The 144,179-nt window shown below is 37.3% G+C and overlaps 6 protein-coding genes and 1 long non-coding RNA gene across 11 annotated transcripts; 2 read left to right on the top strand and 5 right to left on the bottom strand.

Moving 5' to 3' along the window:
* Positions 1-3,043: 3,043 nt before the first annotated feature.
* On the bottom strand, positions 3,044-8,012 carry LOC105436798. Its single transcript, XM_011662766.2, has 2 exons — positions 7,897-8,012; positions 3,044-5,761 (listed from the first exon to the last, which is right to left on the bottom strand). The coding sequence occupies exon 2, from the start codon at positions 5,732-5,734 to the stop codon at positions 5,291-5,293; it is 444 nt and encodes a 147-aa protein (XP_011661068.1). The 5' UTR covers positions 5,735-5,761; positions 7,897-8,012; the 3' UTR covers positions 3,044-5,290.
* Positions 8,013-8,014: 2 nt separating this feature from the next.
* LOC590707 (28S ribosomal protein S25, mitochondrial) lies at positions 8,015-11,330 on the top strand. The gene is made up of 4 exons (XM_790304.5): positions 8,015-8,212; positions 9,045-9,151; positions 9,756-9,843; positions 10,626-11,330. Exons 1-4 carry the CDS (start codon positions 8,079-8,081, stop codon positions 10,858-10,860), a joined length of 564 nt encoding a protein of 187 aa, XP_795397.1. The 5' UTR covers positions 8,015-8,078; the 3' UTR covers positions 10,861-11,330.
* A 2,781-nt stretch (positions 11,331-14,111) lies between these two features.
* LOC753483 (28S ribosomal protein S33, mitochondrial) lies at positions 14,112-19,729 on the bottom strand. Its single transcript, XM_001178630.4, has 3 exons — positions 19,648-19,729; positions 15,498-15,765; positions 14,112-14,553 (listed from the first exon to the last, which is right to left on the bottom strand). The coding sequence occupies exons 2-3, from the start codon at positions 15,704-15,706 to the stop codon at positions 14,448-14,450; spliced, it is 315 nt and encodes a 104-aa protein (XP_001178630.3). The 5' UTR covers positions 15,707-15,765; positions 19,648-19,729; the 3' UTR covers positions 14,112-14,447.
* A 7,469-nt stretch (positions 19,730-27,198) lies between these two features.
* LOC105436795 lies at positions 27,199-36,654 on the top strand. 2 transcript variants are annotated; one of them, XR_004066750.1, is made up of 5 exons: positions 27,199-27,323; positions 29,789-29,904; positions 32,748-32,785; positions 33,299-33,501; positions 34,970-36,654. It is a non-coding gene; the product is annotated as an uncharacterized LOC105436795 (long non-coding RNA). The 2 variants fall into 2 exon arrangements; XR_004066749.1 differs by lacking the exon at positions 34,970-36,654 and having other exon boundaries at positions 33,299-34,192.
* Positions 36,655-54,779: 18,125 nt separating this feature from the next.
* LOC574767 (cytoplasmic FMR1-interacting protein 2) lies at positions 54,780-95,685 on the bottom strand. Of its 4 annotated transcripts, none has more exons than XM_011664685.2 (27): positions 95,410-95,685; positions 93,646-93,944; positions 92,005-92,082; positions 83,116-83,217; positions 78,914-79,095; positions 77,681-77,906; positions 76,287-76,391; positions 75,672-75,905; positions 74,562-74,678; positions 73,660-73,958; positions 72,942-73,092; positions 72,376-72,535; positions 71,542-71,624; positions 70,429-70,502; positions 67,670-67,766; positions 66,932-67,008; positions 66,363-66,471; positions 65,900-66,022; positions 64,503-64,702; positions 64,182-64,269; positions 63,110-63,253; positions 62,356-62,449; positions 61,580-61,783; positions 60,957-61,051; positions 60,056-60,300; positions 59,102-59,249; positions 54,780-58,606 (listed from the first exon to the last, which is right to left on the bottom strand). In XM_011664685.2, the coding sequence occupies exons 2-27, from the start codon at positions 93,901-93,903 to the stop codon at positions 58,436-58,438; spliced, it is 3,864 nt and encodes a 1,287-aa protein (XP_011662987.2). In that variant the 5' UTR covers positions 93,904-93,944; positions 95,410-95,685; the 3' UTR covers positions 54,780-58,435. The 4 variants fall into 4 exon arrangements, with proteins under 4 accessions (XP_011662987.2, XP_030855751.1, XP_030855750.1 ...); XM_030999891.1 differs by having other exon boundaries at positions 93,646-93,939; XM_030999890.1 differs by having other exon boundaries at positions 95,551-95,684.
* A 3,451-nt stretch (positions 95,686-99,136) lies between these two features.
* LOC586179 (calcium-activated chloride channel regulator 1) lies at positions 99,137-120,120 on the bottom strand. The gene is made up of 12 exons (XM_785970.4): positions 119,246-120,120; positions 115,080-115,240; positions 112,330-112,466; positions 109,030-109,355; positions 107,361-107,606; positions 105,953-106,198; positions 104,770-105,084; positions 104,133-104,366; positions 102,884-103,160; positions 102,343-102,501; positions 101,543-101,764; positions 99,137-100,646 (listed from the first exon to the last, which is right to left on the bottom strand). The coding sequence occupies exons 1-12, from the start codon at positions 119,453-119,455 to the stop codon at positions 99,823-99,825; spliced, it is 3,357 nt and encodes a 1,118-aa protein (XP_791063.2). The 5' UTR covers positions 119,456-120,120; the 3' UTR covers positions 99,137-99,822.
* Positions 120,121-132,594: 12,474 nt separating this feature from the next.
* Positions 132,595-139,732, bottom strand: LOC105437739 (adhesion G-protein coupled receptor G2-like). Its single transcript, XM_031000105.1, has 6 exons — positions 139,301-139,732; positions 138,598-138,759; positions 137,534-137,658; positions 134,880-135,148; positions 133,998-134,073; positions 132,595-133,587 (listed from the first exon to the last, which is right to left on the bottom strand). The coding sequence occupies exons 1-6, from the start codon at positions 139,730-139,732 to the stop codon at positions 132,879-132,881; spliced, it is 1,773 nt and encodes a 590-aa protein (XP_030855965.1). The 3' UTR covers positions 132,595-132,878.
* Positions 139,733-144,179: the final 4,447 nt, after the last annotated feature.

The raw sequence follows: 144,179 nt of genomic DNA, 5'->3' as shown, positions 1-144,179 counted from the left end.
TATGAAACTAAACCAGGAAACTCATGAAGACATCTACATTGCTATCTTTGCAAAAATATATGAACAATGCAATCAGGAGTGCTCACTGTTTTGCTAAGGAAGTTTAATCTTCTCATGTTTCATCAGCAAGTGCTTTCCAGAAAATTAAATCATAATACTTGAAAATGCATTTTCAGAGTTACAAGAAAAACAAAAGAAAGTTTATTGTCTTTGAGCATTGATTTGAGGGAAAACAACTGGATGGTGAGCCCTTTTAAAAACAATTTGGCATTATCCTCAGTACTGTTAAATCAGAAATGTTTGCAACCTGAAATTTTCTTGAAAATAAAAAATACTAATTGCAGAAAGTCCTTATCATGTCAGCTGTGATTAAATTATTTTGCAGAAACTGTGCACTCTTCATCAAATCTCTGATCAAAACAGCATCTGAAAAATCAGATAACCTTTTTTTTTTTTGCTTGTCAGAAGTTTCTTGTTGAAATTGTTAAGTTTTTATTGTTGTTTGAATTTTGCAGCTCAACAAAGTTATGTCCAACCTCAGAAGTCACCATTTTTCGATGAAACATTGTCAAGGGAGTTTAGGAATGGATCAAATATAGATTCAAATCCTTTCAGATAAGAGTGACACTATATATTATTAATTCTTGCTTTGTATTTTAAGAATCTATGGATTTATAGAATGAAGAATTTATCTTACCATGATTCTCTACTATGCATGTATATGATTTGTTTAGCAATTTATTATGGTAGGGATTATTTCTTAAACTTTCATGCCACTTTCTATAATAAACTGACTATATGGGCTAATTTAGATTTATATTCAAATATATGATTTTTTTGTTGTACTGAGTAAGGTGGGAAGATTCGCCAGCAATTCGTTGTTGTTGACGAGGCTGTTCATGATGACCATGGCCCCATGGTCTTTTTTGCCCCCCCCCCCCCCCCGCCATTTTTTTACAAAGATCTACATCTGCCCGAAACTTTCACAACCACAGAAGAAAGTTCACCGATCTTTCCAGGATCTCTCAAAATGTTGAACGTTAAGATAATACACAACCAATGGAAGTATGAACAATTCCGGAGTAGACTCTATTACCGATCCAACACCAGGTGAAGTAAGGTTAAACTAACATCTTGGACACTTTGTAGATTCCTGTTCATATTACATCAGTAATAGACACTATGAGGTAATCAAGACCTAGTGGAAACTTCCACTGCGTGTCCGCATGCCAAGGGAGCCATCATACCTTCATTTGAAAACTCTTAATCGCAGATGTCAATTTTTCCAAGCACTGGTTGAAAAATAGTCATTGTTTGTACAATTAGTCAATGTCAACAGAGTCTGCTCTGCATTTTGTTGAAGTAAAGGATAATACAGACTATGTGATCTACACGAAGACAACTTAAATAGCCTACTTTGCTCTGAAAATGGAACCTTTGTAAATTGTATTTTCTCATATGATAACCAAAAAAAAGCAGACCACCCCCCCCCCCCCCCCTCGCCGCCAAAATTTTTTTTTTTTTAAAAATGACACCTTGCTGAGTATAGGATATGATTTGATTTAAAACATGATATATTAAAATTAAGTTAATATTCATTCCAAAACTGAACCATACAGCTCAGCAGAGTTCATGTCATATATGATGTTGGTGTTTAGATAGGCTAACATATTCTATTATATAAAAAGCCACAGAATATCAAATTTGCAGAGAGGGTTTCAATGGTGACAAATAGATCACATGCAGGTTCACATCTTCTTCATGTTACAAATTATATAGTCAGCAATCCTTCCAAAATCTATATAAACATTAAATATATTTTCAGGAAAATCCAATCACTTTAACTGTATAATGCCAAAATGGTGTAAAATAACAAGTCAATTGTACAATTAATATGCACGCTATATACATGTATCTGCAAGCATCGACCTCACGATCCAAATGGAGCTTTGTTTTTCTTCCAAACCAAGGGGAATTAAAACAATAGAGCACAAGTATCATATTGTAGAGCTGGCCTACCCTGGATGACTTGCCTCTATGAATCATCGGGTTTCTGTACGTGATGAAACCGTGGTGTGAAGAAAATGTGTCAGTACACTACTTGTACAGCATTCATACAGGCTGTCATTTGAAGTTTAAAGGGAAATATCAGTGTCAGGAACGACTCTATGAAATTTCAGATAAATCTAATCATGTCGTTTTTCTTAAATAATGTAACTTACAGTGTACCTTGTCAAATATTGTGAGGTTAATATGAAAAATAAGCTAACGAAATAGAGGTATCATTAATTATTGTTGTCAGACTGTTGCTCAGTATTCCCATAACTGCTTGATAATAGTACTCAAAGACTATATCTGGAATAGCCAGGAAAATCAACAATAATTAAATTAGTCTATTCTTTTTATATATTCATCACAAAAAAAAAATGGTAACAACATGAGAGACATGATACAAATCTATTTACAAAGTACAAACCATGGCTGATGATGCACTATAAGTATGAAACTGTTTGGAACTAACATTAAAGTCCATCAAAATCTAGTTGAATAGTTACAATGTAGCTACATGTACTTGCAGTCTTGCACCCTGCAGCCTTTTTATCACGAATGTGGTGAGCTCCATATTAATTTAGATATAGATCTACTAAGAATAGACAAACCACATCACAACAATGGCCCCCTCTAAAACACACACCATACCACAAGCTTTCATGGTTAAATCAATCAATATAAATCTCTTCCAGCTGAAAACTCAAAAATGAAATTATCAAGGAGGGTGCACATTTTATGACAAACTACCATAAATAGTATTCAGGGTTGAAAGTGAGCACTAAAAAAAAAAAGGTTAATTTTTTTCCTCCACTGGCCACCCACCCCTTGGGAGAGAGAAGGAAAAAAGGATTTAGGGGGGGGGTGGCATCTAAGAACATTCCCCCCTTTTGAGTGAAAAATTTGAGAAATATTGGGAAAATTGGGAAAATAAGGGGAAAATCAGGAAAATAGGTTTAAAATCGGGAAGAAAAAAGAAATCAGGGGGGAAAAAATAATTGGGAAACCGATTTAAATTGGGTAATTATCAGGCCTGAGTATTACACATACATGTACAGTCACTTACAGTGCGATTTCAACAGTCATGGAAACAGTTATGAACAGTTTTGTAGGATACTGAATGTCCTTCGTAATCTGTATTCTTGCCCCATCAATGAACATAACTCTATGCCTAACTGGCCCGGTTCCCTATAACATTGAAGGTTCATACAAAGAACTGACAAATCTGCTATATCTGTACTCTTCATACATGAAAACTTAGAGTTTACAGGTATTTTACTATTTTCATATGATTCTGGTGAGGAAATGAAGTCAAATCAGACAAGTCACTGTATACAAAAATTGTATATCAAGCAACCAGTGGTATGTAAACTCCAAGAATTTGTTATCATAAAGTATGTGATTAATGTAGTGAAATACTTGAATTAAAGGCCTTTGAATTTGTATGTGTGTTTTTAAAAAGAAATATAGAACAAATCAAATGAAATTACTTCGACAGAGATGCTATGCAGCTCCATATATGTAGCAAGCAGCTTGGCTCAAAGGTTATTGTAGTTTGGTGATGACGAACTTTCAAAGTTAATGGAGGCCAACTATTGTCCTCCAAACACAAAAGTATCCCTGAATGATCAAACTGTGGGAATACCTGATTTCAATTTATCCACAATCATCCTTCAAATGAGCTTCTAAAAATCTGTAATCTGCAGATTTCATCAATTTATCAATTCTAGAGGGCTATGAGATAGAATGCCATCATGATCAGTATTTTCGGAAACAATGAAAAAAACAAAGCCATTAAGGATGACACTGGGATGTGTATGGAGTGATAAAGAGAAACTTCTGTCCTCTAGCACATCCTGTTTGCACAATTAACGACAAAATACGTCTGCCATGCTGCATTTAGCACATTAATAGTGCTAGAAAAGATAACAAATTGTATCATTTCACCATCTATTACTCAGTGCATACTGCAAAAGGAATCCCCGAATGGAATGTAATTTTTTGCATACAATAGGGTTTACCCCATTCGCTTTATGACTTCTGGGAAAGTGAAAGTGATTTGTAATTTTGAGATGGGTTAGGAGAACTAGTGGATATCCCCTTCAATAATCCTTACTCCATCATTACATGCATGACATAGAGAAATGAAATATTTGGCGTGCTGTTAGTCAATGATTTTTACGCCCATTGGCACGGCAGATTAAATAATCAGATGAAGTGTTTTCTGTGATTATTGGGCAAAATGTGGCTAGTATGTTGGAAAATTTGGTTAAATAAATTGAAATTGAAATACCCCATCCTATCAACCATCAACAATGATGTTCTAGCAATGCCCCTGCATGTACACGCAGCTGAACCTACTCATAATTGAAAGACACAAACATTTTCTACAAAAAATCAATAACAAAAACAACATAAATTAAAGGTCTTTTTCTCTGATAGATATACCGGTACATTATAATTAACAAGCAAGTATTAAATAAAATTGGTGATTGCAAACTTGCAACCATTTGTTTCCTTCTACAAAATGTTCCTTACAAAATGGCCCTGATTTGACTATAGATGGCAGTATTTAACATCCAACTCATTGCCCACTAAGAATCATTCATTTGTTATAGAATGTTCTCGAATATGAGAATGCATTGCGAAAGCCGAGAGACGAGTTAAAAATACATTATGCCGTTGTATAGAAACAATCTCAACAAAAGAGGGGGCTGTTAAAGAATGAAGATATTCCACAGTTGCCTCAGTTGCAGTCATTGTTTATTGGTACATAAAATGAACAATGATCGATCCTGGAACATCATATTCAAAAGCATCTTCTATTCTGTAACATTGCCTTGTTTTATAAGAAAGATATACCTGAGTACATGTACCTTCACTGTAGGTTACCAACTTTCAATGGTAATGAATGTGATCACAAAAAAATGGGAACAAAGCTATCAAGTTAACCACAAAAGCTGATTGATAGAGTTTTGAATCCTGGACCTCTTATCGCACACACCAGTACTAGCTCGATGCTAAAGTCAGACAGAACGGGAAGATGATACATGGCAGAATAAGGTGACGGTCAAACCTGCTTTAGAATCATCTGTGCAGAATGAACAAACTGTCTATTAAAGACATACATGTACATGTATTTATAGAAACCTGTGTCAAAAGAATCTACATATGTAAAAACCACTTGTTTATGGAGCCCTTGGGTGGTCTTTATATACAGGTTACACTCTTCTGGGAAATATTACCTACCTTCCTTTAGTTTCCTTCTCAGCTTGGCATGGACTCCTTTGACAACTGAAGACACTTTCTTCTCACATCCCTTCCCACCATCGCTACCGGAATGACATGGGCTTGACAGCCCGCCATCTTTCTTGGGTCTACAGGCAGCATCTGAGGATTCAGAGCTGGAGTAGTGCCTCGATGCTCCCATAGCCCAGCTGGCTTCTTCAACAGAGTTCTCACTCTTGGACACATCTGGTCTTGATCCTGGACAAGCCAGCGATGACAGGTAACTCAGAGAGGGCGGACTGATGGCACACTCTTCATCATCTCCTGGATAGGTGTGTGACTTTAAGTCCTTTGAGAGACTTGGAGCAGACCTGTCTCTGGAATCAGATAGAAGCTCAGAGGTTGGTATTGCTCCAATTGTCTCTTCTAGACTATTTTGAGGTTGAGAAGCAGCCATGTTGAACTGGAGACTAAATCTCAGTATCTGTATTGAATAATGAAATATGTGAGATAGAATGTATCACAGAGAAACATGTAATAAAATATGAATGAAACTTTGAAGAAAAATATTGTGTACAATACAAGTTAAGCTCATCTTGACTTCTGGTGATGGAATTCATTTAGAGAGAAACTAGCAAAACTGCAAGTGTAATTCTGAAAACATGTACATGTAGCTTATCATATAAAAGATGGGTTGTGTAGCCCCCCCCCCCCCTCCAAATAAACTGATCAGCCTGCCATTTTTTTCAACCACACTCAAATTACTTTAAATGAACAGTACATATTTAATTATATGTTCCCAAAACAATTTGGAATAACTCACTTCGTACAAAATAATACCCCAAAAAGCAAACACGCTAGAGTAACTACGGTATCTAACTTTCTAGGATCAGAAAGAGGAATGGCAGATGTCAAAGTGAATAGTTTAAAACATGTGTTGTAACGTTTGGAATGTTGACGTTTTGTCACTTCAACATTTTGTTGAGGCCTAAAACATTTGACAAATCATTCATAGCATCATATTTTTACTAAGAATAATAATTATACATTGTAAGGTTGTAATTTTTAATACCCTATCAAATGTGAATATCTGGGGGTACTAATATCCCAAAACAAAAAAACGATTCACCAGTCTTGAAACAAAATACTCACAATTGTATTTCATTCTATGAGACAATCTACACAAATGTTAAAGTTAAAGTATTTTTCTTTTCTTATTCCTTGGTACTATTTTCAATCTTTTTATTCCTAATTCACTGAAATAATTACAGTTTTCCTGAATTGCGACTAAGGCTTTGTCTTGGCTCCTCTTCTCGCCAATAATATAGGTTTCACGAGATGTCTAGCTATTAAGCTCTTTGTGAAACGGTTTAGGAAGATCAAAGACATCTTTGTAGTTCGCGGATAAAGTTTTGACTATCTTGTCATTGGTTTCAAGAAACGGCCCCCAGTTTTCCAGGATAGGATTGGATACATTATTATCTTTAATTTAAAAATTAATCCAGTTTGGATGATTTAAGTCTGAGCACCCAATCTAAGTTAAAGGTATTACAAAGTTTTAGGAAATTTTGAAAATGGGTGGATAGTGATTCTTTACAATTTTGATGTATTTGGATACCCATGTGCATGTAATATAAGCAGTAGAAAATTTAGCCCCTAAAACACTTCTGCTTTCGAGAAAAATTGAATATAAAAATTTACCGGTGCTCCCGGTAAATTTTGATATACATTTCAATTAGCGGCCGTACGATGGTAGCTGCGACCATAAAAATCTCAGAATATGTAGTTGTGATATATCATTTCCAAACGGGAATAGCTAATCGACCGATTTTAGTCAAGAAACATTGTTTTATAGCTTAATTAATGTCTTGACCTTGAGAGGGAGCTATACAACATAAAGAGTTTATTATTTACAATTTCATAACTTTAGACTCGATTTCAACCGCGACAATGATCACTGAATATTGTAGGGTCGCATATGCTTCCAATATGTTCATTTGATCCAAATTCATGACCCCATACCAAAAGTTTTCTTACCTTTAACAGTTCTATTCTCAAATAAAAACTAGACTTGACGTTAGTTACTTTTCCAAGTTTTCCCTTTCTGAAGATACCGGTAGTCCGGTACACATTTTTTTATCTCTTCATCACCCGTTATTGGTAATGATTTCATTTGGCACCATACCATTATTTATAGTTGCACTTTGCTTCGAAAAAACACTGTATAAATAAATGTAACTTTTGTAAGAAAGGATAAAATACTTGGCTTGGTTCATAGTCATAGACATAGTGGCAGACTGCTAATAATATGCTGCTTACATGTTTTTCATGTAAATATAGTTTGGCTAGCATCTATGGAAATAATTAATAACGAGATTTTGTATAAACACATATTATTACATGCTACATAAAGTGTACATTAATCGTTATAAATACTAAGCTGTAAGCAACGAAAACGCCTACTGCACGTAGCAGCATGCCGGAGAGTTCCGGGCGACGGGGTCATCATTATCCGCTCATAGACATACGCATTCACTAGTATTAAATGTGAAAATTCTACATCGATGTAAAGGTGACATGCTATAAAACCACATCAAGTACTAGATCTAGTGCTCTTACCCCTGATTTTCAAAGAATTCGAAGGTTGTCAAGTGTCGATCAGAGAAAAGCTCAATTGTAATATTTTTTTTCGTCCGCAGCTCCTGAACTTTTCTGAAGGTAACTACACACGTGAATTCCACAATGACTTCCGGTTAGGATTGCGTAATCAAACGTGGAAGTGGAAGGCAAAGACGTTTATCATGCCCATGAAAGGAAAATTTCCTCTTCGGAGGACAATTCGATATCTTGAGCAGGGTAAAATACATCTTCGAGATTCTGTTAAGATATTATCAATCAACTATAATTCCTTTGGAAAGGAGAGCGATGGAGCAAGGTGAGGCATGCGATTTATTATTTCCAAAGTGAAACTGCACAACATGGAATAACACACATGGGACTGGTTTCATAATTGCCAAGCATTGAACTGTTGATTATGCACATTTCAAGAATCAGCTTTTTCTGGGGCCTGTAACTTAACAATCAAACATACGTTCTTTTGCCATGGCATGGGATTAAACTTTAAAAAACGACTCAGTTAAAGGTTCACGACTGAATGTATGTGTGTGTGTGTGCACGTGTGGGATCTGGGAGGGAATGTCATATTGTGCGCGTGTGTGTGGAAGGGAATTTTTTTTACAAGTCTGAATGTTTGCAAACCCAGTTGAAAATAAGTCATATGAGTTTGAAGTGTAAGAGAAATGCATGAAAATTATTTAAAATCTCTCTTCAACATAGATCTAAATATCATATGGCATTAATAATCGTTTACCAGTATCTGGTGCTGTGGTCTTCCAGTGTTCAGCATCCGCCCGCCCGGGATGAGGCCTAGATGCTCCCATATCTTCTCCTACAGGTAGTGTCTCCTTCCAGGCCAGGTTTTGTGAGGTCTACCACAAGATTTTGAGCCTGCATCCTGGAAATTCATTGCTCTATGTCACTATGATGTACATGTAGCCAATGGATTTTATTTATTTTTCTCCTGACCACATGACCATGCCATCTCAATCTATGCATCTTTATCTCCAGTGTGATATTTGTCAGTTCCAAAACTTTTCAACTGTGTATACTTGCTCACCATTGAAACCTAAAGAGAACATTTGCATTATTTTTTTTTTTACTGTAGTCATGCATTACTCATTTCTGTTTACTTTTGTTTCTTTCCACAGGGACTTTGTATTTTACCACCTACCTCAGCTACAATACAAGAACCCAAATGTACAGATGCAAACCTTCAAGAACATCACACCATCTCCATTTATCAGATGTTTCCTCAGTAAGTACAGTATACTGTGGTAGTGATAGATTAGATGAGCAGGCATTTATTGGTATTGTCAGTCTTAGAAAAAGAAGGGAAACAGAGTAGAATGTAATAGCTCGTAGGCTTTAAAGCATTATTTAATTGTTTGGGGAGGGGTATGCGTAATAATTTTCCATCCAGAAATTTTGGTACCTAAAGATAACCAATAAAACGTACACAAACCTTGGGTGAAATATTACACTGGAATACAAATTGTAGGTTATTTGGTCAAATCCCCCCCCCCCCCCCCAAATGTGTTGACTAAATACACATACATGTACAGAGAGACTTCTTATTTAGAATGACAAAATAATAGTACTTTTGCCTGAAAAGGAATATTGAACCTATCTACCGTACATGTATAAAAGAGTCCACAACTATTTAAGAATGACCACTTTAATTTATTCCTGAAAAAAAAACAGGCATCCTCATAGAAAAGTTTATTTCCATACAATATACTTGGAAAGCATTATAAATCAAAATTTTACTTTGATAATTGTTCAAAAATTGGGCTGCAAAAATGGAAGGCAGATAACAAAACCATCACATTCAACAATGCATGAAACTCTTGAATTTACAGATGAAGGTAAAGAGGTGCTTATTGATGTCGAGGATAAGACCAAAGATGACATTGTAGAACACCTCAACAAAGTCCTAGGAAAATCAGAGTAAGTATTCAGATTTAAAAATATTAACAATGTAGCCACTTCGAAGCACAGTGATAGTTAATTGTTTTATCATTTGTAGTAATCATACTGTGCATGTTTTCTAAGAAAGGGGCAATAAAAGAAAGAAATAGGTAGGTTTTTGTCTGGAATGGCATGAATCAACCCAGTTAAACTGCAAAAACTGACAGAGATCAAAAGCTACACATTAAAAAGATCATTCTCTGAAAAGCCTTTGGAGGATGTTATAAGCAGGACTAATTATCCCCAAAATAGTTTGCTCTCAATCTGTGTGTTGTTATACTTTAGTATTGTCAAACTAAATGCACACTATGAAAGTGACTCACTAGTAGACTAGTCAATCCATGTACAGAATTATTGATTAACTCCTTTGTAACTTTCTTGTGCTTGTGGGCTGTGATATCTAATCATCTTTTCTTTCTTGTTTGCATTTTGATCCTCAAACATTTGAATATATCATACAGTTTTTGTTTTTCTTTATGGAGGTATTTTTGTCTTTAAATGATAAATGAAATAGGATCGATAATACTGTAGTGGGTTCTTGCATAGCACTCGTCTGTCAGACTTGACAATCCCGGCACTAATATATTATTGATTGATCCAAGTTCATGAATGCTTTGAAGATTTCTCCCTTTTTGAGGGGGGGGGGGCAGGGTGTTATTTATTGTTTGTTATTCCCTTTGTGCAAAAACTTGGTGACAAATAAAGGATAATCAATAAATGCTGATCTTAATTCTCACTTTATCTTCTGTGCCTGCTAACAGACGTGTCTTAGCCACCGAGAGGAAAGCCATGGAGCGTTCCTCTAACCCAGCAAACTTTGGTCGTACCTATGCCAGATGGTGCATCTGTGAGGTCCCTGGACAGTTCCCCTGCCCCAAAGTGGTGCCCATGCCCAACGAGATGAAGGGCAAGTACCGTGAACTAAAAGAGGACAGTCTACGCGCCCCTGAGGCACTCGTGCAGAGGGCAGACACGCCCACGGAAACAGCTGTATAACAGCGACTCTAGCTCTTGTGCTCCTAAAGACTTTTAAATTGAAGTGACTGTCTGTGTAATATATCTCAAGAAACGTACTCTGAGGGCTGTTCGTGACCATTGGATCTTGCATGGAGATTAATGCTGTATTATTGCCCGAGTTATATTGACCAAAGTACCCAGTAGATGGAGAACATGTTTTCCTAAAATCAGAGCATATTGCAGAGGTGTACAACTGTTTTCATAGGCTTTACTTTTAAAAGATTAGAAAAGTGTCATATCTAGTGAATTTATACAGTCTTTTATTTTCAGCGGAGATAACCTCTTTGTTAACACAGCTAAAGTGAAAGTACATGTGAAAGTTGGACAAGGTATTCCAATAGTGCTGATTGGAATATGTAAATAAGTGTATATGAATTATGATATTTTGCATCATGTATGTACATGATCCATCAATGACAATAAAATTTGAAAACTTGGTAAGCATTGTTCAAGTTGTTTGGATCGAGTCTTGAATTGATGTTAATTAAAATAAGTCATTGTATTCTTAATTTGTAGTGTTTTTAGGAGAGATTATGGGGACATTCATTTACAGATGAAAAGATTTTCGAGGTCTTGTAGATTTACCCATTAAAAAGACCTTTTAATTACCTCCTTTTGGCAAACTTTTTAAACACTACAGAGCGAAAGAAAAAATAAGAGATAATGAACATACATGTAGGAGAGATAATGAGCATCAAAGACAAGTCATTAGAGAGATGGACGGAGAAGGATAGAGAGATTGGCAGATTAAGAGAGGAGAGAAATAGACTGAGGTTTGTAGAGGAAGGGGAGAGGGGACAGATTGACATGTTAGTGTTGGGGAATAAACAGGAGAGGGAGTGACATTACAAATTAAAGGTAATACAAAGTTTGGACATTTTGAAGATTGGGTGGATAGCGATTCTTCACAATTTTGATATATTTTGATGCCTGTGGATGTATTATACACTAGAAAATTTAGCCCCTAAAACACTTCTGCTTTCGAGAAAAAATTAAATGTAAAAATTTACCAGTGCTCCCGGTAAATTTTGATGAATCTCAAATGGCACCTACGGCCGTACAATCTCAGAATATGTAGTTGTGATATATAATTTCCAAACGGGAATAGCTAATCGGTCGATTTTAGTCAAGAAACACTGTTCTTTAGCTTAATTAATATCTTGACCTTGAGAGGGAGCTATACAACATAAACAGTTTATTATTTACAATTTCATAACTTTAGACTCGATTTCAACCTCGATATCGATCACTGAATATTGTAGGATCGCATATGCTTCCAGTATGTTCATTTAAACCAAATTCATGACCCCATACCAAAACCTGTGTATTACATTTAACAAATGTTAAGTATGTAGGGAAGGAAAGTGATGAAAGAGTAATTAATAAATGATGGGATTGAGATTATAAGAGAAAGAGCACGAGGCAAACATAGACTTATAGATGAGATAGAAAGAAGAGAGGCATCCAGATATTGGCTGGTCAAGCATGGGAGAGGTATACTTAGAGAGAGAGAGAGAGAGAGAACAGAGAAGACTACTGTGAGATGGATGTAGATAGAGATTAGCAGATTTGAGGAACCAAGATTTTCAATATGCACATACTATACAAGAACTTCCTGCTTTTGCCCCCTTTCATTTATACTCCAACACATTTTCTTAGAGCTCTCTCTCTCTCTCCATCTCCCTCTCCCTCCCCCCCCCCCCCTCTCTCTCTCTCTCTCTCTCTCCCTCTCTCTCTCTCTCTCCCTATCTCCCTCTCCCTCTCCCTCTTTCAGTAATGGATCCAGGGTTCAGAGGCTCTGATGACTAATAATCAGCTGGAGATTCTTCTGGAACCCATGGAAAACTAGAGACCACACTCACTCACTCTCAGCCCTCCCTCAGATCACATTCTTCTGGAACCCATGGAAAACTAGAGACCACACTCACTCTCAGCCCTCCCTCGGATCACATTCTTCTGGAACCCATGGAAAACTAGAGACCACACTCACTCTCAGCCCTCCCTCGGATCACATTCTTCTGGAACCCATGGAAAACTAGAGACCACACTCACTCTCAGCCCTCCCTCAGATCACATTCTTCTGGAACCCATGGAAAACTAGAGACCACACTCACTCTCAGCCCTCCCTCAGATCACATTCTTCTGGAACCCATGGAAAACTAGAGACCACACTCACTCTCAGCCCTCCCTCAGATCACATTCTTCTGGAACCCATGGAAAACTAGAGACCACACTCACTCTCAGCCCTCCCTCAGATCACTTTCTTCTTACTAATAACCTTCATCTCTACATGCTAGACTTTAATGTTTTTGTGATTCTCAAAAACGTTCATGTTTCAAACTTTCTCCTTTCTTTTACATTCCAAAGGGTATTACATGTATAGGCAGTTTTTACATTAACTTATCTTGTACATGTAGATAATGATATATCTTCTCACCCAATCACTGTCATTCTTCTCTTTCAAAAAAAAAATTCCTTCATTACCAGATTTCAAGTAGTATTTCAAGATCGCCTTGAAGGATAGATACATATCCATCATAGTGCTCTTTATTACATCTCCACAATTCAGTAAGGATATACCATCAAACCAAGAAATATCCCTAGGTCAAGAAATATAAAACATGTTATCACATTCATTCATACGTTAACTTTGTACATGTATTTTGATATGGATGTCAACAATTTTACATCATTCATCTTCTAGAACTGACATGCTAAGCATCCTAATGCTAATATAAATACATATTTGTCGGATGACTTTTAGTAGGTGGAAAAAGTTTGTTAATACATTTAGAGGGAATATAGATAAAACGATTGGTAAAATACCTCTCAATACTTTACACGTACTTTGCCCAACTGTATCAATCAAGGAAATGCCATATCAAGGAGATCTAGGGTGTCGTTTCAGAAAACCGTCACAAGTACAATTTCACTGACAACCCAACGAACCATGTTAAACTTATTACACGCATTTCTATGAGTTGTTGGCGACCTTGTACTACTGACGGTTTAGCGAAACTCTGCCCAATATTCAATAAACACTTTTATCCTCATGAAGAAGTATTAAATACCTTTTACTTACCGGGTACCCCCCCCCCCCCCCCCCCCCCCTCCCTCTACAAATTTCTACAAAAACACTGTATTAAAAAAAAAATCATAATTTGTATTATTTTTCCTTTCTATTATTTCTGTAGACAAATGAATTTCTGTCTTCATATCCTTTCATTTTCTCCTCTTTTTGTAGATGAAGTCATATTAATCTTAACATCTTTGTCTTCATTGGTTTTGGGTCTTTTCCAGATCAGCCTCCACATTCATCCTGTTCCCATTCTCTGATCTTCTCTAAATCATGCATTGCTTCAATTGAAACCATTCCACACCCAGGTCACAACTCTATGTCTGCTGATCCCTTCAATACAGTACTAGTCTCTCTTCTTACCGGTATTTCCTTTCATCCTCTCTCTCTCTCTCTCTCTCTCTCTTCCTCTCTCTCTTCAGAGGAATCGTCCATGCTAAAGAGCATGCAGTTTATTCATAGTCTTATTATCAATTGAGGATGGCAGTGATCATTTCCTCTTCATGGCTCTCTTTCCTTCTCCCTTCTTCGGAGGAGCTTTTCCTTTCATTTTCTGAACCCTCTTCATCTCGTCTCTGAAGTCTGCATGCTCGTCTCTGTGAAATATAAAGACATTTTAAATAACATACAAACAATAATGAAGTTAGGTTAATGTTCTAAAGTAAATTTACAAACAAGTACAACATAATAATCATGGTAGAAATTCATACAGCACCTTTTTAACCAAAAAAAAGTAATTGTAGGGTCAGCATTGACAAAATATCAAATAGTGTTAGTGACAGTTCAGTGATTGCAGAGTGTAACGATATATGACTTACTTCAGTTGGACATAAAAGGATTTAAAATAAACCAATCTTAAAATTAGATGGAAATATATTAAGAAGAAGGAAACATTTAACAAAAAAGATATCAAAGTCCCCACTTCACATGTGTATTTATTTTTTGGTAAGAGCCCTTTTTCTCACATGACATGAAAAATTCTATCTTTACTTGTTTTGATATAAAAGGTAATACAAAGTTTTTTGATATGGGGTTATGAATTTGGTTCAAATGAACATATTGGAAGCATATGCAAGCCTACAATATTCAGTGATCGTTGTCGCAGTTGAAATCGAGTCTAAAGTTATGTAAATAATAAAATCTTTATGTTGTATACCGGTAGCTTCCTCTTAAGGTAAAGATATTAATTAAGCTATAAAGCAATGTTTTTGACTAAAATCGACCAATTGCCTATTTCCGTTTGAAAATTATATATCAGAACTTCATACTCTGAGATTTTAATGGTCACAGCTACCCTTGCATGGCCGTAGGCGCTATTTGAAATTTATCAAAATTTACAGGAAGCACCGGTAAATTTTTATATTCAATTTTTCTCAAAAGCAGAAGTGTTTTAGGGGCTAAATTTTCTAGTGCTTATAATACATCCACAGGGGCATCCAAATATATCAAAATTGTAAAGAATCACTATCCAGCCAATTTCAAAATTTCCCAAATACCTTTAAAAAAGCTATATTATTTTTTGTTAACCCTGGCATATTACCTGTATAATCCTATATATCTGAGGTAGCCCATCAACTTAAAGGCTTCCATATGGGGTGGGTAGTAATCAACGATATGTTTCCTCATCTCTCTCGGCTCTTCTCTCATCATCTCTACAACCTTCATAGACTTGGACGATGTTGGCTTATAGACGTCTCCAAAGATGCGAGCACCCAGGCGTGCCATACGCCTCGCATAATTTGATGACATCTTTGCCGAATCCAAACAGCAGATTAGCAGGACGTCAGTGTGTGTATTATACCAGTTATCTAGAAGAAAACAAATTGCATTTCGAGATATCTTTGTTTTAGTCAACCAAATGAGCTCCAGGCAACTGTTATGATCAAGGTCCTTGTTTTAATACAAGCAACTTCACATTACTTCAGCAAATCTTATCATGTCAAATATCGTCGTCATCATTTAGAGTCAGTATAGAATTCTATAGATTTCTATAAAGAATTGGGACTGAAAGATGTTTGATACTCTCCGATTCATCTCCAAGGGGGAGGGGGGGGGGGTATTTCGATTTGCACTTTTCAATTTTTATCAGCACTTCTTCACTAAATGCCATTGAAAATCAGTCTGAAATTCTTACGGGTTCGTAATGACATGCACAGTTTTTCCATTATAATCATTTTGCCTACGGTGTAGACTGGAGCTGGAAGGGATGAGATTTAGATGACGTCATGCGCAGCGAGAGTTTAAACTACCGCTGCAAGATTTTTATCATGGATGTCGATTTTGACCCATAATTTCCTAAAAAGGGACCATTAAACGGATTATTTCAGTCAAGTTGGTAAGTGGAACCGAAGCAGTTAAGCCCAGACTCAGTACTTGTAGCTATGGCCTAGGCCTATCCACACATAGGAGCATCACTATCCTGGCTGTGTAGTAAAAGCTGTGCCTTTGATTCTCAACATTTCAAACACCACTGTACAAAACTCAACTGATTTCACTAAAAATCGGTACTTTAGTGACAATTGATGACACCTAAATAGCAGTAAAATACTTTTTTTTTAACTTACTGATGTTAAAAAGAATAATTTAAAAATTCAAATTGCAAGTCTAGTGAGTAGTGTCAAACTTAGACCGAAAACTTCAGTCTCTCTAATCGTCGGTTGTTCCACTGAGACTACGTCTGGCTCCACTAGACCTCCGATTATAGAGACTGAAGTCTGGGGACCTCTTTCTGTGAGGCACTGTATGGAACAAATGGTTCGGTTCGACCGGACCGCGATGAATGAGATATGCAACGAGATTTTCACTCTTTACATCCTCATAACTGCTGCAATTACAACACAAATTAAAAATAACATATATATAGCTTATTTGACTTACGATAGCTTGCTCATTTAGATCCTAAATTAATGATTAATCCGAGAAAGTCTCGTCGTCAACATTATCCGTCTTGGTTTTAGTTGATGAATATTCATTTTTTCTTTTCGAACGTCCAATAGCTACCGTAGCTACGTACGAGTCGGCCCAGCTTGACCAACGAACTCCCACGAAACGAGTGCTCTGATTGGCCATTTGGCTATGTTTTGGTAGGTGGACCCGGAAATATATCGGCCGCCGGGTAATATTTCGAATGCATGAACGTACTGCTTCGCGGATCTGAGATACAAATTGGATAATTCATATAGACCTAAGTAAGTCCGTAAATTATGTATTTAATATTAAGTTATCAAATTTTGATAACTGTAATTAGGACAAATGACATACCGACCTAATTTACATCTGATTTAGAAATCAGAAAATTAGATCTAAATAAAGAAAATCGGGGAGAAAATGTTTTGACAAAAAAAGCTGCCATTGTTGGCTATAGCTACCCCCACGGTACGAGATCTCTGGGTTGCCATCTGTATTGGGGAATGACAACAAATGTCAGTTTTATTAAAGAAATGACCCAAATCAGATGGTTATTGCTGTCTATGTCAAACTTTGCCTTCAGCTGCATCGACATGATTGCACAAAGTCTATGCAAAATTGTGTGGTGTGTGTATTTGTGTATGGGTATAATAATACCTGCCTCACAGCAAGCATGCAGTGCTAGAGGTCAATACGCATTAGCATTGACTCTCTAGGGTCTAGATCTATGCTTTGCTGGAGTGGGCCTGGCCTGCCTAGAGTCTAGCTAGGGAGGCCAATGCCCGGGCGTAAGGCTTCTACGCCTACGATTTGTGCACTCGTCGTCCAAGTCAGAAAATTACCAGAAGAAAAAAAAAGGGGAAAAAAAAGAAAACAAATATCTATGGAATAAAATGTATAACAAATACACAATTACACACTCCACAACATACCTATAATCACGGATCTGTAATGGTCTTTCACCATTTGTTGACGATCTTGCAGATTTTGATGTATTTTGATCCAATAATTGCGCTAGCAGACGAAAATAACGGACGCACAAGAGAAACTAGACGGGTCCTAGAGGGCGATGAGGTTAGCTCACTAAAATCCTTCTCAATGACTGAAGGTAGCGCCTAAAAATATGGAATCAATTTAATATCAAAGAACTTTTGATAGAGATTAACATATCAGTTGTGCACAAATGTCACTTTTAACAACTAGAAAATATAACGAAAAAGGATTATATCTTTTTAATTGCAGATTTTTAAAAACTGCACAATCAAAGGTAGATAGAGTACGATGTTTTTGTCAATCTTGCGTTGGTTTGAGCCCCATAGCTAGAGCCATCTCAAATTGGGGAGCAAAACTGTGAACAAAGACGTCATTGTTCCAGCCCAAAATAGAAGTCTTGCGACATCATAATATGAATATGTATGAGGTCCGGTCTCATCGCGCGCAAAACAAATTTGACGTAGTCTCACACATAGTACCTTTTTCTCAGCACTAGACACCAGTGTCGTGCAGTAATGTATGAGAAGTGTAAAAAAAGACATTTCAGTAAAAAAAAAAAGTCTACGTGAGCAGTCTATACTCCAATTGAGAAGTGTAATGAATGCCATGATTTGAACGTGTGTGTTTTGGTGTATGATATCATCATGGTTAGTGAGAGAGAGAGAGAGAAAGAGGGAGAGAAATATCTCCGTCAGTACACGTCTATCAATGCGTGCAGTCCTATTGACTATAATATGTTTGATTCCGTATTGTGTTCGCTGCAACTGTTGGATTTATCGATCGTATTGTGTTCGCTGCAACTGTTGGATTTTGCAGTGTCAGATTGATCTTTACTCATGAGGAAATAATTGGAATACATATCAAAACTAAGGTAGGCCTATTTATTTATTTCAATCATTTTCTTAATCTACAATGAGTGGTTTTCGAGCTTTCTCTCATTATGGCATGGCTAGCATGGCTCGATTGCGGCTTGCATGCAATTACCGTACCTGGACGGCCTGTAGTACTGTGTCGGTGTGTGCGACTAATTCAAGGCTAGCCGGTGATGATGAATGTACTTTCGCGCGAAGTTTTGAACTTGTTGTCCGGGCAATGACCATGATGACACGCCCATTCCCTCGGGCCTGTCTAATTCTCGACGTAATTTTTGGGACCATGAAATTGATTGTTTCAAGGCTCTTGCGTACGGCCAAGCGTAGAAGGAAGGGAGTGCTTAAAAGCTGGATATCTCCTATTTTATGGAACTTCTGGAGTCGGCAGATGGGTGAGTTTTCTTAGTGAAAGTAAATGCTTTCTTTTAATCTTTGTTTTATTTTAAACAAATTCGTAATTAAAAAGTTAGATTTGGGCATTGGCCTCCCTAGTCTAGCCCTAGCTGGAGTGGATTTATGTGACGTTTGTTGCTTGTCTTAATAAACAACCAAATCAAATTCTTTGTGAATTACCATATGTAAATATGAGTGGACAATTACATCCTCACGGCGGGTTAGCCGGTTAATACAGATCTCACATTTTTCGGAAAAGTAAAACTAAAAGTCTAGATCTAAGTTAGTTCCAGCTAGACACATGTAATTGCACATGCGGGACCGAGCTCGACAGTTCCGATAATGCTAGTCTAGTCATTTCTCTCAGCCGATTTCACATATTTTTCACCTTAAATTGAATGATTTAGCACTAATACAATAAATGCAAAGGCTTAACCTTTCAAGACCTTGTGTCTAATAACCGAGAAGGAAATTACCTACCCTAGAAGTCTATTTCTACAAAAAAAAATCGTGCAATTTGCTTACCTAAAGAAAACGACCAAAGAAAACAAGGCTGAATGATGAACAGTAGTTTTCCGTAGATGGCGCTCGACTTCCAACACAGCGCTAACAGAGGACAAATTTCATAACTTTAGACTCGATTTTAACCGCGAGAACGATCATTGAATATTGTAAAATCGCATGTGATTCCAATATGTTCATTTGAAACGAATTCATGACCCCATACAAACACTTTGTATTACCATTAACATTAGCAGTGTCCTGCAAGGAAACCGGTTTACCTTTCTAGACTTCACTGTCTGACAATATTGAGTGACTGATTGGCACTGATTGGCGTATTATTGTCCACCGGCACTTCCTGGAAATAAACGAGGCCTTCTGATTGGTTAGAAGTTAGAGAAAAGTGATATATAACGTCACGAGACGTTGTATAAATTGTTGCTGCACAGTGCACAAAGACCCTGCCTGGTCTTGCACTTCACCAGTAGTACTTGCAAAAATTATCTCGAGTGTATAAACTGTGTTGTTATCAGGGGTGTCGCTAGACCCTTTTCAGAGTGGGGGGGGGGGGGGGTGTAGAGGCCACCGATTACCGACAAAACTAGCCACCAATTACAGACAAATACTTTAACGCCAATATCCCAATGTCTATAAATTTAACCCTAACCCGGGGCCAGGAAATAAGTTATTTCCAGTTTCCCCCCTCCCGCGGAAGCTTTGACGTTTCATTAAATTATTAGAGAAAGAAGAGGATTCGTTGTACCGACTTTTAATCATTGTCTGAAATTTCAAAGATGTTTCTTTCTCCGATAAAAAGTCACAGTCTGTTCGTACTTCGTAGGGGAACAAAAATTGCCGACCGACCGACATACTACATCTCACCGACTCCAAATTCTGCATTGATATAGTACACGAGGATCTAGCAAGAATACCGACACAGCGGACCCGACACAGCAACATAATTATCTATGCGTATCTTTCTTGCCCCTTCGACATGGTGACTCCACCCAACATCCCCCTCTCTCTTTTACTCCCACCCCTCTCCTCTCAGGCTCTTACCCCCTCTTATTATCTTCTCTTTCATCCCCCGTTTCTTTTGTTTCCTTATATCTTCTTCTTCTTCTTTTCCTTTTCTTTCTTTTCTTTCTTTTCCTTTCTTTCCTCTCCTTTTTTTTCTTCTTTTTTTCTCTTTCTTTCTTCTCTTCTCTCTCCTTTCTTTCCTTTCCTTTACTTTTCTTGTTTCTTTCCCTTTCCCTTTCCCTTTTATTTCTCCCCTCCCCCTTTTCTCGTTTTTCCCGACAGCAGCGCAATTTTACCGACAATATCCCAACAGGTGGGGGTGTCCCTGGTTGTTATCCCATTATTCTGTTAAGAGAAATGCAATTCCTCATGCTCTCGCACCTCTCTTCTATAGTTGTTTAATTCTCTTTCGTTCTTTTCCCTTTCTCCTTTAAAGGTACTATGTCCCATCTGCAGGCCAAATTTTTTTTGTGTGTGGTTCTTCTTGTGCTTTTTTTTTTTTTTTTTTTTTTTTTTGGGGGGGGGCTACACGCTTGGCAAAAGGGACCCCATATTATGCACACTGGAAACTTGTGTGCCCCCCCCCCCGCCCCATTCCCGGTAAAATAACACCTTCTCATAATATCATCCCCCTTTCTTTCTTTTCTCATGTATTCCCCTTTTCCCCCTTTTCTCTCCTCCGTCTTTCCTCCTTTCTTCCTTTTCCGTCTTTTCTCTCTTTACCTTTTTCGAAAGGGTGCGTTGAACGCACCACACCGCACGCCGCCGCACCTCACCGCACTGCATAAGCCACAAGAGTAAAAGAGAGTATAAGAACGAACTATGCCCCTGCATGTAAAAAATATAATCGTGCTCGTATTCATCACAATGTTTTTCCTTGAGATAAATCATTTTGATATAATTATGAAGAGTGCCCTTTTTCACCAAAACATTTGCGCCTTATATGCTTTTTATTGGTTCTCTTTTCCTTTTGAATATTCAGTCTTACTCTTAAATAGGCTATTGGTTTATGATGTATTTCATTTGAATATACTTTGCTTAAAGTGTTCAGAATGATGCTGCATAATTTTTATAGCAGCCTACAATAAAATAAAAAAATGGGGGGGGGGGCAGACCTACATGTACATTGTATTTGATCTGAGTTGGTTGCATTGATTTATTGCTCTGTTAATTTTAGTTGGAGATTTAGGAGAGTGGATTAATTTGAAATTGGTAGTGAATTTTGGATGATTACTGTTTTTAATTTATATTGGTGAGAGGTTAATTTCTATTACTTTACACCCCTTACACTACAATAACATAGGTAGGCTCAGTGGCGCCGGAAGTGGGGGGGGGGGGCAGAGGGCAGGTCGCAGTGGCGGATCCGGGGGGCCGGGGGCCCGCCCCCCCCCCCCCTCCTGGAAAAAAACGTGTAAAAACACGTTAATTTTACCTTTTTTGTTTAGATGCCCCCCCCCCCCCCCACCCCCTGGCTCTCAAGGGGGGGGGGGTGCGATTTTTCAAATTTTCGAGGACCCCAAAAAAAAATTGTGCTCACTACCCCCCAACATTCACATTAAAATATCAAAAGACACAATAACCGTACATGCTATGAAAAGATGCTTTTATCATCCCTCATCATCCCCAAAACAATGGATTCCTCATAGCCTCCCTCAATTTAAAGCGACTGAAAGCAATCCTTTTCTCAAATTTCATCTAAAACTCGCTCTCTACGCTCGCTCGAATTTGAAGTTTATTTTAATAAGGAACGTATTAAAGGGCTTATTCATTCTTTCATTGTGCAATTTTCATATGAACGACATTCACCCGTTTTACTTTGTCAATCTTGCACAATAGCTGGTTGTCTATCAATAGATGCTCTGACTTTGGCTTATTATGAACAGGGAATTCACCCATCTTCACTTCTCGTCATCACGTGGTTAGCGAATTGTATTACCATGGCTACATGCTCCGATGGTTAATAACCATAGAATAGTTCTTCCAAACTATGGACGAGACTGGTGACGATGCACATTATGAGAAGAGTGTCGTTAATTGATATAGACCAAGAATGAATATATACGAGTTCAGTCTCACAGCTTAGAAACGATTAACATGTTTAAACGCCAAGTATGTGAAAGTCTTTGAAATCATGATAATAGATTTAATTGTATGAATAGGGACAATGGAGCGATCAAGATACTGCTTGACCCCCGAATTCGCGCGTTTTCTTCAGTTCCCTTTTCGTTTCGTATTTGGTAAGTACATATATTATTATCTTCTCTACTTTTTCTAGTAGCATAATTATGCACGTGTGTATGCTATCACAGTACTGGTGTTATGTAGGAGAGATATATTATTAATCGAGAACTTATTTAATCATAAAATACTGTCAGGTTGTTGCTAGGTTGCTGGTATATAGACGAACTTTTATTTTAACATTATGCATGTATGTTTGTATTTGATTAAAATATGATCTTGTAATGATGTTCTCTATTGTGATATATTATTGTTAACAAAACTGCTTATCGCCATATTGCCAATATGCTTGTGTATGAACTTTGATTTAGATTATTTCAACCAAGACTCTTAAGAATGTCGTTACGAGATAATGAGACATATCCTCATTCAGTTGTTTTATCGTAATGAATAGAAATAATGATCAAGTTGTTTATCTGTCTCTCAATGAATGATTATGCGTGATTGGAGATGTCGGTGTGCATGCAACGATACGTAATGATTTGTCAAGTAATCTTCGGAAAGTGAATGTGTAACTCCATATTGATTATTTTTAAAGCTCTGATAGAAGCAAGACGACTAAAAGCTTTATCATGCTCTTGTTTCTTTTATTGTGATAATTACGATTGATTCAGAGGACAATGTAAACATTTAATTTTATACGAGGTCCTTTTGTAATTGAATGCATATCTCTTTCATGGAAGTAACTTGGAAACAGAGAACTAGATACATTATTTGGTCGCATTATTTATTCAAACAAATCACCGACATATTATGTTAATTTAATTCGTGTAAATATATGTATATGAATTCAATTATTATTATCCATAAGAAACAAGGATCTCCATGCAAAAAATTGTGAATATATGTAATTACACTGTCGCTCATAAAGGTGGAATATTTTTTTTTTATCCCAATTTATGGAATTATTTTAATCCCAATTTATGGAATTATTTTAAAAATAATTTAAAAATAATAGATCTAGATAATAGTATACATTCTCAAATTTTATTGAATAATAATTTGCCAATGTGTGTTTTGCGTGACTGCTAAAGCATGTGTATGCTACTATGCTTATCAACTAGGGGACCTATGCCCTTAAGTCATAAATGACAGTAATGAGGATTAATGCCCCACAAAGGGGCACTAATATAGCACATCGAGACGGTTTTGATCCTGGGGCCTTACAGTTACGTGGCCATTGCTTTGTCACTGAACCATGACTGTACGCAGCGGGGGCTATAGGGTAGGGTAAGAGGATACTTTTTTTTTTTTGGTCCCAAAAAAATCGGGGTAAGAGGACACTTTTGAACATTTGACATTTTGCTCCATGGGGGGGGGGGGGGAGGTAAACTTTTTTAGGTCAGCAATTGGTTTAATTTTTTTTTTTTAAATGAAATAAAAAACAAAAAATGCAAAGGGTTTTCCTCCAAAATACACACATAAAAAATACCAAAGGGGGTGGGGGGGTTCAACCCCCAACCCCCCCCCCCCCTGCGTACGCGCCTGTTGACCACACCTAGACTATTCTTCTTCACAACTAAAACGTAATAGTAACCTTCAACCGGTCATGTGCAGTTAAAGGTAAAGACCAGTTATGGTCATGCGATTGCATTGTGAAAGAAACGTTGTGGAATCGATCAGAAAAGGTTGATCATCTAGCATCTAGCATCTGCAAGGTTCTGGAATCATCAAAATGATAAGAAATTTGGCCCATTCTTCGTAAAGTTACAAGCACTATACACAGAAATATGTATATGGGACTACCCTATATCTCTCACAGACCATGAGAGAAACAAATTTACCAAATATATGAATTAGTAGGCGGTTTCCCGGCAAATTTTTTATCATCATGTATTAGTCAAAACATATTCTTTCACATGATTGGTAATGAGAGCTTCCATTTCATTTTTTGAAATTGGGGCGTTTCCAATACTGGTCTTTACCTTTAAATCCTCAAATACGTGGATATCGGTCCAAAGTGGAATAGAAGTTGTGAAATAATGCTATGATTGTAATGGTCTATCATATTATACTACAGACTTGCTTTTGTACTTCTAATAATTTCGATGTATAAAAATACTCATAATGGATAACCTGATTTTTAGATAGTGAACTTTTACTTCCCAATTGCTCAATAAACACGACTTGAACCAATTTTCATGGATATTTTAGTTCTATAAAGATGAGGGGCATGATATCAATAATATTGTAAAAAACAATATTGTAACTTTTATTTTTTTAGCCAATCATGGTGTATTTATGGGCAAATCAAGTTTTCATTTTCTTAAGTTGTTTTGGAAGTTATGAAAGAATATAGTTATTTATTTGTATATTCAAATTTGTTTTCCCTTTGAATATAACCACGATAATGTTCCTTTTCTTTTCTTTTTTTATGAAAGTTCTCTTAATTTGTTTCAAGTTTCAAGGTTAATTAAGGAAAAAACAACTTTAATGATTCGTTAAGGATATATATACAATTAAATTCTAAACAACATGTATATATGGTTTCTAAAGCAAACCGTTTAGGAGATACCCTAGTAGGTTAAAATTTAGAAGGAAAGGAATTCTATTTATCGACCCCATCAGCTTTTCCATCATTGTGCTATAATACATTGACTATCCGATACCGAAGTTTTTTTTGAAAACCTGGTTAGTGAACTAACAGGAATATTGTCAAATAAATGGTTCTGCCGTAATACGTAGTAGCATTCTCAAAGAATATTAAAACCTATCTGTTCAATCATGACAACTAGGACTGTTATGCCCTATCCTTAATCATGTTGTACCTTTGAGTTAGCGCGTTTATGTGGTTTCATCATTTGCACTATAGTGCGTCTATTATGTAAGTGATAGGCCTATGAATGAATTTTTTATTTGATCATTTATTACTCTCTCTTTCATTTTTTTTCAGCCATCGCCATATCAGACTTTTTTCGTACACATCACTTCGGTATGTATCTTCAATTTGTATAGTATTTCTTTTTAGACAATGTTTACGTACGATTCAGAATGGGAATACTTTTCAGAACCCTTGAATGTTTTTGATGTAAACATGCTACTTGAGGCCCTCTGACAAGTGGTTTGTTGTATTCCAGTATTCCTTTTAAATTCTGAGTGAGGCTATGAATTTGAAAATCTGTGAAATCAGTTGAAAATAACAAAAAATTATAATTCGTGAGTAACATTGTATTCTCCCACAGTCGAAAGCAAGGAGTAATATCTTTAAAGAATCGGTTAATCATTAATCAGCCCGGCAAAATAGACCACTTTTCAGGTAGTCCATGCACATTATTAAACAAAGAACTAATGAAATATAATTTCTAAAACAAATAGAGAAAAAATGAACATAACGAAAATCAAAAACTATATTCATCAAATTATCGAGAAAACTACGAGACCTACCATTTGAACCCAGCCCCAGCCCCCCCCCCCCCCCCCCCCCCCCCATGAACAAAATATGGATACCGGTAGAGGCTGATTAAGTTAACAAAGACGTGAGTAAGCTTGTCTATTCATCAATTAATATCACAATGTAATGGATTGAAATGTCTAAAACTAGTCTTATACTTAAAAAGGTTGTATTATTTGTATTCAAGATAAATGTTAACAGTCATAATTGCAAAGAAAATATTACTTTTCTTAGCAGAATATTTAGAACAAATTGGTAATGGGAGGCATCCATGCAAAATTTATTTTAAAAAATTCAAACAGTAATATACCTACGTTCAACTCATAAGAAATTGCAAATTGCTCGATTTCGTGGAACACACATCACATGAACTAAAGTTTTTTTTATGCATTAACCACATAACAGAGCTGTAATCAAGATGAGGTTGGAAAAGTGCATGCTTTATATTATAAAGCCTTGCAGCGAAAATTAATTCACATTTCTTAGGATTCGACAATAATTCATTGCGCGTCATCCACTTAGAAATCCGTGTTAAATCTCCATAGAGACGTAAACATACTCAATTGTATTAAAATCAGTATTACAGTGGAATGGTACTAAACTGTACCACATTTGAGATATCATTTATAAAAAATGATAAATAGTAAACAGCAAGGGACCAAGTGCACTTCTCCTGCAAGTGACTGTATTATAATCTAACATACTATATTACCGGTGACTGGAAAAATATGTTTCTTCAGAATTAGATAAACATGAAAAAAGCGTAAACTTGAATCATCAAAACCAACATGAATAAGTTTCTTTAGAATAAAATAATGAGAGACCACATCGAACATAACCATCAACCTTATTTGAGGTCTATACTTTGTTTATGTATTAATGTGTTGTAAATGTTTCTTCATCCTCTTCTCCAGATTAGTATGCCACGTATAGCGAGGGAGAGGGCAGCGCGATGCACTTGCATCACACAGAAAGGCAGAAGATGCAAAAGAAAAACGACCCATGCAACACGCATCTGCCATCAGCACAGGAGAAACCTGCCAGACGATGAGTGAGTTTTTATCTATCTTTTTTTTTTAAAGTACAGTAGTGAAATTTGTAATCAAAGGATTGGAAATGTTTATAACCATTTCAATAGACCAAGAGCATGAGCATCATTAGATTGGGAAAGGTGCACATAATTATACCCCCCCCCCCAATCGTTCTCAAAAGCGTTTTCGAGAGACATCTTCTTATTGTTTGTCCGATCCTTTTGTTTTAATCAGAACACTGATTTTCTTATTGTTTTTACTAATCACGCATAACTATAGATTTTGCAAGCAATGAAATGCCCTTTAAACATAAAAACAATTATCCCGTTCTGTTGAAGGTCCCGCCAAAATTTGAGACTCTGCTGACTTTCTTGTGCAGATCTGATATCAATTATTTTTAAAGAAAGAAAACCGATGATTGGAGAGCAGCTCTCCATTTCTTTTGTAATGGAAATAATAGAAAATACCCCTATTCTTGTTATGGGGATGTGTAACCCCAAAATGTGTCCAATAATATATTTCTGCTAAAATATAATATCTCCGTTGGAGAATGATGAAATAATGAGGAGTTATCAAACTTTCTTTCATCATGACTCGTTTATGTTTTATTTGTCAATGATACTTGATGATTTATATTAAGGAACTAAATAAACTCAAGAAAGTTCAAAAGCGAGCTCCGAGAATCATTTCAAACCAAAGTTACACGAGACTTTATGAATTTATAAGACTATATGAATTATTTTTTTTTATATACTCTGAAATGGATGCCAATAATATTGAGAGGCGTTTTGAATTTCAACGCGCAATTATAATTTGTTAATGATTTACAAAATTACAAGTATACATTTGCACCATCCTATTTACAAGGTTTACTTGACGTATACGAGTATACTAGGTTGGCTGATATAGGTTTACTTTCTGTGCCAAAGTATAGAGCAGAATGTTTCAAACATAGCCCCCTTCGTGTCTTCATTAATATTTTTGTATCAATTTGATAGATCATTGAAAGTGGCAAACTCTGTTAAAATCTTTAAATAATTATGTTCAAAGGATCTTGTAACATCCTCATTATTGAACTCTTACTCTTATTTCTCATTATATTTCAAAGCATTTATCTTGTGTTAATCACACCATTGATTCGTGATGCGTTTACAATCCAACTGTAGGGCTACATGCAGTTTTTATATCCATCGTGATGGAATTTGCTTCATAGTTATCATAATGTAGGATAACATGAAGCTTTTGAAATTAAATCATTGACATTATTCGTTATCAGTTTATATTGATATGTTCATTAGTGTTTAGCTTGTATATTCAAATGCTATTTTAATTCAAATCAACGGAAATTGTATTACTTAACAAGGAATTCAATCTTGGAATATTGTTATCCACTCTTGAGATACCAAAAGTTTTATATATAACAATTTTGGTATCTCAAGTGTGGGTCTATAATACAAGTCTTTGCAAACAAGTTACATAGAAAATTGTTTTCCACTGGCGTTACAGTCATATTCAAGAAAATACATAATTACAAGAAATAAATACATCACCTTTAAAGAATGAAATAGATGAAATAAGGAACCAATACATGCAATAGATAATGAAGCGACAAAAATGGTCATTGGTACTTCAAATCATGAGTTTCAGAATTAAGCCTTGGTCATTGGTATTTCAAATCAAGATCGTCTTTTTACTTTGCTTATGAGCTTCAGAAACAATATGAGGCTATTAAAAAAGATGTATAAAAAGTAAAGATTATATTTTACTTCATTTAAGAACAGATTACCATATATACATGTACGGTATTACAAATATATGCAACACTATTTTTTTTTGTTTAAAAAGTCCGCATTTATTACGAGGATACCAAAGAATTGTATCCATGTATTATGATTTATTCTGTGTTTTGTTATGCTATTATATTCATGATTTTCATTGCATTTTGCTGTTACCAAACAAGGCATCATGGAAGACCACACTACAATATCGTTGTGTCTGAACCATTTCACACAGCATTGTGTGGTTCACTCCTTTAAAATACACAGTAGTTGTGTTAAGTTGTGTACAAAAAAAAAATTACACTACTTTACATAACGAATTTGCAGTGTAAATTTTTTTGTTTTTTTAACACAACCCCTGGGTAAAAAATGAACCACCCAATGTTGTGTAAAGTCGTTACACGACGAATTTGCAGTGCACCAATATGTAAAATTGTGTTACCATGTATAAGTCAAAAATAATTAGAAAGATTATTTATTTTAATCAATTACTAAATTATACGATATTCAGCTCAACCTTTGAAGAAAATAGTTTTGTAGTTCATTTTGATATTTTTACAATATAATTATGTCACTGAGTATATAAAGACCTACATTTTCTCTTGTTATCTATGTTTTCTCTCATGGCGACTTAATTCCAAGTCCGCATTCCCCTTTGATAAATGATGATGACATACGAATTATATGTTTGATTTATTCTCTAACAGAATCCAAGGGTTGATCAGACCTCGGTGCAGGGCTTTAACTGCCAAGGCAAGGCAATGCAAGAGAAATGGAAGACGCTTCAACTTCGTCGCAGTGCATGAGCTCTGCCTACAACATTGTAAGTAGTCATTAATCTAAATGGTGGACAATCATCGATTTAATTACATTTTGTGTTTATGGTGGGATTTTTTTTTTTGGGGGGGGGGGGGGGTGACCGGTGACTGCATGCGCCAAATCAGTTTTCTTCAAATAACCTGGATGGTAACTCGGGGATATTATGACCAATTTTTGTTTCTTCTTCACCGTTTATCTTGATGTCTATCAACAACCTTTTATGTAAATAGATGCGACCAACTGCAAACGAGGGGCCGGGGGGGGGGGGCAAATTTTTTCAATTTATGATAACAAAATTAGGCCTAGATCTATAGCTACTATTCGTGGTTGCTTTGCTCGGAGTGTATAGCAACGGCAATTAATGTTGATTGGAAAATATGTAGTACGATCCCACCCCCGTTGCCGAAAATTCTCCCAACTAGCCGGGAGGCCGTTTACCAAGACACTTTTAAAGGTAATACAAAGTTTTGGTATGGGGTCATGAATTTGGTTCAAATGAACATATTGGAAGCATATACGATCCTACAATATTCAGTGATCGTTGTCGCGGTCGAAATCGACTCTTAAGTTATGAAATTGTAAATAATAAACATTTTATGTTGAATAACTCCCTCTCAAGGTCAAGATATCAATTAAGCTATAAAACAATGTTTATTGACTAGAATAGCCCGATTAGCTATTCTCTTTCGGAAATTATATACCACAACTACATAGATTTTCATGGTCGCAGCTACCATTATACGGCGGCCGTAGGAGCTATTTGAAATTTATCCAAATTTACCGGGAGCACCGGTAAATCTTTAATCCTTTATATTCAATTTTTCTCGAAAGCAGAAGTGTTTTAGGGGCTAAAATTTCCGGTGTTTTAATACATCCACAGGAGCATCCAAATATATCAAATTGTAAAGAAACACTATCCACCCATTTTTCAAAATTTCCAAAACTTTGTAATACCTTTAATAACGGGAATAATGGCACAGAAGACACCAAACTAGAAACTGCACATGCAGTTGACAGGGGGTGTCACAAAGCTAATACAAGCTCTATTTTGTTTTGGGATATGAGCATGCGCATAATTGCAGACCCAGCAACTGTGTCTGCTGTGCTTGCGAATTAATTGCGGTAAGTTACTGAAAATATAGTTCTTGGAAGATGAGATTATGATGTCTATGGTAATTTATTATGAATATTGTTGTAATAGTATGTATTAAAATGATAATATTAACAGTGATTGTCTCGATTGGTCTAAATATCACAGAGCGAATGAAATGATCTTCTCTTTAAGTTAAGTTAAGATAAGCCCCATACGTTCAATTTTTTGTTAGGCCTGTTCCCTAGCTAGTATATTACTTTTTAGCTCATTAAATTGATGATACATTTATGTAGGCCCCCTATAGATCTAGCCTTTTTATAGGTCTAGATCTATTTTGTATGAAACTGGAAAGCAGAGACTATACTTAAATGACTACATCCTCAGCTATTAATGATAATTAAAAAAGGTGTTGACTGTTCATTTTAGGAGCAAGCTGTGACCAAATTAGCTGCCATAGCTGTGTTGATTTTTTTTAAATCTGAAAATTCTGAACTCAATCAATGTAAGTAGTCCCTAGACCGAAAATTAAAGAGAGGAGCCGACCGTACCCAAACAAGAGGCTAACGAACGAGAGAGACTAAAATTTCTAGTCTAAATATAGTAGACAGAAATTATTGTCTGGTGGGGCCTGGGGATCGATCCGGAAGTGTGACTGTTCCCACATCTGTACACAAAGTGTAACCTTGCCACACTTTTTGCCAGAATCTGGTGACAAGTTTGCCTTATGTTTTTCTAGACTTAAATATAGTTTGATTTAGAAAAAAATAATGATTGGAAAGAAAGTAGATCTTATTTTCAAATACTGTTCTATAAAATTACATCCAAAATATTTGTAAAACATCAAAATATAAGGACCTAATTTCAGGTAACCTACAAGTATGTAATGCTCTTGAAGCTACTGCGCACGATGATATCGGCAATCACACAGAAACTGCATTGCGTAACCTCCCCTCACTAACCAGTACAATCAGACCTCAGTCTCTGTGTAGAGGCAGTCAGTGGAGCCTGACATAGTCTTTTTGGAACAATCATCGATATCAGAAACTAATTAAAGCTTACGGAAATACGATGGGAAAATCCATGTATATCCACCCTGATATAGAAATAAAAGGAGAATTGAGAAAGTGACAAGTGAAATTGAAAATTTTGAGGAACAACTGATAAGATATTGATTAAGAAAATTATAAATATTTACATTTACATTTTGCAAAATTTTATGGAAAATTTTGGTTTTATTCAATATCCTTCCTTGCATGTGCATGATTTCTAGCGGTACAATGCTCTTTGACTCTTGTTATAGTATGGAACACAACATCATTGACTCAGAGAACAATGTAATAATAATTACAATAAACACCTTGAAACTTTATTTGTTATCTAATCAAATGCTAGCTACTTTGTATATACTTTGTGTATATGATCAGTCCATTTTATATTTTCCCATTTTCATACTTTCTGTATAATGTCTAAATTAAATGTTTTGTTTTTTTCAATTAAAATTTATTGAATTGAATTGAACTTTTCCTTTGCATTATGATAATTATGTTATATTGCGAATCTTACAGTATATAGTTAAGCGCTTTTTCAAAATTTCAAATGGGGGGGGGGGGGGGCACCTGGGGCAACATACAATTTTGGGGTTAATGCCCAGATGCCTTAGCTATATATGCTACTGATTGCACACTAACTTTTCATAAAATATGTTTGATATAGATTCAAATATGTGTTACTTACAGCTCTTTTTATTTATACAGATCGAATGCAACAGGCTGCCATATGATCCAGTGGTCACGTGAGTAAATCTCTCCATCATGCTTCAGCTAAAACAATCAGCTTCTCATTTTAAGGGATAATAATCTGAAGATGATTGAATTTAATTTATTAATAGCTTCAGGATCATGAGAGAAGACTGATTTGTGGTAGAAGTGAGAAAAAATTATGAGCTCTCTCATTCTTTGAATTCCAATGTGGAACAATTTCTCTTAAAATAGCCCAATATCCTTGATTTTACAAGGCTTTATTAACAACTGTTAACTCGAAATCATTGTAATGCAGCTTTTAGACAGGGTCTGGGATTTGGTTAATGTAGATATTGAGAGAATGTGAGTGTTTTGGGCCAAAGCTTGTAATATAGAAAGGTTGTGATTCATGAAATTTGATCTAATACTTACATAATCTAGCTACTGGTATAACTATACTATGACTTTTTTCTGTTTACATAGTCAACACAAATGTATGTCAAAATTTCACTTGTTTCAAAGTATTGAATTGAAATTTGATTCCAATTATATATTATCTTTCACAGCGTCTGATTCGTGAGCTTGTCTTTCCTCTCGCCATCTCCAGTCTTTTTCTTCGCCACAACACCTTTATCTACAGACATCTTCGCCATCTACACAGACATCTTCGCCATCTACATAGACATCTACATATCCAGTCATCATAGTCGCCATCACCAACATCACCATCAACATAGAACTACTTCATCTCAGCATTCATCATTATTATGTAAGCTTACGTTTCATTCTATTCGATAATGTTGTTTATCCATGGTGTTTCCCACAGATATTTTTTTTGTTCTTTTAGCATGCATTATGACCTCTTGGCCGTAGCCTCCGGACCGTGCTCTAGCCTCCTCATATTCACTGTTATGATTTTTTTTTGTATAACTTGGCATGGGTCAAGTATCTTTTTAGGGGCCAGTATTCCATATACATGCATATATATATGCATCTCTGATATAAACTGCATGATGCATGTTTATGTATCTCTTTTTTTTATTAGAGAGAGAACTTTTTCATACTTAGCAAAGTGTACATTTTGTAAAAAAAAAAAAAGAAGATATTTTCCAATATCCAATAGTTCACTTTTTGCTTGTTATACTTCCTTCAATAATCATAATATACACTAACACAATATTTTTCTCGCAATGTTAACTGTTCCCATCATTTGTTAAACAGTATATACATGTATGTATATATCATTATTTCACATGCTTTTTGTGATGGCTGAATGAGTATTTATTGAAATGTTGTCTTTAAAAAAAAAAAAAATATGTGCAAGACCTCATTTCAATTAAACGTCATTATGGAATACTGGCCCTATCTGTGGGAAATACCATGGATAACCTTTCGCTGATTTATTATTTTTATATATTGTGGGATATTAACAGAAAATACAAAAAAAAATCAAAATAAAAGAACTGTAAAAAAAATGGGAGCTTACAGTGATGGGATATAGCATGGACATGTCTACTGCTGGGTTTTGTTTTACTTTTTTTGTTTTACTTTAACTGACTCACACATTGTAATGGCAACTTAATTTGTATATCCCATGATTTGTTTAACTTTAATCATTAGAAACATATCGTTTTACACTTTTTTTTTGTGAAATGAATATGGGCAAAGTGACTACCGGTATACTTTTGACATATAGGTAGCCATTATTTGGCTCCTCAATGGGCCCTTTTTCTTTTCGTTATAATGAATACATACATACATACATACATATTGGTATTTATATAGCGCCTTTACAAGAACATGATTCTTATATTCCTCCCATAACCTCTCCTTAACCTCTCCTTTACACCTTTTTTTTGTGAAATGAATATGGGCAAAGTGACTACCAGTATACTTTTGACATATAGCTAGCCATTATTTGGCTACTCAATGGGCCCTTTTTCTTTTCGTTATAATGAATACATACATACATACATACATACATACATACATATTGGTGTTTATATAGCGCCTTTACAAGAACATGATTCTTATATTCCTCCCATAACCTCTCCTTAACCACACTCTCCTGCTCCTCCCATACCAGACCCCCCCCTTCATCCCTTCCAATCGTATGGTACACCTCCTCGTTCCCTCTCTCACCCCTATCCTATCTAGAGACCAAGGGGTCACACATGTCTTTGCTGGTAGAAGGATTGCATAAACCCATCTTTTCCTCATGTTTCTGCTCCTCCAAGGTTGTCTCTTCCATCGTGTGATCCATGTGAAGATGATGCAGAAAGAAGTCTGTGTTTGAAGTCATCAACTACTCTTCTGGGTCCTACCTGACACCTGAACTGTGATGATTCACGCAACAGGTTGGCACTGGGTAGATGATAAGCAGGTTCTTAGAGTCAACGGGTAAGGAAGTCATACTTTTATGTAGCATTAATGCCTGCAAATGCAATGACATTTTTCTCTATCAGTGGTACAAAAAATGAAAATTATTTGGGATTTATATATTACACATTGGACACAATTGGAAGAGAGTTAAAACATGAAGGTTTAATGGGATCACATTTTCTCTATCAATTGAACAAAATTATAAGAAATATTTAGAATATATAGATTACACATTGGACACAGTTTAGCAGGATTAGTAAAACATGATGGGTAAAATGGGAGGGGGTTGAAGTTCTTACCTATTTTCCAGACTATAGTTATAATGACAAAGGTCAGATCATATCATTTCATGTCATGTCATTCCTACATTTCATTTCTACATTTCATTCCTACATTTCTTGATATAATTTTAATTCAACATTCTACATTCTAACAATGCAATTTGTATATACATGTAGGCAGAAACTAAACCTAAGAAAAACGCAAAACGGGATAAAATGATAATAAAGTCCATGATCAAAATAAATATCTCAAACAAGGGCAGATTGATCCAAATTCCCTACTGGTTCCTCCATTCCACAGAGGATTTTTAATTGGTTTCAGAGTGTCTTAGTCACTATGTGGAAGGAATCCAAATTAAAGAGGGCATTAATACATGTGTACCCTTGATTCAAAATGCAGAGAGTCACGGACAAATTAAGTCATGATCAAATTCATGAGAAAGGCTCTTTCGTGCACTGGCCCTCCGTTTTACCTCCCATCCCTGGGGCGTTGGTAACTGTGGCCCAGACCGACATGAAAGCAATTGCTTTATGCAGTCTGGTTTGCACAAAGATGCAGCATTTTCATATTCAGCTATCCTCCAAGTTTTGCCACACCTCCTTTATAAGATGTAACATATACATGTAGAACATCTTAGAAGAGTTCACCATCATTTTTTTTACTCTTGGTGAAAGAGGGATGATGAATTTGACTGTAATGATATATAAACCTTTATCAAGAATTATCATTATTATTGGTACCAGTTGTCATGGTAATCTTGGCTACCTCATCAGTTCAGGGCAATTCATGCTTGAGTATTTGATATGCCAAGCGATGATGGAGTATATCAGAATCATATCAGAAGTATGGCTGTCAATTAGTTGCACCTTGTAAATAATGTCTGACGTCATGTCTGAACTTTCAGTTTACCCTGAGCTGGTATAATAATACTACAGCATTTGTTATGCGCCATCAATCTAGTTAACTATTCTAAGGCACAGAGGGAGATTATTACCCTGGCTTTAGCACGGCTGCCATTACGGCGCTCTAGCATTTCAAGGAATTAATTCCTGCCAGCTACCCATTTACATCGTGTGGGCTGAGTGTGGCAAATGTAGATCAATGTCTTGCCAAAGGACATTTTTGTACATGATGTTTAGTGGTCATTGATACCAACAATCTGCAATACATGTATGCTAGGAGACCAGTCTGAAACCACTGCCTTTTCTATTGCAATGATTTATGCCAACAGAAATGGCATTTGATAACAATAATAATAATAATTACATTGCTTATATAGCGCCTAACACTTACTTTGTCAGAAGTCTCTAAGCGCTCTACAATAATGCAGCATACTTACCCTGGCTTTAGCAGTGCAGCTGTTACGCACGCTGCATTTCAAGGAATAAATTCCTACCAGGTACCCATTTACTTCACCTGGGTGGAGTGTGGCAAATGTAGATCAATGTCTTGCCAAAGGACATTAGTGCAGATAGAACTCTTTTTCTTCCTCTATCAAAAGCATCCACATTGCAACTTTTTAAATTTTAATTTCAATTTGTACATAATGCTTGACTGAAATATATATGCTATTCTGACAATAGCTTCAAAATAGGATGGGTCATATATGCTTGATATGTTCCCCCAAGGAGGCGAGTTGGCTCAGTTGGTAAAGTGTCTGCTTGTCAAACCAAAGATCTTGGGTTCGAATCCAACCCAGGCAGATGACTGAAGCCTGCGTTGTGTGTTTATGTGCCCCTCCCATTGTTGCTGTGTTAAGTGGAAAACACTCTGTCCCTCAGATAGGACGTTAAATGGAGCCCCTGTGTAGAGGAGAATCACCACCTTTGCACGTTAAGAACCCACTGCACTGTTCGTATAAGAGTAGATGAAAACCCCGGTGTAGTGATCCACCTGCACACCCCCAATCAGTTATACTGGGAGGAGAGATCCGAGGGTTACAGTGATTCAGTTCGCTTTTCGCCTCCTAGGCACAGGTGACGCAAAATACTTACCGGTAATAATAATAATAATAATAAATGGGAGCTATTAGAAGCACAGTAATTCCCTCTCATAATATTTTAATCACATCAATGTGACTGACTCTCCTGCCACATCATTCCAACTTCATTGTGATGAATATTATGTATGATGCGTATATCGACAGGCATTGACATCTAGGTCAGCATTTTTACAGCTCCTACTGTAATTTTGCAAAAGCAAAACTTTCTTGTCTTTGTCTAGTCTCTGAAGTAAAACAGGAGTTTTAGAAGACAGTGCAATTATACATTGTCTGAGAGATTAGTTGACCTCTGATTCACATTGACATACTGGACATGTATGTATACTCCCATGTTCTTGACTGACAGCTATTTCACTCAGGAATATTCTCAGGTTTTTTTCTCATTCAGACTTTGCTGATATTTGTTGGGAAATTCCTTGATTTTGTCTGGAAGGACAAGACATGTCCTAATTTCTTCTGGTTAGTTTTAAGGATAAATTATTTTAATTCTTAACATATTTTTATGAATACCGGTAATGATATTTAGGACCAGCGTACCCTTTCATCTGTATGACTAGACTGTATGGCAGGGCAGAATCCCCAATTGAGATTAAGGTTTACTTTGCTGATTATGATAATCAGACCATAAACATGATCTTAATATGTTGATTAAGAGCTAGGTCCCATATATCGTTTCAGGAAAAAGTTTCTTTCTGGAATTTGAGAGGTGATGATTATGAGCACCTTTCTGAGGTTTCTTGCTTCATCAGTTTGGATGAGGTTGCCTGTTCAAAGCAAACATGGCCGCATGCATGCCAGAAACACCTTCCTGCAAAGATACATAGATTAAGTGTTTTACTCCAATCAAGTTTGACTCGCAAAAAAGAATAAGGAATGGTCATTGACATTACAGTACTCCCAAATTTGGCTGTACAGCATGCAACTGGCATGAGGTAATTTCACCCATGCCAAGTAGTAGCCAGCTATATGTGGACTACACCAAATGTAATGTTTTGATAACCCCTCACCAGTGTGCACATAATTTAGTTTAGTGGTGGTTATTTTACCTGACTGCTAAGAAAGCATAAATGCTTGTTAGTAAGCAACCAGAGGACCAACGGCTTTAGGTCCACTCCGAGGGACCTGGTAATGAGGGTTAATGCCTCACCAATACCAGAGGGCATTTTAGCGCATCGACTTGATTTTGAACCCGGCTGGGTCACCGTATTACGAGACCATGCACTGCTCAGCCTAACAGAGCTATCGTGCCTTCTCATAAACCGCAATGATAATAACTATAAGATGGAATATTTTAATAGCACTAGCTCTTTAACATACATGGAGCTCCTTTCTGTCATGCATACCAAACACTCCCAAGGGAGCAGAGATGGTGCATACATTGTGTGGTGCACAATAATAGTGATTGTGTTGTGCTATTATATCTACAGAAAGTGCTATATATAATTGATATATGTAGTTTTTTTTAATCAACAAAAATTTGAAACTTAATTGGAACAATAGTCACTAGAGTTTGAAATGGATCAATGTGCCCTTCTTGGCGGTATTGATTTAGAAGATCATGTTTGTCTTCTTCTTTTTTTGGGGGGGGGGGGGGGGCTGGGTGGGGTCTGATTTCTGCTTATAATATATTTTCATTTCCATCCACCCTTTCATCTTTTCTTTCTTATATATGCTAATCTTTTTCTTCAAATAGTAGATATTCCCAACCATACAAGTACTAAAAAACATACAGTAGTGATACATTTTCTCAGACATAGCATTAAAGTAATTTGTATATCCAAATACAATTCTCCCAAGGTTTTAGTGATCAGACTTGTCAAACATGTGATGGGTTTGTGTTATGGAAGGGGGTAACAAGGGGGTAACGGGGGGGGGGGGGGGGGGGGGGGGGTAACAGGGGCGTAGGGGGATTGGGGTAACATGGGGGTAACAGGGGCGTTGGGGGTAACAGGGGCGTTGGGGGTAACATGGGGATTGGTTGTAACATAGGAGTAACATGGGGGTAACAGGGGGATTGAGGGCTAGGAATATTGGGGGAACATGGATTACACAGGGGTATTGGGGGTAACATATGGTTTTGGGGGGTAAAAACGGTATTGGGGGTAACATGGGGTGTTGGGGGTAACACTGGGTAACAGGAGGTTTTGGGTGTTTCACGGGGGTATGGAAACATTTTGGTTATTTTAGGGAAAGAGAAAATGGTGCATTGATGGCAATTAAATGCTAATGAAAGATGACTGTCCATCCTAGTTGGCTCTTTGAAACCTGCATCATCTATTCAGTGTCTAACTTGTTGTTTGAGTCTGATCAGTTTAGATGTCAAGTAGGATTCAGGAGAGATGTTGATGGATTCAAGCAGAGACTTCTGACTGCATCATTGGATCATGGATCACTCTTATGGGAGAGGCAATCCTAGGGGACAGAACATGACGAACAGATGGGTGAGTGCAATCTAACTACCAGTATGAGAGATGTATGTCATCTTAGCCTCTTGATAGGAAGCCCATCTTTCCAACTTCATCATTTGTAATACACCCCTCCCTCAAGAAGAATAGCCATTTTTCAATCTCTATTTGAAATTTAAAAAAACTATTTATAAACAACAGCAAAAGAGCCTCTTCCTCCTCCGAGGCCTTCCTCCGGAGCCTCTTCCTCCTCCGAGGCCTTCCTGCGGAGCCTCTTCCTCCTCCGAGTTCCAGAGCCTCTTCCTCCTCCGAGGCCTTCCTCCAGAGCCTCTTCCTCCTCCGAGGCCATGCTCCAGAGCCTCTTCCTCCTCCGAGGCCTTCCTCCGGAGCCATCTCCTCCTCGGAGGACTTCCTCCTGAGCCTCCTCTTCCTCCGGAGCCTCTTCCTCCTCCGAGGCCTTCCTCCTGAGCCTCTTCCTCCTCCGAGGCCTTCCTCCGGAGCCTCTTCCTCCTCCGAGGCCTTCCTCCGGAGCCTCTTCCTCCTCCGAGGCCTTCCTCCAGAGCCTCTTCCTCCTCCGAGGCCTTCCTCCGGAGCCTCTTCCTCCTCCGAGGCCTTCCTCCGGAGCCTCTTCCTCCTCCGAGTTCCAGAGCCTCTTCCTTCTCCGAGGCCTTCCTCCTGAGCCTCTTCCTCCTCCGAGGCCTTCCTCCTGAGCCTCTTCCTCCTCCGAGGCCTTCCTCCGGAGCCTCTTCCTCCTCCGAGGCCTTCCTCCGGAGCCTCTTCCTCCTCCGAGGCCTTCCTCCAGAGCCTCTTCCTCCTCCGAGGCCTTCCTCCAGAGCCTCTTCCTCCTCCGAGGCCTTCCTCCAGAGCCTCTTCCTCCTCCGAGGCCATGCTCCGGAGCCTCTTCCTCCGGAGCCTCTTCCTTCTCCGAGGCCTTCCTCCAGAGCCTCTTCCTCCTCCGAGGCCTTCCTCCAGAGCCTCTTCCTCCTCCGAGGCCTTCCTCCAGAGCCTCTTCCTCCTCCGAGGCCATGCTCCGGAGCCTCTTCCTCCTCCGAGGCCTTCCTCCGGAGCCTCCTCCTCCTCCTCGGACTTCCTCCGGAGCCTCCTCCTCCTCCGAGGCCTTCCTCCGGAGCCTCTTCCTCCTCCGAGGCCTTCCTCCGGAGCCTCTTCCTCCTCCGAGGCCTTCCTCCGGATCCTCCTCCTCCTCCTCCGAGGCCTTCCTCCGGAGCCAGCCTCCTCCTCCTCCGAGGCCTTCCTCCGGAGCCTCTTCCTTCTCCGAGGCCTTCCTCCGGAGCCTCTTCCTCCTCCGAGGCCTTCCTCCGGAGCCTCCTCCTCCTCCGAGGCCTTCCTCCAGAGCCTCCTCCTCCTCCGAGGCCTTCCTCCAGAGCCTCTTACTTCAGAGCCTCCTCCTCCGAGGCCTTCCTCTGGAGCCTCCTCCTCCTCCAAGGCCTTCCTCCGGAGACTCCTCCTCCTCCTCCGAGGCCTTCCTCCAGAGCCTCCTCCTCCTCCTCCAAGCCCTTTCAACTATGCCATCGCCCCCCCTATATTTCTTGTCATTGCCAATTCCCATACATTGCCATGGCAGCAAAGATTACTGATGCAATGTTTTGTTTTTCATCCACCTTCCGTGATAAAAGTTTTTACGAAAAGTTTAATGTTTCCTTCTTGCCCATGTTTACAATTGGAGTTTTCCAAATAGACTGATTGCAAAGAGCATAAGCTTGGTTGTGAATCAAGCATAGTCCAGTCCTAAAACCTAAAGTCCTAAAGAGTTTTCTCTCTCCTCACTCAACTTTTGTGAATCCTTGTAATGTCATTATGTTACTCCTTCCTCAATCTCTTCATTCGTTGTTATCATTATTATTCTATAATCTGTGAAATTGTATGGTGACAAAAAAATGTGTACCGTAATGATTTGTTCCCCTTCATCCCGGATTGTGTGATGCTTCTTCCACTATTCCCATTAACAGTGGGGGACTAAAGATTGTGTGGTGCATTGCTCCCCTCTTTGCATCAATCCAATCCAGGAATTTATAAAGCGCCAATATCTAGTTGCCTGATCAAAAGAACTGATGAGACTGAAAAACTACCAAAAATGTCTGTTCATGATTCTAACTGGGAAAGACAAAAAAGCAGTGACTATAATTGTAAGCAATCCGAAATAGGTATGTCTTAGTTGGGTTTTAAAAGTGGATAACTGGTGACAAGACCGAAGGATTTGGGAAGACCATTCCACAATCTTGATGCAGAGGCAGTAAAAGATTGATCACCTACAAAAGAGCATGTTCGTGGACTCTCAAGCAGCTATTTACCTGCAGATCGCAAATTAGTTTTGAGGGTTATAAATATTCAACAAGTCTGAAATGTACACAGGGGCATATCCATGCATCAACAATGGAGGAATATGTTAAAGAAAGAAAAAAATTGTGATGCATTCCTCCTCTCTCTCTCTCTCTCTCTGTCAACAGTGGGAAAATAAAGATTGTGTGATGCATTCCTCCTCTCCCTGTACTAGTGGATAAATACAAATTGTGTAATATATGCTCTCTTTCCATCTACAGGGAAAGAATAATGATCGTAAGATGCGTTCCTCTGCTCTTTCCACCAACAATGGAGGAAGAAAAATGTTGTGAAGCGTTACTCTGCTCTTTACATCATCAGTAGAGGAATAAAGATTGTATGATACTACTCTTACCATCAAGAGTATGGGAATACAAATTGTACAATGCATTCCTCTGCTCTTCTGTCAACATTGGAGGAATACAAATTGTTTGATGTGTTCCTCCACTCTTTCACCAGAGAAAGCATAAAGATTTTGTGATGTGTTCCTCCCCCATGCGGGCCTAAAGATTGTGTGGTGCGTTCCTTGATCTGCTCTTTCCGCAACAGTTGAGAAATAAAAATTGTATGCTTGGATTCCTTCTCTCTTTGCATTAACAGTGGAGAAAGGAAAATTTTGTGATGCTAATTTCCGCTGCTCTTCATATCAAAAGTGGGGAATAAAGATTGTGTGATGCGTTCCTCTGCTCTATCAGCAACAGTGGAGGAATAAAAAATTGAATGAAGCGTAGTCTTTCCATCCACATTGGAGGAACGAAAAATTGTTTAATGTGTTCCTCTGCCCTGTTCACAGTGGGGGAATAAAGATTGTGTTGTATGTTTCTCCACTCTTTCAGCAGAGACAGAATAAAGATTATGTGATGCATTCCTCCCCCTTCACTTAAAAAAATGGGTGAATAAAGATTGTGTGATGTGTTCCTCCACTCTTTCACCAGAGAAAGAATAAAGATTATATGATGCATTCTTTACCCCTTCAAATGAAAAATGAGGAAAAAAAGATTGTGAGATGCGTTCCTCTGCTTGTTCCGCAACACATGAGGAATGAAAATTGTGTGATGAATTCCTTCCCCCTTCACATCAAAAATGCAGAAATAAAAATTGTGTGATGCGTTCCTCTGCTGTGTCAGCAACAAAGGAGTAATACAAAAATTTGGTGATGCGTTCCTCTGCTCTTTCCGCAACAATGGAGAAAAAAAATTGTATGCTTGGATTCCTCCTCTCTTTTCATTAACAGTGGAGAAAGGAAAATTTTATGTGATGAGTTCCTTGCTCTTTTCATCTATGGAGGAGGAATACAAATAAAATTGCATAATAATAATAAAGTTTGTGTGATATGTTCCTCCTATCTTTCCATCAACAGTGTAAAGATACAAAAATTGTATGATGCATTCTTGGCCTCTTTGCATCAACAGTGGGAGAATACAAATTGTGTGATGCATTCTGTTTATTTTTCCCATTTACAGTTGTGGATTTAAGATTGTGTGATGCGTTTGTCTGTTCTTTCCACCAATAATGGAGAAATAAAAATGGTATCATGTGCTCCCCTCATCTTAACCATCAACAGCAGAGGAATGAGAATTGTGTGATGCGTTCCTCTGCTCTATCAGCAACAGTGGAGGAATAAAAAATTGAATGAAGCGTTAGTCTTTCCATCAACATTGGAGGAATAAAAATTGTGTGATGCGTTCCTCTGCTCTATCAGCAACAGTGGAGGGATAAAAATTGGATGAAGCGTTAGTCTTTCTATCAACATTGGAGGAATACAAATTGTGTGATGCATTCCTCTGCTCTATCAGCAACAGTGGAGGGATAAAAATTGGATGAAGCGTTAGTCTTTCCATCAACATTGGAGGAATAAAAATTGTGTGATGCGTTCCTCTGCTCTATCAGCAACAGTGGAGGAATACAAATTGAATGAAGCGTAGTCTTTCCATCAACGTTGGAGGAATGAAAAGTTGTTTGATGTGTTCCTCTGCCCTGTTCACAGTGGGGGAATAAAGATTGTGTTGTATGTTTCTCCACTCTTTCAGCAGAGACAGAATAAAGATTATGTGATGCATTTCTCCCCCTTCACATAAAAAATGGAGAAATGAAAATTGTATGATGCGTTCGTCTTCTCTTTCCACCAAAAATGGAGAAATAAAAATTGTATGATGCGTTCCTCTGCTGAGTCAGCAACATAGGAGTAATACAAAAATTGTGTGATGCATTCCTCTGTTCTTTCAACAACATTGGATGAATAAAAATTGTTTGATGTGTTCCGCTGCCCTGCTCACAGTGGGGGAATAAAGATTGTGCTGTGTTCCTCCACTCTTTCACCAGAGAAAGAATAAAGATTATATGATGCATTCCTCCCCCTTCACATAAAAAATGCAGAAATAAAAATTGTGTGATGCGTTCCTCTGCTGTGTCAGCAACATAGGAGTAATACAAAAATTGTTTGATGCAATTCCTCTGCTCTTTCAGCAACATTGGAGGGATAAAAAAAATCATGATGCGTTCCTCTGTTCTTTCAACAACATTGAAATTGTTTGATGTGTTCCGCTACCCTGTTAACAGTGGGGGAATAAAGATTGTGCTGTTTTCCTCCACTCTTTCACCAGAGAAAGAATAAAGAATAGAGAAATAAAAATTGTATGATATATTCCTGCCCTCTTTCTATCAACGGTTGAGGAATTAAAATGTTGTGGTGCATTCCTCCACTCTTCCTAAATTAAGTTTGTGTGATGCGTTCCTTGATCTGCTTTTTCCGCAACAATGGAGAAATAAAAATTGTATGCTTGCATGGATTCCTCCTCTCTTTGCATAAACAGTGGAGAGGGAAAAATTTGTGTCATGCGTTCCTTTGCTCTTCATATCAAAAGTGGGGAATAAAGATTATGTGATGAGTTACTTGCTCTTTTCATCTATGGGGGAGGAATACAAATAAAATTGTATAATAATAATAATAAAGTTTGTGTGGTATGTTCCTCCTATCTTTCCATCAACAGTGTAAAGATAAAACAATTGTATGATGCATTCTTGGCCTCTTTGCATCAACAGTGGGGGAATAAAAATTGTGTGATGCATTCTTTTTATTTTTCCCATTTACAGTTGGGGATTTAAGATTGTGTGATGCGTTCTTCTGCTCTTTCAGCAACATTGTATAAAATGAAAATTTGATGAAGCGTTAGTCTTTCCATCAACGTTGGACGAATAAAAATTGTGTGATGCGTTCCTCTGCTCTTTCAGCAACAGTGGAGGAATGAGTGTGCTGCATTAATTCCTCTGCTCTTTCAGCAACATTAGAGGAATTTAAAAAAAAATCATGATGTGTTCCTCTGCTCTGTTCACAGTGGGGGAATAAAGATTGTGATAAGCAAATTTCCATCAGCAGTGAGCAAATAAAGTTTTTGTGATATTCTCCTCCTCCATCATGTGAGGGTAAAGGTTATATGATATATTCTTCTGCCCTGTCCAACAACAGTAGTGAAGGAATAAAAATTGTGTGATGCATATTCCTCCCCTCTTTCCATCAATAGTAGAGGAATACAAATTGTATGACGTATTCCTCCTTTCTTTCTGTTGCAAGTGGGCAAATTTTAGGAACAAAGATTGTATTTCATGCCCTCGTTCCCCTATTCATTAAACAATGGCTAGTGATTATGGGATACATTGTTTTTTGGCCCCACTTCCCTTTCCAGTTCCCATTTCTATCACAGGTGGGGAACAAATATTGTCGAGAATGTTCACCCCCTGTTTCCATCATTGTTCTGTATGTTCCAAATGTTTGTACTCCTCGATCCTTCCTCTCCTGGTTAAATACTTGCAGTGATATGTTCTTGGCCCTCTTTATGCCTAGGTCATTAATTTGCACCAGATCCCATACCATTTTCCCCTACCCGGCACCTTGCTTTGGATCTTATAGACCATACGGGACTCTTCCGATTTTCATTTCTACGGCATGTGTGGTCACATATTCTGCGGCCCCAAGGAGGTGCCCGGTGAAAATTCGTCTTGTGAAAATGCAAGGCTCCCATAATGGTGCCGGCCGGATGCCAGCCAGTAAGCTTACGGGCTCCGTCCCATGAACAAATGCACCCCATGACTCCCGGGGCCCAGCCAGGGTCTTCAAGGTGCCCGGCTGGGTGCCGTGCGGTGGACTGAACTATGTGTCCTCTGACATCTGCGTCTCTTGTATTTAAAGCTGCGTAAGCCTGAGGGGCCCACAGGCCCTTTCCGAGCTTTCTACGCCCTAACGGTCAGATTAAAACGCCAGGAGAAATGGGAGCAGCCAATTCAGCACCACGACGCCTTTGGCTGGTGAAAAATATCCTAGCGCCGTAGGAACTGTACGAGAAAAATTCCCAAAATGTCAGTTTTACTGACCATAAGGACCCGGATTGTATGTGTGAACGCCCCATATCCATGCTCGTGATGGAGAAATAAAGTCCAACTGCTCTTTATATGGTGGAATACTTGCAGTGATATATCCTTTGCCCTCCTCACCAAGCTCTTGATGGAGAAATAAAGTCCTAGATATGTTTGTACTCCTCTTTCCTCTCCGAACTGCTCTTTATATGGTGGAATACTTGCAGTGATATGTCATTTGCCCTCCTAACCAAGCTCTTGATGGAGAAATATAGTCCTAGATATGTTTGTACTCCTCCTTCCTCTCCGAACTGCTCTTTATATGGTGGAATACTTGCAGTGATATGTCCTTTGCCCTTCTAACCAAGCTCTTGATGGAGAAATAAAGTCCTACAATAAATCTGTTATGTATGACACATTGCTTATCTGATGTGTTTGTTGCCACTTCCTCCACACCTTAAAAAAAAAAAATTATAGTCACTTTGCCCCTCCTCTTTGATATTGTGTATACGTACATACTTTATACCTTACAATAAATATGTTGTTCTGTATGATTCATTGCTCATGTGATGTATATTTTTCCACTTCCTTATAATACATTGCTCATGTGATGTATATTTTCCACTTCGTTATAATACATTGCTTATGTGATGTATATTTTTCCACTTCCTTTATAATACATTGCTCATGTGATGTATATTTTTCCACTTCCTTATAATACATTGCTCGTGTGATGTATATTTTTCCACTTCCTTATAATACATTGCTCATGTGATATGTATATTTTTCCACTTCCTTATAATACATTGTTCATGTGATGTATTTGTTGCCACTTCTTTATGATACATTCCTCATGTGATATATATGTTGCCACTTCTTTATGATACATTGTTCATGTGATGTATTTGTTGCCACTTCTTTATGATACATTCCTCATGTGATATATATGTTGCCACTTCTTTATGATACATTGTTCATGTGATGTTTTTGTTGCCGCTTCCTCTAAATCTTTTTTTCCTACAATTATAGTCACTTTGCCTCTCCTCTTTGATATTGTGTACATACCTTATACTTTACAATAAATGTGTTGTTGTGAATGATACATTGCTCATGTGATGTATTTGTTGCCACTTCTTTATGATACATTGTCCATGTGATGTATTTGTTGCCACTTCTTTATGATACATTGTCCATGTGATATATTTGTTGCCACTTCTTTATGATATATTGTTCAACAGTTCATGTGATGTATTTTTTGCCACTTCTTAATGATACATTGTTCATGTGATGTATTTGTTGCCACTTCTTTATGATACATCGTTCATGTGATGTATTTGTTGCCACTTCTTTATGATACATTGTTCATGTGATGTATTTGTTGCCACTTCTTTATGATATATTGTTCATGTGATGTATTTGTTGCCACTTCTTTATGATACATTGTCCATTTGATGTATTTGTTGCCACTTCTTTATGATACATTCCTCATTTGATGTATATTTTTCCACTTCGTTATAATACATTGCTCATGTGATGTATATTTTCCACTTCCCTATAATACATTGCTCATGTGATATATATTTTTCCACTTCCTTATGATACATTCCTCATGTGATGTATTTGTTGCCACTTCTTTTTGATACATTGTTCATGTGATGTATTTGTTGCCACTTCTTTATGATACATTGTTCATGTGATGTATTTGTTGCCACTTCTTTTTGATACATTGCTCATGTGATGTATTTGTTGCCACTTCTTTATGATACATTGTTCATGTGATGTATTTGTTGCCACTTCTTTATGATACATTCCTCATGTGATATAAATGTTGCCACTTCTTTATGATACATTGTTCATGTGATGTTTTTGTTGCCGCTTCCTCTAAATCTTTTTTTCCTACAATTATAGTCACTTTGCCTCTCCTCTTTGATATTGACAATGTACATACCTTATACTTTACAATAAATGTGTTGTTGTGAATGATACATTGCTCATGTGATGTATTTGTTGCCACTTCTTTATGATACATTGTCCATGTGATGTATTTGTTGCCACTTCTTTATGATACATTGTTCATGTGATTTATTTGTTGCCACTTCTTTATGATACATTGTTCATGTGATGTATCTGTTGCCACTTTTTTATGATACATTGTTCATGTGATATGTATTTGTTGCCACTTCTTTATGATACATTGTCCATGTGATGTATTTGTTGCCACTTCTTTATGATATATTGTTCAACAGTTCATGTGATGTATTTTTTGCCACTTCTTTATGATACATTGTTCATGTGATGTATTTGTTGCCACTTCTTTATGATACATCGTTCATGTGATGTATTTGTTGCCACTTCTTTATGATACATTGTTCATGTGATGTATTTGTTGCCACTTCTTTATGATATATTGTTCATGTGATGTATTTGTTGCCACTTCTTTATGATACATTGTCCATTTGATGTATTTGTTGCCACTTCTTTATGATACATTCCTCATTTGATGTATATTTTTCCAGTATATGTAGTGTTATTTATGTGCTGTTCTTGAGACGAATACATACTGTATAACCCAAACCTTACAATGTGATACTATTTATGTATTGTTATTGAGACGAATACCCCAAACCTTACAGTGTGATGCTATTTATGTACTGTTATTGAGACGAATACATACTGTATAACCAAAACCTTACAAAATGATACTTTTTATGTACTGTTATTGAGATAACACATACTTTATATGGATGATTTATCTGTAAAATTAAATAACTGTGGTACTGGCTGTTTTGTTGGTAGTACCAAAGTAAATCGTTTATTGTATGCTGATGATGTTGTTAGTTTTAGTCCATCAACTGCAGGTTTACAGAGCTTGCTAAATTTTTAAGACAATGATGTTAACTATCATGCGAAAAAGAGTCACGTTATGTTTGTGAATTGTAATATCTACATGTAAATATGTACCTATGCCCTTGCAGCTGAGTCTGGAATAAAGTCTTGAATTGAATTGAACTTGAACCTTACAATATAATCCTATTTATTTACTGTTCTTGAGATGAATACATAACCAAGGAGTGTAATAACTCCTTGGTGTGACATAATGTGGAATGAGTGGACATTGATATGACAAGGCTGCCATTTACTTTTAGCTATGGATTGTTAAATTAGTGTCGTGTTTAATAATGTTCTTTAACCTCTTATTTAAATACATTATACATTATTTTGTGTCAAAATTAAAATCGCAATGAAATATGTATGACTTTCGCTTAAATCATCATGTTCGATGCCAGTTGTCATACAATCTTTAAAACAAACACATTTGTTTGAAAGATGTGTAAACACATGCAGGCTTAAAGCATATGAATCTGTTATATTCCAGGTCATTTTCACAAATGTTAGTTTACATGGTTTTGATGTCCACTTTCCTCCTAATTTCAGACTTCCATGTTTAATAACTTTCAGGGGCGGATCTAGCTTTTTGCTAAGGGGGGGGGTTGACCAAAATAATGACGATGCGGAGCCGATTTTTTTGGGGGTGTTTATTTGAACCCCGTAAGTGATGTTTTCCTGGCATCTATTAACACAATGGAGACCATACAAAGCAGTGCATGATAACGTCTTTTTAAATCAAGTAACAGTTAAATACACAGTTATATCCAGAGTTATCATGTGTTTGGTTAAGTTACCAGATGAGTTGAAAATCTTCTCACAATATTTGCACTTGAAAGGGTTTCTCTCCAGCGTGCGTTCTTTTTTCTTTCTTTTTTTTTTCACTTCGGCGGTGGCCCGTGTCCTCAAAAAAGCTGATGGGGGGGGGGCAAGGGACTCTGTGACATTTGTTCGCCCAACCCCCCCCCCCCCCCATCCCCCCAAAAAGAAATAATAATAATAATAATAATAATAATAATAATAATAATAATAATAAATGAAATAAATACATAGAAATAGAATAAAATAAAATTACAAGTTTAAAAAAAAAGATAAGATTTAAAAAAATGGTCCCCGGATTTTTTTTGGGGGGGGGTTGAAACCCCCCCAACCCCCCCTCTAGATCCGCTTCTGACTTTTTGTGTAATGTAAACCCATTAATATTGTGTGCAACAAGTATCTAATCTATGTACTATTAGTTAGCATACTGTTGACATTTCAAAAATTTCCTAGAAGTTGAGAGTGATTTAGTTGGATACAAAATGCTATCAAATGAGTTCGTGTTTTATGCCTATAGATTGTGTGTAATGATTGAATTGAAAATGAAATGTTAACAAATGAGCTCAAATTTTATGCCTATTGATTTGCTTAATGAATGATTGAAATGCAAATAAGTGTTATAAAATGAGTTTTGTTATGCCTAATAGGATTGTGTGTAATGATTGAATTGAAAATGAAATGTTATCAAATAAGCTTGTGTTTGATGCCTTATGATTGATTGATTGATGAATAATTCAAAATAAAAGATGTTATCAAATGGTCTCACATCTTATTATTTCCAAGAGCAAAAGAAATATTTGCTGAAATAAGAACAAATCCCTTTTTTTGCATTAACATTGCAAAGGTGCATGCTGCAACACAATTATAAAGTTTTGGGAATGCTTTTTTTAATTTTGACATTGTGAATAAAAATAAAACACAATGATAGAGTTAGGAAGGGAGCGGAAATAGAAAAGAGAGCCATTCAGCAAGAGGGGAGCAAATTGAGAGGAGAGGGAACAGAGTGCAATTGAAAGATTGTGAGAAGAGAGAGAGAGAGAGAGAGAGAGAGAGAGAGAGAGAGAGAGAGAAGGCAAATGAAAAAGACAGAGAAAAGTGAGACACATTGAGAGGGAAGTTTCAATAGATGACATCTTCAGAGTTTTAAAGATTTTCGTTTTTCCAGGAATTATCATACCTCAAAATACTAGTAATCATATTGATAAACCGGACTTCATTTATCAATAATCTTAATTTACTGAAACTTTCCTACCAAACGGAGTTGGACCGGACCATAAGCCTAGTTACTGTACGGAGAGGGATGGGGAGGGGAACAAGATTTGTGAGGTCGCAGTACAAAAAATGACATCTTATGAAGAGGGGAAAAACCCAATCCTGATGAGGTGTAAGCACATTCTCATAAGGGAAGACTGAAATAACATTTGATAAGTAACAATAATCTCATCTATAAATGCGAGCGAGCGAGCTTTGGGGGAAATCGCTCTTAGTTGCTTGAAATTAGGGGCACATTAGGGAACACTTATTGAAAGGGATAAACACTTATTAGGAAAGAAAAGGAGCAGAGTTAAAGTAGACAGGGCAATTATCAGAGGTGATAATTGGGCAGTTCTTACACCTATAAAAAGAGGCACTCGCTAGAGATGAAAAAGGCACTTGTGAAAATGGGAATTTGTGAACGGAAAAGGGGCACCGATCAACTTTTAATTTTAAATTTTAAGAGGTGAAAGGGGGCATTTATGAAAAGGGGATGGATAGGTCCGTTATTAGAAAGGAAAAGGGCACCACATATCATTGTTAAAAGGGAAATCATCAGAGGTGAAAAGGGGCACCAATCAGATTTTAATAGGGGCATTTATCAGAGGTGAAATGGGGCTTTTATGAGAAGGGGGGGGGGGGGGAGTGGCTCTTATTAAAAAGGAAAAGAGGCACATTTTGAAATAAAACTTATCAGTGATGAAAAGGGGGTAATAATGAGAAGGGGAAGAGGCACTTATAAGGAGGAAAAAGAGCATGAATTAAACAGAAAAGGGGCAGTTATTAGAGGTAAAAAAAAAAGACATTCATCAGATATAAACGGGCAATTATCGGAGGTGGAGGGGGCACTTATCTGAAGTGAAAAGGAGTAGCCTCTCGTACCTGAAAAGATGAAATGCGTCATTTATGAGAAGGGGAAGGGTCCCTTTTTTAAATAGGGGCACTTATCATTAGGAAAAGGGGCACATGTAAAACATCCAATTTAAAAAGGGGAAGGGCACTTCCTACAAAGGAAAAGGGGCGCCTCTCAGATTTGAATAATGCAATTGTCAGAAGCGAAGGTGGCACTTATCAAAAGTGAAAAGGGGCACTTACCAAAGATTAAAAAGGGCACTTATGAGAATGGAAAATAGACACTTATTTCAAAGGAAAATGGGAACTTGTCAAAGAAAAAGGGGCATGTGTCAAAATAAAAGGGAAAGAGGTACTTTTACAAATTAATAGGGGCACTTGTCAAATTAAAAGGGGCACTTTCCTATGTAAAAAGGGGTACTTGAAAAGTGGAGGAGTTGGGCACCACCTCTGAGCATATAACTCAGCATATAACTTTGAACAAATTTATTTGAAAGAAATTGCAAGTGAACATATCTTTATGCATGACTACTACTGCAGTCAGTTGTCATTTTTTACTCGTCATTATCTACTTCTATTAATACTTGTATTTTTTAAAACTAAATATTACTGCCCATTCTGTGAATTCACTATCATGATATGATAACATCGAATATTCATCAATGTAAAATGAAGGGAAAAATAGCATTTGAAATGAAACGCCAGATCCAATTTATGTTTCAGAGTAATACTGCATCTCCAGTATTTATTTCACAGAATATATAACATACCTTAAAGATGGCATCTTTATACAAAAGATATACTGCGCAAGTAATTCATTCTTCACTACAATTAATACAGTGAACAGAAACATTTCATTTTTCAAGAAGGCAAGTGAATTTTCACTATTTTTCTATAATATCAGTAAATACAAAATATGAAATTAACAAAATGTTACATATCTTCAACTTAAGCTATCACATAAGATAATATGATGGATATACAGGACCATATTCTATTTACATCGATTTACCAATATACATACTAATTAGTCTAAAACTAGAACCTTTCAATACAAATAATTCTTGATTATTCTATATAAATGATGAAGTAATAATAATATATTCAAGTTGTATAGACCAACCTTGTACAGATTTTTCTTTCTGTTGTAATTCCCCATCTATAAGTTGTGCAAATACTCAATGATATTGGATTGTATATGGAAATGCTACCATTATATTTTTGAATCTTTTTATTTTCTTTTTAAAGCCCATATCTGCACTAGTTTGGCCAGGAGGGATAAGACCTCCTTCAGGGAAAAAAATACATAGGGGCTCAGGGCGATTTAGCCCCCGAAATGCCCAAAAGAGCCCCCATAAGTAAAAAAAAAAAAGGAGCCCCCAAAATTTGCAAAGAGTTCACTGCAAAACAAATTAAAGAGTGTTATTTTCATGCAAGCAAGCTTGAAAAGTAGCCCCCAAAATTTTGTTATTAATTTTTTCCCTGAGTCCTCCTTGCATGGTCACTGACAGGTGGTTATCTCATCAAATCAGCTCTCAATTAACATAAAAAAAAGGGGATCATTGGGGACCAACGATCACTGCTTAGGCATTGTTTGCTATATAGAGGGTGCAAGTAGCTACAAGTAGTGCAGTCCCACTTAAAGAAAGACACTTTTAAAAGAATATGATTATAGAGCAGATTAACGTCCGTTTTGCTTCAGAGATGATTACAGAGTAGAGAGCCAGAAGGGCAAAAACTAAGTAAAATGACGACTTAAAATCCTTCTGGCACTTAACAGACGAAACATGAGACAAAGAGCAATCAAATTTTCTTTTGTGTCTTCTTCTGGCTACTGTCTCAATACAAGGAATCAACCAGATGATATATATTGATAAAAGGAGGCTCAAAAATATCCCTTTCATAAGTTGGGAACAGGATTAAAAATCCATGCTGATACATAATGAAGAAGATAGTGAAGAGGATAATAAATTAAATTCATGGTCAAATCATCTTATTATGGTAATTGATCTAGGATCCGTTTCAAAAAGCCTTTTTTTCAATGACAAATGACAAAAATCAGTGACAAATCTGCAGATAGCCATTCAGAAGCAAGGATTTCAGTAGCTTATAACAAAAACTGTCATTTGTCACTGATGACAAGTTTTGTGAAACGCCCCCCCTCATCTCAAAACAATGCTGTCATACAAAGATCTATTAATGTCATCTACTATAATCACTACTCAATAATAAGAGTATAATCACACTTCTTTTACAAATCTAAGTAGATATGCAGGGACAAAATATATTATGTTTATAGCACTTTTAGGCATTTTACAAAATCTTTTTTTTGTTCTGTCTACTTTGTATGACAAGGTAATTTCTAAGTAACTGTAATGGTAAATTAACGTTGGCAAACAGAATTTTGGGAATTTAAAGTCTGTCAATTTCCCTCAGGCCACGGAAGAATATACCATACCTCATATATACAAATAGTTATTTGGTAAAAAATAAATCCCATATTTCCAATTTTTCATAAATAAAACAGCACTGTGTGAAACTCAAAAATTATATCTTTTGGAAGACAATCAATGATTGGAATTTGTTGATAAATATACGTTGATAATAGCAACACAGCCTAGGTATTTAAAAAAAATCATTCTCAAATCATTCAATCATTATAGTACTGCAAATTATATCACAATTAATGCACATTTATATTCCAAACAATAGGCCTTTTTTCCAAACCAATTTCGAACTACTTTTCCGCTAATATAATCTTTGAAATAATTATACAGGAACAACACATAAAAAAAATGTCTATTATATTTATTTTTATAAAAGCCACCAGTACGTAATGTAAACAAATATACAAATATGTTGTTAATTCTGTCATTATAACCTAAAAACAATATGAAAATATGTCCAGGATATTTACCCTGCACCTATTTAACTCTTCATAGCCAGCATTAAGCACAGATCTACAATCCTTTTCTGTTTACATTCCTCTTTACTGTCCTTATATGAACATGATGTTACAGTGGAAAACACCCTGTCCCTTGGATAGGATGTTAAAATAGAGGTCCTCTATGAAGGAGAGCAAGTCGCAAGCTATGCATGTAAAGCTATGCATGTAAAGCTATGCATAGTAGTACTACACCTCCACATTCTGATCAGTAACATTGCGAGAAGATGCTTGCAGGTCAAAGGCCGGGTTAAGTTTCCTTTTCCCCTCACAGGCATAAATATAATGTTGAGAAATGAAATATGTCTTCTATGAATGGGCAACGCTGGAACAAATTTTTGTTAACATGATTTGAAAGTCCACCACCCAAGACCTTCATGAGAGGAAAGCTAATATTCAGTTCATATTGCAATTGATTTATTATTCTAGAGAAGCTCTAGCAGAATTAGAATCTCCCTTTCAACAATTATGGGTACCTGCCCACGTCACCACGTCAGTACAATTATATTTTACATCAAATTAATGTTATGTAGTTGAATCAAATCAGTAATGAACAGATGCTTTGGGTTAGTAAACCACATGCTCCTGTGGGAGTCTATTTCCATGTTCCATTTCTGACACTAACCAAATTCTGAACTTCAACTCTGACCCTAGCACCAAACCTAAGCCTATCATTATCCTAACATACAATGTTATCCTAACCCTACATTAAATCTTCACACAAAATTAAGCAAATGTCTCTGGAGTAAATGCTGAATCACCAATGCTCATAAGATATTTCTGTGCAAAACTTTTAACAAATTATTTTAAAAAGATGTACCGGGTAATATGCTACTGCAATAAACTGTCCTGCCAAAATTATTAAGTGTGCAGATCAAAACTGACTAAGATTGCTTCGTGAACTGCAGAGGCACGACAAAGACCAACCTGGAACGTAAAAGGCATAATAATTGGTGTCATCTGTAAATACATTGTGTGTCTCATTAACTCTTCTTGGTAATACTACATATAACCAATGTAAAAGAGATAATTACTAGCTTCATGTTCTAATATGGTTTTACCTCAAAAATATAAAACAATTACACATATTGTATTCCTGACGCATCACTTCATGCCACTTCATTTTTGCAAGCAATATAAAGCCATGCCTTGGAGCAACATAAAGCCTTTATTAATGTGTTTAAAACAAATCACGGTTTATCATCATATTTCATTTCTATGCCGGCCGGCACAAACGAGTAGTCCCATCCTGATTCCCTCTAATAGACTGACATTTGAAAAATCACTTGCTGAATTCATAGGGTAACAATGATTTCTGAATATTTCTACCTACACATGTACATCTTTGTGATAAAACCTATCATTTTTACAAAGAATAAGAATATCAAAGACTGGCCATATCATCAATGAATTTCATATGGTAGTCATTTTCTTTCCTTCATATTTCCACAGCCATCTCCAATTTCTTAAAATGTACTAACATATACATTGGTCATGGCTAATTTCAATACATGTGCATATCTAACTCCATCGTAAAAACTACTCTTTACAAATCTATCTCATAGATATCTATAATTCTGACAATAATTTGGCTAGTATAAGTATCCTTCTTAAGTGCACTTTTCCTTTTTGCATAATTTGATAATCATAACTATTAAGGCTTCAAGGATTGGCTAGTTTTGAAGGACATTCTATCACTATTAAATTAGGCTTCAATATTCTTCTATCATGGTTGTTACACTTACCTGCTGAGGCTGGAATAAATATAACACGGTCTTTCCCACAAAACAGACAAATGCAAAGTCCACAGGACCATACTGAATGCTTTGTTGCATTGACACTGTAAAACATTGAAAACAATGTACAAAAATGTAAAGTCACTAGTATATCACAGCAGAATGGAACAACAGATTCACAATAAAATGAAATATTTTGATTTTTGACACAAGACACTTTGTTGAAGACAGCATTTGAATGCACTTTGAAAGCTGCAACAAAAATGGAAGACTGATCCCATTGAGGCTTCAATAAAAAAAATAGTTTGGTTACCATACATTAAAAAGATATATATTTCTATTTACAGGCCCTCTTAGACAAAGCTCTGCAATTGATCATACACGTACTTCTATTGATGGTATGATCAATTGATTGTACAAAGTGATTCAAATTTAAAAAGCGCTAGCTTATTCTTTTGTGTTACGGGACCCAAAACTCAGTTCTCTGTGAGTGTTTCATGACAGAATTTCCAATGTTATGCACCTATTTCACAGTAAGGAAGAAACTATAATGCATTTAACCAGTTGACTCCTGGATTCTCTCTTCCCCAAGGCTCACCATGAGAACCAATCAGTTAAGAGTATACTAAGCTCAGTTGAGAATATGATAGTTCCTTTGATATAAGTAAATATGAAAATAGATTCAAAATATATGTTTATATACTGTACTAAGTACAAGAATATCATATCATATAATGTAGCCGTCATTCATTTTATGTACCAGAAATGCTTAAAATAAATGGGTGTGATTTATGCCCCAAGCGCAATAGATGAAATACCTCAATCAATTTAAAAGATTGAGTTGAAACTGTTCTATGTCGGCTAAGAGAGATACATTGTTTGTCATCATTCTGGATTAACATGACTAAGTACAGACTGACGGCCTCTCACTGCAGGTAGAGCATGTGTTGGGAGAGGGTACACCACATGTAGAGCATGTGTTGGGAGAGGGTACACCACATGTAGAGCATGTGTTAGGAGAGGGTACACCACATGTAGAGCATGTGTTGGGAGAGGGTACACCACATGTAGAGCATGTGTTGGTAGAGGGTACACCACATGTAGAGCATGTGTTGGTAGAGGGTACACCACGTGATATTTGTTCAATCAGCTACTTTTTCTGTAGACAATCTTGCATCTTTTGGACCATTGAGTGGTGAAGAGAGGGTTTGAAGATCACAAATGAATCTAGTTTACACCTGATCAGAGCTTTCTTGAATCAAGTGTTCTCTCTGGAGGCCATTCTTTACATAGTTTGGATCTGTAACTTGTAGAAAGGGAGGGGTAGGTAGAGTGAGTTAGTTGTGCCCTCTGAATACTATCCATCTGTGATTGTTTCAGTAGAGGGTGAATAGGTCCTTAGTACACCCTATGCTGAGCTCTCTGAACCAATTGTTCTGTCTGAAGACCAATCTTTACATGTTCTTGACCTGTGACTGGTGCATAGGAGGTTGGTAGAAGTTGACCTCTGGTGCGCATGTGGGGGCCTGTGAGTCACCCATGACCAGAGTCTTGTTGAGGACCTCAAAGATTTGCTGATTGAGGATCTGGTATTTGCTGATACGGTCCACATACCTCTTCACAGACTGAAAAAGAAATGGCAGAGAGTTTTTGTATTTAGAAAGAAGGTACGATAAACCATGCAAGATTCCATGAAAAAAATGAAATTGGTTCATCAAATAAGAACAAATAGACAACAGCTCCTGAGCTGATGTTTATGTTGCAAATATTGAACAAAATATACCAATCATGTATAGGCCCAATGCAGGCAGTTTTCACCTTCAGTTTTCACAGGATCTCCTACATATTATCTTTGTGCAATCAAAACTAGTTGCAAATGATGAAGTATAAATGGGTAGATCTGTAATCTTGGCAAAGTTTTTTTTTATGGAAATACCTTACATATTCCCCCCCCCCCCTTCTCTTCCCAACGCTTCATAAACAACATAACTACCTACAATCAGAGCTTCGTTTCTTGCTTTTGCTAAAAATTAACTTTCAAAGGAACCTATATGGCAAAAGAGACCTCCATTGACTGGGGCATAGAGTTAAGACTTGAGTGAGGTATTAAGTTGACTCACGATGCCATTGATGTCTGCTAGCTTGCCATCCACCTCATTGACCCTCTGGATATGAGAGGCAAAGTCTAGGAGTTCATACTTCCTTGCTTGATTGAGGAGGGTCATGATGGTACATCCTGCCCAGTTCAGACCATCACCATACCCTTCCCTGCAGGACGGAGAAAATACAAAGTCAGGAGAATGAATGAAGGGAACTTAGTCTTTCTCTTGGAGTAACATAAGATGTCATGTGGCTTTCAAATATCAAGAATGATGAACTATCAAAGGAAGGGAAATGAATGTTCCCTGTATAGTAAATCAAACTAATTGAATATATCAAGAATATCATGAGAATCTACAAGGTGCTACAATAGATGCTCTGGTGTCTATTGCTGCACAGTCAATTCCTAACACTATCCAAATAACAACATTCCTAGAGTAAACACCATATTTAATCTGAATCAAAAACTCGGACCTACCCTAAGAAATGACTATCCTAACCCTATCTCTATATATTTGATGAAACATGTGTCACAGCAGCAATTACTGCATCACCATCTATAAAGGAAAACCTTGTGCTTTAATACAGACACGTAGTATTCATGCCCGTTTTAGAATTTACTCTCTAGCCCAGTTTTTTTTCTTCAACTCACATCCCCGCACTCATAGAAAAACAAAAAACAATTCAGAACACAACAAAACAGAAAAAAGCACAAAGAATTCTGTATTCTAAAATGACATTTTATTTTAGATTACATTTCAATAAACTGGAATTAAAGTAATTTAGAATAGATATGACTAAACAGGATAAATTTAATTATATTATGTTAGATTATATCAGATTAGACTTGAATGAGAATGGATAAGATTAAGTTGGTACGATTCAAATTGAAAAAGTCGCTTTGGACTTTAATCTGCTCCCTAATTATTTCGCAAAATACCAAACAGATTAAAACTCCAAATCCATGTACTCACTCTACACTGGTGTTGTTTGGGTTGAGGGGCATACAGATGACGATCATGATAGCACTCCAGAGCCGATGGAACTCCAGGTTGCTCTCATCAACGTGCATCACTCCATTCTCCGGCGGAGTCTCTCCCCGCCATACTGGGTCGTCAAGGAAAGACCTGATGCGGTTCAAGATCTCCTTCAAGATGATGTTGCCGCAGGCACCTCGCTCTCTCAGTAGAAGGTCATTCTCTTGGGCATTGCGCAGTTGCTGGTGTGAATGAGATGAAGGGAGGGAAGGGAAAAGAGTTAAAGACCATTAATATTAGGGTACATTTTTCTGGTATACATGTGGATAATAGACACATTCTAAACAAGGGAGACAACTCACTATGCAAATCTTCTTATTATTTTCCCCAATGGTCAAACTACAAAGCAATATGTAAATTATCTATAAACCAAAATGCCTATACAAAGACATTAAAATCTACATCATAAGAACAGTGTGTAGCGATGCAGCAGGTGTCAGCTATAACGAGATGAAACCTCAAAATAAGAATAGCAGTGAAGTATGCAATTGGCAGTTCACTATGTTTCTAAAGATTAATTTGCACAATATGCGTCAAACAGGACCCATATGATACTGACAACAATCTGAACAAACATCACATTACCATGAATATTAGTCCATCAGGTAATATGACCAGGGTATTATTGAGTAGAACTAAAAATTACCATAAGGACGTGGATTGGGGAAAAAAATACATACAGAGTTCTTCTATGTCTGTACAGTATGTTTTTATTTCATCTATAATTTTGTTTAAACACCTAAATAAGAGGGCTTGGCCCATAGTACTTAAGATATACAGTTTGAGCCGAAGTGAATCCTTCAGCTTGCTTCTGGTGCATAGTTTAGACGGTGTATACCTCTTTTGTGCCAAGTTTCTGCATGAGAGGACATAGATGAAGGTGTGCATAATTCTGCTCCATTTGCTTGATCTTTGTCTCTAGCTTCTCTCCCTCTGCAAGGCAAAACATAGTCAATAATATACATCATGCATCATTCCACACAACTGATCTATATTCATGCAATTAATATTGTGAAAAACAAAATGTCTAAAAGCTATTGAGGTTGTTACTTCATCATGCTTTTATAAATATGTGTAAGTGTTGTTGTGTATTGTGAGGTTTTGAAATCACCAAAATGATAACTAATCGACCCTACCTTGCTGAAAATCAGATGCAGTGAAAAGCAAAGATACACATACATGGGTATATGGGACTACACACATACAGGTGGTATCAAAATCTGGCCTAAAGTTTAGAACTATATCCACATATTTATGGAATATGTGAGGAATTCCATACATACTTGCAAAGTAGGACTTGGGTAGGATGTTCATGAAAGGTTAGACCTAAAACTTTAGAATATGACCAAAATTTGTGTTTGTGTCCATCTGCAAGGTACCCAAAGAATAGATTTAATGCAATCAGCTTTTTATAGCAGACACAATGTAAATGTAGTGGCTTGAGGAGTTTTCCATACGTACTTGCACAGTAAGGCTTGGGTAGGATGTTCATGAAAGGCGAGGCCTGGAACAAGTTCCAAGCCTCCTCCATGCTCAGGACCTGGTCTAGTAGATGAAAGATGATGACAGCATTGCCAACAGACTGGAAAGCAACCAGGGTCTGGGTCTTGAGGTCCGAGTACTGGACCACATCCTGGACGTGGGTGTAGTAGTAAACCACTAGACCTGGAATGAGAGAGAAGAAGTAATCATAATCATAAGAAACATTCCCTGTTTCAGAACAAAGAATCTATGTCATCATAGGAGCCAACATAGCTCAATATTTAGTGAAAAAAGGTGCTGATCATACCGGTAATCATGATCATGAATGTGATAGTAATGACTGTTAATTATAAACATGAGGAGGAGACGGAGGAGGACAATAATGAGGATGATGATAAAGGCAATGACAAGTACCAAAACAATCATCATGATGATGATGATGATGATGACGATGATGATGACAATGATACTGAAGATGATGGTGGTGGTGATTGTGATGATAATGATCAAATCTTCAAGACCATGTAATGGAGATTGTGATCAAGATGATGATGAAGATGATGATGAGAATGATGATGAAGATAAGGATGATGATGATGATGATGATGATGATTATGACGACGACGATGATGATGACGTGGTGAGAATGATGAAGATGATGATGATGATGATCAAGATGATGATGATGAGGATGATGATGATGATCAAGATGATCATGATGATGATGAGAAAGATCAAAAGAAATTAATTCCTACCTTGAGTTCCATATTCTGTCTTGGGCATCTTACACTTGGCAGGCATAGCTTCCTGAAGGAGCACTTTGACGTAAGGTACACACAAGGTTTGGATCTATGCAACAAGGACAAAGAACACAAGTAATCGGTTTACTCAAGAATTCACTTATTTTCATATGCTTAATGCAGAGCCAGAAAAGCATTAACTCAGAAACTTGGACACTTGTGACTTTAAACATACAGTATTTTGGTAGCAGTGATAAGCACTGGTTTTCTTAGACCGTTTCCTCACAATAATGTACATGTATCAACATGCTGTTATTTTTTTTAAATTTCTTATCAGAGTTACCACCACATTGTTTGAATTAAGCAATGTGTTTCAGAGATCAACAGTTAGAGCCATTCATGTTTTCATTGTGCCCACCCATACACCAAATAAACATCCGAGCCATTCATACAAAGGGTTAAGAGACATGATTCAATAACAAGGTTCTAAACTGTCTTCACATCCTGAATGCATCTGTATTCTACAGTCAGCTGTGAGCACCTCCTTCACCCTGGTATAACAAACACTGGCCGGTCAGTTTATTAGATGTATAGTAATTACATAATGAAATTACCAAAAAAAAATAATATATAAAAACTTCTGGAATGTCCATCATATGCTACTAGATGTCAAGAATATTTTCAAACAAAACTTGTGTCCAAGACTTATTAAAAACTGAATATACAAAAGTTTTGAAATGGAATCATGGCAGGAGGGGCCGTAGCTTACAGTTCCTTTAACGATCTTGAGCAGTTCTTCGACCACAACATGAAGCTGTTGGTAACCAAGGAGACGAACCATGATGCGGATGTGTTCCATTCCCATGAAACCCTGGTAGAGACCAGCTATGTGCTGATACACTGCATTCAAGGTCTGGTAGAGAAGAGAAGAGAAGAGAAGAGTCACGAGAAGAGAAGAGAAGAGAAGAGAAGAGAAGAGAAGAGAAGAGAAGAGTCACGAGAAGAGAAGAGAAGAGAAGAGAAGAGAAGAGAAGAGAAGAGTCGAGTCATGAGAAGAGGATTAAATAGAGTCTTATAATCACATCGCATCCTGTATAACCTATAACAGGGAGTGGGGCACGGTTGTGTACAGGTGAAGGCTCTTGACTCTCATACAAGAGGTCATGGGTTCAAGCCTTGACAAGGTGTTTTACTGATTGTTTGTTCCTCTTGACCCAGGTGAGGTGTATTGAGTGGGTACCTGCCATTGCCGGAGTATTAATAATTATAGGGCCCTCACGAAGCATAGTACTAATGCGCAAGGGGCTTCCTTTGGTAAATAAGAATATCACGATTATGATTATCCCAAAATCATCATAGTCATTTGTTCTTTTAACACATTTTGTGCTATTAACTTTGCAAGCAATAAAATTTGAGCCAAAGGTTTTAGATTTTAATATTTTTTCACTTTTGAATGTGGCAAAGAATATATCTATCAGTATAAACTTTACATTCCATGTTTCTACTTCTTTTGAGAAAGATAATTATCAGCCAATATTAGCGCACTTTCGCAAACATGACGGTAACGAGAGCGAAAAAAACAATCTGCACATCCGTGAACCAGAATTTTTTCTGTCCTGTCGATTTTCACGATCGTACGCGGTTCCCTAAACACGACGGAAGAGCTGTATCCCCGTAATTCTCCCGCCGTCTTTGCTTCCGTCGTGTTTGCGAAAGTGCTCTATTATCCCAAACATAGTAAGCAACATTCACATAAGAAACTCAATTCTTAGTGTAGAATATTGACTATAAAGCACTGTAAGCACAAACACATGCGTTTTAGAACTGGAGTATACATGTACCTTGTTTCCAAAGTAATAGGCAGGCTGTGCATTGGCTGGTTTGTCCTTGCTTGTCTCTTCCACAAACATGAGCTTGGTACGAACAAACCTGAACAAAGACAACAAGTAGAGACACTGATCAATCAGCTTCCATCTAGCTTTCAGGCCAGGGTACAATCAGCATCAACCAGCATCTTTTACTTTCTTTATCAAAGTCTTTGTGAATTCTCAAAGATAAGCAGAGAAGGAAATGCTTTGGTCATGGATAACACTAAACTAAAGGTGTACTAACAAAAAGAACAAAGAGAAAGGAATATTATATGTTTGAGATCTAAGGTGTACCTTTGAGTTGTTCCATTGAAGCAGTACTTGGGTAGGATCTCACTGCTTAGGTCCAGGGCTAGAGTGAGAGCTATGGTCCCACATGGTCCTCCTACGTTACTGTCAGCTTCATCTACCAGTGATTGGAAGGCCGGTAAGGTCAGGTACTTGCCCATCATCATATGGGCTAACTGGTTGATTTGGAAGAGGCAGTCCAGTTCCTACAATAATAATAAATAATAATAATAATATTTAGCTTTTATATAGCGCTTAATACAATGTCTCTAAGCGCTTTACAAATATACTATTACCCGGTCACTGGATTCAGTGCTTGCCCGCACACACTGTGTGCACAATCTCCACTCCCTGGGGAGCATTCCAGGCAGGCGTTACAATAGAAGATAACAAATTAGACAATGTATCTGACAGTGTATCTACACAATAAAAACCAAGACCACAAACTTCATCACCAACATCATCATCATTCAGTGATTTGGGTTAGGCAGTCTAGTTCCTATATTGGAAAGAGGCAATTGAGAGGTAACTGACAGACAGCTGGGAATATTCCTATACGGTGCTAAATGAAAGCTAAACCAAGTAATAGGTCTGCATTATATGGGCAAACTGGTTGATTGGGATGAGGCAATTTATTTTCTAGTTCAAGCTCCATTGACATAATGTTATAAAACTGTTCAATAAGACAACTAGATTTGGTCAGAAAATAGGCACAACTTGGTGCCGATTCAGTAACAGAAATTAACATTTCATTTTTTATTGGTTCGCACACAATGACAGTACAATATATACATTCTGAATTATTTCCTTCCAATAAAAATACAAAGTGAACAATGAGCAATGCAAGTGTACATTCAAATCAATATACTTTACTTTAAATAACAGAAGATAAAAGAAACTAGGTAGATCTTTGACTACGCGCAGTTGAAAATGATGCCTCCGCCATAGAGCGATTTTACAAACCAAAACAGAAGTAATTTTTTTAATTCAAGTTTGATTATTATTCCATTAACAGGTTCCCAGGATATAATGATGACTAGTTTTGCTTTCATATATATGTACCAGTATGACCCTTTGATCTTTGTCCCTACAATCTAATCAGTTCATTAGCTCTCCAAGAGACATACATGACCCAAGTTTGGTGGTAATCTGTTCATCGGTTCTAATGATAATGTGATCACGAGCTATTTTTGCATACATAATGAGCCCTGTGACCTTTGACCTTGTGGCTCCAAAATCTAATCAGTTCATTGACTCTGCAAGATATAAACATGACCCAAATATGGCGGGAATCCATCAATTGGGTTCTTGAGATAACGCGATTACGTGAACGGGGCCTACGTACGAAAAACATAATGCCTCTGACTACCTCGTTGCGGAGGCATAAAAAGAGTTGAACTTACAATAAGACCTTCATTGATGCCATGACCTTCGAATCTAGAGATGGCCAATTTGAGACTCTTAAGGATTGACTGGATAATTCTCTGGGACAGCAATCTGCTCATATCCACTGACCTACCCAGGATCTAGAAGACAAATGATAATCACAGTACAACACATCATTCATACAAAGCAATAAACCAATGACTTCAAAATAGTACTCAGGCACAGCCCAAAGGATGAATCGGAACAAAACTGCATTTATCATATAATTAATTTTTGCACAGATGAAGCAAATCCTCTTTACTTCATTATATGGAAAGGGTTTGCATCATTCCTGAGGAAAAAGCATGTGAAATACACTTTTCTAATTTAACATCCTATTCATTCCATTTTTAATACTGAACTGCAACAAGGAGAAATCTAGATCATTCTTATGACTGGTTAAGGTTAACAAAATGTTGAGTCATCAATATAGGGACCTACCTGTACATGTTTTTGCCTGAGGATGCTGTCGTACTTGTTGGCCTTTTGGCATGGGATTTCAATGCCATACTTCTTGCATTCCTTTCGGAACCTCCTGTCTAGTAGCATGCTGATAGGAAAAAAGACACACATATACTCATATCAGAGATCAAACTTAGATAATTGCTCAAGATAAAATGAAATTGACTATTTCTTTATAGCACATTCTAATCTGACATCAAATTATCTATACTATCAAGTAATATCAACATCGAGTGATACGGAGCGGACTAACTTTCATAGGATTAAAAAGACTACTATAGCAAGTGGAATACTGTATAAATCATATCATAATAATTATTCTTGTTAAAAATTAAGATGTTTCTACAGATATGCCAACCTTTACATTCAGCTTTCAGGGAGGATTCATTCAGAAATCAGGGATGTTTCTATCAATTGCATACAGCATTATAGGAATAATCTTTCAAAAACTCAGGGAGGCATTAAAATTTGAGTGAAGTGACATATCAAGTAAAATAAAATAATTTAGGGAGCCTCCAATCAGGGAGTGTTGGGATCTGTGTTATTACCTTCCAGCCAGCTCCTTGTAGTATGCAAAGATCATCTCAGCAAGCTTGTACACCAGCTGATCGAAGCACAGATTCACCTGCAAAACAAACATACCAACATCTTGTAGACAAACTATCAATCCTTCTTGACATTGAATCTCATAATCCCTTTCTAATCTTGAAGAGATCACTGCAAGGCCACTCATGATAGTTTGGAGATATTAGTAAATATGTAACTAACATGTCGAGTTGTTGGCTAAAACACTTATTTTCAACTGACCCTAGCCTGAAATATATAAGGCACCTTTGTCAATGAGTCAACTCATCTGTTGACATGAAAATGAGCATCATTTAATTCCAATTTGAATGGGCATCAGGAAATAATAATAATAATAATAATAATAATACTCAGTTTTTATATAGCGCTTATTACAATCACTAGGCGCTTCCAAACTTGGAGATTATTACCCCAGCTTTAGCTGTGCTGCCATTACGATCCCCTAGCATTCAAAGGAATTAATTCCTGCCAGGTACCCAATTACATCACCTGGGTTGAGTGTGGCAAATGTAGATCAATGTCTTGCCAAAGAACAAATCTTTGTGGCATGTTGAATGTTCATCAAAATAAAGATAGTATTAAAATTTGTATAGCCACCACCCCCCCCCCCCCCCACACACACACACACACATTTCAGCATGAATGCAAATTATGTGTTGTACTACTACAGCATACATGTGAGAAGAGAGACTGTATCTCACCTCAGCCTCTATCTCGTCATAGAGATACTGTTTCTTGAAGATAGTCAGAGCATATTGTGCACTGTCGTTGTACAGATCAAGAGGGAAGAACACATATCTGCAGAAAGGCAAGAAAGAAATACATACCAGGTAAGTCACATTTCAATCACGTTGCTCCGCGTGCAAGAGTTTACATATTACCATTTGCTGGGTTGTTACCGATCTCACATTCTCTTCCTCACTTTCACATGAGACTGATACAAGGGCTATTTGCAGATCACCAATTTAACATTCTTATAACCTGAGATATTTTTCTCTAATTTTGTTTTAAACATTTTTATTTTCACGTTATTGCCAATAATGAAAAGAAACATAAATGCCATGTAATGCTCTTAAGCAAAGTGTCAATATTATCACTATTAGTATTATTTGTAATACCATATATATGACAGGTGGATACTGAATACTGATTGTCTAATAATTATATCTCACATGAAGCAGAAATATTAAATGCATGGTGAAATTAAAGACACAAAGAAATTTTAAAGAGTCAGTGATATATAGTACCGAAGCTGTGACGTCATAAAAATCTACTTTTAGAATTTCTCAATTTTTTCTTCATTTTCCGAAAGAGCATAAAAAATAATGTCAAATGTTGAAAACCAATTGAATATGTTAACGCTTAATGTACTGGGGGGGGGGGGGGGGGCCTGGGAGGCCCCCCCCCCTCGACATTTTCGGAGATTGCGCCGCAACCGCTCGGAATTTTGAATTGTCGTTTCATGACTTTTTTCCCTCAAGTCTTACGCACATTTTGATACCATTTTCGTCGAAATCGGATATACCTGTAAGGTGTTACATAACAATTAGTATGCACATGTCATCAAAAAAGTGCTATAATTGCATATAGTCATGTACAAGAAAAAATTGAAAGATATGAATTGATATCAAATTGCTTTAAAATTTTTCTCAAAGTAACTTGATGTATTTCAGAACAAAAGAATACATTAGAAATAAAACAATAGATATAATAAAAAATAAAAAACAATAAAATACATAAGAAAATAAATAGTTGAAAATTGCATCAAATTTGCATAAATTATCATTATTAATTACATCAAATAACTATTTTGTGTTAGAAAAGAAGTTTCATATAAATAATGAGTTTCAACATTCAAAAAGTGGAGTCTGACAATTTTTGTAATGATTCTAGTTCCCTATATATATTTCCAGATTTGATATTCATGAATGCGTATTCATAATTTATGCAAATTAACCTATGCTTTTTCAAATATCAAAAAAATAATGAAACCTCATGAATTTGAGATGAGGGAAACATTTATTCAATACATTTTTGAGATTCTTCACAAGTCTACGGACAAATATGTAGAGTTTTCTGTAAAATGCATAAAATTAGCATTTTGCATAATTAATTAGGCTATAACGACAAAAATTTGCATATTAGAAAAAAACTAATTATACCATCTTGTTCCTTATGTAAATATCTACAAACATGCAAATTTTCGCGTTCATCGGACAATCAACGGCCGAGATCATGGGGGGGGGCCTCCCAGGCCCCCCCCCCCCCCCCCCCCCCCAGTCAGAGAGTGCTCGAAATAGCCCAGTACAGTAAGGGTTAAGTATTGGCTGAGATATGACCATCTGAATAAAAAGATTCCCCATAGGAACTCAGTGTTATATGCTCTGGCTCCTAACCATTAGGAGCCAGAGCATATAACTCCTACAGGACATATATTCATTCAGATGGTCATATCTCAGCCAATACTTAACATATTCAATTGGTTTTCGACATTTGGACATTATTGTTGATTCTCTTTCGGAAAATGAAGAAAAAATTGAGAAATTCTAAAAGTAGATTTATGATGACGTCATACTTCACCACTCTATTGACATAACATGAATTGACGTAGAACAACATATCACCAGCTTAGAGCCAGAAGGGCATTTAACACATAGTTAACACCCTTCTGGCCCCAAACAGACAATAGACTCCCTACTTATTCCTCTACCACAAACTATACCATACTTACTCCATGAGGGCAGGCTCCTTGGCCCCAAACAGACAATAGACTCCCTACTTATTCCTCTACCACAAACTATACCATACTTACTCCATGAGGGCAGGCTCCTTGGCCCCAAACAGACAATAGACTCCCTACTAATCCCTCTACCACAAACTATACCATACTTACTCCATGAGGGCAGGCTCCTTGGCCCCAAACAGACAATAGACTCCCTACTTATTCCTCTACCACAAACTATACCATACTTACTCCATGAGGGCAGGCTCCTTGGCCCCAAACAGACAATAGACTCCCTACTTATTCCTCTACCACAAACTATACCATACTTACTCCATGAGGGCAGGCTCCTTGGCCCCAAACAGACAATAGACTCCCTACTAATCCCTCTACCACAAACTATACCATACTTACTCCATGAGGGCAGGCTCCTTGGCCCCAAACAGACAATAGACTCCCTACTAATCCCTCTACCACAAACTATACCATACTTACTCCATGAGGGCAGGCTCCTTGGCCCCAAACAGACAATAGACTCCCTACTAATCCCTCTACCACAAACTATACCATACTTACTCCATGAGGGCAGGCTCCTTGGCCCCAAACAGACAATAGACTCCCTACTAATCCCTCTACCACAAACTATACCATACTTACTCCATGAGGGCAGGCTCCTTGGCCCCAAACAGACAATAGACTCCCTACTAATCCCTCTACCACAAACTATACCATACTTACTCCATGAGGGCAGGCTCCTTGGCCGTCAAGATCTCGTCAGTTAAGATCCATGGAATGGACATCTCAATCGGGAACTACAACAAATATACATTGAGAAACATCATTACTTGTATTCATAATAGATTCAGAAAACTATCAATAATACAACCTCTACACAATAAGGTCACCTTGTTTTTAAGCCTCTGTATAGCATGTACGAACAAAAGTATAGTTAAGAAAAATTGTGTTGAAATTGACCCAATGGCATTTGTATGGACAGGAAAAGGGAAGTTTTGGGTAGACATATTTAATAATTTCCCAGTTAATTTCTGGGAAATGAAATATTGTGGATTTGATGGTCTATGGGATAGTTGCCTAGAATAACTGGAATAGTTTTATGTGATCTGATATTTGTTACTCCATCATTTGTTGCAGGCTTTGTTTTGTCAAAGAGAGGCACAGTAAACCACATTTTTTTTCAACGTTAAATAAATGGCAACTGCGCTCAACATAGGACTTGCACATATTCACTTACCTCTGTGTTATAAGATACAGAAATGGAAAGTGTATTACACTTTACCTCATTAAAAAAACGCTTTGGTTTTGCCACGTCATATCTGAATAAGTCTTAAAGGGTGAGATTGGGTTTCATATTAAGCTTGGGGTTACTAATTGGTTAATCCGGTAACTTTGTCTCAGATTCTGAAACAAAATCCTGGATTTAGCTCATGTTGCAATGATAATTATAAACCTTTAGGTCAGTCAAGAACTCCATGACTTTTACAAGCCGATCGCCTGTCTGATTATCAAGATATTTATGATTGGAAATCAAAACCAAATTTCGCATTTGCCAAACGGTTTTCATAACACTACAGTCTATTGGGAAAACGAGTATGGTAAAACCAGTCACTCCAAGATTTTTACTTTTTTGAGGCACTTCTTGATCATTTTGAAGCGCAATTTTTTTTAGGGCTTCAATATTACACCATATCACAGACACTAGTAGCACGTAGGGCCGGGCATCTCAGATTTAACATTGTTAAACGATGCCTTTAAAGGTTGAAGTTCAATCTTTGGTTAGTGGAGGGAATTTTTGAGGAACAATTGCTGCAGAAGAACAAGTCTATTATGTACCTGAATGTGGTTACCCATAGTCATCTCCAGGTAGAACTCCCTGTACCAGAGCTGGGACAGATCACCGCACTTTCGTATCGTAGCTGCAAATTCAAAAGATTGACTCAACAAGCTTCATTCCAATATCTTTTTCCCTACCAGATTCTAAGATTAACCTTTAAATTCAAGGTTGGTCATTTAATCTAACATGCAAGGAAGTTATAATTCATCTTACTATGTGAAACCTATCACAGCTCAAGCAAAAAAGTGCAGTGATTGAGTTCAATAAATTATCCAAAAGGATAATTTATGTGAAATAAACTGCTATGGAACTTTGAATTGGTCATAAAATTTGATTTATTGTCTTTTACATCTTTTTGTTTCAGTTTCTGGTCATGGTAATTACAAATACAAAATTCTTTAAAGAGGACGAGTAGGTTGGGGATAGAATTTCTCAAATGTTAAATGTGATTAATGAAGGACAAGATAGTGAGTGATTACTTTACTTTTGATCATTAATTATGAATTATAAATACAAATTTAGCTAATTATTTTTCTAAAGAAATATATGGTAAATTTTTTTATCAGAATGTTGGGATCCATCTAACAAATCCTAAATCAATTTAGCTCTCTTGGGTAACTCGGCCACTAATCTGCCGAGTCAGAGTTGACCCTAGTACCAGGTTAGTCAGGATCCATCTAACGAACCCTAAATCCAAGCTGAGTCACATCTTTTGGATGTTGATGTGTAAAGTCAGTCCCATGATGTAAATAATAAGATCTGATTAATACATCCTATTACACTCTCAAATACATTACATAAGATATCAATAAATAAGATAATTAGTTTCCAACCTGGGAGGTTGATGAGGTGAAGATAGAAGAACGAGGACTTGAGGAACTCTTCAAAAGGCTCCATGGGTACAAGGTCTTGTAGTTCCTTCCTCAACGTCTTTTTGCCGGTACCACCTTTGTCCGCCGTCACACACTCCAGCATGGTTCGTACCATGTAAAGCTAACGTGGAGAACATAAAGGAGTCAGGATTTATAAAACTCATCACACAAATTGAGAATCTTTAGAAAGAACCTTTGTAGAGACATTGGCATATCTCATTTTCTTTATCATTTACCACTAAAATTAGAGTGAAACATACAACAGCGACCACATGTATACAGAAAGGGCCTTCGGTCTATAGACTCCTTTTTATGTTTCCCTGAAAAGTGTTTCTTTACACACAGTATTTCCGTATAATACAACTACTAAAAAAGTAGAACATCATGTGGCAGCAAGAAAAGATTTTTTTAAATGTAAAGGGCACAGATGTTTCAAGAATACCTCAAAACTGCTGTAAAAACAGGATAAAAAACTGCTACACTCTGCCTCAGACTAGGGAGGACAAACTATTAGGTGTGTACTGTACCTGAGTGGTAGAGGGTCCAATACACTTCCTTGGGACCTTCTTGGTAGTGTAGCCGGTCTTAGGGTCCTTCTCACCCTTGAGGACAGGGTCATCTCCAGGCTGCTGGCCCTCCAGCCAATCACAACAACTATCTCTCACTCCACGGATGATACTGCATGGGTCAAAGCAAGGCCAAATTCACAAAAATAATAATAATAACAATATCAACAACAACAACAACAGCAACAGCAAAAGCATCAACAATAGGGTAGCCTCATATGTATTAATACAGTTTTCCCAATCATTTTGCAGGTTGAAAGTAGATCTCTACACATTGACTGATCTATTAACTTTCTCACCACCCTTATAAGGGAGAATCTTCCATTAGCATTTACCCACCCCCCCCCCCCCCCAACACACACACACACACACACACACAGTAAGGGTGAGTGCATTTTGTTTGGACCAAAATAAAAATGGATTTGAAGAAGCATAGTCAGAGTGAATGGTAAATATTATGTAGACCATGTAATATTCAGTTGACCAATCAAATACCTAGATTATTTCTATGTATTACATTATTGTACATAAACTTAAGAACTAAAGAATGCCTGAAATGAGTAACCCTCACCGTATCTCTTACTCTGACCCTGACCCTAACACTGGCCCTAACCAATTCACTGTGCTGCTGCATGGTGGTGTATTCTTCAAGAAAGCCTGAACTTGAATATTGCCTCACCTCAAGATAAGTGTTCCTTTCTTCTTCTTGGTCCTCTTGACTGCTGCCCTCATGGGTTCCCTCAGGGTCAGCTGAACGAAGTCCTGGACCTCGCTGTAGATGCTCCGATGGATGGCTTCCTGGAAGAACGGCTCCATCTTGCTGATGATAGCCTGGAGACTCTTGATCATGGCGATGATCTCAATCAGAGCAAACTTCTCCTGCTGGTTGTAATTGAAGCGGGTGGCCTTCTCGTACTCCTCTGCCTTTTCTACCTCTGGCTTGTGGCTGGTGCTGGGGTGAAGGAGCTTCCACGAGAACTGGAAACAACACAAATCAATCAACTCAAAATGTGCATTATTGCATCTCTGGGTTGTGTATCAAGATTATGAGAGAGTGTTCATTAAATTTCATTTGCTAGCATCATTTCATAATCCTGTGTTTGTCTTCATCTTGTGTTCCTTAAAGAATAGAACTACCTAAACCTGCGACTATATCCCACATAGAGAATGTCTTGTTCATGGGTTGGCCAAGAGCACTTCATGTGACCACACATATTTCTACTAGACAAGTGAGATAATACTTGCTACTTTCCCAACTTCTTTGAGAAGATCACCGTTTGAGCAGCTAGCCATGGGAATGGTTTCGCAGAAATTAGCTGCTTATGCACACAGCCAAGTTACCAACCCCAGCAATACACTAGGACAACACTTGGTGCTAATACAGGCCAATAATGAAGTCACCATTTCTTTTTAATATAAACCTACTTTACTTTAGTCAGTAAAACTAACTTTTCAAAGGAAGTATAGAAAACAAATATAAACATTAATTTAAGTTACAAGCTAAATCTACAGGATCTGAGCCAACCATCTTAACCACATAGAAGACAGGGTATATCTGTCTACTGTACTTGTAAATCTCACCATTTCAGTGACAAGTGCAGTGAGTTTGGAGAGTAATCTTAAGCCTTTGAGTGCCAGCTCGTAGATGGCCTTGTTCTCTGCATCACTCCTCTTTACTGGCTGGTTGTTGTTCTGGGCCTGCATCAACAACAATAAAAAGAAGAAAAAGAATATCAATTCTGAGCAGGATTAAACCAAAAATGCAGTAATGCAGCTTGTTTTCTATTTCAAGTCCATTAAAACATTTTAAATGTGAAGTGTGAATCAACCACAAATTTAATTTCAATCGACACTACAGTGTATTTTTATTGTGTTCTGTTTTCTTGATAATTTTGCTTCTAATAACATATTACTTCAATTGGCTGCATTTGTATTCAATTACAATGTTTGATTCTTGAAATATGATACCAGTTATATTGCAATTAAATAAATTGGACAATTTGAAGTGCCTCAATTATTGTCTCATAAATGGGATTCATTTGAAGTACCAGTAGCCGGAAAAGGAAATGGCCATTAAGTGTGTACATACAGTTCACATTATTTAAGAGGTTGAAAGAGAAATATAGCACAGAAGAAAGTGAACATTTGAGCGAGTACTTCTATAACTCAGTCATAGATTTAATTGAATGGACAGAGGCATATGTATATGACCTAAAGGCATAGTGAGAGCCTACTGGTCCTACCCCAAACAGGGCCAAATTATAGGAATGCAGGCAGACTGATAGTAACATTTGTTTGGAAACAAAACATATGTTTAAAACTGAACTACAGTAAACCAATGTATCGTTACATTTAAAAACTCCAAATCATAAAACTAATTGGAAGAGTCAATATGGCTAAGAACAAACTATCATTATTATTAGTAGACCAAAGATTTATGTAATGTTATATAAATGTGATGTCCATGTAATGCTCGTAAAAAAAGAAATGCATATTGAGCAAAGATTTCGAAGAGAAGCAAATGAAAAAGGAATGATTCTGGCAGAGCACTACTTTATATATTCATTGCATAAAAATCCTCAAGGGATGATTTCATCTTCCATGTGTAGTAGAAGATCTCATTCGAGGACATCATCATGTCTTTTGCCCCAACCTCATGGAATGACCGTACAGATAAATCTTTGATCTTACCTCAATGACCTTCCATTGTGGATGCATCTTGTTATACTTGACCAGCTGAGCGAGGTACTTAGTATGCTGGTCCCTGAGGGCATCCTGCTGTCTGAGGATGTTGAACTGTGACCCCGTTGCTGTGATGTTCTCGCTCTTCCAGAAGGACTGATGGGTCTCGTAGTTGGCACATTTCTTGATGTAAGACAGGACTGAGATCTGGAGATCTCCATACAGTGGCACCACCTCCAGTTGCTATCAATGAAAAAGTTAAATTTAGTTTTGGTTTATCATAACTAAGATGCTTTGTAAGTAATCTTGAGTTCTGGTAATGATAGAAACTATATTCTCACAAAAGGGAACAAAACAGACACTTAAGATTCAAAACTACAATAGTTAAAGTCTGCATAATGAATAAACTGAAGACAAGTACTTTAAGCAAGTCATTCCAACACTGCATACACATACACACAAACAAATGTCTAACTTCAACTCTGGACCAAACATTATATATCTCACCCTAACCTTAAACCTACCCTAACCTACAACCCGATGGTAACCCTAACCCAAATCTATGACAAACTAATGCTCAAAGTTAATGTCAGATCATCGATGGTAGAGGAGGACTGAACAAACCTTGAAGATCTTGTCAATCTTGGAGAGACTGATTCTGTTCTTCTGGTCCATCTTATAGATGCTGTTTGTATCATTGTCCATCAGGAACAGACCTATCCCCATCACCTGCAAAAACAAAGGTTTCATACATATGAAATAAAAGTTTAAATAACTATCCTTGAATATCAACTGCTTTTTCACATATGAACGCAAAACGCACAAACATTCCCCAAGGTCTTGATAACTTGAAGCTTAAGTTGGTGTTGAAATAACTTATGAAACTGGTTTAATCACTTCATGTTTGAAACATTCATGAAAATACTACATGACATTATGGAGACTTCACATTTGGAGTAGAGTTCATTCTTTTTTTCACTATTAAAACAAGCCCCTTCTACTTGGGATCTTCACCTAAAGAGAATTCATCAGGCTCAGGTCTAGACCTTTCTACACTTTGCATTTGTATATAAGCTTGCTTGCTTGCTTGGTGTTTTGTCTGCTCAAGACTTTTGTGACCAAGGCTTCTTATTTCTACATGTACCTTAATTGGATTAAACAACAATTTTAGAATTTTTACAATCATTCTTCTATTCTAAGTGGCCAAAGTGTCCAAGACGAACCTTACCTTGACAAGCAGATGCTTCTCTGCAGGCAAGACATACTGCTGATTCTCAAGGAGACCAACCTTACCTTGACAAGTAGATGCTTCTCTGCAGGCAAGACATACATGTACTGCTGATTCTCAAAGAGACAAACCTTACCTTGACAAGCAGATGCTTATCTGCAGGCAAGACATACTGCTGATTCCCAAAGAGACAAACCTTACCTTGACAAGCAGATGCTTCTCTGCAGGTAAGACATACTGCTGATTCTCAAAGAGACAAACCTTACCTTGACAAGCAGATGCTTCTCTGCAGGCAAGACATACTGCTGATTCTCAAAGAGACAAACCCTTACCTTGACAAGCAGATGCTTCTCTGCAGGTAAGACATACTGCTGATTCTCAAAGAGACAAACCTTACCTTGACAAGCAGATGCTTCTCTGCAGGCAAGACATACTGCTGATTCTCAAAGAGACAAACCCTTTTCTTGACAAGCAGATGCTTTTCTGCAGGCAAGACATACTGCTGATTCTCAAAGAGACAAACCTTACCTTGACAAGCAGATGCTTCTCTGCAGGCAAGACATACTGCTGATTCTCAAAGAGACAAACCCTTTTCTTGACAAGCAGATGCTTCTCTGCAGGCAAGACATGCTGATGATTCTCAAAAAGACAAACCTTACCTTGACAAGCAGATGCTTCTCTGCAGGCAAGACATACTGCTGATTCTCAAAGAGACAAACCCTTTTCTTGACAAGCAGATGCTTCTCTGCAGGCAAGACATGCTGATGATTCTCAAAGACACAAACCTCACCTTGACAAGCAGATGCTTCTCTGCAGGCAAGACATACTGCTGATTCTCAAAGAGCTTGACGCAGAGATTAACGACGTCTGCAATCATCTCCTCATAACCTTCAATCTTGAGCAGAGTAGCCTTGAGGGTGTTAGTGATGGACTGATTGGTGGCCAGGAACATGGTCATCTTCTGCGACTCCTGGACTGCAGCCATGTCGATCGCTGACCTCAAGAAGTTGGCGTCCCTAGAACAATGGAAACATTGATAGGTTAGCTACAGCCCCTTAGACCACACAGCCTCTGACACCAACAACCCACAAGGTCGATGAGACCGATACACCACAGGATTGAAATTTCTGACTCAGAGACCTTCTGATAACTTTTATTGAAGGTTCTACTGGGATGTCCTGGATGGATTTACCAAATTAACAATTAAGACTTAAAAAAAACTATGATTATGGGTCCATAGAGTTGGAAAATCATTTATTTCACCAATCTATCATTTCTTTTTAGTTTAAAAATACAATAACAGAATTCTATATAGAGAGAAAGATAAACATTCAGCCAAAACAAGAAAAAGAAGCAGACTACATGGTCGGTCATGTATGTATCATGGTTATATGTTGTATCATTACAGACTACATTTGAAAATCAAATAAGGAATATGGAGGATTTCCTGTTCATAATAGAGATTTTTTTTTTGCAATTTATTGTGCATCCTAGCTAGTAGATTGAATGCACATGTACATGTAAAGGGACATTCTGCAATATGGATAAATGTAACCAGAATGAGAAATTTATGAGCTTTGTATTTGTTTCCATCCCAAGTCTGAGGTGTTTTGGCAAATGAATAACAGGACACATCGTTCTTGTTTAACAATTTTCTTTTGAACTTTCTTAAACTATGACAGACACAATCTGATTTAAATCTTTCTGGTCAAGTATCACATTTGAAACACAATACAGTTCAAGTTCAACCATTACACTGCCACAAGCCATTCAAACTGCCAATATTTTGAAACATACACAAAGAAAAACTTGTGTTTTTATTTGGAAAGCAAAGAGGGTTAAAAACTTGTGAAATAATATTTCAGAGAACAATTGTATAATGATAAAAAACACACACCATGACTGACAATTCTTTTCATGAAATGCTCTATTTGAAAGGGCCTATGTACATATATTAGACAACTTTAAACGTAAAGTGAGAAATAACCCCATTTTATTCCTTATCCAGACTCTGTAGACCCACCTATTGTAAGCTGAGTTGTCATTCCTAACACTGGCTTTGCTATCCTTCAAGGCGTCCAGTACAGCAAACATGTTCATAAGCCGACCTAAGGTCAGGAGGTAAGACTCAGACACAAAGTCATTTCTCCTCTCAATGTGACATAAACGCTTGAAGTCTTCACTGAACTCGTTAATTGCTCTCTCCTACAAGAAAATGGTTAGAGAAACAACAAAGTTATTTATAATTATTCATTTACTATTAGAAAGCATTGATAGACGTAAAGGGATTGACTGAACTTGATAATTGCTCTCTCATACATGTACAAGAAAATGTTTAGAAAAACAAAAAAGTTATAATCATTCATTCACTCTTAGAATATATTAATAGATGTAAAGGGACTGCCAAGAAGTGTGACAAATGGGGATATTGTGTTGTTTCTTTCAATGATGACATCATCTCTTCAAGTCTTTACAGAACTCATTAATAGCTCTCTCCTACAAGGAAATGTTAAAGGTAAAGACCAGTTATGGTCATGCGATTGCATTGTGAAAGAAACGTTGTGGAATCGATCAGAAAAGGTTGATCATCTAGCATCTAGCATCTGCAAGGTTCTGGAATCATCAAAATGATAATAAGTTTGGCCCATTCTTTGTAAAGTTACAAGCACTATACACAGAAAGATGTATATGGGACTACCCTATATCTCTCACAGACCATGAGAGAAACAAATTTACCAAATATATGAATTAGTAGGCGATTTCCCGGCAAATTTGTTATTATCATGTAATAGTCAAAACATATTCTTTCACATGATTGGTAATGAGAGCTTCCATTTCATTTTTTGAAATTGGGGCGTTTCCAATACTGGTCTTTACCTTTAAGTAAGACAATGTTTACATACTCCATAAACATTCATACACAAATGGCTTGATAGGGAATGGTAAGAAATAAAAATTACAAGGAAATATTCTTTGGTTAATATCAATATAACATGTACATGTTTCTCTTTAAGTCTTCAGACAACTCTCTAATATCTCTTTCCTACAAAGAAATGTTTATAGAGGCAAATGTATTATTTTGATCTTATGATGCATATACATGTATTAATGGTATTAAAGGAACATTCAAAGATTAGAAATACATGGAAAGTGTTATAATACTGTCTTAATTGTCACCCTTGAAGTGACATTATCACTAAGTCTTCACAGACTTCATTATTTTTTCTGTCCTACAAGGAAATGTTTGGAGACGCAATGCTGTTATAATGTGTTGTATTCATTCATTAATGTTTTAATACAATGCCCAGAATTTGTTATTAAATGGGAAGATGTTGTTGTTTCTGTCAGTTAACTCTATAGACCCCGGCCCCTCTTGGGTATGAGAGTACAACAACAAGAAACATATTTACAAGTACACATACAATCAAAGTGCAAGCACAAAGTAGATCCATTGTATAAACAAAATTAAAAACATTACAAGACAAGTCATTCTGGCATAGGTAATATATTGTTCATTAACCCCAAATCTGCAACCTACCGGTACATGTATACTGCTATTATGCACTGTTAGGTACATGTATGCAGTATTTTACTCCAGTTATGTTCACAAACTCTAATAATACTTTTATCATGCTCCTATTTATACAAATTTAAAGTGAACATATGGGTCATTTATTCATATATGTAGGCCTATACACCCTCTAATTTCAAACTTTAATGAAATGGACATTTGTGCATTGCATTCATCAAATCTCTATCACTCTGCTAGAGGATGTCACACGTCACTTTAACGCTAGTTTGGGGGTATTTCATTACACAGATCGCCCCTTTATTTCCTGATGTCCGTCAACCCTTATTTCCTATTGCTGGGCCTTGCCAGGATGTTGGGCTTTTTTTATGTGTATTTTGGCTCTCGTGCATGGGAGTCAATTTGAGCTGCAAAAGGAGGTAAATCCAATAGTTCAAGTTCAAGTTCATTTAATTCAAAACCGCACAAAACATAATATAATCTTGTGACAGAGGCTACATATCACATACGTACAACATGTCTTTTTGACATGTACATTTACATATACGTCCCAATGGCTACAACTTCATGTACGATCATGTATAATTAGCCTTTCACACAACCTCATAGTCTGATTTCTACTTATAATGTTCCAGGAGATTTTTTGAATGTTTGCCCTTCAGACCATATTCACCAATACATGTACCAGTACATATATTTTCATTCCTGACAAACTTCACTGTATGAACTAATACAGTATATTGTCTATTTGGAGACGGAAGGTCATTTTTAAACTTTGTATAAAAATGTATGACTTAACAGCCTTCTTGCTTCAAGCAGGTATGGCCAGCAAAGGCTGGTCATTAAGTATATCCTGAAACAGTGTATAATGATTGGTCAAATACAATTGACAATTAATGGACGATATTGATAATAAAGATTTACTTACAGTGTATTGGACCTGATTTTGATTGAATGGGAGATATGTCCTTTTTGAATCGCGATTCTCATGTAATTGGAAAAGTGTTAAGTACTGTAAGCAAATCCTGAAATTTCTAACTCCCAGGAATCCCAAATTTCAATGTAGACATACACAGAACACATCTGTAGAGGGATCTATTACAGGGTGAAAATCTCTGTTACAGAATGAAAATGTTTATCAGCTATAATTCACATAATATTGTTGTTCAGAGCCAGAAGGGCATTGACATTACTTTAACACTGATTTAATGTCCTTCTGTCTGTCAAAAGACAATATATACATACTTGTAGGAAAGCTTGCCATCAAACAAATCAATGGCTACCCTTATCTATATAGGCATGTACAATGTAGATCACTTGTCTGCAGCATAAATCTTAGAAATAAATGACGTCCTCTGTGACTACAATGCTTGGAACATATCTTATTTACAATGTATACAAAAATATTCAAGTACCAAAAGAGCTGGGATAAGTGGGATAATGTTTGTACATAAAGGATTTGAAATCCACATGTTATAAAATTATTAAATCTGAATGTTCATGTCTGAAAGTTAGTTCCGATGTCTGAGCTAAACTTGTGCCAACGATTACAAATATATTACTAAGTAAAGACAGCTACATTAAAGGCATTAAATCAAAATCATAATATTTTTGCCCTATTAAATGATCAATTGAAAGGAAAGGGAAGGAAATGTAATATCAAGGTGGTTGTTACTTGAGGAAGTCAAATGAAAATAAAATCCAACCAAACACGTCATTTTTCTTGAACTCTTTGATACAACAATTAATTGCAACTTGCAAGCCTTATGAACTTTGTACCCTGCTTTAACCATGGACCCTATGCTTTTACTATCAACAGCACGTGTCGTGATTCTTTCTATCCAATCAATATTTACCCAGTCCGTTGGGTATAGTGAATATCAATTATGCGGGAGATTGTATGGCTCGTGTGTGGATGAGGAAGTAGCAATATTAGAAAGAAATTGATTTTACAAAATGAGATACGAGAAAGGTAGGAATTACATTATATGAAAGACAGGAAATAAATTTATAATACAACAATGATAAAATTTCATAATTTTGGATAGGCGAAATGCAAATTTTATACAGATGTTTTGTTTCACTATTAGAAATTCGAAAGAAAAATGGGGATCCTCTTACAAAAATGTATGAATAAACCTTCCATTACAAAATATTAACACCCAACAATGCCAATATTTATACCTGCATTTTTTTTCATCGAAACTGATTGCTTTTAAAGAAACCTCAAGGCTTACAAATAAAGAATTCGTGATATTTGAGATAAGAATAATACAAGTGTCAAATTACATGTACAAACAACTGAATTAGTTTCGGTACACAACTGATTCAGCAAAAAACATAGATTGTATTTTACCAAGATAATTTGACATTTACATGTACATGTAGCCTAGTTACATGAACGTGCAGACATGGTGTATTTGCTTTTCTTATCATTATTTATTCAGGTGATACAAATAATATTTAGAGTAGCTAGTTTCTACATGAACCCCGTTTTAATCAAGAAAACTTATTTTCATTTCATACACAATTTATTGCAGTATGTATGTATGTATGTAAGTGGACTGGGTGTTTAATTTTTTGTTAAAGGGGAACTTAACATTGAAAAATTCATGTAAATATACTACATTGGAGGGGGATAGGAAGATGGGCCACTTCCCCAGAAAACCATTATAAAATTGGATCAGTAAGTTTACCTGAAAATGCATGAAGGCACTAAGCTTGGCGATCTCTGGTTTCATGATCTCAACGAAGGTTTCTTTGATTTCTCGCCTGTTCTCCTGAAGATTTGATTTGATCTAAAAGAAATAAATCATGAAAACATATTTGTGTGAATAACTTGAATCCAGCACATCAATGAAGACTACAATAATGATACATGGACTAATCACTGCAATTATGATAACGAACATTGAGTGTTGTTAAGTGTTATTAAGAGTACATATTTCTATCATCTGAATGGCAGATCCATGGGGGTCAACAGGGCACATGCATGCCCCCGGCAAAGTAGTAAACCCAATGGCACGAATTCACAAAGGTAGTATAAATTTAACCCATGGTTTAAACCCTCATTTTATACCCATGTTCTAAAATTTGAGCAAAAATAAGCGGGACACAGTCAGATGTCCAATATTAGATGCGCGCAAGGAAAGGTACGCTTATTTTGCGCTAATTTTTAAACCATGGGTTATGTAAATGAGGGTTTAAGTCCTTTGTGATATTTTGTGTGCAACCCTCCTCCCTTCCACAAGCAAACACTTTTGGCCAAAAAGGCACCTTAAATTTAATAGTTTTTTTTAATTGTCATAGATTTTGAACTTATGCACCCCCCCTCCCCCCTCCCCCCCCCCCCCCCCCATTAACAAAAATACACCCTGGATTTGCCACTGCTTATTTATCACCGTCATTATTTTCACTGTTAATGAAATCATGACTGTTCTGAGGTATGAGGTGATAATTATCCAAGATGTACATGTACATGTATAGGATATAATTTGGTCTCATATTTTTACACTTTCCTTGTAACCACATGATGTGATATCAATATCCAAAGTTACATTGTATAAGAAGCTGTATACAGTATAGTATTAATGACTGCTTTGAGAGAAATAGAACTATTTCTCGAATATTAAAGCAGTCATTAATACTTTTATATGCCAAAAAAAAAAAAAAAAAAAAAAAACTTTTGTCGAAGATGGGATTCGAACTCTTGCGTACAAAAGGTGATGAAAGTACAGTCAGCGTCTCAAACCGCTCGGCCAGCGCGCTATGTCACCATGCCCAGTAGTTTTCTTCAATATATACATTAAAATGAATTGAAAACGGCTTCGCGTGGTCGATGCTTCGCGGCTGCTCCATTAAACGGGCCCTTCTTTTACTTTTGCAATGCATATTGGCACGAACTTAGATCAAGATCTATCGGCAGATGTTGTTTTTTTGTTTTTGGAAGTTTATTTTCGTCTTCATGTCAACAATGCAAGATAAAATTGTCGGTAAGATCGATCGAGATTCAATTGTATTGAAATTACCGACCAATTCTTCGCACACGTACGGTATCCTCGATCGCTCAGACCATTTTTTAACATGTAAACCTATGGGGTAACCATGGAGACTGACCTATTTTCCCAATAACCATGGTTATTGGGATTTTGAACTGTTTTTTAACCATGGTTACCGGGAATTTTCGGGAACAGTTAAAGTTTATGAATGCAATTTCGACCAATCAGATTGCTGGATTACTTAAGTGAGGTATATAATATATAATACGTATTTAGAAATTTATTATCTAAAAAGGAAACATTATCTAAAAAAGCAGTACTATTCACTATATTATAGCAAAAACTTAAATGTCAAAGGCAATTTTTTTTCTCACTTAACCTTCACATTTCACCGGAAGAAAAAAAAAAAACTATATTGCATAATATTTTTCCTTAAAATTTCGAATACTAATTTAACTTCCATTGGACATTTGGCATCAATTATCATGTAGTGAGTGTTGAAACTTTGAACTTTGATGTACTTTGACCAGAATCCCTTTCACCATGTTACTGCAAATGGCTGACACAACCTTTAAGGAGGCAGAAAATGCTTTAAAGATCTCTCATTTTCCCTCCTACATGTAACCTCCCCACAGGATATCATAAAATACATTGGATCAGGATGACTATGTTTCTTTTCAATCTATTTTGATAACCATGAGGAAATAATAAGGAAACCTGTTGAATGATTTCAAGGTTTATAACAAAGGAAGGGAAACATAATAATGTCTAGGAGGAAATTGTAGGGATTAATGTCATTCTATCCCTGAACTAAAGCCATTTAAAAAGAACATGCATTGTTGGAATAATCATATACACGTCTAGTACATGATGTTACATCCCTTCTCACAAACTAAACTTTATTTATTTTCTATTTCAAAGTGTATGCCTTGAAAGTCCACCTTCCTCTCCCTTCTCATCTTCTTATTTCCACCTTCCTTACATTCTTATCATATAATCATAGTGTTTCTTCTCTACATGTATTCTCCTGCCGGTAAGCTCCTATTACAAATCATCTGTTTGGAGCCAGAAGGGTGTTAACCACCCTCTGGCTTCAAACAGACAAAAGATGTGGTCCATTACTTACAATTCAACGATGCCACAAGCAACAAAACTTTGGCCAAATAAATTAAAAGGATATTGAATTTCGATGCAAAATCAAATTTTATCATTAATTACATCAAATTATTAAATCAGGCAGTTGCCAGTTAGTAATTTCCAACTCATTCTTTTTAAAGCAAAGAACAGATAGAGAAAGACTTTATTTCACTTCTAATGGCTAGAGGAGCATGGTTGATTTAATCTCCTTCATAAGGCCCAAGAAACCTGTGCCTGCCAAAATCTGTTTAACAAAGAATAAAACGACTGTTTATTAAATGGGATATCCTTATCTATTTTCATTTAATGCATTTATTTTTGAGAATCATCTGGGTACTAAAAGACGTCAATTTCTAGTTGAAGTCTTGAAGACACCCTACATGTACATTGTTATCTTAAATCCAAAACGTTTAATGAACAGCCTTTTTAATTTTTAATTACGACACCCAATTTTACACCCACAGCTGATGGCTTCTGTACACTTTTCGGTTTGAATTTTTCTTTTTTAAACTAGGACAACTCAAGGCAAGTAAGGCTGAGTAAACCAATGCCTTGATTCATTGGCAGTCAATGTGAACTTGAATGACTAATTAAACACATCAACATGACTGCCATGTGCTGGAGATACAGTATGCAAACTCAAGGCTCGGGGTTCACACTCTATACGAGTTGATTAGTGATGTATTAATTGTTAAGACAGGCAAATCATCTATGAGTCACGCTGATGTCTTGTTAGATCAATCTTGATTCTATAATGAGCTCTGTTTTGTCTTAGTATGTCTCCTGTGTCTGCTAATTATGATTTGAAATTCACATGAATGAACGATAATTCTAAAAAATACTGGAATGTTAACAAAAATGCCCAATTAGCCCAATTATCCAATGTTCCTTAATAAATCAATAAAGGAGGGTTGGATCACATGATGGCAATCATGACAGCATTATGCATCACAAAATTGTGGCAATTTTATAACTAAGGCAAATATTCAGCCCGATTATGATCACCTATTACTACAAATACAATTTAGTATTAAAATCACTCAAAAGAACACACAAGAACACCCCTATTCCTGCATTTGAGGAAAGATCCCGTAAGAGTTATGATTCCATTCAACGTCTGTTCATGTCATCTCAAATAAAAATCATCAAAACAACAACATTATTATTTAAGGTAAGTTTACAGCAAAGTTTACATTCCAAAAATAACCTGTGGGCCCAATTCTAGCAAACTGCACCCGAATACAATCAGCTGGCCCCTCCATAACTCCTATAATAGCATGGATCACTAGCCAAGAGTAGAAAGAGACAAACAATGACAAATGGTAGCGGAGGAATGGCTTTAGAAAACTGTGGTTGATCTAGACTTTAAATAGTCAGATTACAAGAGAACAAGCTTTTTCACTTTGCCCTTTAAACTGCGGATTACCTATTGAGGCTATTGACTGTAGGCAGTGGCAAAATATCAGGGCAAATGTTTAGTTCGGCAGTAACAATTTTCACCGAGTGCAGCCCACGCCCACTTTATTTTCATTTCCACATCCATGCATACCTTATTTGTGGCAATGGTTCACAATACAGTATCATTCTAATGTACAGACTGTTTGTACACATCTATATATAGTCATCTACTGGTGAATGCAAACAGTGTGAATACATGCATGAACAATGCACTGGGATACATAAAATATATGGATAAGGGCAGTTTTGTTGTTTTCTTTTATAGGCCTAATCTTTTTGACAAGTACATGTAGGCCTTACAATGTAGTTACAAATATATACCGGTAGACCCCTCTTTTCACAAATATATTTTTTCAAATATAATAAATAATCTGTTTAGAGAAGGCATTAATTGATATTATTTAAACATATGTATCTGGCTCTGAACAGAGGAAAAATGAAATAACAATGTTCAGCATCATTCCTAGCCTAGTGGGAAAAGATCACCTTACAGGTGTCCCTAGATTCATCCTGTTTTTACAACATCCACTTGTTTACCTTACATTAATACACAATGCCTCTACTTTCACAAACTTGTTACAATTTCATTTAACAGTACCCTAAATATATTGTGGAGAGGAATCGAGAGGATACCAAGAAAGTCAATTCATGTACCGGTAGTTATATATTTTGACTGACATCACAATAAACTTGTCTTAAGGTACATTTCAGTTTCAGCAGCAAGACAGGGACTTCTAACTTTAAAAGCAAGGGGGTAATTTGATCTCGTTAGTATTCATTATTCCCACCCACAAAAAGGTTCCATCTTGGTTTCATATCCAAGTTCAAGAGAATGAAAGGAGAGTTCACCATATCTTGGCATTGTAATTACCATGCATACTTTAGCCATGGAAGTATCATATTATTGTGTGTATTCATTGAGTGTGTAAATTGTATGAAATTCATTACCAGATACAATGTGGTAAGTTTAAGAGCCATTATAGGTAGGGAAAATTGTATGAACTCCTTATCATTGAAACATTAATCTATTTTAATCTACACATATAATTCAGGAGGATTCCTAATTTCGAACTCAGTTATTACATGAAGAGACTGGCTAAGCATGCATTTTAGGACACTTTTGTTAAAAAATTGCTTAATGTAAAAAAATTAGTTGCAATTTATAGTCACATCCATAAAAGAACTTCGTTCAAAAAAGAACTGTTACACAAGATTTACTCTTAAATGACATTAGGCCTACATTTCTACAAAATACTTCTTAATCTTTATGAAACTCAATCATCTGCCTGAATTGTTTGTGATATGGTATCTGCAGTATAGGACATTCCATAGGTATTTTAAAAGCATACCAAGAGTTCAAATGCTATTATAATATAAGGTGCATTCACACTGCAATCAAAAACTGTCATTTTTTCTCACATTCCAGAGTTATGTCAGATGTTGCTAGGCAACCAACGATAAACACAAATAGGAACCCCATTTCTGGAGTATTAAAATGTTCGAGCTCAAAACACCAGTAAACTATTTCAATTTTTGGTCACGTGACTCTTCTCGCTTCCGTGCTAATGCATATATAGAGCAATAACAAGTGGTGCATGTGTACAACGCACATGCACGCAAACACACAACAACAAAACAGAATATGCAAACACCAAGGCAATGGTTTTTATGGGATTTTCCAACAGTATAAAATCTATACCAGTAAATGGAAGTTTTTAAAATAAATATTGATGATTTGAAGAAAAAAAATCAGCAATGTAAATGGGCTTGTTGTTAATAACAATGCTTGTTTAGGGGTCGTTATCTGCCTACGCCATGATTGCCCTCCTACACCAAACTTCCTCTATTAAAAACCATCACAGCCTAGTTACCTACACTCAGGAATTTGACATACCCTGTTCATGACCAGACATGGCTCATAACAACCATCAAGTCCTAATTGTGACAACAGTGCAAATTGTGACTATGGTATAATTTCCAGAATACATTGATAGCTTTTAGTATTAATAATATTTACCATGACTTGTATGATTTACAGTATACTGGAGTAAAGTACAATGATATACTCCTACACTAACATTTAAAAAATGAAAAAAGTTCACAGAATATGTTCAACCTTTCCCAGGACTCAACCTCTCCTAGCCCCTTCCTTCCTGGCAAACTTGGGAGTGAAAATTCAACTGAAGTACATAAATACTGTATGTATCAGCGAATAAATCATAAAGGAATATAATTACTGTTCAGACTAAGAACAGAGGATAGATTCGTCAATCTTTTCTATCAATAAATGACGGTGAATTATTTTAATTACAAATCACAATAAGGCATTGAGACTTGATGTTCCATAAAATTGGAATGGGTGTTTGTTTGTCAGTATGGTTGAATTTGAAACATCATATTACACAGCAGGGTAAGCATGGCATTGGGATCGAGACCTGGTGGTATGAATAAGGACAAACATTTTGAAAAGTACTTTGGCATAAGCCATAGAATGTTTTCTCAACAATAATGCAGAATCTTTTCATTTAACAAATGTTTACATGTAGATGTATGTTCTGCGATAGAGGAGATTATTTAAAATAGACTAAAAACAGAATAGAGAACTTGTTTGTCAAAACAAATTTTAAAATGCTGTTGCTATTTAAAACGCTACATGTACATGTATTGTATGACAAACCAATACTGTGTTGAAAACTTTTAAACTTCTTCATAACATTTCTGTTTTATTCAAGGACCTAATATTGATTGAGGAAAAAAAACGATACACCTTTCATTTCTTTTAAGAGTTATTCTAGATGGAATAATGAAGAGAAAGTATGAACAAGGCCATCCAAAGCTATTTTTGAAATACATGTATGCGCTCGGCACTCTTTCTTTCTTTCTTTTTGGCGCTTGAGGCAGATTAAAGTTAATCCTCCCACAAAGAAGGAAAGTATGAACAAGGTCATCCAAACCCCACTTGAACATGTACAAGGAAAGAGGAAAGTTTTTAACCTTATAATTAAATTTACTTTCAGATGTACTGTCTTTACATCTACATACATGTACATGTATTCAATTCAATTCAATTCAGAACTTTATTTCAGACTCATCTACACAAGGCAGAGGTCCATAAAACATATGTTACATAGATATATATGTATTCACTACTTTATTTCTATCTTGTTTTTCATTTTTTGTTCTGGAGACAGATTAAAGTAAATCCTCTTCCAAACAGGGAAAGTATGAACAAGGTCATCAATTATCAGCATTCCTGGCATGGTAGGGCACAGTGGAGGTCAGTTTCAAGTTTCCTCAGGGTCCCAAAGGAAGCCAGGAAAAGAGGTCTTTCATGTCAAAAGAGGGGGAGGGTTTGCAAGTGACAGAACAGGTTTTACATAACTCAGAAATGCACTGATAATGGGGTAACCTCGGTGCAATAGTGTATATTTGAATTAAAGGTGCAATAACTGCTACAAAAGAGCTCAACTATTCATTTGAGTGCTATAACGTTATACACTTACATTAAAGGTGAGTGTAGTGTGCATGTACTTTTTGTGCTTTGTGTCACAAAAAAAAAATTGTTAAGAGTGACATACAGTACATGTATAAACGTATGTCGTTTATCTTTTGGCATTGATACAGTTATATTGGTTACTCTGAAATACACTGAGCAAAACTTTGACACGAGTTGTATTCATCAGGAACAACAAATGACAATGCTTATGTTTTGATTACATGGCCAGATGCTGTTAAGTATTTTTCAAGTTCTATTTGACTAATACTTCACTTTTGGGGAAAAAAACATCTGTTAGGAATATTAAGGCTATGTATGTACCTACATGTACATAATAACTGAAATGAAAGTAAATAAGTCAAATTTATTTTGGCAGCCTACCAATGATATATATGGGTTAGTAATTGTTTTTCCTAATCAGAAACACAAACAATGCTCTTTACTGATTTGTTATTTGAGACAAGCCATTGGCAATACTTTATAGTAATAATCATGTGGCACTAAATATGAAATGTATATCGAGAGAATATGAATATTGCTCTTGTGAAAACATGTGAACTTCAATATGTAGACAAGATTTTCAGGATAAGATTAGAGATCAAATTCATGTGCGTGGTGAAGTGGGGCCCCATATCATGTGTGAGGCTTTACATAATGTATTTTTACAAACTGAACTTTTTTCTCATTTCAAGTCAGGAAATGAAATAATTTGCACTCCCACCCTTTCCAGCATGCCATAGGCAAAGAAATTTCTTGTTTTTCATCTTTAAACGGAGGCAGGTACCTTGCATTAATGGTTAATTTTGTTCCAATGCAAATGGGTTTTGTTTACGCCGATTCCACGATGAAACAAGCACTTTAAGTCAAAACATACTAGCTCTTGAAAGTTCTTCTTATTTTTATTCTGTTTTCTAACTGTTTAAAAAGCGTTTGGTGGCCCGAGTGTTATTGTTCATAGCTTTATGTAGATCACCTCCTGCTTTTACATCTCATATTTGAATTCTAAATGTACATGTACATCAATAAAGCTACCTTATACAGCATCATCCCTTTTCTTGTAATACACATTATTACTTTACAAAATCTAGTAAAACTAACAATCCAAATCTAAGATGGAGATATTACTATACCACCTTTAATTTTTTTTAAAGAGCTAAATCTATGGGGACTGTAAGCCACTGCAATAGTAATATTTCCTACGAGCCACAGTACTGAAGGAAATAGTGATATTACAGTCACCTCGACCCCATATAGATTGAATTAAAGTCTCTCAAGTGTGTACAGTGTTACATATATTAGGACATTCTGCGCAATGTGTTTCTCATCCATTCCTCTCCTATGTTTGTTTGACATATCCATTGATTGATACAGTAGTAGTGATACCAAAAGAGCCATTAATCGACGGTCACATTTTAATAGAGACTATCAATTTCAGGACACAGAATTGCCAAACAGTTAATGTACTCAATAAAGTTTTATGAATCCATATTTCTTACCGAAGGCACTGCTCTGGCACAACTCCTCCATGTATACAACATGACTGCATGCTCTTCTCCTTCCTTTAGGATGTTGTTCTGTGGAAAAACAGGAAAGTTGCAGATTTAAATATTCATGAACATCTACATGTACATACACATTGTTTATCACATTGTTTTATCCTTTACAATAATAATGATGCAGGAACATGAATGATAAAGATTTCAAATGGTACATAGACAACAAATAAAAAATGCATTGTGATGTAGATAAATTTGTGAATTACATCATGAATTTCTGCACAGTTCATATACATGTATGTAGATGAAGGCTAAATTGCATGAAGAAATATAATAATAATAATAAATTATATTTCTATAGCGCATTATACAAGGTATGTCTCTATGCCCTTTACATTGTACAGTATTACAAGCTTTGCAATATCGTTATTATCGCCCATTTCTTAAATTTTGAAATTATGTTTTATCATACATAAACTCATATTTAAAGAAGACATGCCCTGTGATCCTATGTATCTCAAGTAGGAACGTATTGGTTTAAAATTGAACATTTAGGATAGCATACACACTGTGTATATATGTGCATGTTTGAATGCCTAATTGCATCTACTCTAGCAAGGTCAAGATGTTTGATTAGGTTTTGAAACTTTGGTAAGAGCACTTTCTGAAAGTAAAAGAAGAAAACTTATTCACAATAAATAATCAATAATTTACTTACAAAATGTACCCATGTCACTATCTCATGAAATACCTTTAATACAACCTATGCTAAACAATACGCTATACAGATACATTTAAAATACCGGTAGTATGGGGTCACATACAGTGTAGGGACATTAACAAAGGACAAAATGTAATATGCAATTTATAATTATAAATGCCCTATTTTTCACATTTCAATATCAAAGAGCGACGCTGTACTGGCAATTTCTGCCTACAGGCACAACAAGGTACACTTACAAATAATTTGTTTCTAAACTATATGTACAGATGTGTAAATAATCATTCATGTATCATGAATGGAATAGCCTTGTAGTCTATAAAGGTCCACTGTGTTCAACTGAAGAAAGGCACAATGCTACATGTTTGACCTTCGGTTTACGATCAATAATATGAATACTAACTAGCGGGTCAGCTGAGTTGTTATGAACTCTCACTGTAGAGTCTGTACATCGTACTTTTTGGTTGGAACTTTTAAAAAAGTTGCCAACATAAAGCACATATCTACCACTGATGCTCACAAATGGAGACATGATATCAGATAATATTCAATTACACTGTAGAGTGTAGAAAGGACTGTAACCAAGATCTACACAGCTTTGGCTGTACTATCTATGATGAATGGAAATAATAAATGGGACATCAGTGCAGCTGCAACAGACAGGCTTAGGAATTACATGTACAGTAGTTGTAAGAATTAGCAATATATTCAATGAGACATCACCGATCAAAGTTGAGTTTCCTCACTTTTTTATGTGGCAAAATTATGCATGTGATCATTCAAGCTTTTATTTGTCGAAAATCATAGAGCACTTGCTAATGAAATAAAAATACAGCAGAGTTCAGAATGAACCAAAATAATGAAATAAAAGCATAGGCCTACATTTTGGGATCAAGTTATGAAAGTGGTGTAATTCTTACCATTTCCGAGTGCACTGTGGCTTCCTCCATAAACTTGGCAATACCTGTAATGAAAGCAGTCCTGTCACTGAAGTTAGTGTCAAAGTTCGCATGGTAGGTCAAGGCTATCGTCTTGGCCTCGATCATGGGCTGAGGGTCAGGGGTCGGCAGGTCACCTAAGAGTTCCACATTGGACATAGCCTCCTCCAGGGGTACAATGGGAGAACCCTGGCCAGGACCAGGTCCAGGACCATCCCCTTTTACTGGTCCAGCTGACATTATGCCGGTGATTAAGTTTTAGCTCGATCCAAGAGTCTGTTCTGAAAAAGAGAAATAAATCATAATTTACATGTATGATCTTGTCTGTCGTTCTTGGGCTAAAAATTTAAGCAGACCACTTATTTCATACAAAGTTAATAAAACATTAAATCAAACTTTTCTGTGATTTATGTTTTAACAAAAATGTGAAAAGTCAAATTTTTCAAGAGAGGCCATTAAATTCTTTGTTAATTTTTTTGTTTTGTTTTAAAAGTTCAGTTCAGAGCTATGGCATTAGTTCATGAATCTGAATATATTACTATGGTGTAAATAGGAAAAATTATCAACATCTTCCTTTGTGAGTGGGCCTTGTGATCATGCAATCAGTTAGATTTACATGTAAATTCTATGTTTGCAACCTGAATTACAATTACAAGTAATGTCTTATTACATTTATAAAGCCCCTTTTCAATAGATACAAAGTACACAAACATGAAATACAAACAGACAAAAAGAGAGAACATTTCATACAAAGCTTACGTGAATTACTAACGGAGAGGATATTAAAACAGGTTAGAAAATATGTGTTTCAGACACATTCACACTGTGAAGTATGGCCATTCTTAAGCACAGGGGGTAAGGACTAAGGAGTGCCAGATTTTTGGGGCACTATTACCTACAGTACATGTATCCGTTTACTGGTTCGAGGGACGGTAAGTATTTACTACTAGCTGATCATGTATACATGGATGTGTGCAAATGGAGTAGATGACCTATGCATGCTGGGGCCTGATCATTGAGACACAGTTTGTCAGTGGGAGTTCAGGTCTTATTAAGTATGATACAATTATTAATGCGTAGCCAGTGAAGATCAGTGATGAGAGGCAAGACAAGTTTTGGTTTACAATGAATGAGCCTTGCTGCTTTATTTTGGATGAGTTGAAGAGAGTTTAAGCAATATACCATAAATTTTTTAATTATAATAATCTTGACGAAACAAAACAAGAGATCTTACAACTGCATGAGAAGAATTTTTATCTATGAACTTCCTTATTCTACAGAGGGTAAGTAAGTGGAAATTAACAGATTTTGCTACATTTGAAACATGACCTGACATATTCATATGCTTGTCAAAGGTAACACCTAAAATGAAAACAGATGGTGAAAGTAAAATGATGGTATGATACTATGATCGTCAATACTAAGGTCTTGCAATAATAATTAAGTGCAGTTACTGAGTTTAGCATATAATTTTTAGCATGTTACTTTATTATTTAGCTTTTATAATGATGCCACATGCACCTGATAACAAGCAAAATACTATACATAGGCCTATAACACTGAAATATATAGCAGTGCTACGTAACTAAAAACAAAATAAAAATTCATTTTGTTCGATGTTAAAGCCATCAATCAAGATGATTCTAGGTGGGTCGACCAGCGGCTACATGATGGCTATGCAGGCAGCTGCTGCTAGCTCGATCTGTATTGCAACACAACGTACGCTACGGGACAGCGCCAACCTACCTGTTGAATTCCAGTGCAGTCAGTGGATCGTGCAACTGCAACTCTTCAAACAAATTAACTCAAATAAACCACTGCAAAACAATCATGACAAGCGTAGATAATGCCTCCAAATGTTGATATATATCTCAAAGACTCTCTCACCTGTCCTCAGAACCTGTGAAAGTAGTCCTAAAAGGAAGTAATATGCTCTATTCTTTCCACTGCCAAAAGATTCACCTCGGGGATTTCCCTCCGTCTTCACCAGCTAGCTCGCACTGTCTTCTCATAGCTATAGCGCATGGAAATGCAATCAATGCTTGTTGCACTGTGTATACTGTGTTGAGTTTCCTATGCCGATTTGATCAAAACATTTTTGTGAAATGGGCGTTGCACTTGTGACGGAGCTAGCCCTTGTGTACAACCGGTATCCAAATCATAATAAATCGCAAATCAAGCCAATAACTTTGAGAGAGGTGGAGGACTGTTGGAACAGGTCATTGCATAGAGTTAGAGATATATCCTTTGATATATATATCTATGGATTATGTAAACACTTTTAATGAAAAAATTGAATAAATTGGGAGAAAGGAAATAAAAGGGTAATCCAATGCAGGAAAAGAATTAGGGCTATAATGATGAAAAGGAGAGGAGAGGGGAAAAGGAAAGAATGCTTTAGCATAAAATCCGGAAGAACATTCTGTAGAGAGAAGCATGTTTATAAGAAAACTAATTTAAGAAGAGGCTGTAACAAAACATAACCCTCCCCACCCCCATACGTCTCTCTCTCTCTCTCTCTCTCTCTCTCTCTCTCTCTCTCTCTCTCTCTCTCTCTCTCTCTCTCTCCCTCCCTCCCTCTCTCTCTCTCTCTCTCCCTCTCTCCCCCTCTCGATCCTTCCTTTTTCTCTCTCTCTCTTTCTCTTCCCCTCTCTCTCTTCCCCTCTCTCTCTCTTCCCCCCTCTCTCTCTCTCTTTCTACCCTTTCCCCTTTCTGTCGCTAACATTTCCATTTCAATGTAAATTGTAGACTAACACGCCTTCATAATGATAGCCACGATAGCTTGTATTTATGTCTTACTTCATAGATTGACAACTTACTGGGACAAGCTTTTGAAGGTGGCGCTGTTGTATTTAGTACAGATTCCGACAACGTTTAGGAAAACTTGGTATAACAGACACTTATTACTCGAATGGTTTATTATAATGACTTTTTAATGATGATTACCAACCTTTCCGATTCAGGCCGATTCGATATTTAAAAACATAATATCGTTCTATTTCGATTCAATTTTCTCCCATAAAGGCTCCCCTTTAGGGTGTATGGGCGGCAGACAGAGGGGATTAGAAAATGCTAATTCAGCGCAAATAATTTGTATGATATGCTCTTTAAAATCATCGCAGAATTGAAATGCACCTGTATTTGTCATTTATGTGGCACCAATGGAACAATAACTAGACTTTACATTAGGCCCTTTAAAAAGCCCCTTTTATTTTATTTTTTTTCCTCCTTCTTTCTTTTTGTCATTCTTTTTTTCTTTCTGTTCTTTTTCTCTGAATTCCTAATTTTTTCTTTTTGTCATTCCGTTTTTCCATTTTTAAAATTTTTTTCTTTCTTTTTTTCATTATTTCTTTCTTTCTTTCTAGTTTTTCTTCCCCTTTAAACAAAGCAGGAGGGTGCATTAATGTCTTCAAGGGGCACAAGAAAAGAGATTAATGCACACAATGTGCAGTTGAACTTGAACCAAAAGTTTGAAACATCCACTAGTAAGGTACGTGCCCCTTTTGCTTTGTTTGTCTTTCTTATCTTCCTTCTGTTTTCCTTTCATCACATGGTGGATCATATTTCTTTTGTTTGCTGCTCCTTCTCATAATAAAAATAAAAGAAATATGGCCGCCAGTCGTCAAGGTCCTCGATCAAGTGGCTGAATCGCTTACATTATCTTGCCCGAATGAACTTCCAATGTCCCCACCGACTTACTGGCTGACCATAACTTATCGCTAACATATTGATATATATCTATATTCCACATCAAGGGCGAGCAAAGTTTTTGTTTGTTATGTATCCATTTTAGTTTTATCGAGGAGATGAGTAGAAGGTGTCTAATCGATTTCTTTGATTTAATTTCGGTTTTAAGTTCCCTGTAGCCGCCCTCTACCTTCTTCGTTAGTTTGGCATTTTGTTATATCATTCTTACAAATATTTGAATTGAAAGGATTCAAATTCATAAATTCAAACAAATATTTTCGATTTATTATTATTATTCCACACATGCCAAACTATATACTGAAACATTGTAAAAAGCAAGGAAAACACTCTACTAAACTTTAATCAGAACAGAGAGAGATCTTTATTGACAAGAAACAAAACAAACATATAATCAAAAGGGGTATAAATGAATTGACCCTGATTTTTTTCTTAACAGAAAAGATGAAAACACAGGCATGTTAATCATGTAATTTACATCAGATTCTTTATACATGTATATTATGTACATGAATACGATAACACAGAAGCACAATAACGTCATTCAATGCCAGTTGAAACACGGTTGTGCACACAAAAATATATTACTGATATTATTATGAAAAAAACTAAAACTAAGTAAAACTAAAGATAATCACACAAATAAATACCTCTGTCTGTATACAAGTATCATAAATCATCTCGAAAACTTTTAAAACTGAAATAAGTCTTTTATTGCCAGAATATATACATTTTAAAGCGATTTGTTATATTATGTATCAAACTTTTCAATAAAATGAAACATGAATACATTACATTTTTATGTTACACAGAATCGTGAACAAACACGCTTTTCACACAACAAGCACACAAAATAGCATTTTTTTTTTCATGAAAATTACATAAAAATATATTTTATAGATTTTAATAATTCAATGAAAGCATAAAAATCGTTACATTCATTTATTCATTTATTTATTCATTCAAGTGAAACTCTTTGTTTGTAATGAACCATGTTATTACATACACGTCTTAAAATATTAACAGATCAAACTAGTTGTATACTATTATTGATTATATAGACCAAATGGAACTATAATTAAGCCTAGTGAAAAAAGGGTCAAGAGTAAATTCTTGAACTAACAAGGTTTATATCTGAGAAGATAATACAGACGTTTACATAAAAAGTTAGGATTATACGAAGAAGTAACGATAGCATGTCCTTTACCAAGTTACCATTGTTTCTTACAGGAATGCTCAATAAATTGAGATTTCAGGTAAGCTTAATCAATCCTAATGATGTACATGAGCATCATACAAGGCAAATAGACAGTGGATGTTTACGTGTGCCTAGATTTCACACTGATTGTTATAAGTGTAGCCCAATTGTTTCTTCCATATTTGAATGGAATAAGCTAGATAATTCATTGAGAACGGCTTCCTCTGTCAATTCATTTAAGAGATTGTTTAAACAAAGTTGTAATTTGTGAATGGCTCAGCCGTATATACACTACGTGCATGTTCTGTAATATTTACATGACTTATTCACATATTTGCGACTTAATTAATATTTTCCTATTGACATTACTGTTTACTGGTTTATGATATATGTTTATTTTGCAAACGAGTATTATTTTTGTAACTGTTCTGTATAAATGTTATAAACGATGTAAATATGTTCATTCAGGGCCCCATGGAAGACCACTACTTGCTGGTGAATGGGCTACCCTGTCAAAAGATCAGAAATAAATAAAAATAAAAAAATAAAAACAAATATACAGTAGCGTATCCAATCCACAGGCGGAACCCCCCCCCCTCCGCATAAGGTGTGTGTGGGGAGGGGCACAGACACATATATGGGTTGCTGAAGCACGAGCCTGAATCCGCTCCTGCACAAAATCTAAGAACAGTGTTGCTTTTTAAAAATTAAAACAATCAAAACTATATCGTGTTCGGTAACAAATTTCTCGTGTTACCACTTCCCCAAACTCTAAGTGAGTTTTGGATAGCTGGTACAATGACTACTCTTTACCAATTGATTGCAATCCTTGAGGAGTAATTAAAGGGGCTCAATAATCAGAGAAGTACAACCGTAACAAAGATAACGTTTTGAGACATCATTATGTAATATGCCACTCTTAACCCATACACTTTAGTCAGGTATAATGGGTACATATAGGAACGAATTATCTAAATGCTGTGAACACCAGAATTGGTTGCGTAGCTAAAGCCGGGGTAATATTGGACTCCCTTGAGCTTGCGTGCTGGATATGAGCACCATACAAGTATCCAGTGTCATTGTTATCCCTATGCATTATTTTCTTTGCAGACGGAGTTTAACTATGATAGTGATGCATTTTCTTCCACTGCTTCGGTTAAATCCTTTTGGACAGAATATAACAATTATATACTTGTAATATATTATCTGAACAACAATTGTCTTTTCAAATCGTTCATCATAAAGGCAGCTAGATGTTACATGTCTTCAAGTACTAATGCATCGTTCACTTTTCCTTTGGATCGTTTCTTTCTGGGCTTGTCTGTCTCCGGGTCAGCCTCGGCGTCCATTGGATTCGCCCACTGATCTCGATTTCGATTTCGCTTTGTAAGAACTCTGTGCCTGATAACCGAGTATATCACAATAGCAGTAATGAATAGAAGAACGACAACCACTGCGATAGCAGCGATGATCGTGGATTTTCTCTTTCTTTGGGGCTTGAGCCCCCGTGGTGGAGCCCCGGGTACTTTCGTCGTGTTTGCGTCACTACCGCCGCCGGTTCCGGACGTGGGGAATAAACCAGGTTGACTTGGGTCCATGATTCCTGGCGTGAAGGCAAAAGGTCCCGATGTCGTCGGCATACGAGGGTCAGCGGGCCGTGCTCCACCACCACCACCACCACCACCACCACCAGCACCGTTACCTCCACCACCACCTCTACCACCTCCACCACCACCTCTACCACCCCCAAAACCACCATCGACACCCGTTCCGACCGTGACATCATAGAACGTTGTGACCGTCTGCCCAGTGGTCGGCGGCCCTGCAGATATGACTACCGTCACCATGTTTGATGGTTTGCCCCGGTTGCCGACATCATCCAGGGCCAGGAGACGGATTCCGCAGACTGGATTGCAGGCGTTTGGAGGAAGACGGACAGTCATAATCTCAGTTTGGAAACTCAGCTTGGCGACCATTAGGTTGCCATCTAGAACGAGGGCTTGTGGGAGGACGGTACCGGAGTAGTAGGAACTAGCTAACAAGTTGGCATTGTCGCTGTATCGGATCTCGTATTGGGAAGCTGGAAAACAGGAAAGGAACATGATTTGTATAGATTCGAAATTACCTTGTCATTCTTAGATCGTTAAGCATATGCCTTTGAACATTCACATATTCCGAAATCTTAAGCCTATCGCACACTATACCACCTCACTATAGAATCCGATCTTGGAAGAATTTGCAGTAGCATTCGACTTGAACATTCAATCATGTAAAATATTAATGATCGAGATCCTAAATATCTATATGAATAATAAATAACAGTGTCGGGGACAGCAAATTTCCTTAAAGGAGCAAAATTCATATGGGCTCAGAATCGTAGTGATGTCAACTCAGTTGTGCGATCGTCTACGATTTGAAGCCGATTTCACTATTACGCCGACTAGGAGAATTAAGTGGACTTAACTGTCGATTGTTTATATTCATATAAGTATCCCCTATCCATTTTAACTGCGAATTATTTGAAAATAGGCGACTGGGTTTCAAGAGTTGAAGTGTTAGCTACATATCGGACCTCTAAATAGTAAGAAATGTCTTGTTTTGTGTAATTGAATCCCTTGAAATTCTTTATAATATCTCTAGTCACTATTTCACACATCTATATCGAACAACTTTGAAGAGGAGGGGTGTTGAGAGATGTACTCCGAAATGCCGAAAATTCGTAAAAGTATTAGATATCTTCATTGGCTCATACCGCGGTCACTAAGACAAGACCGGCGCCAGACCGACAAAATTAATGACCAAACAAAAAACGGACGTTACCACGAATGACCAAGAATCGGCCGGCTTTACAGTATTTACTGGGGGATAACACGGCTATAACCCGGCCTCGATCTTTCACCGAGTCCGGAAAGACACAAAGTAGGCCTAATACTTGAAGATAATTATCACACAATATTCAGATGAACTTTTACTTACCCATTCCTGTTTCATAGTTATCTCCCATGGCTGTCCACCGGAGCCTCGCCGTGCCTGCGTCGGTATCAAACCCTAATACCTCAAGATCACTGATACGGGCTGGTGGAAAGTTATCTACTCTCATCAACGATGCCACATCACCTGTCACCTCGACATGCGCCTCGGGAGGAGCTCTCATGAACGGGTCGATGGTTACGATGGCTGGCGGCTGCTCTACGGCATCTATAAGAAAAGAAAGTAATATCTTCAGGGTGACGAAGTCTTACAATCTAATGTTGTCATGAAACTCATTTTCAAAATGAGTACGGTGCATGTTATCGAGGAAAATATAATCTCAAAGATTCATTGTTCTTTCAAAATGTAATTAAACAATCTTCATATCCTCTTTTGATAAAAGTGATTTTAATTCATAAGACAAATATTTGCGGTTTTTCGTCAAGCCTTGATTCAGATGCCATCTTCTATTCAATCATTGACGACTTGTTCTACGAGTTCGTCATCATTCGCATGCATGATAAACGTGAAAATTTCAATTCTGAACGGAAATTATATCCTCAGTATGTCTTGTTTATTACCATGCATTTAATATCACCATAATTACCATTAAATTGGGAAAGAATAGTGATCTGAAAGTTGTCGTAAAGGATGATATAATTTTGCGCGAGAGTGCCAATAACGGTCATAGTTTGTCGATGTGATTCACATTTAGCTGTGATGTTTCGTGACGACCCTGACTCTTTTTACAGGCAATAAGAAATAAGAAGTCTGAATAGGATAATAATAAATTGTGTATGACTGACCCCAATCAGCAGGCTGAACTCCACTGGACATCCAGGGTTGTCTCTGCTTAGAGGCCGTGTTGTCCCCAACGGCGCTCATGTCCAGCTGATAGTTGCCTTCCTCCGTGAAATCGGTAAAGTAAGCCGAATAGATGCCATCATTCTTTCTCACATCGGCACCTGTGAACACACCATAAGTGAAGACAAATTGTTATGTTGTCGATTCCCACCACTAAGTACGATACTTATGTATCTGACTTAAGGTGAGGTTCCGTGATATAGTGGTTCAATCACTTGACTTTCAATTAAAGGGTTGAGGGTTCGGATCGCAGCCCGGCACCAACGTCCTGTGACAAAAACATTAACCCGTGTTTGCCAACCTCCATCAAGGTGTAAATGGATACCCGTCACGATTTGGTGGTCAAGGAACTATACAAGAAGACACCATCATTGTTATTGGTATTAAGTATTGAATTTAAATATCGGTCCGGAATCTCTGCAAAATGAAGACTGTAGACGGACTTTTTGCAAAACGTACTGTACATCAAGTTGTACAACTTACCGATTCCACTATCCCTCAGTGTGACCCGGATCGGATATGAATTTGGACGATCGACGGAGACGATGACGGTTGCTCCGACCACGGGCATCTCCCCTTGCTTGACCTCGCCGTGGAGGACTAGCACGGGTTCGATATTGATGTCGATCTCTTGCTGCATGACGAGGGGCCTAGCTCGGATAGGGAGTTGGGTAGGATCGGCAGCGGCCGAGTAGACGTCCAGTTCGACCGATTGGTATTCCATTTCCATGTTCTTGATACTTACGTACCAGATTCCTTTCTAAGATGGAAAGAGACGAACGAAAAACAAGCATTCATTAAAAGATAGAATTACTGACTAGTTCACTGGTTAGTGTATAGGTTATTCTTAATGTCCAGTCGATTAAAGGATTGTTCAAATATTTTGTACGATTAAATAAACGGCAACTGCGAGCATAAAGGACTTGCGCGTTTTCAATGAGCTCTATGTCAAAGATAAACTCCAGTTCTAGTCATGCGATTCATGCGATTCAAAAGGTGTGGAAAGGATCAGAAACAGTTGATCATGTAGCATGCAAGTATTGGTGTGCACTGCAAGGTTCTGGAGTCATCAAAATCATAATAAATTTGGCCGAGTGTTGGTAAAGTAACAAGCACTGTACACAGAAAGCTATATATGGGACAACACACATGGTGTCGGGGCTAGTACTACCTTGATTTCCTTGTCTTTCTATGCTCATTACTCAGCCAGTATACATTTTCTTCCAAAATTGTTTGGCACATGTCATTTATTTGTAATCTTGAACATTCAGTGTAAGTTTCGTTTGATTCTGTGAGAATTAATTTTCTTCTTTTTTTTTACCAGAACTGGAGTTTATCTTTAAGATACAGATAAACGTTTTACAAATTAGGCCATCATTACAATATTTATTCAAACGCCGCAATTTTACAGCGTCATATCTGGACGAGCCTTAACGGATTAATTTCATGTCCTTTGATGCGTCTGGTCTGAGGATGAACGAGGTTGACTAAGACTTGAATGCTAATTGAATGGATAGATGGTCTTTAAATTTACTATATGGATGTATTAAAGCTCATTATATTCTCACAATGGATATCCAATTCCGACTCATGCCATTTGGATTAACCGCTTAATATATATAAAAACGATATTAGAACTAAATCATTTTCCCCCGAATTCGTCTAAGTGATAATCCTTTTCTTTGATTTAAACAGTTTATCTAAATAATGAACTGATTTCCTCGAGACGTACCTGAATCAAACCAGGAAGCCTGAAGTCGGCCTTCTGCCTGGACGTGTCGACAACGGCCACAGTCGTCGACCTGAGTGTGTAGACATGGCCGCTTGGGTTGCGAAGCTCCACCGTGACCGGGTTCTGGTCCCATTGTACACGGAATGTGGTTAACCGACCGACTGTTCCATCGATGTAGACTGGCGTTGTGAGGTTGCGATGGGGCATGACGTTTTCAAAGTCTCGACGAACAATCTGGAGACGATGATATAAAGATGAGGTTAGCGACGATATCAGCAAGCAATTCACGTTTATCTAACAAAGTATTCTAACGTTAGTTGAACGTTCGCGGATGATACCAAGGATACATTTAACAAACGTCCAGCATACGATAAGCTGGACGTTCGTTTAATGTTTATGGATCAGATTCAGGGGTGTGTTTTACCACAGTCCAACAAAATATGTCTAGCAAACGTTACATTAGGTGTTGGTTGAACATTCACGAAAGCCAGGAATATACATTCAACCAAACGACCGACTCTAGGTCACTCGGCTTATCTTATTTTTGTTGATCGGGCCTATAGTGTCGGTCCGGTGTCAGTCTCGTCAGTGAGACTAGGGTATTTCTATCTACAGCTTTCTTTCTGGTGAAACTTACCTGAATCAGCCTAGGATCGTTGGAGAGATCGCGGAAAACCGGCTCAGGTGGTTCAACCGGGTTTGCGGGTGGTTCGACCGGATTCGAGCCAGGCATGTATCCGTATATCCGACTCGGCTCCAGAACACCCGGGATGTTGACACTTTGTCGACCGGATGACGGTGGTCCATACTCAGATGCTTGGACTTCGACCCCCTGTCCGCGAAAGCTGTTGATTTCTCTGGTGATGCTCGTGGAACTGCCTTGCCAACCACTGAAGAGAAGGATGTTTGATCCGATTCCCATTTCTGATTCCCCAGTGTTATTGAGTAGTACCTTGAAAGGAGGGCATGATGTATGATATATCGTTGTACGGTTTTGTTATACAGACGGGTTAAGGGAGACAAACAGTGTCCCTTGCTTGGCAACATTTCCATACATTATGCAACAATATTATGAACAGGATGATCTAAGAAAAAGACTGGGAATGTTTTCTCTTCAAATTTGGAATTAACCTTGATTGTAAATGTAAGAAGAAAGAACAAAGAGTGGGTCGCGACTGAATGATCTTTTTTCCATATGATTTTGTCCACTGTGACCGCCGTACTAATTCTGAGTGCCACAATATCTATCCCGTAAGGAGTGGGAAAAAACACAGAAGGTTTTAATTCTAGGGCTATTGTTCTACATGTAGGAACCCTATATATCATGCCGTATGCATCTACTTTTATGACTTCCATTCTACAATGGAAAGGCTTGGACAAATAAAATATGCAGTTCAATTTATAGGACACTGAAGGCATTTTTAAAAATTTAGTAGAATCTAACTTCATTCATATCTAAGCATAAATGCTCATAAGCACAACCTATCATGCGATTGGAGGGGGGAGGGATATAAAAATGAATCACATTTGAGATACATACGGTACCTACATGTAGTTAAACACAGAATTATCTGGGGCAACCGCTCAAAACCCTGCCCCCGTCCTGATCTGTGCCCCTGAGTGCAGGTTACTTGGGGGACCCCACACTATTGTCTTGATCTAACAATAGTTCTCGAGACCTTTATCTGTCGAAACGTAGGGTTAAGGTCTACGGTTGAAGATGGAGTAAACACCGGGGAACAATAATATTGCCGGAAGCATGTCGTAGAACCGTAATTTGATATAATTTGTATCAGGTCTTAGGATGATGGGGCACTCACTTTATAGTAGGCATGACGGAGAGCCAGCAAGGGGTTGGTCTGGGAGCTGGTTTGAGGTGACTGAAGCCTGGAGACGACCGACATGAGGTTTGCCTTTCCCTCGGGTGTCATGTCTTGGAGATAGGACCTGATGACGGGCTTGCGGCCGGCGTTGGAATAGGAGGCAATGCCAACCTGACTGTCCTCCGGAGACTCGCTGATGAAGCGTTGAGTCATTCGAACAACATCCTGCCATACCTCGTCATCCTGTTTCATCCAGGTGCCAAAGAAAGAGAGAGGTTGATAAGATTGACAATGTGCACGTTTCAGAGGCAGGAAAGGAGAGGGAGACAGATGTGAATGCATGTAGAGACATAGAGAAAATGGTGATAAATCATAGGGTGACAAAGAGTTACATCAGAGACAGTGAGAGGGGACAGTGAAAGGTGAAGGACAGAATACAGAGATTGCAAAATTAAATGAAATGAAACATTTGGGTGGATCTAATAAATTTTAAAGGACTGCGAAAACAAGAGATATTACAATAAAAAAATTAGATATGCCTTTCAATGTTAACTCAGTCTTGTTGTCACAGGTAATACTTCATTTTATTCGTTATAAAGATTTATTCACAATTATATCTTTCATTTCATTTGTAATTTTGAGGATTGACTATGCAATAAAACTTAGTCTCTAAAAGTATATCTCTCCATTGATAGCATCAAATCAGTTTCACATTATTAAGTTTCGTCGAATACGAGAAACTGGGACATAATGTGGGTTACGATCAATACCGCTTGTACAGGAGCATAATAAGCGTCATAACTCTACTTCAAAGAATGGTATGAACCACTAGCTTCGCGAGCAAATACGACCGGCTGCACCCAAAGGCCAGTATTCTACAAAAATTAAAACCTGACTAGTTTTTGTTAAAAATTGGGTTAAACAAAGGAAGTTATTAGTCTGGGGGTCGAAGTTTTCATTTGGTTAACGTGACCTCAGACCCAGGGTCGGATTTAATGGTATGAGTAAAATACACCCCAGAGAGTCCAAGAAATCTCTATACTCTCAATGGCCCGAATTCACAAAGGAGGTTTGTCGACAAACCTTGGTTTTCGTACGTCATATGACGCGTTTTACGCGTTTTTTTACAAACCTGGTTTGTAAAGAACAAAAGGAGGTTTGGCGAAACAAAAGGAGGTTTGAGCTCAAACCTTGGTCTGAGCTCAAACCTTGCTTTGTGAATTCGGGCCATCATGTCTGCGCAAAGATACTGCGTCTGATGAATCTCTACTGTGCATAATTTGCGTACGCGCCTGAAGCCGCCACAAACTGCCATCGGTCATAATATGTCAATAACTGACGCAAGGGAATTAGCGTCTCGTGTGCAGACGACATTGACCAAGAAGAAGAATAGGCTACGACTTACACCCATGGTTGCCGATTGGTCAATGACGATGACCGTCCTCAGCTTCTGACGAATCAGCGTGAATGTCGGCGTCGTGTCGACGATGTCGGCGGACGGAGGGTTGGCGCCACCTAGGAAATCAGGTGACTTCAGCATGATGTCCCACGCACTTCGACCTTCGCATTGTCTGTTCTGTTCCGTCGGAGCCTCGGAGGAGTGGAGGGATGATGGGTCACCGTTCGGATCACTGTGACAAAAGCTCCTGATCTGTTTCAAGGAAAGTGAGAAGAGTTAGATTTGTGTATAGCACACCTACTGACGATCTGACTACCATCTAATTTTGAAGAAATAGTAGTAATAATAATTTTAGTTTGTGAAAGTCTTTGCTTTCGAATGATTATAATGAATGATAGAATCTAAATTACAGGTATTGGAAGCCTCCCAGTCAGAGAAAAGAACAGCTTGGCTACAAATCGTAATCGGACATTAGAACGATCCCAGGACTGTCCCCGACTTGCAGCCGACTGGTCCTTTTCACAGATCTATAGGCTTCCAATACCGAACGACATCAGTTTTCCTACATACTTCACTCGGAGATATTTACATATTTTCAATGATACTGCGTTTTGTGTGCGATGTGTCTTAAAAACATACAAAATATTAAACAAGCTACGTGTACCTGAGACATGCATGTTATCGACATCACTTCGGAAATAAGACTCCATTTAGGATAAATGTTTGTATTTTCGCAGGGCATATCATGAGAGACGATAATATGAACCGATGGGCGGTAACGGGACCAAATCTACCTAAAGCCGAGAAAATATTTTCACCGGCGGCATCAAGTACTTAATGTGCCGTGAACTTTGTCATGTGTTATTGATGGCAGCTATATGCCATTGCCAACGTTCATACAGAGTCCTCACTCGTTTGCTTCTTATTCGCCATATTCTCCTTTGGTAGTTATGCAAAACCCGGCGCGTTGGCAGCATGAACATAACGTCACCCCAAGGCGAACATTGTTTGCTCCTCAGCCTCTGGTAACTTCATCCTTTCAGAGTTCCAAGCCCTACATATTTTATGAATCTTGACCTTCAGGTATCAGCAGAGGATTTCCGTCATGATCACGATCTTCTCGAATGTCAGGTGTGATTGAATACCTGCTGAACGTATAAAGGGTCGTCGACTGCACTTTTTGGAGACGGTCTAAAAATAATGTCTTGATCCCTCCATGTACCGATCTCTACCAGAGAGATTTCTTCAAGGGATCAGTGCATGTGTGCCTCCAATGTCATATATGCCTTCGGAGGTCATATCCTTCATGTCTACATGTAGTTTCTAATTTCAGCAATGGATTACATGCTTTTTCACATTTGAAGGAAATAAATGTGTTCATCAAGAATTACGAACGAATGAGATTGTGTGTTCTGGTGAGAACTAGAAATAGATACAACGAAATCTGTATAAAATGAACAGCATCTTGAGAAATTGTGTATCCTATCTCTACCTGGCTTTTGGATTTCAATTGGAAAGATGGCGTAATATGCCATTTTCATGAAAGAAGTTCATAACTCCTTGATCATATTATCTGAATAAAATCATCATCAATCTTATTTAAACATAGGACAAGATATTATACTCGTGACTATGATGACAGTTATGGAAAAAGGGTGAATATACATGTACTTACAGATGGGATGTGGGTGCTGTACATAATCGACCCGGTAGCAGTCTGTCTTTCAATGTTGCTGGGCCGGAAGCGGCACTGGTGAGGCGGGAGTTCCCCTTCAGGTACTTGGCATGAGATCCATGATTGTCCACGCCTCTGCAGGTCGCCACGCGTAGCAGAATCGGAAGATGTTGGAGGCACGGCTACTCCGACGATGGACTCTGAACACTTGTTGCCTTGCAGTCGGCCGAGGCTGTTGATGTAGAAGTTAGGGTCGGTGGGAAGAGAGGGATACTCGTCAAAGAGTCCCCATCTGAGATGACCCCACTCGTGAACAATCACTTTCGCTGGAGACAGGAAAGGTTACAAATGAGGACAAATCAAAGAAGAAATATTTCATCATTATGCATGTTATAGTCAGATCATTTATTACACTTCGGCACAAACCGCTGAAGTTACCGACGCAGACAACAAAAACGACCCCGGGCTCGTGTTTAACGAGCATAAATATAACAGGTAAACAGGATAGTAACTGACATATTGTTAATGTATAGATATCGTTTGAAAATAACCGGTCCATTAAAGTGATGAATACGTTATTAGGACTAAGTATATAAGTCAAGACATCAATTGCAACAACGAGATTCATCTTTACATCGAACCCTTAGTGATTTTTTTTCTCACTAAATCTTATTTCTTTGAAGTAAAAGAAATTCAAGCTTTAAAACATAATCATGCTCTGTTTTTGTTATTATTCATGTCAACTTTGGGGTATGAAAACCCAACAAAAAGACAATATTAGACGACGGCATTCATGATCCTCATGTATAATGCCGGGGTAGAAAAGGGAATAACTAAAGCTAGATTTCTTTGAAATATCATGACAAACACTATACGTCACAGAAACAGCAGACATCACTCTCTCAGCAGAACATTTACCGATGACACTTTGCCCCCCGATCATAGCACATCAGTAAAAGAAAGTTCATGACCACACGGTCGTGTCGTCATGGCAACTATGAAACTTGACTCTACTTTTCGCCGACATCATGTTTACGTCATAAGACATTAGACTCATAGGGTGACTACGTTCATTGATCGTTATGAACAATGATACTATAACTACTCTAATATTAGGCAGTTTCCCCGTACAATCAAAATGCATATGATAATTATATTCGTTGCACTTTCTGTTATTTACTCTATTTAGTTTGATTTCTATCTCATATTAGAGGTTATTTTGTCATCTTTGTGATATTTTCTATTTTCTACGCCCTTTTCTTTTATAGCTGCAAGCTAAGGTTTAATACTTAAATATATAATTTTCCGTCTTACGAATATTAGGCTACCTATATTCATAAGGAAACATTGACTCATGAATTTATATTCATCGCTTCATATCAATAATTCATCCGTATCGGTGTGACAAATTATTAGATAAATTTTCGTGATGATGGAACTGGTGATATGCACCAGGGTTTATGGATATCTTTCATGATAACATATAGTCTTTGCAAAAACAAAATCAATGCTGGTTCACATCATTGTGTAAGCAGATATTCTTTTAGGAGGGGCAGGGGAGAGAAAAAGAAAAGTTTTTCATTGAAAATTCGACAGCCCTCACCTTCTTGGGTAAAACGTATCTGTGCGAACTAAGCAGCATCCGTTCCCATTACTTAAAAAAGAAAGATAACCAAGTTGGGGATTGAGGAGAGCATTATTACTTTTCAACTAAGATATCTACAATGTCATCATCTTCGAAGTGTGGTCTAGCTTACTTAAAAGTTCTAGCAATCCCGGAAAGTTTGGGGAAACACTGACGCACAACCGGGACCGCCACTGTGGCGTGTGATTTTGTTTAGGAACGATGGTGATGAAGGGTATATTCAAAGAATTTTGAAAAATAACTAACTTTTTATGTCTTTGTCATAACAAATATGCCATTTCCTATTTCAAATTCTACGTCATTATGTTTATTTATGTACGGTGTGGAAGCCTGGAAGGTAGATCTCTATAACCCTCTCTCTATACCCCTAATTTGAGAGTACATGCTTTTCATGAACATGATGTATTTGATCTTCTTTGTCCATATTTAGCTCGATTAGACGACCTTTCTATTAAACCAGAAGTTTAATCTTTTACATGAGAGCCAGGTGGAAATTAAAGGGAAAATGTTTCATTCCTTTTAATTAACGTTTTCGCGGGTAGATCGTGTATGAGAAGCTGCAAACCTTAAACGAACAGTTTAAAGCACACATACACTGTTTTTTTTAAACATAGTGCTACTTTGAATCTCTATGATGAGTAACGGTCTATATACCTACATGCTATTTAATAGGTCATACCAATGATGACGTCACGATATGCACAACAGTCACTCAAAATATATTATAATCCAATTCGTCACTGGCTTTCCTCACCTGTCTTCTTCTACTTTGAGAGAAACAGGCCCTATGTACCTGTTTCCGGTAGGTTTGAGTTCGTTGCCGTTACCGTGGTAACAAAAAAAGAGGAAAGAGTGGAATGCCCTGTGTATCTGTTTCCGCTGAGTTTGGCCCCACAGGTGTTAACATTTTGATAAAGAAGGAGGAAAGGTAGGGAACGAGCTATGCCTTGCGTACCTATTTTGGGGAGGCAACTTTGAGTTCATTTCCTTTTCTTTAGTGATAAAGGGGATGGATTGAGTGATAGTCCATGCATAAACATGTTTCAGATAAGTTTAGATTCATAAATGGGGAGGGAGTGGGTTGAGTGTGCGTATGTGTGTGTGTTTGTTTATTTGTTCAAAAACATTTTTACAGACGTGTATCAATCAGATATGATGGTTAACGTATATTGGGACAGACCTTACCCGTCACCATCCGAAAGACGTGACTCAGTTTCGAACCGAGTCAGTTTGTAGGCGAATAAATAGGGCACACCAAGTGAACGTGCCGCTAGACCAACTCTCATCTCCCTTGATAACCCTTATCATGGTTATAAAGAACAGGTGAACAGGGTGGGAGGAACAATGCCATGAAATGGACTCTCTTTGATTGGCAGAAAATTATATTCAATGAGATGTTGTGGTTTCGCGGTTTCTTCATCATCATGAACAATATGAGGCCTGCTGAATCTCTTCAAAAAATGGCACGAAGTGTAGACATAATAGGTTTTCAAAAGGCCTTCCGCAAATAAATAATTTTGGGCGATGCCCCCCCCCCCCCATAACGCAAAACACACCAAGGCTCCCTTACTAAAAGTATATGGATCACAACAAGTTGGAGTATTCTGCCCCTCATAAGGCCAAGGTATGGATAAGCCACTGGATGACTCACTTACCGGGATCTCCCCACTGGGTTGCGTCTTCAGACGTAAAGAAATCGGTTGTGAGATGCATATACTCTCCAGGATTGCCGCACCGGCCAGGCTGACGGACGAACGGCTGAGGAGGTATATCCGGGTTACTCCCCGTTGGTCTGTATTTAATAAATCACACCAAAAAGACAATAAAATCAAAATAACGAACAAGTTTTTTTTAAGTAAGTTAATTTGTTGATTTATGGATTGATCTGATGATGAGAAATCCAAAGACGGAAGTTTTTAACTTCCGTTACAAGGTGAGTTTCAATAATTGGCATAAATTGATGAACAGGGCGGCTGTGAATCTCAAATCAATGAGACCAGAAATGGCTTGATTCATTTTGTATCATTTCTTTTTCCTTCTTCAAATGTATATTTATTTATTCATTCATTTATTTATTATTTTTTATTTTTTAAATAATGTATTTATTCATTATTTACTTTATTTATAAACATATTATGAAATTATCCATTTAATGATGTTTGCTAAAAACTTTGCTTTAAATACCAAACAACCTTTCTCAGCGTTTTACCCTAGTTATCGGGTTCATACACGTACAGAGTGCATGCATCGTCTCTCTAGGGAGCTTTCAAACTGTACATAATTTATAGACATAAATATGAAATATGACGATTCCAAGAAGATTCCGAAGGATCATGCATTTTCGCCGATTGATATATTGATCTATTATAAATCAAGGTCGCTCACTTTTTTATGTCCTATAAGTCTGTATCAAACATAACAAATACGATTATGATTTGGTGCTTAGAAAAAGCTTCTTTTACACATTCATATGAAACATATCAATTCTTTATTTGTATTTCCCTTGAATTTCAAATGCATGGATTACTATAGTACGTTGTTTTAGACTGAATCATACCTGTATCTGATTTTATTTCTACCACGCCCCTCTTGAAGCTAATACTTCTAACTATTTTGCGTTTAGGCCTATTAATCATCAATTAATGGTCTAAGTGTTGGATTAATAAGGACAAAACGACTTCCCATTCTTGAAAGAAAATTCTACCTGTTAAATCCATCTTCATTACCCTTCTTTGACCTGAATAGCGAGGTGAGTCACAAATCAGGTGTCTCATAATTAGGAGTGTGCTACAGTTTCTTGAAAAAGAAAGTAACTATCACAAACACGAATCATTACTTATTTTATGTTTCTATTATCTTTTTAATGATAAAGATAATAATGCTAGCACATTGTATGTTGCTATCTCCATGCGCTTACTAAAGTAACAATTAAATGCCTTGATGAAAATATTTTTACACAGACTGTGATAAGTTAACTAAAGTTACAAATAATCATAAATTGAATATCTTTACTTTTTATGATGGAGTAATGTAATAATTAAAATGAAATGAAAGTACCAAACGTTCATATCGATCTATCACCATCACAAATATAAACATGCTTATTCTCCCTCTGATAATCATTTCTAAATATACTTATCTTCTTCAATTTCAAATTTCAAGATTGTTTTAGTACATCTTTCAACAAATAATGTTCACTTTATAAAGATTGATTTCGTCTTTGTCGCCGGGAGGAACAAAGCGAAGAAGAAGCAAACATCATACGTTAGTACTGACACCTGACAGTTTGCATCTGAATTTAAAGATGGTTTTAATGTTTCATCAATGATGAATTAAATAGTATACCCAACATTTGCGCAGACGCTTGAACGTCGATTAAAGCACGATTAATCTATCTTATTACAACTATTTACGCATATGTCTTTCATTGACCGATTTACCAACCACAGCAAACGGAAATATCCAAATTATCTTGGATTAAGTTAATTCATCGTAATAATCGGAGGTGAAAGACGACTATCCTCCAACAGATCAGATTGTGTATTACATAAAGTAAATCGAGACTAGTCTAATGGTTCTAAAAATGGGAATTCGTGCTAAAGAATGAGTAAGTTATAAACATAATATCTCGGTGGTTATACAACGATTAATCACACCCTAGAGTCTAGACTCAGGGAAAATACATAAACACATTTGTTTGATTCTTCTCAGATCACCCAAATATATTGTTTAAAGCTTCTAACATCTTGTATAAAATATATGATGGTTGAATTGTACATATCAAATCTTGTTTTAATGAATAAATAAAGATATTTGTTTGGTGTTTCAGCTGAGAAATCAGCCTCTTTTTATTAGTTTGTTTTCGACTAATTTGTAAAGGATGTAACATGGCCTACAAAAAAAGTAACAAGAAGATATGTTACCCGGTGTTTGTATTTATTGGTTATCTTTACTCTTGACACAGTTAGGGTGGATATTTTGACATTTATAACACACAAGGAAGTATAATAAAGAATAGATGATGTTTGGTTGTGCCTTTAAAGTATCCTCGAACATGCATCAAACAATAGCACAATACCATTTTTTTATCAGATGAGTGGCTTTTCCCCCGAATTATCGCCTTGATCTGAGATTTGCCAGAGATTATTACAACATCCTTATATTTCTATCCTAAAATAGACAAACTTGCAAGATAACAATCTGGATTCTAACAAAGGTGACAAAATTGGCATTTTAAGAAGTTTCAGACAGACTTCCGAAAGAGGGAACTGATAAAAATACACATAAATCCTTACACTATAAATCGCTGCAGATTAAAATGTAGTTTTCTTGAATGTTGATGAAAAGAATCATGCGTTAATGCTCTTTTAAGATTTCATTCAATACATAAATAAATGACACCTACCTAACCAAGAGATTGGCTGTACCGAGCTGTGCTGTGTGTGGGGCGAATTTGTGGGTGGGTAGTTGAGGCCAGTTCTTTGGGATGAGGATGGCAACATCTCGAAAGAAAGCTCGTCCGTTCGTTGCATTGAAGAGAAACGATGAACCACTGGTAAATATATTCTAGAAAGAAACAAGACGGAGATTTGAATACAAGACAATGAAAAGTAAATGATATGAATAATTGATATACTGATAAACCGAGCCAAGAGAAGTGAAGATAATGTGAAAGACTATGAACACAAATATACAAAGCTGACAATTATAATACAGCTTAATTATGTAGAAGTACCACAAAATAAAATAATATCAACGTATATGGTCGAGACTAGGAGAAGGAGATGTGGGCGTGTGACAACCCTCATCCATTACAATAATTTTGTTGGCACATTCGATTTTGGTTTTTGGCAAATGAAAAAATCCCCCTTATAGGGGATGAGGGCTTATTTGGGGAAATGTTGACATCTGTCGACATATAAATAAATCAAATTTTGAATAAGCATAGTTATACGGAAAGTCTCTGTGATTATTAAATTTCAATTAAAAGACAGTGATTACTAACTCACCTATAGTGCACACCTAGACTAAATTTTATCAGTTGCAATAATTGACTTAGAACACGATTTATATACGACTAAGCATATCAAAAGTGGGATAAGTGCGGAATAATAATTGATGACTCTATTTCAAATTCAAGATGATTAGTTTTGATAGGTATTTATAGACCATCATGACTCATGATTTGCGTATAGCCGATTATACGATTATAATAGGTCTTTTTTCTTTTAATAACCGTTTGATTACCTATATAAACCCTATGGGCGAAAAGTTGTGAAACTATTACGTTGTCAACGGATTTAAAAAATGTTGTATTGAGTCTGTCTGTCTGTCTGTATGTCTCTCTCTCTCTCTCTCTCTCTCTTTTTCTCTCTTAATCAATTTATCAACCATTAAATTAGTCATGAAATCGTCACAAACAAGTTTTATTGGTTTGTATTCTATTTGATGATTATATATAACCTCATGTATCGACTCCACTCTTAGGTTACATCCTTTATATATTAAGTACCAGTATTTGTCATCTCTTTAACGGCATTGTTTCTTTTATTGATAGGCCTCGGCATTTTGTTCACACAAGCCATGGCCAAATTTACTGTGTTATATCATTCATGTCCGACTTCTTACTTTTTTATGTTCTGTTACTGACAGGTCTATTAATTTCTAGCTCCGTCTTCTCTTCTTAAATGATCTAACCTTTCAATCGTCTTTCTTATATAGTCAGACTTGATCTGAAGTGACGCGGAGCCGGATATTACAAAATTAGTTCATGAAGTCCCAATGAGAGCCCCCCCCCCCCCCCCCCCCCCTCTCCCGCGTCTTCGAAGTTCGAACCAATTACCCGTGTGGTGAAAGCTAGGGTGATTACCTGTTCTACTTCTTAATCCATCTCGTATTCATATAGCGAATTACACCTGATATACGCATGCATAAAGGAAGGGGTTGGATATGTAAAGAGGATGATCTATGGCGTATCCAGGAACCAGCGTAAGGCCCTATCCGCCCCCATTTTCAGGCACAGAAGAAAAAGATGGAGACAACTTGTAAACACATACCATATGATAAAGATGGAAGCATTATATTGAATGAAATAGGCATTTCAAAATGGTATAACCCCTAAACACACTCTTGCATATCCAGCTCATGGTTATGATGGAGAAACCACAAGTTACCATCCCCATTATAAGCCCAGGAAGAAAGAAAAAAAGACTTCCATTATTGTACCGCCTATCTTTGTCGCCTACAGTATGTCTTAAAAGAACATCTCCTTTTAGAAATTTCTGAATTGCAAAATGAACTAGACGCAGGAACAAAAGTTTTCATCAAATTGCAATTTGAAATCATAGAATACAGTCCACAGATGAGATACAATACCGAGTTGCTTTTCTAAGATTCCATAACAAATTTGATAGTGCAGGATATTTGCATTTCTAACGACCTTCAGAAATATATAACTCTCTTCTATTGTTTACTTTTTCTCAATCATAAGTATATTTTCACTAAATTGTACTTAATTGTTTCTCTTAGTTTAGATTCCATTCAATCACATGCAGGTACTACATGCACACTCTGTAAAACGTTTTTTTAATTCTGACAGGGGCCAATCTTTCTTTCGGCTCTATTTTTAAATATCTCAACCTACAACATGTTGAAGGGATTGGACAAGTCCGGACGTTTTGCTTTAGATGTGCATAATGCTAATTATGAATCGCTGATTTTAACAGAACATCTATATAGGAGCAGCTTTAATCTGACGATTATGAGCTTTATTGGAAAGAATACAAGTTTTGAAAAAGGTGATTAACACAAGAGGACAGTTATAGTCAGCTTTTAGCATTCTAACTTGGCAAGTTTTCAAAGCCATTTCTTGTCCTTAAAAGGTCGTCATGGTGATGGTATGGTTTGAGTTTGTCTATCTTATTTATAGTCTTTTCTTTTTCCCCTCTCTTCTATTTTAACTTCAATAACCGTCAGTATATACCATGTCTTTCTACTTGGTTTGAGTAGTCGTATCTCAATTCTATTTTGTTCTAATTGTCGATTTTTTTGATTTTTTATTTTCACTTTATCTTATTTCGTATTGTTTAATTTCGTTGTCCGGTTTTATTTATTCACTTTGTTCAAAGGCCTTCTCATACATTCAATCCCATTTCAGTTTGTATTATTACTTTCACACACATAATATTTATTATGTCTTTTACGTATCTCTTATTCCTTAGCCCCCTCTCTCTCTCTCTCTCTCTCTCTCTCTCTCTCTCTCTCTCTCTCTCTCTCTCTCTCTCTCTCTGTGTCACTCTCTGCCTATCTCTCTCTGTACCCCTCTCTCTCTCTCTCTCTCTCACTCTCTCTTCTCTTCATGCCTCTGTTTATTCTATCAGGTATCAGGTATTCCCCCTCCGTGCCCTCTGCATGACTAATGCCTACAAGAACAATGGGATGATCCTTATCCTCTTGCAATTCAGTAAAACAAAAGAAGCACAAAGTATTAATCACGAAGCAAAACGGTGTCTGTAGTTGAGTCACAACAGAATTACAAAATTATAATGTAGGGCTAAAATGGGGGACCCAATGCTATTGTCATTCCAATTTAACTTAGGGGAGTTCCGAAAGGTCGCAAATCTGGCTTACTGATTTAACCCCCCCCCCCCCCCCCCCCCCTCGTCAATTTTTGACTAATGTATAATGCCTAACAAGAAATATTCGACATTCGGCAACTTTATGTAACGGGAGGCAGGGGTGAGCTTATCCACGATTCTTTAAAGGGGAGGGGGAGGGCACAATGCAGAATATTTGTTGTCAAGCACAGACAGGATAGACCTAGTAGTACCCATCTCATTTCTGCTGGCGAATCCTAAATGTTGTTGGTAATTTACATGTCATTTTTAGGCTTGTCGGAAAATTTAAAGTTTATGAAAAATTGGGAGGGGTTCAAAACAATTGGGGGGGGGGGCATATTGATAGGAAACATACACTGCATATTAATACAAAATTAGGCTCCTAGATATTTCGTGAATCGAAACTGCCCCCCCCCCCCCCATTTCCCTCTGCCCGTTATGAATATTCATTATAAACTCATATCATGCTGATTATCATATTCATCTGGAACTCTTACTAGTTCGTACTGTGTGGGCATAGGGGCTGCATGGGGCTGCGTGATGCGGGCGTCAAATGCCCTCCTCCCATCGTAACGCAACATGGTATACCCTAAGCCACACACATTACGTCACGATTGCAATGACTTTCAAAAAGTAATTTACCTATTTCGATAGCCTTGCACGACACGTGTTCTAGTGCGAACTTGAGAATAACACACCACATGATCAGAATATGATTTCTATATACACAAGAGCGTATTAAACTTTCCCCAAGTTGATTTGTTGAAAGTCTTTACGATCGTGTCATTATAAAGTACACAAAAAGTTCCACTGAATGTTGTATAGAACTTTGGAATCATAAGAACACCTCAAATATGATGAACTTTTATTTACTTGTCTATTAAAAGAAGAATAGGTACAAATTAAGTCGTTGTTGTAAAAAAGAAAAGAAATACAACTCCTTTGGTTATCTTACCTTGAATGTTTGAATAAGTGCATCATTTGGCGGTATGGTTGGGTCTATGGCTGCTAGGATCCCTGAATATCCATTATTGACTAGATTGATCTGACTCCTACCCCAGCTTCCAAGCCCAGGAATGGTTTGTGAATGGGCAGTTCCCGCCAAAACGAGTCCAAGAAATATTGTCTGCAATAAGCAGACTTGTGCTGTCCTTAAATCCTTCATAATTTTTAAGTTTAAAATTCAGTCACGAAAAGCCCACAGGCCTACCAAAAGAAAGTATGAAGCGTAGATGGCTGTGCTACAGTAGCTTTACTGGAAAGACGTCCTCTAGTCTTCTGTTACGCCAAATAGTATAGGACAACCCAGTCGCCTTGAACTAAGCAGACGGCAGTATCAATATCACAATTTCTCCTCGATTAATGATCATAAATAATAACAAAATCTGTCAAATTATTTTCGCTTAAAATATTTCCAGTTTTGAAAGTACGCAGAGCAGCTTCTTCATATTTGAATGCTAATATAAATATAATACCATGATAAAATCGATGCACTGAGAGGGATTGACTTGTAGAAGAAGAAGACAAAAATTGTCAACAGCAACACAAATGTATGGGCTACAAAATAAGCCGGCTTTCTAGAATCCTCCTATCATGCAAGACGTCCAAATTTGTGTGCAGTCTACATCTTATGTCATCAAGACCAGAAACACAGAAATAATTTCAAATTGGCCCAATTCCGATCAGAGCTGACCGATATCCTTAAAAAGTGAATTAATTGGCAAAACTTGTGCGATCAGGAGAGCGTCATGCGTTGAGTCACGATTTACAATGATCAAACTTGTATTCGAACAACCCTGAATATTCGTCCTGTCTTTATTGCGTGTTGAAGCAGACGGTAAGCGCGCTGAGAAGTCACCAGAGAGTGAGCGAAGTTTGGGAAAGAGGGTAAGAACTTTTTTAAAACTCCGGAACATGTTGAGAGGCCGCATTGAGGTGATGGGGCTAAAGCGCAGCGCGCGCAAACGAATTTTAAGACCGTAGTTCACAATGGTTTTATAGGAAAACGCTCATGGGGTCGTTGTTTTGGTAACCGTCTATGAGAATCATGAAAAATTAACTTCATACCGAGTCGTAAACACAGCTGCCCGATTTTACCTCGATCATGGGGGGTAAATTTAAGTTGGTTTGTTCTTAGCGAGTAATGGGTTTGGTAATAGAATCCCCGTTCTACCATTACAGAAGCTAATATTTCTTTATCTAGGGCGAAATCGTTCTATATTACATTCCTTTGCTATGATAGGATTCTTTATTTGCTTGCAGCGAAATATCCTTTACATAGGTCTCTTCTTGATGTGATGTTGTTGTACACAACATTTTCTCCATTAATTATAAACGTGATGATAATATTTCTTGTTTACCCAGGGTCGCCTCATCAGTATTAATACTATTCTCCCTGAGGGTCCTGCAATCACCAAGCTACTATAATAAGGCGCTCTAGCATTCTCAAGCATTCAGATACCCATTTACTACCCTTGGGTGGAGAGTGTCAAAAGTAGGTTAAACTCTTTTCTTTTTCATTTTACCATGCATTTCACAGTCCAGCGACGTGTCCACTCGACCACGACACCTCAGGCTACATCAATAAACTGCTACATCAATAAACTGCACCATCATACACATTGTTAATATACTTCTTAAATGCTGCCAATGATGCTGATGCATAGAATGTGTTCCATTTTCATCAGTTTCATACCAAACACCAATTTTCAGAATGAAAAATAAACAAAAATTCACGTAATCAGAAGATTCATTAAAAAGAAAATGTCAAAATTCTTTCATTCATGTATACTTCTTTTCTTCTATCGTAATAAATTGTTCTTGTTCTTGTTCAATTTTCCCTTTTATATTTTGCTATCAATAGTCGGATACACTTAAGGAAAAAAATTGCCCGCCCTAGCCACAAATCGTTATGTGACGCGGTTTTCAGCCCCCCCCCCCCCCCCTTTAGACAATCCCGGCAGTCGCGGATCCATGATTCTTTGGCAAGGTTGACAAGTCCGAAATTTCTTTGACAAGAGATAGTGTAAAGAAGAAAAAGAGAGAAGAAGGGTAAGAAAACCTCATCAGCCCATGCTTCTCTTTTTCTCTCTTTCTATCTTCTGCCTTTCCCTCTTTTTTTTTTGGGGGGGGGGGCGCCCCCCCCCCCCCCCCGTGTGCCCTGGGGCCGTCACTACCTAAATCCACCTTTGTCTCATATCGAGTTGCAAAGTGTTAATATTAACATCTCAGGTCACATTTTCATCATCGTCTCAACTTCCGAGTAATTTCTTTATTCTTTAAGATATCTCTCCAACGACTAAGATGACCTTTTGGTGAATATTTTGTACTCGCTGAGCTAGAGCAATCCATTAATTTCACTTTTGAAGCAGAATAAAGGTCAATATGTTCTAGGCAGACTGTTGAGCTTATGGTGACGATGAGGAGCAAAGAATTGTGACAAAGCGCGCGAGAATGATGATAAGTGAGATTGACAACACAACAACGTAATCAACAAACCTTGAGCCATCACAAGCTCCAAACGTGCAGTAACTCAGCAAATCCCACTTTGTCGGAAGAAAGTGACTGACATGGCCGATATTTGTTATTGGCTTATCCACAGTATTATGAAGAAATTTAGGCGAGATTTAAAAAAAAAAAAAGTTTTTATTTTACGTAATGATTTAGCAATCAATATGTAAAATATACCTCAGACATTTTTATTTAATGTAGTGGCGTCCTTTCCAATGGGTACAAAGGGCTTTTTGTGCTTAATATGTGATTTCACTCGGAGAAGACTTAAAGCCGTCCGTCCAATGGTTGCTTATATACTTACGAGCACATGTTTTATTAGCGGTCAGGTGAAACAAACTAACCAAACCGATCAAAATATATATTTGTGTAAAATACTATGATGGATTACGGAAACGGTTCTCATTGATTCCAGTGAAGTGTTAGGCCTAATGACAGAAGTGTTAACCGGCCCTTAAAATCCCATCATGGTCAAGATGGTTGGCACATGTTCATATTTCTAACGAATAAATTCTAGTCAGCATGAGTTAACAAATATAATATGAGTAACGTTGCAAATATAATGTAAATTAATACCCTGGGACTTTCAAGTTCGAATTGGCACCGTTGTGTATCAAGTGACAGTTAAGGACACATAGTATCTATTAGATTAATTAAAAAGGAACACCAACAGGGTGTGAGGCTTCTGTGAAACCTTAAACTGTTTCCAGCGCGATCATTGACCGAAATTGGATGCTTGACTTTGAGAATAAGATCAGAAGTGGTTGATCTTCTGGAGCTCATTATTAGCACACCTAATCACTTGTCGTTATTGGGCTCCATGACATACGAATTAATTCATAATCAGTTTTCAATTAAAAAATATTGTACCGTATAGAATAAAGCTTAAACTGACAGATTAGCATATAATGTTACTGAGTTGGGTATGGAAATGTTCCATGGACATTTCAGAACAACTAGAAAGATATACATTATTGGGAAATATTGTGACCAATTTGTTGTAAGAAGTAGTGACATGCGTTTATTAGAGAAATTCACAATTTCTGTTAGTCGATTAGTGAGGAAATAATCACGTTTTACCCATTTGTATAAGTAGAACAAATGTTAACTTTAATTAGGTGAAAGAAAAAAAATCATGCTGATAAAAACCACGATTTTTTTTTTTTTAATGCCCCCAACTCATTGCTAAATATTAGGGCCCCAAAATAAGACCAACAGAGAGTGAATAAGCAACATATTAAAGGGTCAACCACGTAGGGCCAGGTACGGTGAGTGTGAACCTATTTGTTAGCTTCTCAAAGTTTGCCCTATAATATCACACAGTATGACATTAATTTTCCCTTACCGACCTCAAGACTTTGTATCCATAGGAGGCCGCACTTGAGTCATATTCTGTAATACATCGCAGCGTGATATCATTATCTTGTCTGTATATCTTCTTCACGAATGTGACACGCTTTCTGGGGGTTTTGTTAGCTCAAAGTCACGGGTTAAAAACAGTGTGGGAGTATTCAATATCAAACCTAAAAAACACAGGTGTTTCATGCAGTGAACATAAACGAAGATGTATTTAAAGACACACAAAATCTTTGCATTTTAATCTACTCTTTTGCTCGTTTTTTGTTTTTCCTTTTTCTTGAGTTTTTCCTTTTCTTTTTTGTTGTCTATGTTGTCTTTATTTATTTATTTTTTAATAGTGAGGACCCTAATGAACGCAGTTGTATGTATTCGTATTTGTTTTCAAGTGATTAAAAATACAAAGTTTTGAGAGAGAGAGAGAGAGAGAGAGAGAGAGAGAGAGAGAGAGAGAGAGAGTGAGGGGGAGGGGAGGGGGGAGGAAGTGTGGAAAGAGTTGGACTAAAAGGGTCGAAATAATATTTGACATAAAACAAATAAGGTATAATAGTCAACAAATACGTTATCATGTTTATAATGTTCATGCAAAATATAAACAAAAGTAACATGTTTACATGTTATATCAAAATCGAATGGTTCGATATCTATTCTTACCAACTCAATGTTGTTACAATTAACCTCGTTAGTATTTGAGCATTAATTCTCAAAGTATAGTGTTGATGATATATACATTGATTAAAATATTAAAAAATAGCATCATGGCTTGCAATACTGCAATTCAATTACAGGCAAAAACAAAACGATCAAATCAAAAGTATTAACAGCAAAACATTTTGATTGCCATGAAGCTTTGCACGCATGCCAGAAAATTATCAGGTTTCTTTAAAAACCTGATATTTTAAATAAAACATTGAAGCGAAGTGAAAATAATCAATGAGAGTATCAGATTAAGGATATTCTTGTGCAGTATAGTAAACACCCTTCTTAGTTACTTTTCCCTTTGCTCTTTAAGATGACGTGCCAGGTCAAATTGATCAAACTATTTTAGTTCCATAAACATATAAGTGTGATACAATAAATTACGTTAGGGCTTTGTCCCCCCCCCCCCCCCTAGTCTCTTTTCGCTAAATAACTCCCATGGCAGCAGGTCAAATTCTCTTTCTTTCTTTTTCTTCTTCTGTCTATAGTATATTCTTTCTCTCCCTCTGTCTTTCTCCCTCCACTCAGGGGCGTTGTTTAAGAGGGTATGAGCCCCCAATTGAAAATTGTGATATTTTAAAAATATTTTTTAAATTAGAATTGTCGTCAAATCGCAATCAAATTATGATTCATTTTTATAGTTTTGTTTTAATTTCTGCAAGACAAAATGAAATCTCTGAATGCTAATTTAATTTTTTTTTTTCTTGCTAGAACATGTACAGCTCAATCATTGGCAAATTTAGTGAGGGATCACCCACTAAAAATGCCTGCCTGAATGTATATATATATGTCTCTCCCTCTCCCCTTCTCTCTCTCTCTCTCTCTCTCTCTCTCTCTCTCTCTCACCCAACCTCCGATCCTCCCTCCCATCTTTACTCCACCCTCCTCAACTCTCTCCCTTACTTTCTAAAATCCTCATTGATTCCTCTGTCCCGCTGTCCCACAACATGATTTATTTTTCAAGATCATAACTGAGAGTCTGTGTCATATACATTTCTTTGTTAATCTAGACATTTCAGGTTCATCATTTGCTTCCATTCACCAGCCATCTTTCTGCGTATTTACACGGAAATGCAAGATAACACATGAAATTCACAAATTGAAATCTGAAACCACTTCAATGTACTTTTATGAGTAGATCTGATTTCTCAACAAATACAATTCATCTTCAACTTCCGAACAACGGCATTTTGTTTTTCTCTTCGGGATTGAAATTCAAGTTGCCGTATAAAAATTGGGATGGGAGGAGGAGATGGGGGGGGGGGGGGGGGGAGGGGGGGGTGGGGGTGGGTTGGAAAGCAAACAACTTCCGACCAGAGAAGGGGGGCGTTGTCTAATGATGTGGAACAGTGGCCGTACAGGGAGACGGGGTACGTGCCCCCAATGGGTTTGACCAGAAATGTAAAAAGATGGTAAAAATGTGAACAAGAGAAATAAAACGAAGAGTGGTAGATGGGAAATGAAAAGAAGATGAACCACATCCTTCCCCTTGTCAATGGCCTTGTTAATTTCCATATCATCCAACGATTAAGACTAGTGCCCCCATCATGATGACGGTACCAACCCAACCCCCCCCCCCCCCCAATGTCTGGATCCATGCTACGCCACTGGTGGTATTAGGGGGTCTCTATATCCCTACCGACATCAATGATCGGTCTTATACATTCTGTTAGGAATAAGGTGTAGGTTTTCATCCGATAAATGAGACACTTTTACACCAATTAGTCCTGTGATTATAATAGGATTATATGGTTGATGAATGTTTTTGGAATATTCGGTTTTTATTGGACCAATGGACCGATGGGAATACATTACGAGCATCATTACAGTTGACCCATCCTCCATAACACTCACTCAACATTCACAAATCTCCCGTTTTCCACGAACAAGATTCTTGAGGGGGGTAACGACGAGATCCGCATTTTGGCAATGACACCGCCTTGACCTCGAGCATCACATAACATGATGTATGTTGGGAAAGATCAGTTACTACAGCGATCAGTTTTCGATCAGAATTTATTCTCAAGAAAATACTCCCCCGCTTGGTATTTCCTCGGAAAAATAAACGTTTTAAAACGAAAATACCCCAGTCTAAAAAGTACAAACCAGAAGAAGAGTAAGGTATACTATTGAATGACAAGTATAAACAACGCTTATAAATGGCATGAGATTGACATATGTATTTGCTGACGTCACTGTCACTGTCTTTAAAATATGACTTTGTGGCCGATTTTCGGGTCAATACCGCAGAGATTCCCAAGAATAGAAATGTCAGAATAATTTACAATTCAATATCCTGGGGGTTAAAACGTTTGAAATATTAAAAATATACTAAAATGGAATCATCTCGACAGGAAATACAATTGTTTATGATAAATCACTAAAACACCGCTGGTTCATTGAATAAATTTAGACTTGCTGACGTCACCGTCATGGTAATGTTTCGTCATTATGAATGGTGCATTAAAACACCTCAGTTTGTGTATGCTGATGTAGGCTGATGTGTGACAGATTGTGAGTATAATCATTGCATGATCTGGAATACAAATATTATGAAAAACATCCGGAATTATTTCGCATATTTTTTTGATGCAATTCAATCTTTCAGTTATGTAATAATAAGCGAATGTATGAGCAGTGCACGGCTGTCACAAACAGGTGAAAGTGATTGCCAATGTAGGTCTGTATACATCCATAGTCTGACCTTTTACCCAAAACATATTTGACAGAAAGTTCACACCGTACCCTGGGAATAGATTGGGATATGGGAGGCAAGGGGGCGTCGCTATTGGGGGGGGGGGGGTTCTTTGGTCAGCGTTCGAAATATTGTTTAAATTCTAAAATCTGGAAGCCATTAACCTTTTGTTTTGGATTTGTTTCCTGTATGAAATTTGTCAGCAAATTTGATGCGACAGCCCCTCATTTTTCACAATGTTTTTGAGACGCCCTTATTAGAAAGTAGAAGAGGGGCGAAGAGGCCCATCAACATGAAATGTATTTTGGTCTAGAATGAGAGTAACTAAATTCCTTTGGTCAGATTTAAAAAATGAAAAACTAAAATTCGTTTCAATTTCTTTTTAATTCTTCTTTGTATCTCCTATTTATTTATCGTCGTTTTTGTTGGAATGTTTTCAAACATCAATAGTCGTTCAATCTGAAGTAAATGCCTTTCTCATTCTCGTAACAATGCATTTTTCAATTTTTCATTTTTCAATATGATAAATAGGTAACTTTTGCTTTACTCGAATATTGCGGATATTGCCTTACAATAAACACAATGGTTTCGCTTTATTACTGATTTGCCAGACTTGGCAGGCAGAGAGGAAAAACAGGAATAGAACGGATGTAAACAACACAAATCAAACCAAAGCTACATGAAAAGAAGTTTGTCAGACGATATGCAAGTCACATGGCAAACTTTCACCCATTTTTATATAAGTATGATTCATCAAAGTGATTTTGGCTCTTGACGAACTGACCAAAAATATCGTTTAGACAACATCCATAACATAAAGAAAACTGCGGACAGTCGTGAAGTATGCATCCTTCGTTGCTATAATATATCTGTGATAGAAATATGTATTCTAAATCCCTTTGTACACCTTCTCTGCCAGCCTAGTAAAGGTGATACTAGTTTGCAGGCACCCTTGTCCGTAGCGCGTAATAGTGTCTGCACCGTGAGACTATTCTCATGCAGACTGCCTTGGATAATACACCATAGGCTATGTACTGCTCCTGACAGAGCTAGGCTCGGCTCAAGGCTTTAAGAATTATAGATAAATGCAAATTAGAGTCTGTGCTGGCAGACTACGGAGATACTAGGCAAGCTTGAATTGTAACTTCTTGGCCAAGATGGGTGTGTTGTACGTCATTTCTTTATGAAATCTTTTACCAACATGCACCTTTTTCTCTCTATTTCTGTCACCTGAATTCATCATAAGTTAGATCACATTACTAAACCGCTACATTATGACTCAGGTGCGTGCTGCAACGTCGGGGAATCCAATACTCAGATCGCAACATTTTAACCGGTTGTCTTTCGGCAGGAGGGTTCAAAATCAGCCAAAAATACACGAGATCGTTGTCTTTGGTCTCCCATTTCTTAAAGATTATAATTCATGCAGTATTGTCAACGTAAAGCGAAAACAAAGAAATGTATAGCCGTAGTCATATATTTTAAGACAGACACGGTAGAAAATGAGTTAGTGTTTGTCATAATGACAATCTTCATTTAAATATGAATAACATGCAAGGATAAACTTAAAGGTTGTGAAATTGGGAAAGGGGGAAGTGTCCCTCCAATATTAGAGAGGAAAGTTGATTCCTCTCAGTAATGAACAAAATCTGACCTTGGAGATAAGATTGAATATCTCTTCGTATTTGTTTCCATATTCTGCCATTACATCAATTTGAAAGGGAAAATAGATTGTTTCTTGATTTATGAACAATAATCTTAGAACTGCATTTGCAAGCCTTTTGATTCACATCTACATTATGCCATGGATATCATTTTAGCACAAGTTTCAAATGTATACTTACAATATTCCGTGAACCCATAAACTTCTTGTGAAGCGCTTACAGACATCGTGGATGGGTTAAAAAATGTATACATGATATAAATCCGGAACATCATCATCACCATCATCAATATCATCATCATCATCATCATCATCATCATCATCATCAACATCATCATCATCAACATCATCATCATCAATATCATCATCATTATCATCAATATCATCATCATCATCATTATCATCAACATCATCATTATCATCAACATCATCATTATCATCAACATCATCAATATCATCATCATCAACATCATCAATATCATCATCATCATCATCATCATCATCATCAACATCATCAATATCATCATCATCATCATCATCATCATCATCATCATCAACATCATCATCATCAATATCATCATCATTATCATCAATATCATCATCATCATCATTATCATCAACATCATCATTATCATCAACATCATCAATATCATCATCATCATCATTATCATCAACATCATCAATATCATCATCATCAACATCATCAATATCATCATCATCATCATCATCAATATCATCAACATCATCAATATCATCATCATCATCATCATCATCAACATCATCAATATCATCATCATCATCATCGTCATCAACATCATCATCATCATCATCATCAACATCATCAATATCACCATCATCATCATCATCATCATTATCATCATCACTATAGATCACTACGTAAGAGTCACATTTATTAAACAATGACATAACTTAGTGTAAGTTTATCAAAGTGAGACGCATTATACTACATCAATACCCACTTAAAGTCTACATTAATGATGCAGACGCTCTTTACCAATCCATGTTAATTCTATATCCTTGTGGGAGTAGAGATCAGAAGAAGATAAAATCATAAAGGAAGCCAAAAAGTGATGTCATTTGACTGAGGATTCTATCTTTAGGTTAATGATGAGGGATTGTAAAGGGAAGATGGAGGTTATCACCCCGCTTTTGGATAGCAGATACTACCCCTTCAGAGAAATACAGAGCCCCCTTGATCGCCCAAAGAAGGGTAAGGGGACGGGGAAAGGGGAAAGATGGGAAGGTGAACAAGATTAAGGTAGGGGTACAAGTAAACGGGGGAGGGAGAGGGAGAAGAAGTGGAAGGGGGAAAAGAGAGAAATGGTTCAAATTAAAGAGAAAGGCTGATGAAGAATTGAGAGAAAGGGAGGGAATAGGATAGAGTGGAGAAAGTCTGAAGGGGAGGGAATAGGGAAGAAATAGAGAAGAGAGGGAGAGAAAGTGATTAAAGGGGGGAAGGGGGTAAAGTGGGAGAAATGGGAGAGAATAGGGGGATAAAGGGAAGAAAGTGATAAATAGGGGGAGAAGAGGAGAAGTGTGACAAAATGGGGAGTGGAAAAGAAAAGCAAAAATTGGAAAAGGAAAGGGAAATAGAGGCGATAAGGGGGGGGGGGGGGTAGACAGGAGAGGAAACAGAAGTTTTAATGAAACGATGAAAAGATAATTACCACCTATTTATAATCTCATCTTTCTTTCTGCTTGTCTCTAGCGGCGCCTATTATGACTACGCCCTCAGGAGATCGATGGGCGAGGGGGAGAAAAGCTCAAGAAAGTTTGAAGATTAAAGAAAAGTAGGTTATTCGGTCTTAATAATTCAATTTCAAGACTGGCCTGCATGGGGAACGTTATTATAGATGTTACCTCGGACTAATTTTGTGTAAATAATGAACGATGTCATGTAAAATAATGTACAGTAACCCAGCGCGAGTGGGATGTTTTGATATGACATAAATAGTTTCTCTAGTGAGGCCATTATTCCCCGAACGTTCTACCTTTGCACACTGTCATCTCTAAACCCACAATCCGATATTTGCTCTGGCAACAATAGTTCCGCGCTTGATCATGCCAGAGTTCTTGCAACTGCGTTTTAGTTTAGAGCTATGGTTAGGGCTAGGTTTAGTGTTGGACATAAATTTCAAGTTAGAGATTTGCTTAGTGCCGTAGAATCTGACACGAAGAAACTACTTAGTATCGGAGGAGCATGTGTCGTACGACCGTTCTGTTTTGCAACCCCCCGAGATCCCCAATATTAAAGAGCCACTAAAGAACCTTGGGAAAGACCACTGCCAAGGTCCTGTCCCCCAGATCGTCAGGATTTAGCAATGTCCTTGGCAAGATGTCACATTTTATGATTCTCCTTGAACATCCTTCAGTTCTCTCCCTCATACTCACTTAATTTTCGAGCAGGAAAAACCCATTAGGTTTACGGCAGTTCTATTTACAGCATGCAATCAAGGAGTTCCCAGACAGATCTGGGTATAATTTTTCGCGTCTGAAGTGCTCAAAATTCTAGCTCTTTCATATCAATTTAAGACGCTGGCTGTGAAGCAATACTGGTTCACATTTCTAGCGAGGGTGTATTTGGAGGTGAAAATTTTACGCAATTAATACGACACAAGAACAGAATATATGTAACAAATATTTTTTTAGTTAAGAGTAAAGAAATGTAATCTTTATCATAGGACTATAAAAGGTTTAGGCCTACTTGATATATGATCTGAATGTTATAAGCGTAGTAGCGTTACAACTTTACTTTTAGTATTATAATTGCTTACTTTTATTGTAACATTTTTTTAGTGTCGGATGGAAGTTTTACAAGCAGAGTGTCAGGACAAACGAACAATGAATGACAACGTTTACGCAGCAATGAATGAAAACACAATTCACCTTTGACCCTTTTAGTTTCAGTAATGTTTTTATATTCTAAACTGCTAAACCTCATATTTAATTGATTTTCCATATCATACGAACCGATATGATGACGTATGAGGTATTTATATTTCAATATCTATGATTCGGAATCCATCGTTATGTACAAGTATTACCTTCATTTATATCTGACAAAATGAAAATTCCAAGGTTTCGATGATACATGTACTTGTCACTTGAATATTGATTAGGTCTAGTATCAATATTTTTATACAGCGCCTTTCACTTAAAGTAATTTTCAACGAGACATATTCAAATTCTCATCATTTTTAATGATTCCATGCAACTGAACATCGCAGTACACACTTATTCTTATTGGTTACCTATTCACAATTACTCAAGGACAGTTTATTTACAACATGATCACATGACCATTACTAGTACGCCTACTCAACTTTATCACAAACACGTCAAAGACCAGGAGAAAGGAAAATGTAAAATTGGAAAATTTAGGGGAAAACCCTGATGTCATCACTAACAAGGTAATGAGGAATGAACTTGACAGCGAAACCGAAAAATATTGCTCTGTAAGTGGAAACAGATTGATTTATAGCCACATAACTGTCTCTTCTGTGACGGAGAGCAATAAATGGGTCATAGTTCATAACGACTATCTAATAGTTCAGCCATGCACCTGTAATAGTGACATGAATATTTGATCAATTGTTGGTGTTGTCAATCACTCAGCCAACAATGCCCTATCCACATAAATGATTCCAATTACACTAACATATGAGTTTAATTGCTATCTGACCAAAGATATAATTATATCTAAACGATTAACATCAGTAATAACTTTTTTTTCTGTTCTAAATTTACAGAATCCTTTCCAGCATACAAAAACCTTGATTCATCCCAGATGTACAATATTTATTTAATACACATCGACTTTTGTGTGAAAAGCAGTAACACAAACATTTTTCCGTAAAAAACAGGAAACTCGGCAATTAGTTATGTAATTGTAATGTTATTCATAATGTGATACACGAGCTTCAAATCTGCACCATTACACCTTTATATCTATATATTCTTACCTCAAATCAGAGGCATAAATATTGCACGACATTCTTTCGTGTTGATGTCATGATGTATATAGAACTTTCAAGAAACGCATCATTCAATATTCATCATAACTTTGAACTTAACCCAAACTGCTAGAATGACTGGCACTGTTTCTATCAAATCCAGACGGAATAAGACAGTGTATGTAAGTATAGACTGTTATACACCTTTTCCTCTACGCTATAAATATGGCATAGATTTCACCTTTGAGATTTTGATTTTATCTTCGTCACGTGTACTGAATATGGCTCCGGCTTATTTCCTTTTGGCGCACAAGGCGTCATTTTGATTGCCCAAATACCTAAGCTAATCGAGTCTATAAGAAGACTATTGGCAAATGCATCAGTAATTCTAAGCTAAATTTTCATAGTTCATTTTTGCAATCAATGTTTGCACGATTAACACTCTTACATTGCGCTTTAAAGACCGCGTAGCTGACGTATGACACAGTCCTATACATGTACGTCAGCAAAATGGCGTCGAAAAGCCGTCGATACTCGCGCAAAATACCTTAAAGGTAATAACGCATTACCCGTTGCGATTCTGATTGGCTGAAAGGCTAAGTTAAATTTTATGTTTAGAATTGCTTAATCTCGTTAATTTGATATCTTTTGTTTAAGCGCCAGGCCCAGACCATAGTTACAATTATCATAACTAGTAAACGTGTTCCATTTGCTCCATCATATCGTCAATTGCATCATTATCAAAAGCGAAGACACCATCGTATGGTATCTTCTTTGACATCACAGATGTAGGCAAAGACGGCGACAGCTCAATCGTATAAACGCTTGCGTCAGCCCTCCGTTGTTTTGAAGATACATGACAGAAGTCAATCCCAATTTTGCGGTACCACTTGACGTCTTGATCGTAGGTCTTCTTTCCTTCGTCGTCTGGCGTGTCGTCCGGACCAGGATTTCCAGATTGAGGTCGAGATCGGTTACCACTCGACGACGAGCAGGTGCTGACGACTGTAGCCTTTTCTCGAGACGGCATCCGGCGGGGGCATAGCAAGTTTCTCCAGTGCGTGCGTGCGATCGGGTTTCTCAAGCAGTAGAAGAGAAATAGGTAAACACCTTGGAGCGAGTTTAAGATGATGAAAATAATCTGGAAAGCCAGGCTAGCGACTTGGATGGAGGTCAGGTATCCAACGCCCCAGGTCAACCCCATGAGCACGATCAAAGCCATGGCGTTGTGCAGACGACGCAGCCGCTCAATGTATTTGGGTTTGGTGATTTGTTTTCCCGCCACTTTGCGTGTCAGTCGTCGCATGACGAGTGCGAAGATGAGAGCATCGTAGAGGATGAGAATGGCCAATGGAACTAGAACCCCTCCCACCAGTGGCCAAAGTGTCAAAAATCCGCATCTGTAATAGTAAGTAAAGAGTATAGCTGGGTGACCAATGGATAAAAAGGGCCCATTTCGCGCATACGCATCGGAGCTTGTATGGATAGATAGTAAAATGAAATAAATCTTGTTATTATTATGTCAGTTAGCGTAACGAAGTAATTTTATTGGACTTTAAAGAAAATTAAGATTTTAAAGAATGATATTACGTCGATAAAATCTACTTCCACATATACTTCAACAGCAAACAGTTTTACTAATGCTAGACTACCGCATTGTAGGACAGAAATGGCATTCTAAAAGTTTTTTTTTTTAATTGTTAACAAAGTTTATCCAGTAATATTTCATACATTTTCAACTAAATACACGCCAATCCAGCCCTTTAATACATGACTCATGAACATTGAACAGATTCAAGGGTGAACTTACTGCCTGTCTTCTGAATATGACATGTATCGTTGTCTGGCTATTCCACTGGTTATCCCGACGATCATAGCTGGTGTGCCTATCAACAAATCAATTAAACAGACAACACGTACTATAAAATGTAGAGGCAGAGACGTATCCAGGTTTCTCTTGTAAGTTGGGAGGGGGTATAAGTCCGGAAGAGGGAAAAAGGATCTCATATTCTATTTTATTAAAAAAATCTATGACACCTAAAGGAGATGGATGACTAAATTTTCAGGAACCTTTTTTGGTCCGAAGATGAGTGTGTGAAGGGGGAGTAAGGGGGGAGGGCTGTTTCAGTGCACCTTGAGAGGGGAGGATTAAAGGTCAATCTCACCCCCCCCCCCCTCTTCCCCTTACGCTATTCAAGAGGGCTTAATTGCTCTTAAGCTGCATGTGTTGCTCAAGTTTGATAAGCACCAAACGGAACAGCTTTAGGACGCAGTCATTATTATCAATATGACCGATCTTGTTCTTAATTTTTACAACTTAATATGTTGATACAGCTCAGTTAGAAGCTCCAATTCAATATGTTCAACTTCGTATAAATCCTCCAAAAAAAAAAAACACGATGGGCCGGTAAAATTCCACGCTGTACTTACTGCTTCACATTATGTTATAAATTGTTATAAATTGTCATGAAGAAATTTGTTTTAGCTCTTGGCAATTCAATATCACTGTCATTTTACACATAGGTGCATGCTGCAGCCTCACCCCAACAATTTTGAAATTTCCAACATTGGGGGCTTTGGAGCAACCACCCCCTCTCATTTTTGGGCACCGGCCATTTCATATTCAGAGAGAGGGCACATGCGTTTGGATCCACAAATGGGGGCATTTCTCTATTTCATTTCATCTTCTTACCTAACGCAAAGACAGCCGCCCTTAGCATAAAATGTGGGATGCCCCCGCGGTCGAAGACTCGAATCACCATGAGGTACATGTTGAAGCTCTCAACCGCCATCCAGCAGGCCGAGGAAAGCAGGGAATAGTGGAGAAATCCCACGATGACGCCACATGTTACCATGGTAACGTGATTGAGTGAGAGGAGGAGGAGGAAGGTGATGTAGAGGGAGAGGAGGGATGCGGAGAGTGAGGCAAGGATGCGGTTGGCTTGGGACTTCCGAAGTTTCCTGCAAAAACCAACCAAAATACAAAAGTTGCTCGGTTCGGTATCTTTATTTTTAGGGTTCATTGATGGAGTGAATAGATGAGAAAGATAAAGATAGAACGTTGTTCTGATGGGTATGGTAAGTCTCATGTAGATAAAGTTGATAATTATCTGTTGATCATAATTTTCTTTCATTGTATCCCGGTTTTACTATTGTGCCGATAGGGCGTTTAGTAGATTTGTCACCTACCGTCAAAATGTAAAACGATGCACCACGGGAATCATGTATAAAAGCTGTATAAAAGCTGCGCTATATAAATCTATTATTATTATTATTATTATTATTATAACAGTTTTCACGTCGTTTATATCTTATTATTATGATCCATCTTAATTCATGTTGATACTACGTGATGTTTAATTTGAAATAAAAAGGATCAATAAAAGGTTTAAAGAACATTGAATGTTTTGATTTACTTCGTATTACATGTATCTTGTTTAATTTGTTTACGAAAGTAGTGACACAGAGTAAATGCTACATAGAATGCGGAATCCCGATTCCATGATATTCCGAATCACCACTTCACTGTTCTTAAAACTATGATTGACTGGACCATGGGTGTCGATCCCGGGGGGGGGGGATGGGAGGGATATATCCCCCCCCCCAATATTTCAGGTGGGGGGATGGCCTGTACAATCATCCCCCCCCCCCAATAATTCACCATAACAATTAAAAAAAATGAAGAGAAAAATTAATGAGAGCCCGATGAGAATAGTTAATGGTTATTACTCGCAAGATGACCATCAATATACACATTTTGCTATCTCATTTTCATAACATATGTTTTGTATAGTCACTAATGGGCCTAATTAGTGGCCGTTAACACTAACAGTAGTATACAATTCCTTTCCAGAAGCTATTGCGACAAGCATTGCCGGGAGATAACATGCTATCCACCACTCGGGCTGTGCATGCGAAGATTTGAGAACGGAGGTTCCATACGTATATCATGTGGGGAAACTGAAGGATTAATATAAAGAACAGTACAACGAATCGTTTTCTTTCTCTAATAATTAAGTAAAACGGCAAAGCTTCCACGCTTTGCGCGGGAGGGGGGCAACTGAATTCAGACTAGGATTAAGAGTTATAATTAAATGAAAAGTAAAATTACACGATACAACGAATCGTCTTCTTTTTCTAATAATTTAATGAAACGTGGAAGCTTCCGCGCTTCGCGCGGGATGGGCGAATATGATTTCAGGCGTGGATTAAGAGTAATAATCAAATGAAACGTCAAAGCACTACCCCCCCCCCTAAAATGAAATCCTGGCTACGCGCTTGGGGATGGGGTGCAACCTGCCACACGCTTCTATCTCTTGGTTGCTTTGATCCATTGCCGAAAATATTTTGGCACCTATCATCCCCCCCAACCACGGATACAAATCGACACCCTTGGACTGGACGAAGCCAATCTTGACTTGCTTTGATGTTTGTTGGCTTCATTTAGCGAATGCATACTCAATCCTCAAGCAAGAAATCTATAGATAGACCTTCGAAAATTTTGGTGATAAATAATTATAATACAATGAATTACAAAGCAAACAATGAGTGACAAAGTAATAGTGTAATGGGTGTATTTACAATTTAGATTTGTAATGCAAATATTTGACCAAAAGCATAACTTTCCTGAGAACAAGCTTGTGAGATGGCAGCAGATAGAATTTGTCTAAATTAGAAACCGTGTCTATTGACCAGAACACTTTTTACATGATTTCAACAAGAGCGAGCGGCGCTATTCAGCTCAATACATAAAAAGTTATCAATTTTTACTACAGTTGCACAAAATGTATCGTTATACTTATCACATTCTAGCAACGCACCCCCCCCCCCCACTTGGGACGTACAAAACAAAAAGGGATGGGTAGTGTGTTGAATGCAGGTGCTTTCTTCTCGACCTCTTTTATAAAATGATAATTTAACAATAATTTTTGCAAGCACATGTTTACTGTTTTTAAAACTTTACTGTTATACCTTTATAACTTATAAAAATCCAAGTTCATGATTACTCTTTTGAAAAAGAAATGTACTAAGGTGAATTTGAAGAAAAACAAAATATATATACGATACGGAAAACAACAGCTCACATTGCTGACACAGTTCAATATTTTGATGCCTTAGGCTTCAAACCTGGACTAACCGAGTCCAGAGGCTTTAACTAATCCTGGTTCCATGGAATAAGTCAATTTGGTATATTCATTAAAGGTGTGATGCAGGTTACTCGAGCGTGGAGTATAGTTTATCCATGTTTGGTGCTTAATATAAATTAAATGTTAATGTCGGACTAAATGTAGTGCACCTGAATACCAGCACTATTAAAAAAAAATATCATCTTTTTACTGAACTTACTTGGAGGATAGAAAGGTGAGAAGAGTCAATCCAAGACACACACTGGACAGACAACAACCCACGTAGCTCAAGATCTCCAACACATAATCTTGATAGTCTGTTAGCAGAGTATTTCCGTAGATATCCTGGAGAGATAGAAAGAAAATAAGACTTCGGATCAGACAATCGAATCGAATGTGACCGTCGATGAGATTCTATATATTTTTTGGTGGATAACACCAATAAAAAAGCCAATAGAGAATATTTCAATTTTGATAATTTGGTCAGAAATACTCCCGGTTTGGGGGAACAAATATCTTTCTCGTGTGTGACAAGATGACAAGATTATGCTGAGGGTAACTATTTACGTATACACGTTTTCCTCCGGAATAATAATGAAATTTGTCTCTAACGGGAGGAAGCGGTAGTTTCAGGCGGCGCATTTGCAAAATGTTATTATTGGCCACAGTATATAGCACATCGTAATAATTGGAGGATGAATTGAAACACTACTATATATTAGCTGCATCACTATAACAATCTGGGGGCGTTTCATGAAACAATTATTCGGTGGTTTTCACCGACTAATATCATGTTCATCGAAAATTCTTTTGTCATTAACTATTATCCAGTCCCGGGATTGGTCAAATTTAATCAGCGCTGACTAAATTGTCGGTGAACATGATATTAGTCGGTGAAAACCACCGACTAATTGTTTCATGAAACGCCCCCCAGATTTCTTGCCAGCCCTTGCCGAATTGACCCCTTTTCATTTTCTAATTTTATTCAATGGAACTTGCTATCGATATTATCATTATTCAACTGGGAAAGGGGAAAGGGGAGGGGGGGTCCAGGCTTGTCAGAAATGGGAACAATAGATTCCCGACATTGTTTTTTTTTTCTCTCAATGATAATGGTTTAGGCCCTCTCAAGTAGGGACGGGGTATAGAAGAATGTTTCCTGAAAATAAATTTCTAGCGGAAATGCCGCGCGCGATTCTAAGACCCGAATGGGAGAAGCCGTTGTCTTTATCCGGGGGGGGGGGGGGGTTAGCAGGTTCGACCCGGATCCACTTTTTACATTACCATGAGAATAGCAAAGTTGGTTAGATGGTCACATTGACACCTGTACTCATGGATGAACCCGGATGTGGTTAGACGACATCCATCCCGAGACCAATTCCCATCACCCTCATCGGCATCGAAATCCCAGAAGACACATACCGGGTTGGTCACGTTGTCGATGTTCTAAGGCAAAAAGTCAATCGAAATATTCATAAATGGCATTTATCTTACTCAATACACATCCTGGCAGTTAAAATCTCAATGCATATGTTACTTGCAGTTTAGTACTCTTTCATCGAAAAACACCGAATACGATTCTGTTTAAAATAATTGTTTTATTTGGTCTGCCTATTCATTATCTTTACGAATCAAATGGTCTTCACACAAACATTATCGTGTCGAGTTTTTTTTCTTTATATTACTGAAACAACACACGTGAAAAATCACATTTCGAAAATAATGTTAATGGTAACATTAGATCAATGTCCCATATACGGTTTAATCTATTTTATATAATCTATAATATATGTAATCTAAGCGATATCCAACTTTTCAACTTGAGGTTGTGACAGAAATTCACAAGGCATTAAAATGATTATCAAATACATGATGAAGCAAACGGTTTTTCAAAAGTCTATTAATTAAAGAATTGTCGACATCCACATTTAGGTTTTAGGCGGACTTGGGATGTTATAAACCCCGGTGGATTTAAAGTCATACAAACCTCGTTAGCTTCGGTGAAGATGGGATGGTATGACGTCACAACTGGTTCTGATAGATTTGAGATGGGCATCGAATCGATAGACGCCGAGATAACACGTGTGTTCGCTACTCGGCTGAAATCAGTTTGGTTCGCGTTGAACTCGATCAACGAAGGCGACAGGAAAAGAGCAGTAGTCCGATAAATCACGAAAGAGACCCGACTGCTATTTCTTCTGATTCGTCTCCCGAGCGATGTCGGCAGGGAGATTCGGGCTTGAATCGGCATGTCTCCGGGATCGATGTTTCCGCTGTTCCCGATGTAGACGAAAATGTGTTCAGGGCTGAGGGGGCGTCGGGGATCATCGATGGCGTAGATGAACGTCAAACCAGTTTGGAAATGATGAAATGAATATTCACTTACCTGCACAAGACAGGCAGATATTAATGTACACATTAATAGGGGGTACATTGACCTAGATAATATATGAATGAAACTCGAGGAATCGGAGCGACCGAGCGAGAGGGAAGGGTATGGATGCATGAATGATATTGAGGTCGCTAATCTTCAAACGTTCCCCCTTTCAGTCTTCTCTCTCTCTCTCTCTATTTATTTTGTTGTTGGTTAAGAGGAGATGGGCTGGCATTCGATATAATAAGGTAATTAAGAACTCTTCTCAGCTATTCGTGGATAACAAAGTGAAACACGCTGGAGGTCAATAAATTCAACCCTAACAAAAATAAAACAATCAGACAAACAAAATAATCCCTAATATTTACTAGTAACAAAAGTGTTTTGTCGGCCGAAACGATTCGAATAAACACAATTCAAACTTTTCGTTCAAATGAAATCTATATCATAAAGTGCTTTGAGCTAAATTCTGCAGTTGTGCAATGATAACACTTCAATAACAATCCAAACGGTCACTTATTTGTACAATGTTGGCGAAATACTAAGAAATATGTGGCGATACTTAACAAAAATAATCTAAATCAGAAATAAATTGTAATATGTAAAGGCATACATTAAAATCATAAACTATCCGAAATGCCCTACATGTACTCCTAGATTGGGTTGGACATCTTTGTATGTTCCATTGGACGTTGTGACATCGACAATCTGGAGCTGTGTCTCTAAGCATCGTATAGCTCGATTCGTCGACCCTTTGGCAGCAGCTTCTTCAAGTTCGTCTTCGTTCACGTTCATCAGGTTGTTCACCGTCTCGACAACAGATCGAGTCACCTAGACAAAAGCAAAAACAAATTATGTAGAAGTGTCCTAGTCGAGTGGTACAACCACTTCGCTTGAAATGCAAAGGTCGTGGGTTTGATCCCGGCAGGCGGCACTTATGTCCTCAAGAAATGCATTTTATCAACATTAATTCTCACCCCCCAGGTGTTAAATGGGTAACCGGTAGGAAGAGAAAGTCAATGTATTTTGCGCATCTGTAAACTGACGCCTGGCTGGAATACTCCAAAGGGAGTGGATAATGAAGATGTATTATACTTTGAGTGCGGGAAAGCCTGAATCCGATAAGCGGGGTAACAGGCATGTAGGGCGCTTAGAGGCAAGCATCGTCGAGGTTTTAAGCGCTATATAAACCCAGAATATTATTATAATTTTAGTATTTTTATTGTTATTGTTATTATCGTCCTCATCATTAGTATCAAAACAATATGAAAGAATATGAGGAGAGAACATGATTGTAATCATGTGAGTATGGGTACATTTTCTCGAGGGAGGCTGAGGCCTCTTGCCGAATTTCGACTTTATTACGGGGATTAATTAAATTAAACTGTTATTTCATCATCACGTATATTATATGAGTTACTGAAATCACGTATTCGGACACCTCGCTGACTGGGTATATTAAGTGAGGGTTGAACGATCCTCTTCCCCGTCCCACCGTTTGGCGGAGGGGGCACGAGCCCTCCTGCATCCCCTGTATCTACGCCACAGAATATGATGACCCCGGGATGACGACGATAAAAATATGAACATGGCGTCATGATACCATGAAGATGGCAAAGGGCTATCCGGATGTTGCTGACGTCATGACTATCAATTAAGACCCACAAGGACATCAACTCTGTGTTACTGTTAAATGATATGAATTAACGCCCTTCTGAATCTGAGTAAACTATGATGATAATAACTCACCGCTGGTTCTGAGGAGTTGACAGCCGTTATATTTTGAAGGATATCAGCAGTGGAGTCGACTTCCTCAGCTGTCATGTCTTCTGAGTCTTCTGTAAGATCAGCAAGTTCTTCAGACACCTCCTCTACGTTATCATCTGTGATTGGTATCTGAAAAATGGAAATAAAACCTCATGAAATACTAATGCAATATACAAGCCAAGGATTTTTTGCCATATTTTGTTGCTTTGAAATACACATAACATCCATTAAATTACCAGACTACAACAATTATGATGACTTTGCCGAAAATCAACATTTCAAGCTAGACTGAATTGATTTCATTTTTTCCCGAATGTTAGGCTTCCTGCGAGTAATTTCAATTTGTAAAGAAATTTCGTCTTGCACCCAGAAAAATAATGATCGCGTGCTCAATCTTAAAAAAACGAGGCACAATAAATCTGGAACGAGCGGGATTTGAGCTACTGCTCAGCTTGCCTCGCAGCGACTCTACCACCAGGCCATCACGGTCCATGACAAAGTCATAAAGACAAATACATCTTCTCTCCTGATTTATTCTCACTTATTGATATTCATCAGTCCGCCGTATGGTTTCCTGGGAGTTATTTCGATTTGTAAAGAAAAATATTTATAATTTCTTCTTATTCTTGGAATATGCTGTTTGATGGAATATGTCACATATTTATAGTTATATTTCCATTCTAGATTGAAAATAGGTTCTTCATAGCAATGGGGAAAAAAGAAAGAAAAAAAGGGGAAACATTTTTTTTTGTGGTGCTAAAGTAAGCAACAAAAAGACCCCCAAAAAAAAAAAAAATATCTGACGACGTAATTTTCCAATTTCCGGGGCCAAAAAAAAAAGAAATTGCTCATCTGACCGTGACTGAATATCTTAAAACCCCGGAGCTCCTGGGGACTCCGCCCCCTGGACCCCACACAAATTAGTGACCTACCAGTGCCATAAATAAGTTATCAAAGTATGCTCATCTGACCGTATTTAAATGCCTAAAACCCCTTGACTTCTGGTGGCTCTGCCCCCTGGACCCTACCTAGGGCCGTAAGGGAGACGGCTGGATTCTTATCTGACGATAATTTAATGCTTAAAACCCCTGAGCTTCTGGAGTCTCGGCCCCCTGGACCTCACGCCAATTAGTGTCCTGCCAGTGTCACAAATAAGGTATCATTATGCTCAAATGACGTAATTAAATGCCTAAAGCCCTGAGCTTCCGGGGCTCTGCCCCCTGAACCCAACCAATGGCCCTAATGCGGGCCCCTGGATGCTCATCTGATAGTAATCTATTGCCTAACACCCTTGAGCCTCCGAGGGTTCCACCCCCTGGACCCCACGCCAATTCGTGACCTGCCAGTGTCACAAATAAGGTATCATTATTCTAAAATGACGTAATTAAATGCCTAAAGCCCTGAGCTTCCGGGGCTCTGCCCCCTGAACCCAACCAATGGCCCTAATGCGGGCCCCTGGATGCTCATCTGACAGTTATCTATTGCCTAACACCCTTGAGCCTCCGAGGGTTCCCCCCTGGACCCCACGCCAATTCGTGACCTGCCAGTGTCACAAATGAGGTCATCTGACCGTAATTTATTGCCCAAAACCCCTGAGCTTTGGGAGGCTCCGCCCCTGGACCCCACGTCAATTCGTGACCTGCCAGTGTCACAAATAAGGTATCATAAATATGCTCATCTGACTGTAATTTATTGCCCAAAATTCCTGAGGTTCCGGGGGCTCCGCCCCCTGGACCTCACGCCAATTCGTGACCTGCCAGTGTCACAAATAAGGTATCCAAATATGATCGTCTGACAGTAATTAAATGCCTATACCCCCTAAGCTTCTGGGGGCTCCACCCCTTGACCCCCGCCGAGAAACGTTCAGCGGGGCCTGCATGTAAGAGTGGGGTGATGGGGATTTTTTTTTGTCTACCCCCCAAAAAAAACGTTTTTGCCACTGCCGGTGTCACCATTACGTACCAATATTTGGCTCGCAAAATTTCAAATTTGCCCCCCCCCCTAAGAAATCCTGGATCCGCGCCTGCTTCTTAGCATTGACTTTTTAATCCTTGAATAATTGATATGATTAGTTAAGACGTAGTGTATTTTACAATCTGATGTAATTAACGTTGTTGAATTATATTTAATTATGTTAAATTATTTTCGTTCAATGTACTTACCTTGTTAGGCGCCTTGAGCATCTCTTGGGGTGGATAATTTTATGTGCGCATTATAAATGTTGTTATTATTATTATAATTATTATTATTATACAGTGTAATATGATATGAAATGACATGATATCATTATAGAACAAGACGATAATTTATGATATGAAAACATGACATGGAATGATATGTTATGATAATAGTTATGATACGATATATGAGATACATGATATGGTATGATATGATTTTGATATGGCGGCATATGACACGTGGCAGAGAGAGAGATATAATAAGAGTGATAGATGAGATGAGATGAGAGGACGGAGGCAGAGAGAGAGAGAGAGAGGAGGAGGGGGCGGGAGTGATGGTAGAGCGGGAAAGAGTGGGAAAATGTTGAAGCTTTCAGAAAACCAGACTTCCAAGTAGAGACTCTTTAATAATTAATCAGACAAATCTCCCGTTAAAGTACCAACCCTCCATTCTCGAGATTCTTAATGGAACCCTCTTGAAAGTTTTCAAGTGTTTGCGTCCCGGCGTTAAAGACCGCATATTTTCTGAATTACTTAAGTTGTAGTTA

This window comes from Strongylocentrotus purpuratus, unplaced genomic scaffold, assembly GCF_000002235.5.
Source record: "Strongylocentrotus purpuratus isolate Spur 01 unplaced genomic scaffold, Spur_5.0 spur5_scaffold_6, whole genome shotgun sequence".
NCBI lineage: Eukaryota > Metazoa > Echinodermata > Echinoidea > Camarodonta > Strongylocentrotidae > Strongylocentrotus > Strongylocentrotus purpuratus.
The sequence above is the reverse complement of the archived record's forward strand: the minus strand, read 5'-3'. Positions and strand labels throughout refer to the sequence as shown.

Excerpts from the sequence above, each read along its gene's own strand:
- LOC105436798 (XM_011662766.2), bottom strand. The coding sequence starts at position 5,734 with ATGGCTGCTTCTCAACCTCAAAATAGTCTAGAAGAGACAATTGGAGCA.
- LOC590707 (XM_790304.5), top strand. The coding sequence starts at position 8,079 with ATGCCCATGAAAGGAAAATTTCCTCTTCGGAGGACAATTCGATATCTT. Across the intron at positions 8,213-9,044 it reads AAGGAGAGCGATGGAGCAAG|GGACTTTGTATTTTACCACC; the intron begins GTGAGGCATGCG and ends TTCTTTCCACAG. Across the intron at positions 9,844-10,625 it reads AAAGTCCTAGGAAAATCAGA|ACGTGTCTTAGCCACCGAGA; the intron begins GTAAGTATTCAG and ends GCCTGCTAACAG.
- LOC753483 (XM_001178630.4), bottom strand. The coding sequence starts at position 15,706 with ATGTCATCAAATTATGCGAGGCGTATGGCACGCCTGGGTGCTCGCATC. Across the intron at positions 14,554-15,497 it reads AGATATATAGGATTATACAG|AGACGAGCATGCAGACTTCA; the intron begins GTAATATGCCAG and ends TATATTTCACAG.
- LOC574767 (XM_011664685.2), bottom strand. The coding sequence starts at position 93,903 with ATGTCAGCTGGACCAGTAAAAGGGGATGGTCCTGGACCTGGTCCTGGC. Across the intron at positions 62,450-63,109 it reads TCAAGATCGTTAAAGGAACT|ATCCAAACCTTGTGTGTACC; the intron begins GTAAGCTACGGC and ends CTTGTTGCATAG. Across the intron at positions 61,784-62,355 it reads GACAGAATATGGAACTCAAG|GTCTAGTGGTTTACTACTAC; the intron begins GTAGGAATTAAT and ends CTCTCATTCCAG.
- LOC586179 (XM_785970.4), bottom strand. The coding sequence starts at position 119,455 with ATGAAGGATTTAAGGACAGCACAAGTCTGCTTATTGCAGACAATATTT. Across the intron at positions 106,199-107,360 it reads ACCAATCGGCAACCATGGGT|GATGACGAGGTATGGCAGGA; the intron begins GTAAGTCGTAGC and ends TGGATGAAACAG. Across the intron at positions 102,502-102,883 it reads ACTGAGGGATAGTGGAATCG|GTGCCGATGTGAGAAAGAAT; the intron begins GTAAGTTGTACA and ends GTGTGTTCACAG.
- LOC105437739 (XM_031000105.1), bottom strand. The coding sequence starts at position 139,732 with ATGTGTACATTAATATCTGCCTGTCTTGTGCAGGTAAGTGAATATTCA. Across the intron at positions 137,659-138,597 it reads CCAACTTTGCTATTCTCATG|GATATCTACGGAAATACTCT; the intron begins GTAATGTAAAAA and ends CTATCTCTCCAG. Across the intron at positions 135,149-137,533 it reads CTCACCTTTCTATCCTCCAA|GAAACTTCGGAAGTCCCAAG; the intron begins GTAAGTTCAGTA and ends TGGTTTTTGCAG.